At 41.6% G+C, this 134,783-nt stretch overlaps 2 protein-coding genes across 2 annotated transcripts; one reads left to right on the forward strand and one right to left on the reverse strand.

Annotated features, from left to right (window-relative positions):
• Positions 1–47,798: 47,798 nt before the first annotated feature.
• Positions 47,799–103,635, forward strand: epb41a (erythrocyte membrane protein band 4.1a). Its single transcript, XM_070921815.1, has 19 exons — positions 47,799–48,110; positions 50,036–50,308; positions 56,558–56,662; positions 57,826–57,868; positions 57,975–58,050; positions 58,685–58,903; positions 59,677–59,764; positions 61,598–61,750; positions 61,923–62,020; positions 62,174–62,349; positions 68,605–68,852; positions 71,076–71,150; positions 71,564–71,611; positions 74,401–74,463; positions 76,849–77,019; positions 98,009–98,137; positions 99,154–99,255; positions 103,123–103,203; positions 103,537–103,635. The coding sequence occupies exons 1-19, from the start codon at positions 47,799–47,801 to the stop codon at positions 103,633–103,635; spliced, it is 2,559 nt and encodes an 852-aa protein (XP_070777916.1).
• Positions 103,636–116,788: 13,153 nt separating this feature from the next.
• On the reverse strand, positions 116,789–117,568 carry LOC139298514 (uncharacterized). Its single transcript, XM_070921157.1, has one exon. It carries the CDS (start codon positions 117,566–117,568, stop codon positions 116,789–116,791), a length of 780 nt encoding a protein of 259 aa, XP_070777258.1.
• Positions 117,569–134,783: the final 17,215 nt, after the last annotated feature.

Raw genomic sequence — 134,783 nt, forward strand, 5'->3', positions numbered from 1 at the left:
CAACTGACCAATCAAAGTGGAAGAGTACATTTGTTGGGGACTATTTTCAGTGGCGGATTAGTCCACATTTGGTGCTCTAGTGAGTATTTCTGGCAGCAGGACAGTGTATGTGAGTCAAACTACAGTGTTCATGGTAATGAAGGAACATCTCACCAAGTGAATGGTGTCACTCATTCATGTGTTTTTAATATTTTTTGGACAACAATGGAACTCAGAGGAATAAGATATATCATGCAAGTTAAGTTAATTGATGGCTCTAAATTGCCTGTAGGTGTGAGTGTGCACATGAGTGGTTTGTCTGTCTCTATGTGTCAGCAATGCGATAAACTGGCGACCTGTCCAGGGTGTACCCTGCCTCTTGTCCAGTGTCAGCTGAGATTGACTCCAGCCCCCTGCTACTGTGCTAAGGATAAGCGGAAAAAGGATCCAGAAAATGGATGGAATGGATTGATGGATGGAAGGATTTGGGTACATCCATAAAGTAGCTACTTGTAGGATCAATTCATTGTTGGTTTGGCTTTGCACATGGTATTTGATGAAAAATATTGAATATCACCAGACTTTTCCTTCAAATGACAGACAAAGTGTACCAATGGGAAACTGGGGCACTTGCTATGATATTGAGTTTACACTGAAGATGTTCAACATCAGAAATGGAAACAACCTTTACCACCAAAGCCTCAAGCTAAATTTAGTGTATTGAATCGTCAGTGTTACTGATTGAATCAGTAGCTTTTTGCATTGCAGCTCCCTTCGAAAGTAGCGATGTCAGCTCAGCTGCGTTATACAGTATGTTCCCTCCTATGTACATGTAGATGTGGCTCCATCACGGAGCTCTTGACCAGCTTCTTTGTCCTTAGAACAGCTTGTGTTTCTGAAGCCTGGAATTCACAGCAGTGACAGCACACCCACAAAGTAGAGGGACGTGCTCTTCCACCCGCTCAGTCTAAGTTATTCGCTTTTTGAGTATGTCTCGCAGAAAGTGCTTTTTAAGTTCTCAAGTGGACATGCAGGGTTACTTCCAGGTTAAATGCTTACTAATAGACTAGATTCAAATAGTTGGCTTAATTTGAGCTCCCTTAAAGTAGGACTATGAAACTTTTGCTGAGCAGTGGGAACAGTAGCCTCTATTTCAATTGCAATTACAGGAAGCTGATGCACCTGGCACAAAGTCCCCAGATAGCTTGTTTTGTAAAAGCAATCAAACACTAAGTATTTCTCTGTATTTAATAAGGACCATGCACCAGACACAATTTGCAACTGGTGCACACACAAGTTTCAGAATTGACACTTGTGTACAGTGTGTGTATATTTTGACCAACAACACAACGATATCTGGCTCACAGCAACACAGTCTGGAGACAAATCAACTACAGACCCAGACTATTCAATGAGTGAGAGATACTCAGATCATTCTGTCCGGCGTACAGGTTTTCTCGGTCGTAATAATTCAAACAATAAAACACTTTTTCTTCGTAGCTGTAGAGGTCATCAGCCTAAATGAGGTGATGTAAGAACATCAGAGATTCTGTACTGAGTGTTTTGTTAGAGTGATTGATCTCGGGTGGTTCATTTATGCGCTCTCCCTCCCGCCTGCATGGAGAGCTGCCTTTTCCCCCTCCCCTGCTCTTGCTGGACTCTTACAGTGCGTAACCTTCGTCTCCTCTTTCTCACAGCAATAGGCTTTATTTTGTTCCCACACCTCATTTTAAGACCAACATGCCTGTGGGCGCAAGTACATTTACACAACGCTTGCTCTGCGCTGCCTTTCGCCAGGTGTAAGATAGGGCCCCTCATCTGCCGGGCTTCTCTGTGATGCTGATTTCCAGGATCCTTAAACTGTTCACCTGCTCCACCTCAGCTCTAGTGATATAGACAGGAGTGTGTGTCTTCGCCTCCTTTTTCTTAAAATCAATGATCAGCTCCTTGGTTTTGCTGACATTGAGAAGTAGGTTGTTCTCTGTGCACCACTCTGCAGGATTGTTAATTTCCTTGTGATATGAAGTCTCATCATTGTTTGAAATCTGACCGTTGATGATAGTGTCATCCGCAATCTTCACAACAGAGTTCTCTCCATGTCAGGGTTTGCAGTCATGGGTGTACAACATGATTAAGAGTTGGTTGAGCAAACAGCCCTGTGTGGCTCCGTTGTTTAGTACTAGAGTGTAGGAGGTGTGACCATCAATCCGAACTATCTAGGGTCTGTTTGTGATTGTGTTTAAAGCTGAGCTGAAATCAACAAACAGCATTCTGATATACTGTAGGTGTTCAGGGTTTCCCCCAGAAAAGTTGTTTGGCCCGTGGCAAGTATCTTTTGACGGGGGCCTGGTGCAGGAGATTTGAAAATATGACAAAGTAATGTGTTGTTAGAAATAAGTAATTTATTCAACACACATAAAAAAATCAACTATAGCAGGGTTTTACAAAGAATCTGACAATGTCCAGTCTTGAAATGCTGTGTTTTCAACAACAACAAAAGAAATTAAATTAAAATAAATAATATAATAAATAAGTTTTTGCACAAAAAACTTGAAAAAAGTCCTGATTGGCTACTGACTCAGTCGTTGGATGCTTGGTACATTTCAACAACAACAAAATAAATTAAAAATATCAAAGTCTTTGCACTCTACAAAAATTAATGAACGAATGTTAGACAATTTTTTCAGTATAAATACCGGGGGTGAAGGTCATCAGGAAGAGACAAGGATTTTGGCTTTTAGCTTACCTCTTTGACATTATCACTTTACGTACAATGAAGGTAAAGAGCACTGATCTCAGACCTGCTGTTTTCTTATAGTGCATTCACATTTTAACCAACAGACGTCGCTGGTGAGCTTTCCAACCATTACATTTCCTACCGAGCCACCTCACTGTAACTGTAGTTTAAATAGCATTAAAAATACTTTTTCCGATCCTTCGGCCCGGCGAGGGGTCAATTTGGGGCAACACCCTGGCGGAAACCCTGGGTGTTGTTATTTCCAAGGTGTGTGAAGATTGAGTGGAAGGCAGTGGAAATGGCATCATCTGTGGATCTGTTGGCTCTGCAAACTGGTGAGGGTCCAGGCTGGCTGGGATGTTGTCTTTGATGTGCTGGAGAACCAGTATCTCAAAGCACTTCATCAGAAAGGGGGCGAGTGCCACTGGGTGGTAGTCGTTTGGACTAGACACTGCGGAGTTTTTAGGTGGCTGTCTTGAAGCAGGTGGGAACACTCTCCTGTAGCAGTGATATGTTACAGTTTTTCACAATTGCTAAAACACAAAACCCCATTCTCTGAACCACATGCTCAGTGCCCTAAACCCATTTATTGAATCAATCTATCTTTTGGCAAAACTCTAAACACATTCTCACTCACTACAACACATGTTGCACTGTGATGCACTTGTACTGCAAAAAATGGTAAACACAGGCGGCAGAAGTTGAACACAACTACAAGTTGTCATTGTTTACACACAACAAAATTAATGTTAACTGTGAATATAATTTTTGTTGAAAATGCAAAAGCATTCACTATATTACAGTATACAAATAGACATTTTGTTCTGTGGCTACATGTCCTGGACACTGTTTTCTATTTTTTGATGTAGTGTGTCACTGGTGTTTATATACTGACTGGCTGTGTGTATGATTTGAAAGCGTTCCGTTATTTTGTACACAGATAAAATGGTTTAGAGGCGATTGTATAGTTTGAAGATTTGGTTTTGTGTTCACAGATTTGAGAAAGGGATGGAGGTCTCAAGAAATATGTGTTGTCAATTTCTTCTTCATTCCCCAGATGTAGGCGATGATTCGATGATGGAAGGAAACTCCGCTGATACTGACTTTTTACATAATATTCTTTATTTGCATCAAAGATCAGGATCAACAGGCATGCGCATCTAGACCTGTACAGCACCCGTAGCCGAATCAGTACTGCTGCCTCGAACACTGTTCAAGCTCGTCTTTTATAACTTTAGACATACATGGGGTCCTACTATAACACATGAGTCTGTAAACTTCCGTTTCCCATCTAAGGGTCAGGAAAAGAGGCCTCTCAGAATGACCTTTCACATCCCTGACCTTAACCTCTATCTCGTGACTCCCATATTCCAAGGAAGTCCATGTCAAGACTAACTAGACTAACTAGTAATTAATCTTGTTTATATGGGGCCCCAACATCTGCTAGCTGTCTTCCTGGAACACTGCATAGTAGCAACTTTGTGTTGTATACTATTTTATGAAAAGACTACTTTTACAATTAGTATCAAATAATACACATCATGTGTCTTAGTAATTGTGGAAAAACTGTAAAAATGTCAGTAATGACATCGACTAGAGCTGGTTGCAGCATGTTCTTAGTACCTGGCCAGGGATGTCATCAGGCCCAGCAGCTTTACTCACATTCACTCCTCTTCTCACGCTGTGGATACTAACAGTGGCAGGTCTTTTGGAGGTTGAGTAGACTTGGCAGCTGACTTTTTGTTGAGGATTTCAAAGCAAACATACAATGTGTTAAGCTCATCTGGCAACATGGCCTCACACATGATGGGGGCACTCCTGCTTTCATAGCCTGTGGGGGTCTGGATTGCTTGCCACATCTTTGCCGTTGTTGGTGTTGACGTCTCCGTTCAGCAGCTCCTTATGTCTGCAATTTGCCTCCTTGATGCCAGTTTTCAGTCTCCCTCTGGCAGTGCTGTATGCTTCCTGGTCACCTGACTGAAAGGCAGCTTTTTGGCTCTTTATAGGGCAGGGAGAAGCAGGGAAATGGTTTGGGAAGAGGTCTGATTATCCAAAGTGGGGACGGGGGAGGGCTTTGAAGCTGCGAGGAATGTTGGTGTGGTGCTGCTGCTCGGGCACAAGAGACGGGTGTTTGTTGAAAGTTGTTTTAAGTTTGTCAAGTTTGTTGAAGTTTGTTGGAGAGTAAAGTGGTTACCTGGTTATAGGATGTGAATGAGAGAACAAGAATAACACGATGGGGAAGAAGACTGTTGGACTGTTGTTGTTGCTGAATACATAACTAAAACGATGTTGCTTGAGCTCAAGTTGAGGACCAGCCTGAGGGACGGAGGTTGGCCAGGTTATTTTTACCATCTAGCTAAAATGGGTTGAGGAAGGAGTTTTGTGCTGAAAACTCTATTCCTTTGTTTGAACTTTAATATTGCTGTTCATGTTTCGTGACTATAGTGAATGTGGAAGTTCACATAGTCTCAAACATCACTATGGCCATGGAATTGTGATTCATGACAAAAAAGTGGCATATTCTGGGAACACATGGTTTAGTAGCAATCATATTTCAGAACATCATTCAGGCATTCATCTAATATTCCTAACTTAAATTAATTGAATAGAATATAAGCTAGTTCAGAGTGCATGGCAGGCACAGGTGAGTTGAATGTTGATGCAACAAGGGATGGGAATTTGAGAGTATGTGTAAGAGATGGTGGACGAGGGGGAAGAAGAGGAGGATACAAGAATAAGAACAGTAATTTCAGATGAAATTCGAGCAACTGTGGTAGACCATGTTCTTGTTCATGGAATGACAATGAGGGAAGCAGGACAAAGTGTACAACCCAATTTAAGCAGATTCTCGGTGGCCACCATAATCAGGACATTCAGAGGAGAGAACAGGGAATTGTTTTAATTTAATAGTTTTTTTCATCATTGAAAGCTTACTGTATACAGTATCAGTACATCACCTATGGACCGGCTACAGTACTGTATGTATACTTTTGTAACTGTATCTTCCTTTTTTGTAGAATTGCAAGACTGTCACCTGGGGTTGGAAGGACTTTCATGATCTCCCAGCAGCAAGAGGCTCTCATTGTTGATATGGTCCTTCAAAACAATGCCATTCGACTGTGTTAAATGCAGTTGTTGATAATGTAAATTGCGAAGGTATCAACAGTGTCAGCCTTTCTACAATTGACCTTATTCTCTAGTGCAACAGTGTTACAAGTCTACCCTTTCAGCGCAACTCAGAAAGGGTCAAACATCAGTGGTTTCAGTATGTACAAGTGTACACTCAGATAGACACTTTCAGCGCCAAAACTTAAAGTATAATACTATACTACTACTGTCAAACTGCACTATGTTGTACTGTATGTACTGTAAATCAGTCACTTACAAAACTACTTTTTATGCCTCTGTGCATAGCCTCTGTGGATAGCCCAAGTCGGTGTTTTCGGGTGGTCTGTCCGTCCCATTCTCGTGAATGCCTTGAGGGAATGAAAACGTCCACTTGGACACAAGGATGAACTGAACTGAATGAACTTTGAATTGAATGTGGTGGTCAAAGGTCAAGGTCACTGTGACCTCATGTCCATCCGATTCTTGTGAACCCAGTGTCTCATGAACGGCAATTGACATGACCTGTAATGACATTGGTGTGGAGTCTTGTCAAGGCTGGATCTGGCTGTGTTGTGAATATACATTTTTCGATTTTTTGATTTTGAAAATGCTAAATGCGTTTATTATACACAATAAAACGATTTTTCTGTAGCTACATGCCCTGAACAGTGTTTTCCATTTTTTGATGTGGTGTGTAATGACTGCTCAGTAGTGACTGGCTGTGTGTATGATCTGAAAGCATTGTTTGATTTTGAGCACAGATAAGACTTAGACTTTATTTATCCCACAGCAGGGAAATTTACAAGTCACAGCAGCAAACACAGAAAGGTGCAGAAACACACAGCAGACAAGCACTGTGTCAATAAAAACCAGATGTATTTTTTTTTTAAACAATATACATATAATAAATACAGATATAAAAAATATGGGGAACAAAATAAATATATACACGGAAAATATAAATATGTACAGATGTGCAGATTTATGTACAGAATTATATAGTGCTGTTAAACAGTCTTATAGCAGTAGGAATGAATGACCTGCGGTAGCGCTCCTTCTTACACCGTGGGTGTAACAGTCTGCTGCTGAAGGAGCTGCTCAGGGCCTCCACAGTCTCCTGCAGGGGGTGAGAGGTGAATGGAGCCCAGCGGACAGTCCAGAACATAGCCGGCTCGCCTAATCAGTTTGTTGAGCCTCCTCCTATCCCTGTCCGTGCTGCCCCCCAGAATTTTATTGAAGTCACCGGAGGTGAGGAGGAGGGATTGGGGGTGCCGAGTCTGTAGCTGAGAGACGACAGTGTGAATGAGCTCGCAGGCTGCAGCAGCATCGGCCGATGGAGGGATGTACACAGTTACAGCAATAACATGCGAGAACTCCCTCGGGAGGTAGTATGGCCGAATACCAACAGCTAGCAGCTCAATGTCTCTGGTGCAGCGCTGCTCCTTGACGCTGTTTCCCAGGTTGCACCATCTCTCGTTTACAAACATGGCAATACCCCCGCCCTTCTTTTTACTGCCCTCCGCAGCTTTCCTGTCGGCCCGAATAAGATGAAAGCCATCCAGGGTTGCGTTTGAGTCCGGGGAAAGTTCATTCAGCCACGTCTCGGTGTAGCACGTGAGACTACGCTCACGATACTCCCTCTGAAGTCGGGTTAGCGCCGTTAGCTCGTCCATCTTGCTGGGGAGCGATCTTACGTTCCCCATGATGACAGACGGTATACATGGTTTATACCGTCTTTTCCACTCCCGGCGCTTTACTCCAGCTCTGCAGCCTCTCCTTCTCCTTATCTCCGCGGGGATGTCCGGTCTCTCCGCGCTGAGGCGGTGTGCGGCTCAGGGCTAAACAGCTGATCCCGAGTGTAAACAATGGATCCGTGAATGAATGAGTTTACCGAGGCAGAGTCCAAAAGTCCGAAAAACAGCAAGAGGCAAACTACTAATGTCACAAGATGAACATCCATAGTTGTGTACTTGCTGAGGGGTCCGTGTATATAAAAATTATTAAAAAGTACACAAAAAACACACTAAAGAGACTAAAACAGATCGAAAGTTACGGAGCTGCTGTAACAGGCTGCCAACAGCGCTGCGCCATTTTTAGGGATGGTTTTGAGGTGAGTGTTTGCATTTGCCAGACGAGTCAGAGGTTTTGTGAATGTCGTTGGAGATCTGGTTTTGAGAAAAGGGTGGAAGGTTTCAAGAAATGTGTTGCTTGTGAAAAACTGTAATAATTCATTCGTCTTCATCGTACAGAGATCGGAGTTACACTATTTTCCAAGGAAAAGTGCTGAGAAATGTTAGCTGGGTTACTAACTTTAATTTACCTCTTATTTAACTTAATTCAGACTTGGGCTGGAAAGAAGTATAGTTACTTTATCAGGAATGCACTTAAGTTGGAGGTCATCTTATCTCAGACCAGACCAGAGAAGGTGTTGTGTGTGTGTGTGTGTGTGTGTGAGAGAGAGAGAGAGAGAGAGAGAGAGGAAGAGGAAGAGGAAGAGGAAGAGGTGTTTTCAGTTTCTCCTCTTTGACTTAATCTACAGCTAAAATAATCTAATCTAATCTTTATTGTCTTCACATATTGCTGTTACTTTGTTATCTTGACAAGACATGTATTTCTTAGGGGTGGACTGTCCTGGTACTTTGTCCCAATTACATCTTTAGCATGGGAGAAGTCAGTTTGCACATCATGAGAGAGGTGTCAGCAAAAAAGGGCTGTTCAACCACCTATTTGGAATTCCTCAAAGGGAAGAATCAGTTCTGTAGGATGTCTGTGATTGTGACTATTTCCATCTTCCTGTAAATTGTTCTTGGAACTTTGTGTAAGTAGACTGAGAGCAACTTTTTCACAGCTATTCAGCATAAATATGTATCTCTGGTGTGTTTACAGACCCTAAGTGAGAATATGCCATCCTCTCTCTTTTTCTCTTGCTCCATCTATAAGAAAATGTGTGTTCCCAAAAGCCAGTCAGATTTGAAACCCTGTTTGTAACATCTAGTTTTTGCCTGTTATGTTTCCTGTTTTATTTTGGTACTAACCGTTCTTGTCATTTCAGTTCCCGTCCTCGTGTTTCTCTAACCCTGTTTATCCATACTTACATCCACTTACCTGCCCCTGGTCTTACCATCAGCCAACCCCGTTATATGTTCCCTGGTTTTACTGCTCCCTTGCAAGATTGTCTTTTGTTTTTCCTTGTGTGTTCATCGCTTTCCAGAAATTCCTATTGTTGGTCTCTGTGGTTTTTGGGCTTTGCCTTGTTCTTTGGTTTCTGGATTTGGCCTACTCCCTGCCTGGATTTGTTTGCTTGTACTGGACTGATCTCCCATGTATGACTACCTGGCTCTCAAGTAAAGAATTTGCCTTTTTGAATAATCACTCGTGTACTGTGTCTTTCTCTGCCCTCCGAGTCTTTGTTCTGCCTAAAGACGTTACACTATGTGACGTTGCATGGGGCTTTGTTGAACAGAGCATCACCTCCAGCTCAATGACCATCCCTGCCCATGAAATACCTAGTGAATCCGCCTTGTTTTCTGCCAGTGTTATTTGCTCGCCATGGCCGACTCCAGTAACACAACAATGTTGAAGGTACAAGATAAGCACGCAATTTGTTCTGTTGTTGGCTGCAAGAACCATGGATGGATCAACAAAGTTACCAGCTGTACAGGACCCAACTTCAAACTTGGAACCTGTAAGTTTTGCTATGTTTCATGTTGTCTTACTGTTTATTTTTCAAGTTAGCCTGTTGAACTTAGCGTTAGCATGTTGCGCAGCTAATGTGCCTAACTTTGATTGTAGGCCCACACACTGGAGCAATGTTGGAGTATGTAAGTATTGAGGGACAGTCATAAAGAGAAATTGTGTAAACGTTAAGCCTCGTTTGAAGCCAATTAAATGGTGCATGTTGCTTTTTATGAAACTTTATTGTGCAACGTAACCTCAGCAGGCTTCGTTGTTAGCATACCTGAAAGCCCCTTCTGCTCCTTATGTGTGTGCGTTGCTGTTGTATGTGAACATACATGATAGACATGCCCTGAAGCTACACGTGTAAAAAAAGAAATGGTCAAACTGCAAGGAATTTCGGAAACCGTATTTTCTTTGCTTGGCAAGGTTGTGTAACTTTGATTAGCACACACTCGCTAACTTGCTCATTCCTGAAAAGTTCCATTGTAAAATATATAGGAATACTGTCAACAGCCCCAGACCGGGAACCACAGAGACATACCGTTGGCATACAATTGTCTTTGAGGACTTCATCAGAAGGAGAGCAGAGGACTCATCAGAAGTACAGGTTTATAGCCTGATATAAAAAATAACAATAACAATGAGCTGCTGCAGCCTTTAGTAGTTGTACTTAATAATGTAAAATTGCTATGTATTGTTCTTATGTTCATATTGCTTGGGTTTCATATAAAGTTACTGCTGTACAGGCCACCGTGTCCTGCAATGACTTTGGTGTTGGCACAGCCACTGTTCCTATGCAGCTCCTCAGCCCTTTCAGTGATGTGGTGAAGCTGAGCCATCACCACTAAGGCTTGCCACAGTGTTCTACATAGAGAGCATGTGCAGTTACTGAGAATAGTCACAGAAACAGAGAATGTTACAATTATATAAGTCATTTTGGTTTCCTCTTGTCATACTGTAATCACCTTGACATTATCCCTGTGATCACCACACACCCTGTTAAATACATGCTTCTCCTTCATTCAAGACCTGATGACCTGATGAAGCTCTAGTAGCAGATGTTCCTGGACCAACCAGACTCGCTACTCACAGTATAAGAAACCATCAGAGGAGGATGTTATAGCTGGGCAGGTGTCATGCTTCAGTCAAGGCCTGAAGACAACACAGTGGCCAGCAGCATCAGGCAATTCTCTGTATCCACAGGAAGACGCATCAGGATGACCACTATGACCTGAGAGCTCCATTACCAGCTGACACAACTTCAGTATACAAGAAACCCTTTGGGAGGACATTATCTGGACAGTTTATATAAAAATTATGGTTTTGCTACTTTGTGCATTATATATACCAAATGTATATTTCAATTTCATTGGCTATGAATAAAGTGCTTTATTTTTCAGGTGGGTTTTGGTCATTTTTAAGTTTAGTAGTAAGGGTCCTTTGGTAGTATAATATATCATGTTCTTTCACAAAGGTTTTATGTAATTACTCAGGTGATAGGAAAACCTTATTTGATTTTGCACAAAGAAATGTAAAAAACCTAGTTAATTCAATATGCTGATTATGAAAATGTGAGAGTTTTTCTATGAGGTAGTTTCTGAGGCTCCATTGAATGAAAGCGTCCCTTCTGGTCAAACAATTAAAAGGGCTTCCTGATATAGGTCCTACTACTACTAAACTATTGGACATGGCATTTTCCGTGCCTAATTTGCATAATCTCGTCTCTGTAGATGAAGGATGTCGCTCACACTTGCGCTTTAGGTCTCATCTGCGTGATCACTGGAATGGCATAATTTTCTTCTATGATGAGGTGCTGCATTTCTTTAATTTGATCTAGTTCTTTACGGATGCCGCTCCATCCACAGTTTCTCTTCTCGTTTTACAGGTCATCTGCATTGTATGAGACTTACACGATTGCTGAAGCATGCATATCTGAGGTCAGTATGTAAGCGCATGCAAGTGGAATTCCCCCCCAGGGATCAATAAAGTATTTCTGATTCTGATGCAATTCTATGTGACAATCAAGCAGTTGTTGGCATCATTAATAAAGGGTACACCTCATCAAAAGGCATGTCATGAAGCATCACATGGTCACCTGTCACGCACAACTGCAGCCGTCCATAATCCCCAGTGGACGACGCTCACGCTGGGTGTAGCCGAATAACTGCCGTGTGACTATTTTCACCCTTCAAATTAATTTAACCCAGATAGAGAGATTTCATTTTCTGATTCATAGAGTCGGTCTTGACCTGCTCTATTTGTAAAGTGTCATGAGATGACTCTTGTTGTGATTTGGCGCTATATAAATAAAATTGAATTGAATTGAACAACTTCATTATCACGGTCTGTCACATGCTATGCTTGCACCCAGGTGTCAGTAGCCAACAGTGCTATTTGCACCCGGGTGTCCGTAGTTCCAGAGTGGAACCTAACCAAACTGTGACCGTTTCACAACATTAACCACATGTTTCACAACCTAACCAAGGAAAAGATCATGGTTTGGGTTAAATAACTTTAACTTTCAACTTCACAAGGGATTCAAACAGTGGTCTCCTTGGTGAAAGTCCTGTGTTTGATCCATTCACCCATCTATCCCAACATGTTACACCCATGGCTGTTGAGCGCATATCAGATGCGAACGCGGCGGTCAATAACCACCCTGGGCGGATACTCAACACTCTCGTCCTAAACACCTGCAGCCACCCATAATCCCCAGTGGACGTCACTCACGCTGGGTGTAGCCGAATAGCTGCCGTGTGACTATTTTCACCCTTCAAATTAATTTAACCCAGATAGAGAGATTTCATTTTCTGATTTTGCACTTCATCCTAGTCACTGGAGTCTACATTGTAGGCATCCAAATGTGGTGGTGCTGGCCCTGTAATTGTGGCTCACACAGTTTTTACCCCTTCCGATCCATGACAAAATACCTATAATTCAGACCTATTACCTATTCTTTTCTGTTTCGTACCCCAGGAAACATTCCCTTATCAAAATCTTGGTTTAGCTACAATATAGAGCAAGTCCTCATTAAAAGTGACCTAACTTCTCAGCATTATTCAGGGCATTCCTTTAGGTTAGGCACTGCCATTAAAGTTATTTAATCTACCTCCCCTCAACAACTGGGCTGCTGGTCATTCTCTGCCTACACCTCCTATTGGCCCTGAAGTCGACACTGTCCTTGCAAATCAAGATCTCTGAAGCCTGAAATTCCTGCATATAAATGGTGGTGTTTTCGATTTTCACAGTCATCTATTGCTACTTACTGTTCCTTCGATTTTATTTTATCTTCTATTTTGGTCACGCTGACCCTGGCATTAGATTTGCTTTATTCCTGGCCATATTAAATGAATCAATAATCATTGCTAGTCATATCATATCCAATCTGGTCATTGCTGGCCATATTGGTACCGTAATTTATTTTGGACCAAGGCATATCATGTTGCTGGTCATTGCTTACCATATTCATTGCATTCTGGTCATCAGTGACCTTAATTATTTAGTTCATGGTCATGCAGGCCTCATTCATTTGTTTCCTAGGCTCTGTTCGAAATTTCATACAAACATACTATTCATGCTAAGTATGACATAAAATTGAGTATTTAGTGCATTCCAAATGCACAGTAGGTGGATTTTGTGTATGCAAGAAATACCCGGATGTATACTTAATTTGTAAGAAATTAGTGTTCTCTTAGTGTAGGAAAGCTCTACTGGTTAGGAAAATTTGCCAACAATATGGGGTGTCTTGTCAGGACATGGGAGGCAGGGATATGCTTTAAATGCTTTATTTCTGAAGAAGGCACTTTAAAGGCAGTTGCACAGGCACTTAATAGAAATCGCTACAGTAGGTGTGGTTCTAAATAAGGAGAAATAAAAAGGGTATCAACTTCAGGTTACAATGTCTACTGGATAACTAAATTACCCTGTAATGTGCATAAACATGGCAAATAAACTTCAACTGAATAACTACAGGAATAACATGTTACATAGATGCTTACAGCTAACCCGGTCATATCAATAACAGATAGCAGAAATCAAACACCATTGTAAACATAACTATGAGCTCTCACTTGCTGTCATTGACGCACACGAACTGTGTTAACGAGCTCAATCAGCTGCTTTGCCGTCTCTGTGGATGGCGGGTGAGAAGTGGGAAAACGAAACTTAACTCTGCCTGCAGACCGGCGCGAGCCCCTAATTCAAGGTGTGAATTAGCTCCTGGAAATGCTCAACTGTCCGTAGGGGTGGTTGTGGGGGTATCCTCTGGTATGGCAGGCAACTCAATAAGCTTGGCCACTGGCCTGGTGTAGGTCCTCCCGTCCACTTGTACCTCAGCGCACCGCACCTTCGCGTTGGCACTCTCGATGATCTTTGTGACCCGTCCGACTGGCCACAGTGCTCGAGGTAGTCTCTGGTCGATCACCATTACCACGGTACCAACTTTGAGGTTCTCTGTGTCCTTAGCCCATTTCTGCCTTGACTGCAGGCAAGGTAAATAATGCCGCAGGAAATGGGTCCAGAACTTGACGGCTAGCGCCTGGGTGTGCAGCAGTCCGACTGAGGATATCAGATTCAGGGTACACGACTTGGGGAAGCGAAGAGTCGGGCCACCCCGTAAGGTGGTAGTTGGAAGTTACTGGGTCCACATCAGCTACATCAGTGGAAACATAGCCAAGCGGTTTAGAGTTGAGGATTCCCTCCACTTCAGCCAGTACTGTCCACAAGACTTCCTCAGTCACTGTCTGTGCTCCCAGAGTAACATAGAGTGCTGCTTTGATGGACTTGACTTCCCTCTCCCAAGTTCCACCAAAGTGGGGTGCGTTCGGTGGGTTGAACTGGAAGCGGATCTGTTTCTTTGCCAACTGGGTCGTCAGCTCAGTAGCCATGGACTGGAAGCTTGCTTGGAGCTCTGACTCCCCTCCGCGGAAATTAGTACCCCGGTCAGAGAGCAGCTCGAAGGGGGTTCCTCATCGTGCTTTGAACCTTCTCAGTGACATAAGGAATGAGTCAGTATCGATGTTCTGCAGTACATCTAGGTGGACACACCTAGTGGTCATGCACTTGAAAACTATTCCCTATCTCTTCTTGGTAACTCGACCTCTCTTGACCTCTTAAAAAGCAGGCTTCATGATGCGAAGACAACAAGGAGGCAGATCTGCCATCTTGGGGATAGTTGGCTTTGCTCTCCACCCTGGCACTCAACAGCTTCACGGCCTTTGAGAATCCAGAACTTGCGCCTGAGTTCTGCAAAGACTCTCTCGGCTCCAGGATGGAATAATTTGTGGTCATACTGTTGGATGATGAGCTTGGTGACAGGGTGCTTGGGCTCTAGCACAGTTGGGTGCGCAATGTCTTCCTCAAGGTTGGTCGCGCAACCTACCACCTGCACGGATGAGGCCTTTGGAGACATCATACTCTGGAGCAAGTGTCAGAAGCCAACTGGGACTGCTTTCCCGGACCGCAGGCACTTGACTTCTTCCGGAAAACTATTTCCTTGTGCTCTTTGAAGGATTTGAAGCTCTGCTTCAGTGTAGTCGTCTGCAGTGAGGGTGCTAGGTTGAGAGGCCACCCCGTGTAGTGACCTCATTGTCACCTCAAGGAGGTCATCGAAGGTCGAGAAGTCTTCAGAAGCTGGAGTCGCTGGATCAGGGATGGTTGACATGAGGTCACAGAATGAAGACTTCTTCATTTTTGTCTCATTTGGAACTTCTGGGACTGAAGGTGGAGATGGCCAATGGTCACGTGTTTGCTGAAGGAAGATAGGACCTTGACTGAACTGGTTTGGCTTGGCTAGGTCCGACAGCGTCATCCCTCTGATAATGGCATCTGCCAGGTTGTTCTGTGTGTCCACATATCTCCATGACTGATGGTCCGTCAGCTCCTGAATTTCTGCAACACGGGTCCCAACAAACACCTCGTACCTACAGGACTCAGACTGTAACCAGGTAAGAACCGTGGTGGAGTGAGACCACAGTACAGTCTCTCTCAGTGGAAGAGTGAGCTCTTTCTGGATTAGCTGGGCGAGCTGAGCTCCGATCAGTGCAGCACAAAGCTCGAGACGCAGCATCGACTGCGGTTTCTTCGGGGACACTCTAAAGCATCCTTGCACAAAGGCTTCACCACGCAGGTAGGCGACTGATCCATAGGCGGACTCCAAAGCATCACAAAAGACGTGAAGCTCGAGTGTGGTGGTGCTGACATCCAAGTCTGGTGGGAAGTAGTTCCGGGAGAGGCTGACTTTTGGGAGCTGAGGGAGCTCTTCTTCCCATGTGGTCCAAGCTTGCAGGAGATCCACAGGTAGATGTGGATCATCTCAATCACGGTCTTTCGTCCACAGTCTCTGGACCAGAACTTTGGCCCTTGTGGTGTAGGGCAAGATATAAATGGTAAATGATCTCACTTATATAGCGCCTTTCAACCTTCACGGTTCCCAAAGCGCTTTACAGCTAAGTCTCATTCACCCACTCACTCACACATTCACACACCGATGGCGACCGAGCTGCCATGCAAGGTGCTGGTCTCCATCGGGAGCAGCTTAGGGTTCAGTGTTTTGCTCAAGGACACTTCGACATGACGGGGGCAGCCGGTGATCGAACCCCTAACCCGCTCTAACCAGCTTTACCTCCCGTGCGACAGTGCTAACCACTGCGCCACCATGCCGCTCATATAACCTAGAGGGTCATACTGGCTTGCTAATATCTTATAGATATTTCGCATTGTTGTCTGACTTGGGGCAACTGGTCGATGTTGGTAATGGAGAGTATCCTTCATGAAGTGCCAACTGAGGCCTAGCGTCAACTCCTGAGCTTCTCCAGAGGTCTGGGAAAGCCATCTTTCATTGCTGTCAGCCTTGGCCTCTTTAGGCAGGTCGCTGATCACCTCTGGTTGGTTACTGGCCCATTGGCGGATGTCGAAGCCACCTGTGGCTAGGAGGGCTCTCAGCTTGTTCACAAAGTTACGTGTGGCTTCTTCGGTGGGCAGACTCTGCAGACAGTTGTCGACATAGAAACACTGTTCTACGCTGTGGCGGATGTCTTCTCCTGGTTGGCTGGACTCGGTAACGTGTTTCTGGAGAGTGAAGGTTGCACAGCAGGGACTGCACGTAGTCCCGAAGGGCAGGACTTCCCACTGGTATACGGATGGTGGTTCATCGGTTTTCAGGTGTCTCCAAATAAACCTCAGCAAGGGCTTGTCTCTATCCAAGAGGCGAACCTGGTGAAACATCCCTTTTATGTCACGGCTTATCGCAACTCGATGCTCCCGGAAATGGAGGAGGACTCCAAGGAGTGAGGGTCCTAAGGTTGGGCCAGGGAGGAGGCCAGGGAGGTCCAAGGAGTGAGGGTCCTAAGGTTGGGCCAGGGAGGAGGTAGTTGTTCAGACTCTGTCCACTGAACTGGAAGCTGCAATTGAACACAATCCGATCCTTGCTATTGTGTCTGACCATATGGTGAGGCAGGAACCACGACTCTTCAGATGCATCGGCTTTGCAGGAGTCAATCTTGGTGGTGTACCCCGCATCCTCCAGTTTCTTGATCTCCTCCTGGTAGGTAGCTGCATGCTGCAGGTCTCGAGCTAACCTCTTCTCAGTGTTCCGAAGGTTTCTCATGACTACTTCCTTTGGAACTTGCAACTTGGGCATATTTTGGGCTCGCAGGAGGGGGGTTGCATATCGATGCACTCTGTTGACCTCTACACGGGTGGTCTCTGTCTCCAACAGGTCCACTGAGTACTTGTCCAGCCTGGATCTAGTTACTAACTTCTCACTCTTTAAAGGCAGCGTATCCAACTGTCATAGCCGTTCAACTTGACTGAACAGCTCTACGGAAGGAGAGGAAAAGGCAGTGAATAAGCAGTGGGTGGTTAGAAGCTGTTGTTGCAGGTATTTTGCCGGACCTTGGAGTGTCCAGCCAAGGTTAGTCTTGACGGCTGCGGACCCACCAGGAGGACCCAGGTGCACCGGCTCAATCGGCATGATCAGTCTCCATGATCAGATCCGATCAGGAGGGTTGGAGGGTGACAGTGTCTTGAGGTCCTGGCGGATAGTACAGAGAGTTAGGTCTTCTGCTTGACCCTGTAGTCCCAGGTGGTGTGCTGCAGATGAGAGCAGGATGGTTATCTCCCAACCATCATCTAGCACGGCATATGTGTCAGACACTGTTACAACCGCTAGGCTGATCTAGGTGTGAGTCTCTGCTGTAGACGTGATGTTGGGTTCGTTCTCACTCCTTTGATTGACCTCACTCAGGATGGCGAGGTGTTTGGACTTACAAAGTCGACACGGCTTCCTCAGGTCACAGGCGGAGGCTAGGTGAGACCGACCGCATCTCCAGCACCTTCTCTTGGCTTTGATCAAATCCACTATCTCGCCTTTGGTCAACTTTCCAAAGCTCTCACATTGACTGAGATATTATTCTGACTCACAGTAAGGGCAGAATATTTTACCTCTACCTGGGGTCTGGACAGGAGAGGCTGGTTTGTAGGGTCTGTCCGATGGAAGGTCTTTGGAGCTGTTTGTCCCATGCATCACTGTAGTGACTTTCACCTTGGGTTTGTGCTGCTTGAGATCTCTCTTATCCCTTCCACTGGGAGCTGGAAGGGAGGGCTCTATATCCAGGCATCTGACTTCTGCCTTCAACCACTCCGAGAGGTCAGTGAGCGTCAGCTTGGTCCTGTCTGGGTTCTTCCTGTACTGTTGACGATGAAATCTCTCCTGTTGGTGTGTAGGGAGCCTACTAAGGAGACGTTTCACATTCGAGCCACAGTGGAGCTCCTTGTGACCTTCTTCTAAAGTCCGGAAATGTTGGGCCTTCTACATTGGGGGGTGCAAACTGATATGCCATGGGGGGACAAGGTGTCGGCATGACTGAGTTCCTTTGGTAGAAGGTAGAGGGTGCATGAGGAGGTTGCTGTAATGATGGATGCACTGGTTGGAGCGTGGGCTGAGGCACAAACTGTGGTGCCGGCTGAGGCATCGCCCAAGCTGAGGAGGGATATCCAGGCTGTGGTATGGACTGATCAACAGGTGGGAGAACTGGCTTAAGTGAATGTTGAGCCTGAAATGGTTTCTTTACTTGAGGCTCCGTGCCATGCTGACTTATGGGTGGGGCAGGTTCGGACGGAGTCTGATGGATGGGATACGATGATTCAGACCTTGGGGAGTCCGACAGCTGCTGTAGGCCCTGAGGTGGCCCTTTTGGATGGCTGGGCTGAGGATGAGCAGAGCGGATGATACGCTGCAGTCTGTGTCTGTCCTTGGTGGAGGCAGCAGCGTACCAGACAGTGATGGAGGAGGTGAGGATGGACTGTATGATGGCAGTGAAGAAGTGAACCAGCATTGTTTGTGGCAGGTTAAACTTCCTCAGCTGCCTCAGGAAGTACATCCTCTGTTGGGCTTTCTTGATGAGGGAGCTGATGTTCCACAGTGTCCACTGGAGAGTCACACAGGGTGATGGGGGCGGGTGGGGCTGCGCTCTTCCTGAAGTCTACAACCATCTCCACTGTCTTTGAAGCGTTAAGCTCCAGGTTGTTGCTGTTGCACCAGGTCTCCAGATGGTCAATCTCCCACCTGTAGGCAGACTCATCCTGTCCAGAGATGAGGCCGATGAGGGTGGTGTCGTCCGCGAACTTCAGGAGCTTGACGGACTGGTGACTGGAGGTGCAGCTGTTGGTGTACAGGGAGAAGAGTAGAGGAGAAAGAACACAGCCTTGAGGGGAGCCGGTGCTGATTGTCCGCGAGTCTGAGACGTGTTTCCCCAGCTTCACGTGCTGCTTCCTGTCAGACAGGAAATCTGTGATCCACCTGCAGGTGGGGTCAGGCACGTTCAGCTGGGAGAGCTTGTCCTGAAGAAGAGCCGGGACGATCGTGTTGAAGGCAGAGCTGAAGTCCACAAACAGGATCCTGGCATAGGATCCTGCGGAGTCCGGGTGCTGGAGGATGAAGTGTAGGGCCAAGTTGACGGCGTCATCTACAGACCTGTTGGCTCTGTAGGCGAACTGCAGGGGGTCAAGCAGAGGGTCGGTGATGGATTTGAGGTGGGACAAGACCAGGCGTTCAAATGATTTCATAACCACAGAGGTCAGGGCGATGGGTCTGTAGTCATTTAACCCTGTGGGCCTTGGTTTTTTGGGGACGGGGATGATGGTGGAGGCCTTGAAGCAGGCTGGCACATGGCATGTCTCCAGTGAGGTGTTGAAGATGTCCGTGAACACCCCGGAGACAGCTGATCGGCGCAGTGCTTCAGGCAGGATGGGGAGATGGAGTCTGGTCCAGCAGCTTTCCGGGGGTTTTGTCTCTTGAAGAGCCTGTTCACATCTCTTTCAAGGACAGACAGAGGTGCCGATGCTGGAGGAGGAGGGGGCACTGTGGGGGGCAGCTGTGGTGGTAAGAGGTGTGAGAGTTCAGCCCCAGGTGTGATGAGGGGGTTGGGGCTGTTGGGCTGGAGCTGGTGGGTGATGGTGTCAGGACTGTCCCATTGTCTTTCAAAGCGACAGTAGAAGTTGTTGAGGCTGTTGGCGAGGCGTCGGTCATTAGCAGAGTTGGGGGCTCTTGGCTTATAGTTGGTGATCTGCCTGAGCCCCCTCCACACAGAAGCAGAGTCGTTGGAGGAGAACTGGTCTTGTAGTCTTGAGTACCGTCGTTTAGCTTCCCTCACAGCCTTGCTAAACTTGTACTTGGCTTCCTTAAACTCTGCTCTGTTGCCACTCTTAAACGCCTCTTCCTTTTCCAACCTCAGCTGTCGCAGTCTTGCTGTGAACCAGGGTTTGTCATTGTTATAACTCACCCTGGTCCGAGTTGGTACGCAGCAGTCCTCACAGAAGCTGATATATGAAGTCACAGCCTCTGTGTACTCATCCAGACTGTTGGTAGCAGTCCTGAAAACATCCCAGTCAGTACAGTCCAAACACGCCTTCAGGTCCTCTGCAGCTTCACTGGTCCACTTCTTCGAAGTTCTCGCAACAGGCTTAGAAAGTTTTAATTTCTGCCTGTATGCAGGAATCAGGTGGACTATGTCATGGTCAGAGTGTCCCAGTGCAGCGCGGGTGACGGCGTGAAAAGCGTTGCTGACTGTGGTGTAACAGTGATCCAGAGTGTTCCCCTCCCTGGTGGGGCATTTAATAAACTGTTTTTTATTTGGGGAGTTCATGTCTGAGGTTACCTTTGTTAAAGTCACCGAGGACAATAACTAAGGAGTCCGGGTTGGTCTGCTCCGTTTCCAGTCAGCGAGTGCGCGCTGTGCGTCCTGCACGTTGGCCTCTGGTGGAATGTAAACACCAACCAGAATGAATGAAGAGAACTCACGGGGGGAGTAGTATGGTTTACAGTTTATGAAAAAAGTTTCCAGGGAAGGAGAGCAATGCCATCGGACCAGTGTCTGAAGCCATGATGACCTCCTTGATGACTGAGCTGAGGACCGAGAGGAATGGTGCTGCAGGACGTACTCCAAAAGCTCGTTTCTTGTTTTTTAGCTGTCTCACTCTGTTGCCTTGCAGTCTCCAAAGCCTGATGAATGATGGTTCATCCTCACCTCCTCCATCACTGTCTGGTACGCTGCTGCCTCCACCAAGGACAGGAGCAGACTGCAGCGTATCATCCGCTCTGCAGAGAGGGTGATTGGCTGCAACCTCCCATCCCTTCAGGACCTGTACCCCTCCAGGACCCTGAGAAGAGCAGGGAAGATCGCTGCCGACCCCTCCCACCCCGGTCACAATTTGTTTGACCCCCTCCCCTGCGGTCCATCAGGACCAAAACCTCCTGCCACAAAAACAGTTTCTTCCCCTCTGCAGTCAACCTGACTAACACGGCCAAAGTCTTGCACTGATCCGCACGCACCCCCTACTGGACACTTTATTTTGGTCATTTTGGTTTGTTATTAATCTTATCTTATTCTTTTCCCTTTATATTTTTACATGTTTGTTGTCAGCACCATCAGACCACGGAAAATTCCTTGTAATGTATGTTACTTGGCAATAAACAGTTTCTGATTCTGATTCTAATTTTGATATCAAGGCCCTCCTGAATGGAAAAAAGAGAGCCTTCAAGGCAGGGTACAGGGAGGAACTCATACAGAGACAGCTTAGGAGCAAGATCAAGGAGGGCAAGGACATCTAGAGAGCTGGAGGCCAAATTGCAGCCGAATAACACCAGGGAAGTGTGGAGAGGCATGAAGAGCATCACTGGCTATAATCTGCCGGGGGGATAGGTAGCACAAGTCATTCATAACAGCTTACAATGTATAAGAGACAGAGATTCATGGGTGACAAAGTGGGTGAGAATTCTGACCACTCACCACTTGTCCCTTCTGGGTTAGTCTTACACATTACATTATCATTTTCTACATGTGTTGATTTTGCTATAATTTACCATTGCTTCTGTAACATTGCATCACTTACTATCCCGGGTTTGTTTGAGTTAGCATTAGGTTACAGGTCACATCAAAGCATATGTAGGTTAAAGCAAACACACAGTCATAAGTTTCAGTTACCTTTATTTGAGTTGCAAAGTTTGAACGTGGTTTAATTGTTTGTTTCTTTGTTCATACTTACCATTGATTGTTCCTTTGTTTGGGCCCAGCATGCAGGACTAGTGTTTGGGAGGGGGCCGCCCAGCATTTCCTGATTTTTATAGTCTTGGTGATGTCATGGCTGACACCATTGGGTCAAACCAAATGGAGGGGTTTTCTTTTTTGTAGAAAGGTTTTTTTTGTTTCTCTTACACAGTCCAAGTAATGTTTTAGGAATTATTTACTATTAAAGAGCCATTCAGTAGGGTTAATGAGCTGAGGTGTAAGCTCGTGAATGGTGTTTGATTTTCTGATTATAAGTTTATGGTGTAGTTCACCCACTTTTGGTTTAGTACTGGCTGAAGCAGGCTTTGTGTTAATGGAACACCCTATAAATAGTCAGTTGTTGTTTTTTTTTTTTGCTGGGGAGAGAGAGGGGAGGCTGTGCTGCCATTCAGACAGACGTGCTGTTAGTTTATATATTTTTTTCTATTTTTTTGAGTTGCATGTAAATGGAAAACACTGTAAATAAAAAACATCACCTCTGGGAAATCCTCATGACTGCTGAGTCTGTCTACCTACCACCTTCTTAGACGCTCAAGCTAAACTATCTCACAATGCCAAACAAGCAGTAGAGTTACTAACTGAAATGAGCGGGGAGATATCAGGACCGAGCAATGTGTTCTGGGTTGGCTCTTCATCTGATGGTGATCCAGAGCCTCAGAGCAAAGTGAGGATCCCTTGGAGAGAATGTGGTGCTGCTTGGTGGAGCCCTCTGTTGGTAAGGGGAGGAATCTCACCACCGATAATTTCTTCACTTCTCTCCCACTTGCCAACGCTTTTGTCCAAAAACACCAGCCTGGTCGGCACTATCAAGCGGAAAAAGCCCTCGGTGCAGGGGAGAGTGGAGCTGTTCAGTGCTATGGTGCTGAAACATGGAAAAATCACGCTGACTGTGTACCAGTGCATAAACAACAGGCAGTTACTCTCTATAGATTTGTGCAAAAGTAAGGTCTATCATTTAGTAGCCAATTTACATCTCACAATCTCAAATCACAAATATGGGCTTTACTATGTGTACAACATATGATACCACTATACAGAAAACAAAGGAGGAATGCTTCTTCCTGGACAGACATAATAGATGTCATGTGTACAGAATTGATTGAAATAACAATAATACAATTACAATGAATGACAATATTGTGGGGTTACATAATATGGAGTCACATTGCCTTGAGGTTTGGAAAAATAATAATGATCTACTGCAGGACAGAAAAAAAGTGTTCTGCCCTGGGGAGGTGAACAAAGATTGTTAGAAATTCAACCATGAAGATGGAAAATACAATGTACAATGTGTAATTGCTCATATTGTGCTAACCTTTTGTTTTTTCTGTTCCTGGTCTAATGTTTTATACTCGTGGACCCATGACTGCTGATGTCTTCTGAACTTCTGCCTCTGATATAATGGTGAGTAACATCATTAGTTACAGTAACAGCATTAATGCGTGTTCTAATGTTTTTTTTTTTTGTCAGAATTCTGACTTTTTCTTAAGTGTTGACACTTAAGAAAAAGTGACAATGTTAAATATGTCATTTTCATGTGGTACTATTCAAAGAAAAGAAATGTGAAGCCTATACTGTAAAAGGCTTGCAAAACACTCTGAATGTATCTCTAAACATCTCACTTGAATTGCACACAAACATTTTGTTGTAAGACCATATCACTATATACACAGTGTATATCACATGTAATGACTGAGATTATTAGGTTACAGTCTGTGCATGTGTCTGTCTCCACTTTAATTCAGTCAAAGCGTAGAACAAGCACAGCAACAGTAGAGAGGAGGTGACCACACCTGACTACTTCTCTGTAGTTACTGCTGAGGTGTAAATTGCGAAGCTGGTATGATGATGATGATGATGGTGATGGTGTTTTTGAAGAGCACACGGTGACATGGTGTTGGTTTTGTTGTGTTTAGCACTCAGAAAGGAGCAGTAACCACCAGAGCTGAGTGTTGAAGCCATTGCATAAAGAGTAGTTTAACAAGCTGAACAGCACTGTCGCACTGATCTCTTCTGGTTGAAGGTTTGAAGTCTCTGCTCAAAAGTTTGCACTGTTGCACCATAACCGCATTATCAACGATGCCATGTTGTACTGGACACATTCTGAGAACACTTCTACATCACTGCAGTAGATAACACTAGATTTGCAGCTGCTGTTAAGGTTTAGTGACTTGCAAGCCCATGGCAAACCAAGGGCATGGGGCCGACCTCGTGCATTTCTCACCCAATGTTATTTGTATTAAGGAGGTTATGGTTTGGAATGGATGCAACTGCTCACTAGACCAGCCAGTGAAGGGAAATAACTAAACAAATTTGCTTAAGCTCTGTACCTTTACGATGCAATTTTGAGGTAATTGTACATATTACATATTTTTCATTATATGACACTTTTTTTCTTTTTCTCCATTACATTTCGGAGGGTAATATTGTACGTTTTACTTCACTACATGATTTGACAGCTGTAGTTAATTTACAGATTAAGATTTTATGTGCAACATACATGCAATCAATCAATAAAATATGATGCAATGTTCTTGAATAAGCAACCCAGCTGTATCTAAAGTAGTTCAAACTGGTTCCATCTCGACCAGCTACAACATAATTGTTAATTTGTTATTTACAATCTCTCTTCATCCACACTGTCTCGATGTAGTGTTGTGTCTTCTTTTAATAGTGCTCCTCCTCCACAGAGCACAGCCTCTCTCAGTGTGTCCAGCAGAGTGCAGCAGAGAGCAAAGCAGCAGAAATGGATGAACAGGTGGTGTCTGACTCAGGATGGATTATCATAATCAAATGTCTGCATGCTGATCCAGTACTGGCATGGAGAGGGGAGAGCGGAGTATTTACTCACATCCAGCATTCAGGCAGATGTAGAATCAAAGACAGTCATGACGGAGATTACACATAGCACACATTAGGCCACTAAGGAGAGGATGATGTCTTCATCAGCTCACCGTGTTGTAGTCTTTATGATAGACATCTAAAACATTTTCTTTGTTTTCAAATGCAACATGCAATATAGCATTGCATTTAGTGTTTCGGTTGCACTATTGTAAATGTACTATTTGAGCACACATCTCTTCAGATGATGTAAAAAGTTATTTGTGCAGTGATACATCCAGATGCACAGCCTCCTTGAAAATATATACTTCTATTAACTATAAAGTAAATATTGTACACTACGTATAGAGCTCAAACTATGCTGGACTTTAGGCTGATGCCAATATTGATATATGGGTGTTTAAAAAATAATTTGTTAACATAAAGAAACATTTTTGATAAATGACCCTTCAGTAAACTTGTTTGTGCTCTCTGATGTTTCTAAATGAACTCAAACATACCTTTTGATGTTTCTCTACTTCAACGTCAACTTTATCACACAGGAAATTTGGTTTGCAGACAGGCATTCAACACATAAATCACAGGGAGCACACTGATGGCAAACAATCTATAGTCAAATATATACATCTTAAAGATATAAAATATAAAAGATATACTATAATAAATCAAACCTTAAATATTTAGAAATGAAGAATATAAAAATGTAATTTTTTTTTTAAATATATACATATACAACGACAGCAGATCAAGTCAAAACACTTCTACCTTCTGGATAAAAGTGTAAGATTAAGCCTGACTCCAAATAGAACGCAGTTGTAGGTAAGATAACTACTGGTGTGTGTAGGGAAATTATTAAGGACACCAAAATATGTAACGATAATAAGCTTCAAGGAGGCACCAAAAGTGTATAGTGTTAACACATTGATCAGTACCAAAAGATTGCACTCAGTTCAGACTATCAGAAATAAGGAATATTTGTATTAAATAATAGAATTTAACTTGCATTAAATTCACTCTCGGGGCACTATTATGTGTGAATGCTGGCTGTTGAAAAGCTGACGCTGGACTGGATTGCTGGCTTTAAAAGTTGAATAATATAATGTATGAAAGTTGTTGAATATTTTAAGGATTGTTGAAAAGCTGATGCTAAACTGGATTTCTGGATTTCTGAAGGAGTAGCTGAATGAGTATGAAAAGTTGGAAAAGTGGAGTTTCTAGCTGAAAGTATGAATAAAGAGCTAAGACTTGAAAAATGCCTGAAAAAGTGAGATGTCTTAGTACCTGTATGTTTGTGTGTCAAACTCCAAACTCAATCTCAATCAGCTGTGTGTCCCCAGATGCAGTCAAAGGTGGCCAGACAGTTAATTTCATAGAGATTTAAGCTGAGGCGCACCACTCAAAGTCCTGCTTACCACGAAAAAGACCATAACTCTTATCCTCTAAATAAGGAGCCATCAGAAAACGAAATACTTCTCTGGCATGGTAGCATCTCAGTCATGCGCAACAGAGATCCAATCTCAATGAGGTTAACGAGAATGCATTAAAATACCAGGTGGAAATGTAAAGGCAAGACTGGATTGTTTATTATTCGGATAACGTGTCCAGATACAGATCGCATTTTAATACCAGGTGTAAATGGGGTGCCAGTCAATGTGAATGCAGAGCACCATCCACAGGATAAACTGTGTATAGAGCAAGTCAGTTATGAGATGGGATAATTCAGTGGCTTTATTTAACTAAGGTTAACATGGAATTGTCAAATAACTGATGGTTATGTTTTTTAAAATATGTTTTACCTAATTTATGGATTTTAAATCCAATTTCTAGTCCTGTACACTAACAAAACAATTTAACAGTCAATCACCACTGAAGAAATCATGACTGTGATAGAATATTGCTAATACTTACATTAACTGTGATTTTGTTTTTTTAGATGTCTGGTTTTCCCATAAATTTGCCTGACATATTTGGTAACTCTGGTAACTTTAGGATCTGCACCAGAATGTATTTTTAACTGTATACAGCACACAATGAGTTATGGTGTTGAAAAGGTTAACTAAGGTCGTTGCTTCAGTACAATTGCTGTAATCTTTGCCTTGCTCCCCTTTATACCAGACATAATTTTTACTTGAAATGGGGGGTGTTGGTCTTGGATTGTGGTGTTCTCTCTGCTCCTCTCTGGGGAGCCACTGTGCTCCGTGCTGTCATTTCACCTCAGCAGACGGTCTGGCTCAGCACCTGCTCCTCACAATGGGGGGAGGGAGAGGCTGCTCGTGATGGTGAAGGGGGAGGGGCTGCGAGGGCAAAGGCTGGCCTTTTGTGTAGTGATGGGGGAAGGAGTGTCTGTATGAATGTGTGAGGAGATCTGACTGTACAGACTGCTGCTGTAGGGAGCGTTGCACTAAACAGACTGCTCCCCAAACAAAAGCACTCAAAGTGGCTTAGATATGCCAATTATAACCATGATGCTGTATCCGTGGAGACCCACTTCATATCTCTGTGTACTCTGCTGCTTGGCTGTTAGTTTCTTTTGTGCTGACTGAGTGTGCATGTTGCTGCTGATTTGAATATCGTTTTTCATTTTTTGTCTTTTAGTATTATTAGAATGATTCTGCTTATACTATTGCCATGTGCAAAAACTGCCATCAATTGTCTTGTGTATTTACTTACATAACAATTTCTTTTTTCACTTTTCTTTCTTAAACACACATTCTTCATATTGGAAAATAAACCTTCATTTTGTAAGGAATGAAACACAATCTTGCACAATTCAATACACTCAGGAGTTTTGCTGCTGCAGCCTTACTTTGTCTGGGATGACCAATAGCTGATGGTGGCTAATGTTAGCAATCTTTAAATTGCACAGTGGCCATGTTTCGGCAAACTTTACATAGGCCTCAGATATAGTAGGCTATCAGTTTCAACAGAGAAGTTATTTCAAAAGTCCTCTCTTTCCTCCTTGTACTGTGATTTGGACATCAAACTTCACGTGGATATCAAACACATTTTATAATTGCATTTGGTTCACACTGTGCAGCTAATTATCTATTGTATTTTATTGGTTACACAAATATCAAATGTTCTAAGATAAGCCTCATTGTCATTTTCTTTACCTAAGATTTAATACTGATGAATTGATTGAGAAGGTGTCTGATTGAACTGTCTGGATATTAACAACTTTCAGCCGATCAGAATTGTTTTTTAGGGGGAGTTATATGAGCTGAAACTATTTCTTACATACAGGCAGTGTCAAACCTAAGAAACTCACTATGACGGCAAGACTTCAGGAAGCTGTGCACAATCTCTGCACCCGACTGTTGTAATCCAAAAAATAGTTCCAGCATGTAACTGCTCCTAAAGACACAAGCTGTTTCTTTTGTTTGTGTACAGATTAAACAAAAGGAGATACAACGGAGATTTAGAGGTGCTGGAAGGTGTATTTTTAACGTTGGACAGAGCCAGGCTAGCTATTCCCCCTTGCTTTCAGTTATTGTACTAAGCTAGGCTAAAAGCATCCTGACTTCAGCTCTCTACTAATCAACCAGACATGAGACTGATACCCATCCTCTCATCCCACTCTCAGAAAGAAAGTGATTAAGCGATTAAGTGATTTTTTTTTCACAAAATGTTTTAGTATTCCTTTAAGGATTTGAGTTCTTTCCTCTCCAGTAAGTTGTATATTGTGTTGTAACTGTAAGCAATAATGTCTCTTCCTTAAAGATTGCTTTATTGTTATTCATTTATAGAGGTTCTTAGTGATGCCAGATCTAATCACAGAACCTTGTGTCGCATGCACTCAGAATGTAGGCCTACTACAGTCTATTATGTAACAAATACTGTCCAAACACGTGTGGGATTTTATCTACAACCTCTCAGCGCTCTACAACGGCTCTCATAAAATAAAACGTTGCCTGAATTCACATCCCTATGAATAAATTCAAATGACTACAGCCTACACTTTGCCTCTTTCACTGAAACACTGTTTACAATTGCTGAGTGAAAATGGATGCATTGATTTTATGGCACAGGGATCCTTGGTTACTGGTGGTGGAGCTCTGCCGTGAACAGCAGCTCTGAGAGCTGTGATTGGAGCAGGGTGCTCCCTGCACTGCTCCAGTTGGCTGCTTTCACAAACACACTTGCCTCATTACATACAAAGCTCCACCCTCCTGTACAAAGGAGGGGGAGCCAAAGCTTGTGAGCAGAGGTTGTGTAAGCCCTATGTGCTGTCTCACAGGCTGGATGTTTCAACGTATCTGTTCGACCTGGCTATTTTGTTCCCTTTAGAGCTGTTGTACTTTTTCATAGCTACCCCACAAAATATATAACTGCACATATTAGATTGAAGGCATTATGACTTTGGTATTGAAAATATGCATGCAGGCAGTCAGTCAGGTGGAGTCAAAGACTTAGGTGGACCTTTTCAGAGTATACATACTAGTGGATTAGCTTTTTTAAATGATGAATGGTTTTGATGTATCATCCATTGTTTAATATATCCATGCAAAAATTACAGTTGATATTACTAGTACACTAGTACAACTGGCACAACAAATAAAACTCTAAATTAAGAATCTTTACATAATATACAGTATATCACTGTAACATTAGCCAGTAAGGGGACATTTGAAGGTTCAGTACAAAGAATTTGGGTGTACTGAGTTTTGTTGACCCAGGACGTCCTGCTGTGGCTTTAGTAGCTCATTCTTGGAAACAGTAGTTTGACAAAAACTAAATAATAATTTTAAACAGACTGTGCGGCTTCAGCAGCTGAGTACATCATGCACATTGCGCATCTTCTGGTTGTCTATCAGACAACGCTGAGGGCACAGACGCACAACTCACCGTTTGCTCCTGGTACCTAAACACATTGTTAAAAGCCGCTAACGCTCATGAATTACCACTTTGTTTATCCGATGCTTGTAAGGAAGAGTGACTGGTGAGCATCTGCTTTCACACAGGATAATTTCTGCTGTTGGATGATCTGAACAGAGCGGGGTGAGTGATTTTGTACATCACACTGTGGGCTGATGAGAGACATGTTGACATTTTTTTTCACATTCAGCGCCATTTGCAGACAGGTACACCTACCGCCCCTTTTATTGTTCCCACTGTCTAACGCGCTGGCTTTATTATGACAAACGGCACAGGAAAACCAGGAATTGTTTAAATTAAGTGTTAAAATTAATCTTATACAGTATGTTAGAAAGTAATGCCAGATAATGAAGCGATGCTGTAATGATATGGACGAGAACAGAGGGGATGCTTAGTTCTTTGTAGGCTAGACATCAATACTTTTAATATTTTTGTTAAATAGTAACTATTTTTGTAAATGATTTGATGTATTAGTCATCATAATCACCAGCGCGATTTCATAATGCCTATAGCGGCTGAAATCAGTCTTCATGTTATCTAACACTGATACAGTGGGAGCAGTCGTTAGTTGGTGTCATTTGACTATAAAATCATCATGAACACTGTTGACTGTAATGAGCAGGGGTGTTTATAGAGTCAGTGGAGATTGAAATCTTTGAATAAGTCTGGGGTTATGCTTTGATTGATAAACATTGCAATAAGTGATATATAAATAAACGATTATTATTATTATTCCTTCAAGCATTCCGTTAACTGTCAAAAAACATCTCTTGCCTCCTTCAACATATAATAAACTAAGTAAAACAAAGTTATACTTTAAACAATGTAAAATGCGTGTGTTTGATGTGCCTCATGGAACAATAAATTCAATATGAAAAATCTAAATAATTTAAAAAGCCACCTATAGGCCACATTAGAATAAGCAAAATTAGTATCTGTAGTACTCCTCTAAGTTGTACTGTTGTGTGGTGATATAGTACATGCAGGTGGCCCCTGAGGGACAGAAGAGTAGCCGCCCCATCTTCAGTCCTAATTCTTTCAAGCCTGCTTTTAGGGTTCCACGGGACATTTTTTACTGTAAAAGACAGTCGGTTATTTGACTGATAGTAGCTTCCAGTTGTATCAATGTGTTGTTTGATACTACCTCTTAGGGCTGCACAATTATGGCCAAAATGATTTGAAATGAAATTTGATCAACATTGAGATCACAATTATTTATCATGGTTATTCATTGATTTTAGGGACAAAATATTTTTATTGCACTTTCTCACACACACACACACACACACACACACACGCACACATAAACAGAGCACTGCTTTCACTGTCATGTTGTGCTACAAGCCTCATTCACAATCCACTGGAAGCAAATTCTGAATAAAATTATACCAAACCTTTTTACTTCTTTTTGGACGTCTGAGTTGATGCTGGACAAGGACGGGGATTCACTGAGGTTACGTTAGCGACGTCCTCTTGGCCTTTATGCATTCATCGTACTGTAGTTTGTGGTGTTATGCACTCCTTGCATATGATTTGTTCTTGCTTAACATCACTTCCCCTAAATCTGAAATACAGTGGATGATGATCTGTTTCGAGGGACAAGCTCTTCTCCTTCTGCTCCAGACTTTCATTTTGCCTGTCTGCTCTCTGTTGTATTTTACTGGACTGCAGCCTCAACCTCCAGGAAATGTTTGCACAGGCTGCCGCTGCAGGGTGCACGCACAGCAGCACGACAGCTCCTCAAAGGCAAAGTCTATACTTTTGTACAGCACTAAAACAAAGTGTGGAGATGGGTCTGGCTATGTGAGACTACCTCAAAAGTGAAGCCAAAACATCTTGATCGCCCCTGGTGTCTGGCTGTTCTTTTAGGAAGCGCTTGATTTGCTATGCAGCAGAGTTTCTATGTGCAGAGCATGCATTTTAAACATCAACATTGCAGTCGATCATGTTCATTTAATTGTGGGAAGCCAAAATCGTGATGGAGATTAATATTCGATTAATTGTTCTGCCCTATTACCTCTAGAACTCAGCATGGTCTCAAATGTTCAAATCTTAAACCCTTATCTTTAGTGCTTTAAGCCAATGAAACACTGTTCATGTACAATATTACATTTTTTAGCAATTGCTAATAAGCATCAGTCAATACTGATGCCACTTTTTCAAAACTCTTTATACAGTCTGCATTATTAACATGGATCTTGGCCAAACAGTTAATCTCACCTTCAAATTTCACTCAAACCACTTATACATATCTCAAAATAAGCTTGTTGGACTGAAACGCTGGGGCAGCTCTCTCTCAGAAAGCATCCATTGTCACTCACAACACACTACATCGATGACAAACTTTTATCTTTAAAGTTTTCACATTTTCACATAAATCAGTATTTCATTATATAGTTTTCACTTTATTGACTGTATAATAGTACACATAACTAGAATGAATTAGAAATGCAGCAATTTGATTCCATATTGTATTTTTTATTGGGGGGTTTTTCTATATCTTTTCATCTGTGAATTTACTAACCAAAAAACGAATTTGTACTATTGATGCAATTGTTGAATGCTGCAGATTAGGCTGCACCATGCACTCTCAAAGAGAGACCATGGTTTACAACATCGTCAGTAAGTGTGGCCCTTATTTTGTCAGAGACAAACGCTCTTGGTCTTCCTCTCCTTGGTCCTCCATGCATTCTCTCTCTCTCTCTCTCTGCCACTCTTCTTTCCCCCACCAACTAGCCTTCCTTGATCCATGTTTCCCAACAAAATCATTCCGAAGCCGTCCGTTTTTGTCTGTTTGGTAACAAGACTACAGTAAAAGCAGGACACCTGGGTAGGCTTTCAGCTGAAATTGCAATCAGTTGTATTTGGAATGATTATTATTTCATTTTATTGTAAATATTCTGCTGAGATTTTCTATATATTTCAATATGGTTACTGCAGAAATGCCATCATTGTGTTTTTAACAGTTTTGGAAAACAATGTGTTAGCATTTGCCATGTGGCTTTTCAATCTGTATGTAAATTAGGAGGCGTGGCCCAAAGGCTGTAGGAACACCTTAAGGGGGTGACAGCAGAAGCAGCTGTGTATCTAACATCCAGCTTGTGTTGTGACCCAGTGAGCACATCTGGAAACACTGTGGCAGACCGCTGACCCAAAGCTGTGGTCCTTCACTGTGATTTTCAGGTGAAACATCTGCAGGGAGGAGGACAAGTCAGTGCAACAGAAAAACAGTGGAGCTTGTGTTAACTTCGTACACTGTGTAGCCAGTCTGCCCCGACACTCCATTTTGCTACAAACTCTGCGATGTGTTTGTGGATGATTAGGAATGAGACGAGGACAACTGCTGCCTTGCCAGGTGGCGGGATTTATTCTCTCGAAGGCGTGTGAAACACCATAATATCAGTACAGCAACTTCACTTGACCAGGTTTCTACATGCACACCCCTCATCAGCGGGGCCTGCAGCCGACTGAACTTATGACTTGTGTGCCACAGTTACCACATTTAACCTTCCATTAAATCAATAAAACACAATACATCTCATTCTGATTGTATAGTTACAATTACAATGGCCCTTTGAAAGCTATTTTCCCACCCACCAGGGGCTATTTTTGTATTTTATTAATTCATATTTAATGTGAACACGAACATATAATATACACATGAATGGATTATTGGTGAGATATAAGCTTATAATATGAATACATCGGTTACATCTGCACTGCTACAACAGTCTAACTCTGTATTAATCAGCATCAGAATCAGAATCAGAAATACTTTATTGATCCCCAGGGGGAAATTGTACAGTACTGGTGCTCTCATTCAAGAGTAGAAAGTAGCATCAATTTAGAGCTAAAAGTATGTACAAAATATAAAAATAAGATATAGAAAATAAAAATATACACATTTACAGTATTTAAGTGAAAAATAAAAGTAAAAAAATGATATACAATAACAATGTATGTGTATGTGTTGCACTGTTGTGTATGACACTATATATATATATATATATATATATATATAACGTTAGTTACCTGTATATCACTGAACTAGCCAAGACATTTAAGTATGTGCTGTAACATTATCCATGGGTAACATTAAATTGATGTCTGTGTGCTTAAGCTGGTTAAATTAGCTGGTCTTCACTGTTAGCAAGCATCTTCTGGCAGACCCATATGACAACAGTGCTGGAAGACGATTTTCTCAGAGCATATTGCTTGCATACTCCCTAAGTGACTTGACACTGCTTGTTTATTGTTTGCAAGTGGCTGTGGTATCATCGTAACTTTAGTCATGCATGCCAGCAAATAATACCTAATATAGCTAGTCGCTGATGGTAACTTCTTACCTGCTGCACTGTCCGCTGCTATCTCACCGATAGAGAATTGTGGCGGAGTTGTTAAGGCTCCTTTCACAGGTGACTTTGTGTGAGAGGCCACATGGACAGAAATGTTAGTACACTTTCATCAAGTTGAAGCCATTGCCTGTGGGCCTTTCTCAAACCACCCCAACAAAATCTCCCTCCCCACTTCCACTCCGTTTGCACGTCCACGTGGAGGGTCCGTCACATTTAGTGCCATCCCAAGCCAATTACCGGGGAGTGGAAGTGGGTCTTACACCGATGCTGACTTTCTGACCACAAGCAACGCTGCGTTGTGTTCGTCGTGGAAGACGCTCCATACAAATGAAGTTCTGTGCAATGTAAACTGCCCAAACTAAGATAGACATTTAATATTATATACAGACGTTAACAACTTGGTTAACATTGTATTTAGGATCAAATATACCCCTCTCTAGTCCAGAAAATTGTAGAGGTGTTCATTTTATTGTAAAGTGTTGTACATTTACAGGGAGTGTTGCAGAAACCAAACAGCTAATCATCATCATCATAGTGAAAAACAAGAAGATGTTTACCAAAAAAACAAATGCCACCAGACAAACTTGGAAATAAGTTTTATTTTTCCATACAACAGCATCATAGAGGTGGCTGCATTTAACTGCATGTACAGTCCTCTGCCCTCCTGGGGAAGAATAACAGACAAAGTGTTATTTTAATACCTTAAAAACATTAATTGTCCTTGGGACATTTCATCCATTTAGGTGACATGTAGGCCTATAGAAATCACGTATCTGCTGTGACATTCTTCAACAATATTGTTCTTGTCTTTACATTAAGGACAAACTGTTTATCACATTACAGTCAATTACAATAAAGAATGTAGGCTACATCTACACAATTTTATTATTAGTATACACTACACTAAACATTAAGAACTTACTAAAGAAAAATAAGAATCTTGTCAAAGATTAGATACGAATATACAACTGTTACAAAATGTCACAGTTGCCACTTCCAAAAGATGCTGATAAGAAACCATGGTTACAAAAAAAAGAATGACTTCGCCTTTTCCATTTAAGCTTTCAATTTAAGCAGCTCCCCCTGCTGTCCATAAGGTGTCTCTGCGCCCCAGCCATTTCAAACCCTCCCTCCGGCCTTTGTGCCACGTCTCCTTATTCACATACAGCTTAAAAAGCCAAATGGCAAATGGAAAAGATGAAATTTAAAATGTCTAATGGCAAAGGCCAAATTGATAATGGAAAATACAATTATAACTATTACATATAATTATTTTAGTATTTTTTGTATTTACCACCATTTCGGAATGTACACCTTTCCCTTAAACTGCCTACCTACCCTAACCTTTCAGTGTATCTTTTCTTTAATTAGATACTTCTTAACTGCACACTGTCTCGCTTCCATCACTGTCACTGCCTCCTGTCTCCAACATCTTTATCCCTCAGGCCTTGTTAGTGATACTGTACTGCCCTCTCCACACACAGATGTTCTGTTAGGACTCAGCTGTTTGAATGTTTTCTTCATTTGTGTCTTTCATCAAATATTCCCTGCCTCTGATTTCATCTGGGTCAGGCTGACTCCCAGTTTCTGGGTTGTTTTACAGAGCTTGTGCCACCAGAGCGGCCCTGTTGTGGACCGAGGGTGGGGGTGGGGTGGGGAGGAGTACTGCAGCAGCTTTTAATCCTACACAGGGCCCGATTAATTTTAAAGCCGCTTTCAGTCCTTAAGCTCACTTTCAGTACTCTGACACAGGCTACCATGCAGTCAGAAATACAGATATGCTTAAGTATGTTTTTACTTTTCTCAAATGCATTTCAGTTTTAATCTTTGAACCAAACCTCACTCTTAGTCCAAATTTAAGAATCTATTTGAAATCTTACTGTAAGGGCCTTGTAGGTGAGGAGAAGGATTTAAAATTTTACAGGGAGCCAGAACATAGAAGCTAATATGTGAGAAATATGATCTCTTTTCCTAGTTCTTCTCAGTACACATGCTGTAGCATTCTGGATCATTTGGAGAGTTTTAAGGGGCTTATTGGGGCAGCCTGATAATAAGGAATTGCAATAATCCATCCTAGAAGTAACAAATGCATGGACAAATTTTTCTCCATCTTTTTGAGACAGGATGTGCCTGATTTTTCCAATGTTAAGTAGGTGAAAAAAGGCAGTCTTTGAAGTTTGTTTTATGTGAGAGTTCTAGGACATATCCTGACCAAAGATAACTCTGACATTCCTTACGGTGGTGCTGGAGGCAAGAGCAATGCCATCTTTCCTAATAATATTGTCTAAAGGAAGCATATATAAGCATACACTACCGCTCAAAACTTAAAACTCAATTAAGATAACATTAAATTGATAAGAAATACAGTCTAGACATTGTTAATGTGGTAAATTACTATTATAGCTGGAAACCACTGATTTTTAATGGAATATCTACCTACCTACTCCTGTGTTCCAGTGGCACATTGTGTTAGCTAATCCAAGTTTATTGTGTTAAAAGGCTAATTGACCATTAGAACACCCTTTTGCAATTATGTAAGCTCAGCTGAGAACTGTTATGCTGATTACAGAAGTAATAAAATTTACTTCTTTAGGCTAGTTGAGTAATTGGAACATCAGCATTTGTGGGTTTGGTTATAGAAAGGATGCTGGTGGAGTGCTTGACACTATCTGTCAAGCATGGTGGAGGAGAAGTCAGAATCAGAATCAGAATCAGAAACTGTTTATTGCCAAGTAACATACATTACAAGGAATTTGCTGTGGTCTGAAGGTGCTATTGTTTTGATAACAAATAAGTAGAATATAAAAGCTAAAATAAGAATAAGAATAAAAATAAAAATAAGATAAGATAAATAACAACAGTGCAGTGACCAGAATAAAGTAAAGTGTCCAGATAAAGTGTCCAGTAGGGGGTGGGTGCGTTAATGTAACGCAGTGGGGACAGGGGTGATGTACGTTAATATAACGTATAGCTTGTGTTTGTGTTCTGGGGGGGGGGGGGTCAGTGAGAGTTTGTCAGGTTGACTGCAGAGGGGAAGAAACTGTTTTTGTGGTGGGAGGTTTTGGTCCTGATGGACCGCAGCCTCCTGCCAGAGGGGAGGGGGTCGAACAGATGGTGTCCGGGGTGGGAGGGGGTCTAGAGTTGCTTTGGTGCTGGTAAAGTGGGAGATTTGCACAGGGTAATGGGGATCTTGAAAAAGGAATTTTATCAGTCCATTTTGCAACACCATGCCATACCCTGCTTGATTGGAGCCAATTTACTCCTACAACAGGACAATGACCCAAAGCACAGCTCCAAACTATGCAAGAACTATTTAGGGAAGAAGTAGTCAGCTGGTATTCTGTTTATAATGGAGTGGCCAACACAGTCACCAGATCTCAACTCTATTGAGCTGTTGTGGGAGCAGTATGACCATATGGTATGTAAGAAGTGCCCATCAAGCCAATCTAATTTGTGGGAGGTGCTTCAGGAAGCATGTGAAATGTCTTCAGATTATCTCAGCAAATTGACAGCTAGAATGCCAAAGGTCTGCAAGGCTGTAATTGCTGCAAACGGAGGTTTGGAGGACCAAATTATTATTTCAAGTTCAAATATTCTACTCATTTTGAAATTAATTTGAGGAATGAAAGTGTGAGTTTTCATGGAAAACAGGACAATTTTCTGGGTTACCCCAAACTTTTGTCTGGTAGTGTATATGTGAATAGAATTGGTCTAAGCAGAGAACCTTGTGGAACTCCATGACTAACTTTGGCGTGCATGAAGGATTCAATGTTATGTACAAACTGAGATTGATCTAATAAAAAGACTAATACCAACTTAGTGCGGTTCCTTTAATGCCAATTAACTGTTCCAGTGTTTCTGGGGGATATTTTGGTCCCCAGAAGTAGCTGCAGAATGAGCTCTCATCTCGTTCACGCTGCTCTCGAGGGTAAAATCATTCCACAACGTTAAGTCATCCTGTCCGTTCGGTGAAGATGTCTGTGACGGGTTCAGGCAGCTGTGGACCTGGACCCAGGGTGAGTCCGAGTGAGATGGAGGTAGCTGCCCAATTCTGTTTAGAAGTGGTGAATTTACTGGTCACAGCATCTTCATACGATATAGTCACTCGCTTTTGTATTTAGTGTCGGCAAAAGTTGTTGCACATTTCTGATCTGTTGTTAGTGAAGTTGGCACGCAACTTGGCTCTATATGACTGAACTCTATGAAAGAACTAACTAGGTTACTGCTAAAGTATAATAAGGTTGTCTGAAGCAGACTGCTGTTAATTATTGGTTTGGTTAATGGTTTAATAATGTGTTTATCAGCTAATTGTTCTCAGTTTCAAACGGCTGTATGAAGTACAGTAAATAGTTGCCCTTTATGTTAACTACTTTCCTAATTAAACTTAATGTGCTTGATGGTGGCTTGGAAAGTGAAATGTATGTGGAATCAGGTCATAAACACAACAATTTTGATTTTGAATATTCCCAGATGATAGCTTTGCAGCACAGTTTGGAATAATACCTGCACCACTGTGGCAAGGACCCTTGGCGCCCAGGTGAGCTACCAGGGCGCCCTAGTTTTGCAATTTGTCTTGACAAACTATGAAATATATGCATTATGTAGACTCTGAGACAATATGTCACTCACTGCTGAAAGTGCATAACATATATAATAATATTTTGATATATAGTGCCATATATACTGAGCTTTACAGTGAAAGAGCAGCTTTATTGGTCATGATTGAAGGCTCTATATTGCAGGAAATGGCACTTTCAGGTGTTTTCCTGCCATATTTCCCCTTGCCTGTCACTAATCTTGCACCCCCACTTTTAACTATAAGTAGGCGTCTATAACAACAGCATAATATAATTCCTGAAATCCAGTTATGGTTTTTGGTTTTGGTGTGCCACCCCAAGATTTTCATTGGCCCCATCTGGCCACCCCTATGAAAAAACATTCTGGAGGCGCTGCTGCACAGGAGGCATTTCAGTTAGTACCGTTTTTCAGTTACATGCATAACTACAGTGATTTCATGTTGGGCTCTGAGCGCTGCCAAAATACAGGTGACCTACACTTAATACTGTGCCTGAACACATCCTGTGTAGACATACATGGGGGGTGGGGGGTGGCTGCTGCTGCTCTGCTAACATGTTGCTCTCTCTATGCAGCCTGTATTGACATGGAGGTTAGTGTGAGACAGCTGCTCTGCAGGTGTTATGAACTGTAATATAATTGGGCAGAGTATATGGATAATAGTGTTTCTCCTAATTCACACTAACAATAACTGGGTTATATATTATATATTGTTGCACATGACAATTTAATTGATAAACACACATTTCCTTATCATATTCCTTAGTAACAACCCACACAGCTCATGAATTTTAATTAGCTCCACCTCTTCAGTCTGATTACCATTGTCTTTGCACATGCCTCCACTGCTCTGTATGCCAGCATGGTGGTATGCACTATAACACATCACACAGGAACTAGAGGCCTTGTCTTGTTACAAATAGGAAGATAGAGCTAACCAAAATAGCATGACAACATTTAAACTGAGACAGTCTTTGCTCTTGTTGTCTGGAGTTATAATGATATAAGAGTAAGGATGAAAGGGTAGACATGCTTTTATTCCAGCAAACAGCTGATTTCACTGATGAACACACTTTCAGCTAAAAAGGAGGAGGAGCAGTGCTTATTTGCACTTAAAAGCTGCAGACTCTCGTGTTCTCCCGACACCTGCTACAAACTGCTAGACCATATGCTGACTGAACAATCAACAGTGAGAATGTGTACCATTTGTTTTGTGTGTAGTTCATGTTACATACTCTTCAGTGCACCTGGAGCTGCAGAGCCCACACTCACTTTTCTCTGCCCTGTCAGCATTTGTGCGGCTGTGCCAGCATCCACTCAGCGGTGGCAAGCTCTGTCCACCCTCAGTCTGCCAACAGATGGTTAAAATGTTGTATCAGGAGCCATAAGCATATTAAAAATTTCAGGCTACACAGTAGTGGCTTGTCTCCCTGGAACAAGGAACTTATTGTAAAATCTGTTAAAGGATCTGAACCAAGACCCTAATGTAAATCAATCGAACATGTATAACAATGTTTATTGTAGATCTATAGGTATAAGTAGATCGAAGCGGAAAAAATAGCAAGAATTCCCCATAATGAAAAAGTTCAAAACGTTCATATTGACACATCAATTATTGAAGCTTATTATTGTAACTGTAATTATAATGAATCGGCTTTATTGTTAAGAGTTACATATCACACATTATCACTTTTTTTGGGGGTGGGGGGGTCCCTTGTATGTTGCCTATGTGTCTGTATGTAAAGTACTCTACTAATTAACTACTTAACTTCGCTTATTGTGGCTCTGTATGTGATCATAATGCTGCCTGTTTGACCCCCCTCACCCTCTGAGGAGGGTGAACAGTAGGCTACTTTGCTTTTTGGTGATGAACGACAAGGCCACAAATAGTGCTGATTTACCAAAAGATGCTAGGTGCTTGAGCTTGAGCACTGTAAATCAAGGACAATATTGGACAGATTTGGAGAGATTTAGCCATTTTTTTCTGTCCTTTTTTTCTAAAACAAAATGTTTTTGTTTTCTTCTACTGTGCTTTTATTGTTTGAGGAGTGTTAGAGCAATTTGAGAAAAAATACCCCAAAACGTATTATTATTATTGATAGTGTGTTATGTTTGGAATACACAGCCATACTTGTGTGTATACTACATGTATGACAAAACTTAATTGCAAACTGCGATGCCCTGCACAACAAAAAAGCAAAAGCCACAAGTGTTTTTCATTTAGTTGGTGCTTTGTGTTCTAATTCAAATTATGGTTTGTGTGTACTGTTTTGATGCCAAAACACAATTTTGAGTTGAGTTTTGAGAAGAGTTTGAACAGTTGTGCAGGAATTGCTTGCTTTTGCAAGTGGTTAGTGTGTAGAGCTAAATAGCCTATAGTTTCAAAGATAGTGCCTAGGCAATCAGAAAAAACTGTCAACTATTCATAAAACAAAAAAAATCTGCATTGTAGTACATCACAGGATATCTGTCTGAATTCCAAAATTCATAAAACTGTTGGTGTCACGTTAACCTCCTGAAAACATTTGACACTGAATTCCTGTTTGGAAATGTAAACTCTAGGCTTTATGTAGAATCTGACATTTACAATAGATGGCAAGTGGTACATTGTTATCAGGCAAAGATGCATTACAGCTTTTTGTGATTGCTTACTTGGCTCATTGTGTCAAAACTCTACACGCAAGTCAAATAAGACACAACACTTGTACATGTCACATGTCACTCCTATGTCAAAATGAAACTCACACACATGCACAATTTGAGTTACTCTTTCAAAGCAGCAAAAACACACTGATGTACTTTATAGAAAACACTGCTGTCTTGCTTTGTATACCTTTGTAATTTTCACATACAGGCTTCTGTGAGAGAGTGGTCCAGTATAGTACATCTACTCACACTTTCAACACAAAATAGGAAGCCTTAAGAAAAATATATATACAGCTTATTCTTTTTCCATTGAGGGTTTTTACAACAACAATAAAATAGAGTAGTAGTAGTAGTAGAATTACAGTACAGTAATCAATACAATATGTTACTGTAAACTCACAGAAACAAAAATATTTACAGTAAAATTGCAGTGCAATGGTAAACAAAAAATATAGTATTGGGATTGTCAGGGATGGGGTGGATGGTTTATGGATCCTGCCTTCTGTTCGTACCACATCACAAGCAATGTCATCACTGGCCAGGCAAAGGGGAAAATATTGCCTTGCGTGCCATATCCAACCTTGGACTGACAGTGTCTCTGCATGCCTCTTCCATTGCTTGCAGAAGAGGCAGGCGGGCATGTGGTTGGTGGTCATACACTTTCCAACGCCAAGCCGAAAATGATTCCTCAATCAGATTGAGACATTGGGAGTAAGGGGTCAACTATTCAACTGTGTTTAAAAGTTTAAAAGTTATTGTGGTTGGGGAACCAGTCCTGGACAAGAGGAGCCCAGTGGAAAGTAACATTATCCCAGGTGATAACAAACCTGGGCTGCTCTGGTCTGTCTTGTACAACTGCATTATGTAGCTTCTTCCTCTTTCTCTCGCTCTCATGACCTCCATGTTTGCTCACAAAAGAGATGAGCTTATCTGAGGTCTATTTGTAGTGCTAGGGATCTGACTGATTGGTGTTCAATTGATGTATAAGTGCAACACAGTGTGTGCAAGGATAGTCTATTAGACCAGAGTGATCTTAGGTTAGACACCATCAGAAGATGACAAAAGCTTCAGAAGATGGCTAATGTTACGTAAGCGGAATATGAAGGCACAACAGTCACTTCAATCTCCATGAAATGTGCTTTTTCATTGATTGAATGAAGTGTCTCCTTTGCCTCTCCTGATATTATGAAATTTCGGCTTTCGGCAAATCTAACTTGAAACTAAGAAAAAAGTTGACCTTAATACTTTTTTTAAATTTTATTTTACTTTTAAAAATTGTATGACTTTTACTCAATTGCACCCCCAATCCAATCATGAATTTTGTAGTTTTAAAAAGGGGGACATGACCAAAAAAGTTTGAGAACCACTACTTTGACTAAAAAAGTATAATTTCTGGGTACTTTTTACACCCCTGGTGATTTATTTCCTGAGAAGGGTAGCATCACTTGAATGAATGCATTGTCAAATTTCAGTGAGTGCTCAGCCTAATTGATTTGACAGGCGCAGGAAAATAACACAGCTGCGGAGCACCTTTCAAGAGAATAAGGCTTATTTAAAAAATAACAATTGTCGAATAGGCTATTATAATTCGTTCAATAATAGTCATACACAAACACGTGATCAGGTTGTTTATAAATGAAAGATTTATTAAACTACTAACTACGCACACAACTAACAACTACGAGGCATACAGATTAATGAATAAATGCAACCATGATTTAATGTAGCGAATACCAAAATGAACATATAATAAATGCATGAATGAATCCAGGAATACAACGACAGATAATTAATGCTTGAAATGAGGACCATTTTATGCCAGATGATCCATATTATGATTTTATTGAAGAGAGATCCTCGTCCTGACCTAATGCTAAATTAGGCCATTTTTAGTGATTAGTTATAGCATCAATCCCACTATCATGGAAAAGTAAAAGTTTCACCTAGTGGTTCAGATGGGGAAGTAGTTGCTGTGGAAGGGAAGAGGGAGACACATGTCGTTTCTCTGTGGGTCAGCTTTCTGGAGCTTGATCGGGCATCCTCAGGTACACTCGCCCCTACATGGCGACTCTGCCTGAATTGTTGTCCCTCTCTCTTTCTCTTTCTCAGCAGGATGATAACATCAGTTCTAACTGTTGTTGTGTTAGAACCCAGGAGTTGAACAGGCTTCTTTCAGAAAGATGAACAGGCTTCTTTCAGAAAGTTGTTACTTTCAAAGTTGGCTGGACACCGGCTGTTTCTACATATATGTACATGTCTATCCACATATGGGTGTAGCAAATGAAGTAGTAAACAAAAAACAACACATTTGTTTTGTATTCTTTGTGATTGCCAAAGGAATGCTTTATCTCTGAAAAGAGGAGGGGTCATGCGGGCCCACATGCACTCTGTTATTGTCTGCTATTGACATATTGCCTTATTACAAGCTATGATCACTTCATTTGTTATGTAAATGAATATTCACGTTTCTTGTTTTATTAGTTAAATAAAAGGATCACACATCCTATCTTTATCTTATGTGGATTAGTGGATATCACTAGTTCTCGTTAGTTCAGGGTTTTATTGTCCCTGTATTAAGACATCAGCATGTTACAACAAAACTTCACTACTTTTCAGATGGTTAGTTACACATAGCATATAAACTGATATACATTTAATTCTACACGGCAAAGTCAGTTCCTTTGTTTTGTATGAGCTCAGAGTGCTAAATCTGAGTCTGCCCAAGTTTTTTGGGGGAAAAACTAACTAAATAAATAAACAGCACAACCATAAACATCTACAGCAGTACAATGCACCATACACATTAATGCAGCAGTAATAGTAATCAAAAAACACTATATATATATAATAGTAAATAACTGTTACTGCAGAATGAATACTTTTGATACTTTAAGTACATTTTACTGACAATACTTACATACTTTTTACTTAAGTAAGGTTTTGAATGCAGGACTTTTACTTGTAATGGAGTATGTGATACTACTGTACTGTACTCTTACTTAAGTAGAGGATCTGAATACTTCTTCCACTACTGAAAGTAAGTAAAAGTATTGTTTTGGTATCAGTACCGCGACTCAGGTATTGTATTACTTACCAGCCCACCAACAGCTACATGAAAAAGGATTAGGGTTAGCTAAAACCTTCTAGCTGTTTTCTACAGGGTTTTATCTTAAAGCAGCTTGTTGCCCAGATTTTCATAAGTCGATGTCCCTCTTTTCTTTAATTTTCTTCTCTGACATGGTTGTTGTTGCTACAGCAACAACATTTCTGACTGTTGCGGTGTTTGAGTTGCCAGTTGATGCAGCTTGTGCTGCCACCCACCTTCACTGCTGTAATGAAGTGGCTGTGTGCAGGCGAGCAGACAGCTCTCATATGGCCACATTAACCACAAGCCAAGTGCTGTTTCTGGTGGAAGGGGTGATGGAAAATAGAGCATGATCATGACAGGTGTATTTTATCAGACGGATGAGAATCCCAGTGGTCCCTGGAGTTTAGTGAAAGGTGAGACTGTAGTTTGTAACCCTTTTGCAACAGAGACTAGTGAGTGTAGCGAGGATAACTACTTTTAATTAAATATTTGCCCTCCTTCAAGTTTGGGGCACCACCTTCAATTGAAGGAAGATTAATAAACCAAATGAATCATTACATTGATCAGTCTCATCAGAAGGAATTGGAATTCTTTGATACATTGACCTCTGTCTTCTGCTTCAAAGAAAAACACACAGGCTACTTCTTGCTGCTAAATGAGGACATTTATTTACAGCTAAATGTCTGATGTAAATGTAAGTAACTGAGTAAACAAATGATTAGTAAAGAGTACATGATGAAGAAAAGGGTGAGATAAACCCTAGTTTCTCAGTATGTGATTTAGTTATCAAAACAAAAATGGCGACGCTAACGTAACGCTAAGGCAGTCAACTTCTCTGAGGGAATTATGTCATTTGACATCAATCATCTTTTATCACAGTGCCACTTGGAGTTTTGCCTACTTGCCCCAGACGCTACGCTCCCAGGTGACTCCATGAAAGCAGTGGGTCACCGAGCAGATGAGGTCTCCTAGCCGGTCTGGCAGTCTACTTTCAGGACCTACAGCAAAGGTCCTGGCACAGTTCTCAGAGGCAGTCAGAGTTGGGCCTGCAATACGGCTCCTGTTGAGTCCTTGTTGTGGTTGAATGTCAAATAAAGAATATCTGGCTACACTAACTTCTTCAGCTAGGCTCAAGCAGTTGGCTGGATGACAATTTTCAAAAAGGAAAATACTATAAACCTTCGTGGTACAAAAGTCAAAAAGAAATACTTCTTCAGTTTAACACTGAGGCACTCAGAGGCTTGGTTAGAAAAGGTTAAATTGTACACAGAGGAACAAATAAACTTAAAGAAAGACGTCTAGAGATACTAAGATAAACAATGTTACTTGAGCTCAAGTTGAGGACTGGCCTGAGGGATGGAGGTCAGTCAGGCTCTTTTTACCAACTAGCCAAAACAGGCTTGGGGAGTTTGGGGTGGAGGAAGGCGTTTTCTAGTGTTTTCTAATGAATTCAATTTAAGTTGTATGCACAAAATTCACATACTCTCAAATATCACTATGGCCATGCAATAATGATTCAAGACATAGAATGGCATAGTGGCTAAATAGATATTCAGAAAACACATAGTTTAAACAGCAGTTCTTAAAAGAATTTATTCATCTTACAAGGAGAAAGAGAGGCGGGATGTGCATGGTATGTGTGTGTGTGTGTGTGTGCGCGTGTGTGAGTGTCTGTCTGGCAATTGCACCAATGAAAACTTTACTATTGGAGGAGTGAGAGTAAGAAGAGAGAGTCAGTTTGCAGATCCAGGGGAATCTCAAGGTTCTTCCATTTTTTTCCCTGTTAAAGCGGGGGGAGTTTTTCCTCATCCAAATCAAGGGCCACACATACCCTACCTCTACCAGTATGTGACGGCTACCTCGCTGGACTGCTGGACATTGCAGCTGCGGCTCTGCTACTGCCAGCCCAATCTTTCTACATTGGCTTTGCCTTTGATAATGGCCATCAATAATAGAATGCTTCATTTCATTATAAATTTTATTTTTATTTTGTTTAGACTCAATTGCTGCTCAATTGTAAGTGTTGAGTTAAAAAACATTTTCAAAAACTAGGCAAGACTCTCTAGACGACACGCGCTGCAGCCGTTCCTGCACAGGGTGTGTGGCCCGTCCATTACGGTTGTGGAGGGTGTCATACGCTGTATCGATTGTAAAGCCCCAAATTTTTGAAATTGGGCTATATAAATAAAATTAGCTTGATCTGACAAGGTGAAATAACGGACCCTACAGCTTAGAATGGCATTGAATTGTGGACATCTTTTAACGGTCATAGTGTTATATGACGGAGGTGATTGTAGAAATTCCATTCCAAGTCTATTTTAATGTGCTTTTTTTTTCAATGATGCAAGTTATTTTTAAATGCTTTTACAAGAAAAGACGGTCTGTCACACAAGATCTGTGCTGTGATCCTGATCATCGCTTTTAAAAAACGCTTTCTTCATGAAAAATCTGTGAAGGATAAAGTTGAACTCAAGACATTACAGTACAGGAGAGACAGGCTGCTGATATGGTTGTGCACTTGCTATACAGAAGGATTTGGCTACTTTTGAAATACGGTCAGCACAGTGCTCACTGCCTGCAGGGTTGCTCCAGCTGATTGGTTCAGCATCAAGCAGGTCTCTCTCTCACTCCAAAAATGTGTTTTGCTTATTGTTCCTTGACTTCACAGCTTAACTGTGCAGGATGATGTATGTGCAGAGTTTGACACCAGAAGGCTGTTTTCACGTGCATCTGATGGATGTGGAAAGTTTCTCTGTGCTCACCTTAAATCTCAATGTGTGTGTGTGTGTGTGTGGGGGTGTACGAGCAGGACTTGATGACATCACAAATAGTTCAGAAGCCGATCGTGGTCCTGTGTTCACCTACACAAGAGTGATGTGGAAATTTGAAGCCTAAGACGCTTTTAAGTTGTATCATGGGAAATGTTTTTAGAGCTTGACCCACACTAGAGACATAAGTTAGAATATGTCATACTATGTAGCTTCGATTTTGACAATTCTCTTTTTAATCTGTTTTGTGTGAATCCTCCAACTTTATGAAAGTGTAATACTAAATCAGTGGATTACCCCATTAAAGCAAAAGTTAAAAATTGAAAGCATACAATTAAAATATTACACCTTGCTCGCTCGTTCACATGTTCCAGACTGTGTTTTGTTTCTTCAACTCTTCCCAGCCCCTAAGTTGGATGGATACACCAATTTAGTAAATTAAATAATATAAACAGTCAAAGACCTCATTTCCACCTGGTATTAACATGTGATCTGTTTCTTTATCTGATCTTGATTAGCATAAAAACAGGGATGGTTCTGCTCTTTAACTTGATCTTGTCTTCTACCTCCAAAGCTGTTGCCATGACAACAGACGAGGCAGAGAGTCACCAGAAGAAGCCGAGGGAGCAGGAGGAAGCCGGCCAGGACGCCAGGCCATCCTCACCAGAGGAGGAGCAGCTCCGGCCACGCAACCGCAACTCTGCCGGTCGTGGCCTCTCCCGCCTCTTCTCCTCCTTCCTGAAGAGGCGCTCGCAGTGTGAGAGCGAGGCGGGAGAGAAGGAGGACAAGGAAGAAGAGGAAGCTAAAGCCCCCATTGCTGACCCTGAACCTGAACTGAGGACAGAGGGAGAGGTTGCCCTGGACCAACACTCAGTGAGCAGTGCTGAGGTTCAGGTCAGCCTGCATGTTACGTATCTGTGTCTTCATCTAGACCTTTTCAGACATGGAATATATTACATTGCTGAACTTGTTGAAGTAATGACTAACTTTCAGGCATAGGTGACATATGGTTCAGACAAGAGAGAGAGAAAGAGAGTCCAGTGGTGAGTTAAAAAGGTTCTGTTCTCACAGGCTGTATCACTGAACATATTTTTCTGTTGAAGCCTTAATGACTGTCATCAGCACGAGGGAGGCTTGCTCTGTCATAAGGGTGCGGGATTGTGGCAACAGGGGACGGACCCAAATGGCAGGATGATATCAGTGGTTTAATGACCAAAAATAGCTTGTAGGCAGACAGGCAAACAGGTAGACGGGTAATAGGCAGGTAGGTTCAGGTCCAAGTTTGGGTGACAGAATGACATAAGCAAAAACACAAGGCAAGACAGCAAAGGAGCAAAGGATCTGGGGCAGTATATGTAGAGAGTGGCTGTTTAGGGAATGAGATGCAGGTGAGGAGGTAGGAGTGGAAGGCCAGGTAATTGCAGAGTAGATGAGGGAAGCAGAAACAGGTGCGAAGAGAGGCGGGTCAGTCAGGTGAGTGAAAGTCCGGGGGCACCTGCTGAATGGAAGGAAAACGGCAACGAAGGGGCCTGGGGAAATAGAAATGTAGCTGGAGAAGAGGGACAGGGAGACAGACTGTGGCATGCCCCCGCTTCTCACCGTGAATCCACTAATATATTTTGGCATCATTTGGCGTTGTTAGAGCACAAACATTGAATAACAGTTGGGACTCTCATTTAATTTCTAAATTAAAAATAGAAGGAGAGAATATTACAAAACTCAGCTGCTAGGCTTTTTACAGATCCAAGAGGTATGATCACACTGCATCTGTTTAACCCTTTTTACATTGGCTTCCTGTTTGTTTTAGGATTGATTTTGATCTTATTGATTACCTTTAGGGCACCTACTGACCTGGCTCCAGATTATGTAGACGTTTTAATCCCTTATGAACCTTTGTGTGGTCCAGGCTGAAAACTAAAGGGGACAGAGTTTTTGCCCCCAGGGCCCAGAGGCTCTGGACCGACTGTTTGTTTTATTGGTTTTTAATTTCTTGTTTATCATTTTTAATTTTGCCCTGCATGTATTTTATCATTCGCTTTAGTATTTTATTAAATCTTTCTCTCTATGAAGCACTTTGTACTTTGTTTTGATTAGTACTCTATAAATAAAGTTTATTATTATTATATTAAAGTTTTTTTAACCTCTTCTTCCCCGGTTGCAGGGTTAAAAGACTTATCTGAGAAAAATATCCTCAGCAACTTGAAATTGGCTCTTTTACTGTGTTTCATCGGTTTTATTTTCTTCGCGCATAAGAGATGAAGATTGAGATAATTAATATATAACAATAATTGTAGAAGGCAGTAACATAGGACACAAGTTTAAAGTGATATGGGCATGTTACAGGTCCAACCGAGTAACATCCAATCTATTTAGACATGGGACCGACATGATAAATTGCCATCGGATTAACGTAACAGGTTGTACGTCTGAAAGGGGCTGTACTGTATCTGCTAAAGGTGTATATCTTCCTGTCAACCAGAAGTAACCACATGAAGATGAATGTGGCCCAAAATAAAAACTTGGGCAAAATAAGTCAAGTTGGTCCAGTCATCATAAGCACAACATGATGTTAATAGTTTACTTTCCACTTTCATGTGTGTGTTTCAAGTGTAACTCTACAGTGGTTAGGGGTTGTGTAACTCTGTGCTTGCACCTCTGTTGCTTAAATTAAAAAATTGCTAAAACGACCGTTAAGGCACACATATATGTAAACAGATTGATGTCTTTGGTGGTAAAACTGCCTATAGTCAAGACTAAATCTGTCACAAGGACAGATTAAGAGAGTGTTGACTGCAGTGTAATCAAAGTGTTTGTTTCAGGCTGTCCAGGTAGAGAAGAAAGAAGCTGAGGAGGGTGGAAAGGACAAAGAGAACAACAAGGAGAAAGAAGAGGAAGCTGCCCTGGAGAAGGAGGACAAGGAGAAGGAAAAAGAGGAGGAGAAGGAGTCCAGTCCTGAAGAAGGCAGTCAGGGAGAGAAGGAGGAGAAGTCGACTGAGGAGGAAGCCAAAGCTCCCAGAGCTCCACGTCGGCCCAAGACCATGCAGATCAAAGTCACCCTGCTGGACGACACTCTGTATGAGTGTGAGCTGGATGTAAGAGCATTTGTAATTTATCATGCACACACAAAAGGAAAATTCAATTTCAACTGGTTAAATTATTTCATTTTAATACATGCAGCCACAGGCTTCCATTGAAAGTATCAGAGCATATCAATTTAAAAGTATTAACATGTCATGAATACTGTCACATACAGGTGATAAAGCAATTAGTGTTACACCAGATTTATGCAGGTTTATTTTCAAGCTTGTGTAATTGTTAGAATCAGAATTACTTGATTGATCCCCGGGGGGAACTTATTTGAACCAAAACTGTGACATTGTTTTTTTGGTTTGTGGATTATTTGTTTAGTCTATGAAATGTCAGAGAATAAGAACAAATGGCCATGGCATTGCAATTCCCAGAGCCCTCCACATGTCTTTGAGTTGCTTATATTGTCTGATATAAAGTTAAAAACAGTTCGTGATTGATCTTCCAGCTGGTCATAGTATGTCTAATCTTGTTGGATTATTACAGAACAGGTTTAATACAGTATAACAGACATGTTGATAATCTGTTGGAAAGTGTGTCCATAAAGGTGTCCAATCAGTATGACACTTGGTGAATGGTGAAATTCTGTTCACTGGCTTTACCAAGGTACACGTTTTTGGCATTTGTGACAACCCCTGTGGGTTGGGCTCAAATGCTTTGGCAGGCCTATTTCAAACCAAAGACTGAAGACATCTACCAGTATTTATGATGATTGGACAAATGGTCAATGAGTTATGGCCAATTTCCTGCTAAGCCCCACCCTTTACCAATTTTGGTCTTGATACAGTCAAAATGAAAAAAGATTTTTTCAGATGGCAATTATCAAAAAATCCTTCATGGCTGGCTTTTATGGTCCCCGAGACTTTTTTGGCGAGCAAATTAATTGTTAATTATAGCATCACCATCAGGCTGTTTGGGGTTATATTTCTTGTGAAGTATTTGTACGTCATTTCGAGTTATGGGGCAAAGTTTCATGTCTCTAGCTCCTTCTAGCTTATGGCAACTTGAACGACGGCATAACACGACAAATAATAACTAGGAAATGCATTTCCTGCAGAAAATGTGTGTGAATGCTGGCAGCTGAAACAATTTAGAATGCATTATTGGAAAAGCAGAAATGAATAGTTTGAAAAGTCTTGAAGCACAAATGCACTGAACTGCAGTACTGTTGGGAGTTGAACTACTGACCATACAGTACCCACAAAGTTTTTTGCCACACATGATATTACCTATCCCCTGTGTTACCGAGCACATTGCCAATTTTAAAAAGAGGAGAGGTTATGCATTTTCTTGAAGCACTGCAAAACAATTTGAAGTCAAACCGCTGACCCTGTGGTTTCCACAACGGGTGATGACTTACTCTGACCACTTTGTTATCAAGCAGCCTACCAAAAACTGTTAAAAAGGAGACAGGTCCTAAACACTATCACTAGTGCTCACTTTAGTGGATCCCTCTTTTGGTCTAACTGCACTCTCAGAAATACGGCTTAATCATTGTAAAATACATTTAAATCTGGCCTTTTTTACAAGAGAATTCAGCCTGTAAGGACTGAAAACACTCGAAGTAGCAGTAGTAGTAGTAATAGTAGCAATAGTAGAAGTAGAAGTAGCAGTAGCAGCAGCAGCAGTAGTAGTAGCAGTACACGTAGTAGTAGCAGTACACGTAGTAGTAATAATACCAGTAGTTCAAAGAAATTGATTGAGTAATTAAGTCCCCTTAATGGAGTTGAGGTATCATCTGTGTAAGAAATTAAAGTGCTTGAACAGCGACACCTGCTGGCAAAAAGGGAAAGAGCAGACTGTGTGAAGTGGTGGTGGGGGGCAGAGGAGGACAGGTTCTGTGTTATGCTAAACTGTTGCCAACGTGCCAAAACATGTAAAATGATGCTCCAACAGAGGATGTCCTCCCTAACCAATCAACAACCAGGATACAATATTGACATTGCGTTGTTCCAATGATGATTTACAAATTTCATCAGTTTCCTTAGTTCTTTAACACTGTATTGCACATGAGTGAGTGTGACAAACTGGCAATCAAGCGATATATTCATAATTCCATACAGTAGTATATTAGAAAAAAAATTACAACATGCAAATTGAGAACTACTTTTGAACAAGGTAACTGGAGGACTGAAGCTAACACTGAGAATGGATTTGGACTGGGGGGCATGGCAGCGGCGATTAGCAGATAATGTTAATCTATATGAGCCATGATCACATAACTGTTTATGCTCGGTTGTTACAGTGTGGTTGAAGATCTTTACCAAGATGGCCTGAAAACACAGTGTTGAACAGCATCACCAGATTTACCTGGCTTAGTGTGGCTGTAGCTGGCAAGATAACAAGCTTGCTAGTGTCCACTAACAATAAATGACAGTAACTGACAGTGATTGTTTAAGCACAATTTTGAAAATTGTCAACACACAACACACAACTACACACACAAGTAGCAGAATACCCCAGACCTTTAGCAAAATGAAACACTTCATTCACAACACAATAATTTATAAAAAGCCAATTTTGTCACTGTATGGAACACACATGGCTCCTATGATCTGATTCTGTTTGAACTGCTGTGCTCAATCTGCTTTTCTACTACTTTTCTAAAAAGTATTGACCAAACACAAGAAAATATTTATTTCTCTCCACATTGTAAAATTAGTCAATACATCCATGCATTTCCAGGTTGCATTTTACACTTAACATTAGAACAGAACATATTCTCAATAGAATATAGTAAAGTACACACAACAAAAACATTTTGTGGAGCATCATCTCTTCACCATCTGTCTCAGATGACAATGTATCTCATCTTCTCTGCATCCGTTTGGTCTTCTGCTGTGACAATGATCTGTGGTCTGTCTATCTAATCGTCTAAATGTGGGCTGTGTTGTAAGGACCTAAGTTTGCATGGTGGTGGAGAACCCCATTCTGCATGATTGCAGTGTGCATTGTGATGTTGACATCTGACAGCTGCTCTTTGGCCAATGATGTTTCTCCCTCTTCTTACTTTTGTCAGGTTAAACCCAGCCTCATGTATGAAGATAAATTCATGCAGGTTTAAATTCAATTTACACGTAAAAAGGTTTTGTGTGCAGTGCACAATACTAAACATTACAAAACCTCCACATATTCATCTGCAGATCTTTTACTCACTCAGAATGTCTTTCAAATGGCACTCTGTTGTTGTTTCATCTGTATGGGACGTATTTTAAGGATTTGCAGCAGTGTTGATAGAGAGACCTGATGGACTTCATTGAAAACTAAGTGGTCACTGAGGATGTTTGTTGGAATTTCTCTGAGGCATATCGCACTATAGGCCAAAATCATATTTATGATAGTTCTCTCATGTTGCTCTGAGAATATGTGGGGGCTTTCCCCCTTGATGTTCTCAGCCCTTAATCATATGTAAACCATTCAAAATACATATAAAATGCAATAGGACTACTCCTACTGATCTAGTGCATATAGTAGGCTACACTGTTCTGATTTAACTGTAGACAGTAGAGAAAGCTTGTTTTTCACCTGTGCTCTTGTCTGCTGACGTTGGGCTGAACTCTTTGTCCAGCCTCTCTCAAAGTCAACCCATGGTGTGCAACATGGTCAGCCAATGTTGCTCGATTCTCTTCTGATAAATTTGGTTCTCGTCTTCTTTGTCCATGTCCTCCTTTAGGTCTACCTCTTTCTCTTCCTCTCCCTACCCCTCTTCCTCTGCGGGCTCCCCCTCTCATCCTCACTGTCTCTCTTCCTCTTAATGCAACATTGCCCTCCATTTTTGTTGAATACAGGTACACTCACCTGTTTCCTTTTTATACTCACCAATCAGACATAAGCAATGTCTGATTGGTGAGTTTACAATTAAGCACTAAGGTATCTGTATACCTGACGGTTGCGTTTGATCAATTCGTTCGGTAAAAATAAGATAAATAACAGACAATGCAGTTACCAAATAAAGTGTCCAGTAGGGGGTGGGTGCGTTAATGTAGCGCAGGGGGGACAGGGCGGTGTACGTTAATATAACGTATAACTTTAGTTTGTGTTGGGGGGGGGCACGTTCGTCCCCTGCAGAGGGGAAGAAACTGTTTTTGTGTCGGGAGGTTTTGGTCCTGATGAACCGCAGCCTCCTACCAGAGGGGAGGGGGTCAGACAGATTGTGTCCGGGGTGGGAGGGGTCGGCAGCGATCTTCCCTGCTCTCCTCAGGGTCCTGGAGGAGTACAGGTCCTGAAGAGATTGGAGGTTGCAGTCAATCACCCTTTCTGCAGAGCGGATGATGGTGGAGCGTACCAGACAGTGATGGAGGAGGTGAGGATGGACTCTATGATGGCAGTGTAGAAGTGAACCGGCATTGTTTGTGGCAGGTTAAACTTCTTCAGCTGCCTCAGGAAGTACATCCTCTGTTGGGCTTTCTTGATGAGGGAGCTGATATTCAGCTCCCACCGGAGGTCCTGGCTGATGATGGAGCCGGGACGATCGTGTTGAAGGCAGAGCTGAAGTCCACGAATAGGATCCTGGCATAGGATCCTGCGGAGTCCAGGTGCTGGAGGATGAAGTGTAGGGCCAAGTTGACAGCGTCGTCTACAGACCTGCTGGCTCTGTAGGCGAACTGCAGGGGGTCCAGCAGAGGGTCAGTGATGGATTTGACAAAACCAGGCATTCAAATGAGTCAGGGCGATGGGTCTGTAGTCATTTAATCCTGTGGGCCCTGGTTTTTTGGGGACGGGGATGATGGTGGAGGCCTTGAAGCAGGCTGGCACATGGCATGTCTCCAGTGAGGTGTTGAAGATGTCTGTGAACACCAGAGACAGCTGATCGGCGCAGCGCTTCAGGCAGAATGGAGAGATGGAGTCTGGTCCAGCAGCTTTCTGGGGGTTTTGTCTCTTGAAGAGCCTGTTCACATCTCTTTCAAGGACAGACAGAGGTGTCGATGTTGGGGGGGGGGGCACTGTGGGGGGCAGCTGTGGTGGTAAGAGGTGTAAGAGTTCAGCCCCAGGTGTGATGAGGGGGTTGGGGCTGTTGGTCTGGAGCTGGTGGGTGATGGTGTGGGTGATGGTGTCAGGACTGTCCCATTGTCTTTCAAAGCGACAGTAGAAGTTGTTGAGGTAGTTGGTGAGGAGACGGCCGTTAGCAGAGTTGGGGGCTCTTTGCTTGTAGTTGGTGATCTGCCTGAGCCCACTCCACACAGAAGCAGAGTCACTGGAGGAGAACTGATTTTGTAGTCTCTCTGAGTACAGTCGTTTAGCTTCCCTCACCGCCTTGCTAAACCTGTACTGTTGCCACTCTTAAACGCCTCTTCCTTTTCCAACTTCAACTGTCGCAGTCTTGCTGTGAACCAGGGTTTGTCGTTGTTATAACTCACCCTGGTGCGAGATGGTACACAGTAGTCCTCACAGAAGCTGATATATGACGTCGCAGCCTCTGTGTACTCATCCAGACTGTTGGTAGCAGTCCTGAAAACATCCCAGTCAGTACAGTCCAAACACGCCTTCAGGTCCTCTGCAGTTTCACTGGTCCACTTCTTCAATGTTCTCCCAACAGGCTTAGAAAGTTTTAATTTCTGCCTGTATGCAGGAATCAGGTGGACCATGTCGTGGTCAGAGTGTCCCAGTGCAGCGCGGGTGACGGCGTGAAAAGCATTACTGACTGTGGTGTAACAGTAATCCAGAGTGTTCCCCTCCCTGGTGGGGCATTTAATAAACTGTTAATAAACTCCCACTTCTTTTAATAATAAAAGACAACCATTCTTCTCTTTCTTCCTTCCTTCCTTCTCTTTCTGGTGTCACTGACGCCCAAAGCTCTGCGCCTTTTTGAACACCATTCTGGTACCCCTCGCTCTTGCAGATCTCCTCAAGTAACTTCTTATATTGTTCCAAATGGACCACCACATGATTTGAAACAGGCGAGTAGTATTCCATTAGAGCTCAAACAACAAGCCTACAATATTCAACAGAATACCTCAATTGTCATAAAGCCAGCAGACAAGGGTGGTTTAGCTGTAATGTTTAGTCGAGGTCATTGTGGCTCCAATATCATCTCAGACCTGTCCTCTCCTCTGCTGAGTCTCTGCTTCAGTTTGAACCTTACTGTTAAACTGCCCTGTGGGAGAAGCGACCGCTCTCTCTCTGCGCCTCTGCGCTGTACTCACCTACATCTGCACAGTTCAGCACTCACTGAATACATTGTATGTGATGTCAGGTCTGTTACATCAGTTACATTTTTTACGTTTCTCGTTCCCTGTTATGTATGTGTGTGTCAGAAACATGCCAAAGGCCAGGAGCTGTTTATGAAGGTGTGTGACCACCTCAACCTGCTGGAGAAAGACTACTATGGCCTGGCTATCTGGGAGACGCCCACCATGAAGGTGAGCTGGATTTAACTAGTTAGTATCAGTCATCTGGGAGACGCCCACCATGAAGGTGAGCTTGATTCTATCTAGTTAGTATCAGTCCAAGAATCCCAATCTCAGTGTTCCATTATTAGGACTGTTGTAGAAGGATGCTTGATTTTGTTTTCAAAAGTCAATATGCAATGGGGAAACACAAATCCATGTTTTCATCCAAGCAATTTTATGCAAATTATTTAAGTAGAAATGGATGGAAGCAACTAAATTCAACAAAACTTCTAAAAAGTTTACGTTCGCTTGAGGTGTTGTTTTCCTTCTGTCCATGGAGAGTTTATGCCACAAATCAACAATGAAACATTCTTGTTGAATGAATAATGTTGTAGCGATAGATCAGCTGTTTGTTATTACATTGCACAACAATACTAAACACACTGAAATTAAGCAAAGACTGTCTGTAAATGATGTCCAACATAATCAATACCCAGAGCTGTCAAACGCACTGCTGCACCCGTAGGGGAGACTCTCTTCTGTACATCAAGAGACCGGTTATTGGCACCTCTCTCATCATCTTGCTTTGGAAAGCAAGACATATGGTCTCATGTGCTGAATCAAAAGAACCAAATAGCTGTAAGGTCTAGACTTATTTTAACCATGTTTTCTTCCTGACATTGGAACCTTGTGCTGACAGTTTATTTACCCAACTGATAAAAACACACAATTTGCATACCATTTGTTGCGAGATTTGTAACTTATCCAGGTTTCCATCCGCATGTAGTGCAAATTTTAGTTTCGTTTCTTTAAGTTGAGCGCATCAAGATAAACAATTGGGGGCGCTAATTCTCCAATAAGGTGCCATTAAACCATTGCAGGAGAAGAGGGCACAACGAGATGATGTAATTAAAAGAGCGCCAGTCAAACCTCAAACGTTGTGGAAAACATGATGGAAATATGGTATTTATGTTTGTTTCATGCACTTGGCTTAAAATTCCCTTGTGCTAAATGATTGCAGTCAGCTGAAATAATTGTGATTAGGCAATCATGTAATAATTGCAACAGGCCTACTGAATGTCATAGACAGTTAGATTATTCTGTGGCCCTTAGAGCTTAAGGACTTCTGACACTGAGCGGTGTTTGATGATATCAAACCTTATGTTACATCCCTCATATTTTTTTTAAATCAGATTTGGATGGACCTTACAAAGGAGATCCGCAGGCAAGTACAAGGTGAGCAAAACTTTAACCGCAAATACACCATCTGTTCTCATTTTCTTTTGTAACATGTTTCTAATGTTTACAGATATTGCATTACACTCTCATTTTCTTTCTCAAGGTGCCAACTATAATTTCACCTTCAATGTGAAATTCTATCCACCGGACCCAGCCCAGCTGTCTGAGGACATAACAAGGTACTGCATGGGTTCCAGTGATTTTGTCAACTGCTCCCTACAATCCTAATTTTATTGTATCAAAAGGTCAATATGGGCAGGACTTATTTCTCCAGAGGAGGTGGAATCATTTTAATATTGTATTCAGCGATTTTAGAAGTGCGTGTGTTTTTTTCCGTCTCAGTCAAACATTAAAACAATAAATGTGGGCGATTTATACGACTTATAATATTTGATGGTAAGGTCTATTTCCATGTTTCCTTTTTGTCATAATTTGACCCTATTTTTAAAATCATGGCGGTTACATATTATTTTAATATGTAAAGGTAACTTATTCCAATTCCTGGCACCACAGAACCTAAAGGAACAAGTTCCCCTGTTAGTGTTAAACCTCTACAAGTCACCAACACTGGCTCTAGTCTGGTGGACAGACACCCTTATGAATCAAACATTACAGGGCCATGCAGATGAGCAATTTATTGAGCATGAAAGTTGACAAAAATCTTACTTACTTACTAGCCTTTTATGGAGCTTTTAACCACATCTCACAGTCATCCTCGGCGGATGCAGTACAGACCCCCTATATACGATAATCTGTTATCAAGAAACCAGAGTTCCATATTCAGTACATGTGATCCCTGCTTGTGCACTGCAGGTACTACCTGTGTCTCCAGCTGCGGAAGGACATCCTGCAGGGCCGCCTTCCTTGTTCCTTCGTCACCCTGGCGCTGCTTGGCTCCTACGCCCTGCAGTCGGAGCTGGGCGAGTACGACCCTGAGGTGCACGGCAATGAATACGCTAAGGACATGAAAATGGCCCAGGGTCAGACCAAGGAGCTGGAGCACAAAATGATGGAGCTGCACCATACATACAGGTCAGAACACTGCCTCATTCAACCAGTGGTGGAAGTGTTCAGATTCTTTACCTAAGTAAAAGTATCAATACCACAATTGAGTGGATTTGTAAAACAATTTTGTCAAAGTCAAATCCTGTATTCAAAATTTTACATAAGTAAAAGTACATAAATATTATAGCATTATTATACTAATGATGGTAATATTTAAGCAACATATTAACTACTTTATTTTAATCTTTAACAGTACTAATTCATAAAAGGATCACATGTTTTGTACATAAGGAAAAGCATAAATTCTAGAGTAACTAATGTTATACCTGCTGCTCTTTATTGTTAAATGTTGAAAATGGGCTCAGTAAGTAGTAAGTCATCCTTGTTTTCCATCGTGACTTCAGATCCAAGTATCCTTCATAGATAATAAAAAACCACAATGTGTGTGCAACTTTGTCTGTAGCATTTTTAATGCCATGTGTATTAAATTGTCTACTAAATTAATTAATCTACTTAAGTAAATGCACTTCACCTTTACTTCCTACCACTCCCCTCAATAGAACTAATCCCACCTAATTATTGATGTAACTATGCATAAACAACATTACAAGAGAAGGCCTACATAAAAGATAAATCAAGGGTGAGGGGAAAAGACACCTTCTTCCACTCTCCAAAGCCCAGTTTTGTGCTGTAATAACCTTGGTTTGAATTGAGATGCAGTATCTGCATTTATATCACAGCTTCTCCACAGTCACAGTAACTAAAGATTTTGTTGGATTTCTGCTGTTGTGTTGTGGCAGGTCAATGAGTCCGGCCCAGGCAGACCTGATGTTCCTGGAGAATGCCAAGAAACTCTCCATGTACGGAGTGGACCTCCACCAGGCCAAGGTGAGCACAGGAGACAGGAGATTTTTCAGCTGCTCTGCTAGTCATCTTCCCTACATTGTTAAATGTTTGAAAAAGGGCTTAGTAGGAAGTAAGTCATCCTTGTTTTCCATGGTGTCTTTAGATCCTTCATAGATCAAATAAAACCTCCAACACACTTAATCTGGGTGTGAATGTGATATAGCCTTACAGTGCTCCATGAAAACAACGCATTGATGTAAAAAGAAAAAGACACACAGTGTGTTTGCAGCTTTATCTGTTAGTATTTTTAATGTCATGCATCACAGAAGTGTGCATGCCTGGCCTGAACAGGAGGAAGACATGTGACTTGTCAGGTTTTACAGCAGAAATCAGGTCAATCTGTTTGCATCAGAGCAGGGATTTAAACTAATATGGAGGGAGGAACTATTAAAGAACTATATTGCCCCCCTGTGGATATATAAGGATTGCAACTTGTCTACTTATATGGATAATCATACATACTGTAGTAAACATTTCAAACACATGGTGTGTGCTTATTGCAATTATTAGTTGGCAAACAGAAAGTCATAGAATAAACTGTTAAAATGTAAAATTTGTGTAAATGAAAAATATTAAAATGTCATCATTCCTCAAGATAGTCTCTTGTAAAAGGTTTTACATCTGCTTGAGGTGTTTTTTTTTCTTTTTGTCCATAAAGAGTTTATGTAACAATGATTTTAGTATTTATAATTATCACTAATTATCATTTTAGTATTCATAATTATCACAACTGGAAAACCAATGAAATGAATATGTTAAAAGTACATTTGCAGCCCAATGAATCTGCACAACACTGACTTCTTACAAACAAACCTGGAGGAATATGCATGAAGTCATATGGACTGACAGGTAACTCATTCATTGGGCATCAGCCTAGGATGACCTAGGAGGTAAATTAAATTCCAACTCACAGCAGGTCATGCTGCATCTTACTCAACCCAATGTGTTAATTTATCTTCTCTGGTGTCACAAAGAGCTTTCCAAGAAATAATTGATTATGAGGATTATTAGTCCAGACTGAAACTGGAGAACAAGATGCAATCCTTTTTAGGTGGTCTTGGTCCAATTCTTGGGTCCAGAGTTTGACTGACAGCTTCAACATCAGCCCAAATAAATAGAACCAAAGAGGCAAACACACCACAATTTCTTTGAACCGAACCAAGTTAAGTGTGAAAGTACCCCAAAATCACATAATTACTATCACAAAATCATGTGGTTTGTCTGCTTTGCTTTCACATGACAAATGTATTGCAGCAGAGTATTCTTGGAAATGGGAGTCCCTCAGTTTTAAGCAGTTTTGCAGTGGTTGTTTAGTCGATTTGAGTGGCAGCTTTTGCACCAGGCTAGAGGAGCCAAACAAAGCAGTTTAGGTGTGAAACATTGCAAATGCAACGCACACAGTGCTGCTTCATTTGATGCTTGTCAATTCACGCCCATAGCACACACCAAATGCATCTGACAGAAGAAGTTAGCCAAGTACCCCAGTAGCCAGGATGTGCCAATTGAGGGAGGAAATGTGATAAAACTTTTGCTTTTCTGACATCAACCTGTGGTGACATGGTTTTGATCATGTTGGTGGAGAGGAATGGTGGTTATCCCTCCAACAGTCTTCCAGAGGCTGGAGCCTGACTGAAGCTATTTTAGGTAGCGGTGGAACACATCTTAATACACTTCCTTTCATTTGTCACCCATTTAAGATCTTTCTTTGTTGTTCATTCCATGTTCCATCAAAAGGTCTTAGCTGTCTTAAATCTGCATATCCTGTTGACAGTTAATGAAAATCTTTCTTTCTGTCTCTTTGGGTGTCTCTGTCAGGATCTGGATGGTGTTGACATCATGCTGGGGGTTTGCTCCAGTGGTCTGATGGTTTACAAAGACAAACTGAGGATCAACCGTTTCCCCTGGCCCAAAGTCCTAAAGGTCTCATACAAACGCAGCAGCTTCTTCATCAAAATAAGACCATCTGAGGTATGGTGTTCATCATTTCATATATATACTGTATATATGAAATAATAATATAATATTCATCCGCCTGTATTCATCTGTCGTTCATCATTAATGCTGAACTTACCCAAACTGTGAATGAAACCATGAATCTAATTTCATTTTCAAGTCTTGTTTGTGTTTCTTGTTTCAACAGGTGGAACAGTACGAGAGTGCAATTGGCTTCAAACTACCCAATTACAAGGCAGCCAAGAAGCTGTGGAAAGTGTGTGTTGAACATCACACCTTCTTCAGGTAGGATATTGTATTCTTTAAGTCACTTTGTTCACATGGCAGTGCTGTGCAGTGTTTTACTTGAAGGAACTATGGACATTTTGCTAAATATGCTTGCTTGTTGCAGCTCAGAAGATCAAGCTCAGTGTTTTGTGTGTTTTTCTTTGTGTGCAGGCTGACCTCCACTGAGATGGCCACCACTCCGAGGAAGTTCTTGGCGTTGGGCTCTAAGTTTCGCTACAGTGGTCGGACTCAGGCTCAGACCAGACAGGCAAGCTCTTTAATCGACAGACCAGCTCCTCTGTTCCAGCGCTCATCCAGCAAGAGGAACTCACGCAGCCTGGATGGAGGTACACTGTTCCACCTGCTGTTTGTGCTGTAGGAGTGTGTGTGTGTGTATTTGTCGCACCAGAGCTTGTCAAAGTGTTACACAGTTGCTTACTGAGGTCATGACTACACTGTGTATCTTGTATTCCATTAGTGTTGGTCACACGTGTCCTCAGAAATAGATGCTTAGCACCAACAGCAGACAGACATAGTGGAGAACATAGCGGAGCAATTAGCAGTTAAAGAGCTATTTCCCGATGTTGTGTTCACAACTTGTTTCTGCTGCCCACAAGTGGCCAAAGAAAAATCAGTTATTGCAGGTTTAAATTCTCCAGGTACTCACAACATACACAGGCAATGGCACATGGCAAAGGCTCATGTCATAGCGGCTTGTCTACATATAGCTGCTTGTCTACGTTTACGCATTGTTAAAATCAAGTATGTTTCAACATTTAGTTCTTGTTTTGTTTCCCGCAGTTTTCATAGTTTTCTTTCCGTTCTCATTTAGTTCTCAGTTTTTCTGCCTCTCCTCTCTCTTTACTTTTTGATCACACATTACTATCTACCCCACAGCTCTGTCATCGAGAACAGAGCGTTACATATGTTTTGTACTTACTGTATAACATGTTTTTTAAAGTTGTGCTGACAAACAGACCAAACAGGCCAGCCATGGTCAATTAAGGTAAACCACACGTTCTGCATGAAGCTTCTTTTGCTGTTATTATCTGCCTTTTCTTGCTTTTGCCATTCTTGCTCTTTTCATATACTCAACTCTAACTCCAAGGAGTCATTCCCACAGTTTAAAGTTGGGCACAGTTGCTGTTCTGCATCTTATAGAGGTGTTCAGGATTCAGGTTCAGGAGTCTCCAGCCATACTTGTTCTGTAAGGCTGTACTTAAGCGCAGTGGTGCTTTGACCTCAATACTAACAACAGCATGCTAACATGCTCACAATGACAGTTCGAGAATTTACTCGGACCAAAGGTCAAATACAGGCTTACAGCTCGGCAACTAGAATCAGGCAATCAAGTCCATTGGGGCAACATTAACATTTTGGCAGAGGACAAGTGTTTGTTGTACGATAAACGTTATCGTTTGGTGGCCTCAGCAGTGGTGTCGCAAACAAAAGAAAGTGTGGCAACATGTTGATGTTGAGGTAAATGCAGTGGGTTCCACAAAAGGGAACCATGTTGCATCCCACCATCGGAGCATGTCTGCCACTGGTACAGGCACTGGTACACCCAAGCTTTCACCGCTGGAAACCCAAATTTCTGAGAAAGAGGGAGAGACTACAACCACTCAACCACTACAGGCCTGTCGCCCTGACCTCTCACCTTATGAAGACCATGGAGAGGATCATCCTCAAACACCTGCGACCCCTGGTGAGCACAACGCTGGACCCCCTCCAGTTTGCTTACCGTCCTGGAATCGGGGTAGATGACGCTGTCATCTATGTACTACACAGATCCCTTTCTCACCTGGAAAACTCTGGAAGCACTGTGAGGATCATGTTCTTTGACTTCTCCAGTGCCTTCAACACCATCCAGCCAGCACTGCTGAGAGTGAAGTTTGAGGGAGAGTGAGTGGACCGTCACCTGGCTTCATGGACAATTGACTACCTCACCAACAGACCACAGTATGTGAGGCTCTGGGACTGTGTGTCTGATGTGGTTGTCTGCAGCACGGGGGCCCCCCAGGGTACGGTTCTCTTTCCATTCCTTTTCACCCTCTACACCTCCAACTTCAGACACAACACTGTCAGTTGCCACATCCAGAAGTTCTCTGATGACACTGCCATCGTTGGATGTGTGCCTGAGGGGAATGACCTGGAATACAGGGAGGTCATCAGCAACTTTGTCAGCTGGTGCGAGCTCAACCAGCTTCACATCAACGCCAGCAAGACGAAGGAGATGATGATCGATTTCAGGAGGAAGTCATCCAGCATCACACCGTTGAACATCCAGGGTTTGGACATTGAGGTGGTGGAGAACTACAAATTCCTGGGTGTTCTCCTGAACAATAAACTGGACTGGTCTGACCACACTCAGGCCCTGTACAAGAAGGGTCAAAGCCGCCTCCACCTGCTGAGGAGGCTGAGGTGTGTGCAGGAAACTGCTCCGGACTTTTTATGACACTGTGGTAGCTTCGGCTATCTTCTATGCTGTGGTCTGCTGGGGGGGGGGGGGGGGGGGGCAGCACGGACAGGGACAGGAGGAGGCTCAATAGACTGATTAGGCGAGCTGGCTCTGTTCTGGACTGCCCGCTGGACTCCATTGAGGAGGTGGGGGAGAGGAGGATGTTAGCCAAGCTGACATCCATCATGGACAACACCTCTCACCCCCTGCACAAGACTGTGGGGGCCCTGAGCAGCTCCTTTAGCAGCAGACTGTTACATCCACGGTGTAAGAAGGAGCGCTACCGCAGGTCGTTCATTCCGACTGCTATAAGACTGTTTAACTGCACATAAATCTGCAAAATTTGTACATACTTTATATCTTCCGTGTATATATTTATTTTTGTCCCCCATATTTTTGATATCTGTATTTATTATTTGTATATTGTTTTTCTTTTTTAAAAAAAATACTTCTAATTCTTATCGACACAGTGCTTGTCTGCTGTGTGTTTCTGCACCTTTCTGTCTTTGCTGCTGTGACTTGTAAATTTCCCCGCTGTGGGATTAATAAAGTCTAAGTCTAAGTCTAAGACCAACAGCTGATACCACAGATGAACCTGGTAAAGCACTGTTTTATTTTTCATTGTTAGAAAGTCTCAATGGAGGGGGAACATTTGATTGAAAGTGGAAGCCTATTCCAAAGTTTTGGAATGGTTGTTGGAGCTGCCACTGCAAAGGGACCCACTAGCCTCAATTGTGGAAAAGTCAAAAACAATTGTTCAGAGGATCTGAGAGGCCCAGAGTTGGAGTAGGGGCAGAGAAGTTCTGAAATGTACAGAGGTGCCAGTCAATGTATGGCTTTAAAAACAAGTAAAAGAACCTTGAAATCAATCCTGTGTTTGACAGGTAGCCAGTGCAGAGATGCTAGTACTGGTGTAATGCTGTCTCTCTCTCTGGTACCAGTTAGAAGTCTAGCTGCAGCATTCTGTACCAGCTGCAGACGAGACAAAGAGGACTGGCCAATACCCATGTACAGTGAGTTGCTGTAATCTAGCCTTGAAGAGATTAAGGCGGTGGTAACATTCTTCAAGTTGTTGCAAGAGAGGATGGATTTAAGTTTAGCTATGTTCCTTAGCTGAAAAAAGTAGCCTTCACCACAGAGTTGATCTGTTTGTTAAATTTAAATGCTGAGTCAAAGATGACACCAAGATTACTGGCATGGGCATGAAGGTTTGATGTCATTGGCCCTAAGTGGCTATCTATACTCCCTGAGGTGTTGGGAGGACCAAAAACATCATCATCATTTCTGTCTTGTTGTCGTTCAACTGAAGACAGCTTTTTGCCACTTAGCATTTCACATCCTGGAGGCAATTAAGGATCGATGTGATGGAGTTTGAATCCCCCGGATTCAATGGAAGGTATATTTGCGTGTCATCAGCGTAGCAATGAAAGGAAACATTGTGCTTGTGGAAGATACAGCCTAAAAGAGTAAATATAATGGGCCCTAAAATTAAACCTTGAGGTACTCCACAAGTCATAGGGGCAGTAGAGGGGAGAGGCTGCCAATCTTAAGAGAAAAAGTCCTGTCGGTTAATCAGAATCAGAATCAGAAATACTTTATTGATCCCAGGGGGGAAATTGTACAAAACAGGAGTGACTGTAACAGGCTGCATGCACGGTCGGCGCATGCGCACTAAGTAGGAGGCAAACCAACTGAGGGCAGTGCCCTGGATGCCAACCTGGTCTTTAAGGCAGTTTAATAAAATACAACGATCAACCGTATCAAAAGCCGCGCTGAAGTCTAAAATAATTAAAATGGCAGATTGGAATTTCTCCATGATGTTATGTTGAAGACTATTTTACAGGAATGTGAGCTTGGAGATGGGACGGAAATTGTTTAAATATTAGGTTGGACTACTGCATGTTTAAAACAGGATGGGAAGGTTCCATTTGCTACGGTATTTACGATAAGGAAAATTGTGGACTAAAGTATCCAATACTTCCTTTAAAAAGAAAGTTGGAACAATGTCCAGGGGGCAGGTGGTGGACTTTGTGTGAGATATGGTATCAGAAATGTGGGACAGAGATACAGGCTGAAAGTCATTAAGGATGGCAGAGCAGACAGACATCAGAGAGGGATCGTAGGTGGGCAGTAAAACATAAGCTTGTATGCGATCAGTTTTCATAGATAAAAAGTTCTCACAAAAAATCCTCACAAATGCCTGTGGTCATTTGTGGACAGGTAGCAGCAACAGGGTTGAGAACAGAATGTATTGTATGGAACAATGCTTTGGGACTGTGGGAATTTCTGCAGATGGTGTCAAAATATTTCGCTCTTGCAGCTTTGACAAATTTCTGATAATTTGCCAGATAGCCTTTCAGATTCTTAAATCCTGAGTCCTGTCTTTTTTTCATTTACTTTCTGCCTTTCGACATAATTGCCTAAGAGCACAGGTGTCACTATTCAGCCATGGCTGAGTTATGGCTCTTGGTTTTCTGACTGTCAAACGGGCAACAGAGTCCAAGATGTCTCCACAGAGTGAATTAAACTTGTAATTAATTGTGTTTAGCTGAATGCTGCTGAATAGAGAGGAGGCTCTGTAGGCATCTGAGAAATTACAAGCAGCATGTATTTGTAGAGCGGAAGTAACAAACTTATTTGGCATTTGATGATTGGGGAAGGTGTGAAACAAGATGGAGAATCTGACAGTGCTAACCACAACACCACCATGCTGCCTATGTGTGTGTGGTGCATGTGTGGAGTGTAATCAGTCAGTCACATGGAGAGGACTGCACTGCGTGTTGTATGTTAACGGCTAGCATTCATGAGCCTAGATTGTTTGGATGAATTCTATCTCTCTTAAAGAGAGAAAATCTACCCCAAAACAGATTAAAATTGAAATGACCAGCACCGTGGTCCGCCATGGCAATGGGACCTGAGATAAAAAAAGATTTGCCACATTGTTTTAAAGGGTTAAAAAGGTGGTTAAAATCGAAACATTTTGGTCAGCTCTGACTGTGTAATTTAATTGTGAACATGGACAATAATCATTTTAATGGAAAGGCATCTAAACAGTGCCATCTGGATTTTAGTAGCCCGATGTACGCTCTGCAACTGAACGTGCATGAGCATCATTATAGTGCCTTTCGTCTTCGCTCTGTGGGTTTGCAAGAAGGGTGAGGAGCCAGGGCCTGAGGGGGTAGCTGCTATCTCCTGCAAGTTATAAAAAAATATATATATACACATCAGGCTTGAAATGTAAGAATTTTTACAATAAGTTAACTAATAACATTCCAAGAAGCTACCCATCATGCACAGCAACTGTCTATAGTCTGTTCCCTACACTGCTATATGTATGAATGAAACAGTCATGTGTTGAGCCAGACCATAGGGCAAGTACATTTGTTAGGATCATATTAGCATCACGTACAAGTTGGACTGCGCCAATTCAATTTAGGAAACCGGACACTGCTGCAAATTGCATTTTGATGTTGGCCTGTTCTCCCACAATGCAAAGGAACTTTGATGTATTGACTTATCATTTTAATAATGCCATCGATAAATTAACAGGTACTTAAAATCACTTCTGCCCTACCTCAACACTTGTCTACAGGAGAGAAGTAAATAAAACTCAGGTATTTTGTTAACAGATTGACAGCATTGTTTTGTCTTGAAAGATCAATGAAACAGGATGGAGTAAGGCTTTTTATATACACTTAAATCATTCAAGCTTGTCATAAAGTGATAAATCCTTCACACCACTGTCAACGCTCTTGAGACTCCATCTTCCTGCCAGCTGGGCTGCTGAGTCGAGCTGCTGTCTCTCTGATAAGTGGCAAAAAATTAATGGATGGACATTATTACAATATCAATATCAGTTTGTCAGAATTGTCTTTATTGTTTGGAAGTGATTGAAGCTGAATGACATCTCAATGCAGCTTCAGACAATAGTGTGCAAAAATCTATAGGAAAAATCATAGAGAGGACATGCGGGGAAATGCTCCAAATGGTTAACTTTTAGATTTTAACCTTCAGAAAACATAAAAGTTGTTTTGAAAAAGTCTATAAGTCTAAAAGCTACAGATACCATTAATACATACATTTTATTTTGTTTTGTTTTGTTGTTTAAAGTGAGGCCATTGTCTCTCCACTTTGTCCACTACAGCCATGGCGTCCACTCCTGACAATAAATCAACTCGTCCGGTCAGCGCCCCCGTCATGTCACCGGTGTCTCCTGGGGAGGCTACCCCGTCACCGTTGCTACACACCCTGCCTCGCTCTGACCAGCATGACGGCTCCACGCCCAAAGGCAACCGCTCTGGAGGCAGGAAGGCAGAGGTAAAGGTGGAGAGTCAGCCAGCTGAGTACACCAAGAGCCACAGCCCCCGACCAGAGTCCACTCCAGAAATCAAGGTAGTGGACACTGACCTTTACGTCACCACATGTTACTATTCAGTTCTCACTCTGTTTATTACTGAACAAAAAAGGGAAGGTTACAGGGCACCTATAATCAGAGATCAGGGAAGAGGCCAGAGAGAAGAGGTTATTAATAAAGAAATACAGTGAGTTTTTGGTAGACAGTCCCACTGGTCAAATTCACAATTAAATTATGAAAGTATACAATTATCCTATGGATGCACATTGAATGAGTGCTATACGTTTCCAGTAAAATTGAAGGAGGAGTACCTGGCCCCATTTGAGTGACTGAGTTAATAAGACCTTGAATTCAATCAATGTCAAGGTATTAATAGATCAATACTCGGAGCTACTGACTCAGAGGTATGAATATAAATAGTGAGATGAAATGTACTATATGCAGTAAGTTATGGAGTAATATGATAATAAGTGAGCAAAGAAGTCAATTAACATGTGACAGAAAGTAATGTGGCTTTGCCTATGTAAAGTAAGGCTACTTGACTTATGAGTCAGGTCTACAGAATTGTAATTTGCCTACCAACAGTAGGAAAGTTTACATTTTTGAAAACATCTGTTTCATAGCTACAGGTTTTGAAAATGTTTCAACCTTCCAAACTGTGCATAGGCTTATCCTCTCTTTTTAGAAAGTAAAAGCAAATACCCAATCTTAAAGGAATACTTCAACATTTTGCTTATTTGCTTTCTTTGCAAACACTGAACCATTGTTCACCAACGTTCACATGGAGTCTATTATACCTCACTGTAGTGCATGATGTGTGTTGGTATGGAGCAGTGGGGCAAAGAGTGTAGGCTACATATATAACATATATAATTTTGTTGTAAGTGTGGCCAGTACTGACAAAAAGGACAGTCTACCAAATGAAAACAAACATATGAAACAAAGTTTTGTGGAAGGTTTTAGCCCAGAGGCCTGTACTACGAAGCAAGTTCATTTCGGTTGCACAATGGTGGCTATCAACTCTGTAAGTCAGGTTTTCCCAATCTAGCCTTGAGCGCGTTCACATAAAAGGGGTAGTGTTTGCTCCATATGACCAATCACAAAGCATGGACAAGTCTACTGGCAGCAGAGCGTCATATCTTACAAACAAAGAGCAAACTATAATATTAGACAAATACGAAGAAGTTAAACACATCATCCAGGCTAAAAGCAACACAGTTGCAGCTGCCAAATGCAGGAAGGACAGCTGGCAAAAAATTGCAGACTGTATGTTAATAGGCTTGTAAGTAGTAAATGATAATGAGTAACTGACTATAATTACTGTGGGAGTTGAAGCTCAACAAACGCCTTGGCCTAACTTGTGTACTCTAACTTGAGAAGGAAAAACTTCCACAGGACGCCAATGTAAAAAATAATAAAACTAAGTATTTTCACTACACAATTTTGTTGTAACTTCTTACAGGATTATTCAAAGTTAAGCTCTCCCAATCAGCAAACTGTAATATGGGAAGAAAACCATGTGGCTCGGTCCTTGCTTGAGCCTCAACTGAACACAAGAGCCCTGTTTCTCTTAAAGTGACAGTAACCTACATCACCATCCACAGAAAGCTTAACAAAGGCTTACTTAGTGTTGCCTTTTACAAAACATAATGCTTACATCAACATAAATTAAATCAAAAAGACTATTAGCTGACACAAATTACTATTTATTAACTTATTCAATGAAATCACATTATTAACACATTGACTATTAAACAAAATACAGACTGCACTTATTTATCTAACTAAAACATATATAAACATAACATGGCTCCCACAATTACATTGGTGTTCTATTAAATGAATGTGTTGCTCAGATGTATTCTTTTGGCGTATATTACAATTTTTGCCTTATTCTTTCAGCAGCAACCTCGGTGGAAAAACAAATCGGACTTGGGAGCAAATGAAAAAATGATTATAAAAATGTAATTCAAAGCAGTAGTTAGGCTTACTTTCATATCTTGTAAATACAACACGTACAAGGCTTTAGTGCTTTAACCAGTCACTGTTGTAGGATGACATCGGTATAGAAAAGCGCAATGAAGTGGTTTCGACATACGGCTCAAGAAGCTTACAAAGATAAGTCATTCCCCCCGACGAGAATCTATAAATCTCATATAAAACCTGAAGTTACCTTGCAAACTCTAAATCCTGCTTCGTAGTACAGACCTCTGGTTGTGCTGGAATTTATCCTGATGTACGAGCTTTGTCTGTGCTACCAGACAGTGGCCAGGAGAGAGCGGAGGCACTCCCCCTCTGTGACCACTGCCAATGGGGAAAGAGAGCAAAAGAGCCAGGTTTGTTTGTTTGATGCATGATCAGACTAAACTGTTGGAACCAGTTGAATCAGTTGAAACTAGACATGGAGGTTTAAAAGTCATGATAAATGTAATTGATATAATACCTTTTGCTGGAATATCAGTAATTGTTGACAAGACAAAAAAATGTCAACAATCAAAGTGCTAAATTGCACTGATGTAAAACAATATAAAAGTCTAATATTGAAAAATCAGTCCTAATCATTGATTAGCAATATTGACAATGGCCTAATACAGATATTAAAGGGATGGCTACCATTGTCAGAGGAAGAGTTACATCACTTGAAAGTCCCTTACGCTTGTGTTTTTGACTGTATTACAAATGGTTTGTTGTTGAGTTGAAACAGGACCTTAACATACAATAACTATGTATTTCCTCTGATGGGGAGCAGCATTCTCCTCAGGATAAAACAAAGACGGAGATGATGCGAGTGAGGAAGGTTAGCATGCTGTGCCAGTGTTCCTGCAGACTCACCATCCTCATCCCTGCATCCGTTACAATTAAAGAGACTTTTAATTTGCTTTTCTGTTGTCTAACAGTGCTGTTTTCCATTGCAGAGACACTGAGTGCTTTGATCTCTTGATTGTTTTATGATTTGTGGCTGTTTGTCGTTCTGTGAAGGCTTGTAAATGTCCTATCAGCTGTACAAGAACTTGCTTTTGGATCAGGTAGAAATCAATCCAACTTATTATGTCATTCCCTGCAGCTGTTTGACAAACACATTATAAAACTTGGTTTCTCCTTCTCCAGAAGCAAACATGCGGGCTTACACTATAACGTTTGTAAGGGGAGGACACATACTCACACATACTCACGTGTTCATTTCTGTTTAGGAAAAGCCCCAATTGATTGATTGAATCACACCTTCCAGGAATTTGCAGATGTTGATGTAATTATTGTGCGAAGCAGTTTGTAGCTTTGTAGAAACAATCAGAATTGGAAAAAATAAATAAATAAGTAAACAATAATAATACAAATCTGCAGGAAGGAACTACAGAAGACAAGCCAACAACTATATTGCATATAGATGAGTTTATTTATTTGCATCCAAGCCAAATGAAGGAGCTTGTAAATCATGGCATGACACAAAGTAAACTTTTTTTTTAACATAAACCCATGACATAAATAAATATATTTGATAAGGAACCCCTAAATTTGGTTATTTAGCGTTATTTTCACCAAAATATGTTGGTGGGACATTTTATAGTTAAACTTGTCAGTGCTCTCTGGGAGAGTATTGGGGCCACTGTGATCAAAATATTTTGATAAAAATTCAAAATATTAGGTTTTCCTTGTACTTAAATCTCAAAATATTATAAGATAAAAGTAATAATTTTAAGCAAAAATAAAACCCAAATATTACTGTTTATTTTATATTTTCATAAAATATTTAATATTTTTATTCACTTGGTGTTTAATATTTTTATTCACTTGATGTTATAGATTTCACCAATAAGCATTTTATTACCATAGATTTTAGGATATTGAAATGAAATAAAACCATTGGCTTCACGTATAAGTCCATAACCAGATGTGTTTGTTGACTAGAAGGTGATGGTTTATTTGAGGACAGTGAATGAAGGGTTATATGCTAAAGTTCAGTCGGCAATCCAGGCCAAACGGTTTTGTGTCATTTTTAGGTTGCAGTCTTACCTTTTTCCTGTCTACACACCTAATTTGAATTTATTTGCTGCCAGCCATAGAGTCAGGGATGCATTTAAGTTGTACACTGGAATACATGAGCGGTTTCAACAAAAAATGTGTAGATCATTACATTTATTTAGCTGATGCTTTTATCCAAAGCGACTTACAATAAGTGCATTTAACCATGTGGATACAACCCAAAAATTGCAGGAATCATGCAAGTCAATTTATAGTCAACTATCAACTTAATTAAATTTGCTGACCTGCCTCAAGTGCTACATTAGATAACGATAAGAGATAGAGAAAGAACAGAAGTCTGCAGCAGTTTGTTTGCAGGATGTTTAGCGTTTCTGCTGTCCTGACATCAATGCAAAGGTCATTCTACCATTGTGGAGCCAGGACAGCAAACAGTGGTGAAGAGGTAGCAAGCCGGTTGGCAGTAGCAGAGTGTAGTGAACGGGCTGGGGTGTATGGTTTGACCATGTCCTGGATGTAGGATGGGCCTGAGCCATTGCAGCATGGTAGGCAAGTACCAGTGTCTTGAATTGGATTCGAGCAGCCATTGATAGCCAGTGCAGGGTGCAGAGGAGCGGTGTAGTTTACGGTTCTACAGAGTTCTTAATGGTAATGGCTGTGGTAATGGTAATGTTAATTAGCAATACAGTTACCCTAATGGTGATGGCCAGGCAATAGAAAGTTGTTGCCACTGACAGCTCAACAAAAAAACAGCTGTTATACAGATCAGTGTTATTTCTAAAAATCTAAAATGAAAAACAGTTTTAAGAATAAGGTTTCCTACACTGGTTTCAGATTTGTTCACCACAACCCTTTGGTGATTAAACTAGATTATAGTCAACTGATGCCACAAGAAGAGCCTGCAATCAGATTAAAATATACTAACACCACAAGAACAGCACACAATTAGACTAAATGATTTGTTACCCAATACAGCAGACAGAGCACAGTCAAGCAGAAGAATGCCTGTATGAAAAATAAAAAAAATACTCATCTTAATTAAAGCAGACTTGAGATAAATTATAATTAAGTCAGAATGCACACTATATGCACACAAATAAGCTCATTTGTATCAATCAGCTAGTCAATCAGTTTTAAAATTTTAATATTTTTCATCAATCCATCAAGACAGTTGAAACATGAAAATGGTGAATGTGATTTAATTTTTTTTTGGGACAAGCAGACCCATATTGGTGCTTCTCCTCATGTACACTGCACTGTACACACAGTACAGCTTTTGCACAGTATGTGACTTCTACTCACAGTGAGTGAGTGTGTATCTGCTTGGCTTCTAATACACACAACTTGTGTGTGTGTGTGTGTGTGTGTGTGTGTGTGTGTGTGTGTGTAGGTGTAGTTGAATTCTTCACCTGTCCCTTACTGAGCTGGGCATACTAGGAACTGCAAACCACGCTCTGTGTTCAGTCCCATTGCTCTTTTATTTTTTGTGATTCATGTCATTGCCATGATCAGCACTGCTCATTGGATTCCATTGCAAATTAAATATTAAAATGTTTGAATGAATTCTGCATTCCAACCAGCTCTTCCCCTTTTCCTCATTTTCCACAGAAAAGAGCTAAGAAACTTAAGGGTGAAACTATTTATATCAGACATAGCAATTTAATGTTGGAGGTTTGTATTTTCAGTCTTCAGATATCTGTTCTGCCTGCTTGCCATCACATTTTTCTTCCTGCATGGATGCTGTGTTGTTTTCTTTTTGCTTTGACGCCTGTGTTTCTCTTAATTTCTTGCCTTGTTTTCAGCTTAACCCTAAAGGCTTGGCATGCACTATTTTCCTCTCTGATTCTCATGCAAGTAGCTTCAATTCACTTTGGCATTGTCTTTGACATTTCATATTTTCATTTTATGAAATATATGATTGGGAAAGGTCTCTTTTTTAACATAGGTTAAAGTTTAAACTGGTACTGCAGCTTGGCCTTTGGTGCTGAAACAAAGTAAAATTGTCTGAGATATATATATATGTCTGGCCTGCTGTTCTGCCATGATGTCTATAGGCATTTTTCATGGCAGACATTTTGACTTTTGCTGAGCAAGAAAAGCATAGGCGTAAATAACATTAACAATGGCTCCATTCCATTAAGAGTCCCAGTAAGCCTGTCAGTGAGTGAGCATGCACAGTATCAGAGCCCAGGAACTGGCTCATCGAAGTGGAATGCAACCATCATTAATGTTCCACATGTGCCTTTCCTGCTTTGAAAAGCCAAAATGTCTGCCCTGAAAGGGGTCTATTTCCAGAGAAGATTAAAAAAATATATTTTGTTGTTCTTTCTCATTCATGTATGTCTCAGTGATGTCACTAACAGATTCTGGACACTGCTGTTGTTTCTCATGGGTCTTTATGGTTACTGAGGACCTCCAGTCTCTTTTTTTGATGAATTTGCTACGTATTTACTGTCTGTCTGTGACTCTGAACTTTTGTTGCCTGTGATCATTGTGCTGTGTGACATTCTCTTCTGAGTTTATATCATTTCAGAAGAGAGGGATGACATGTTACATTACTACAGCTTGGAAACGCTGATATTGGTTAATTTCCCTTTGAGAGCTGCATTAATTAATGTATTTTATATTGCCATTGACTCAAAAGACTACATGTAGTGTAAAAGGGATCACTCATACTGACACACCCTCAGAGAATTATTGTTGACCTCTTCAAGTTCATAGTTTAGTTTTTTACAACCACACCTGGGTTCTAGGTACAAATCTCATCCTGCTACTTGTGTGATATGTCACCCCCCTCTTCATGTGTCTGTACTGTATGCATTTGCCTCTCCGAATCAGCCTGCCTACCACCTATAAAATAGTCATTTGAATATGCAGTTATTCCATTACTTGGTGGCAACTATCACACTGCTATTTTAGATGGCATAAATAAACAAACAATAGGCTGACATTTTGGGAAATTAATCATTGGTTTATCACAAAGAAAAGCATGAGAATACTTTACGGTGATGGTTCCACAAGGCAAAAAGAGGAAGTCTGCTCACTGAATAAAGTGTCCTAAAAGCTAATGATGCAACAATTCACCTTCAAGGTCTTTGTCAGGTCAACATCCATGGGAATAAGCAGGCTGTATATATAGACACAAATGACAACTCTGCCTACAATAAGGACTTCATATGATACAAAATAACACCCATCATCCAAAAACGATTACTTTGTACATAAAGCATAATTGTCCTCAAACAGGCTAAACAGTATACATGTAGATACTGAAGTTCATTCTTGATCCTGGAAATAGCAGAAGAAAATGTGTACAATGTTGTGATTATACACAACTTAATTTCTTTCAATCCCTTTCTTAATTTACTGAAATTTTTGGAGCTTGCAATATTCAGTGTGCGAACTACCTCTCATTTTCCTTTGTATGCTTTCTCTGTCCATGTGCACACCATTCACCTTCCTTGCTTTGGTTCTGTCAGACCTGCTCACCATATGCAGGTTTTTCAGAGAAACACGACACCTCCTGTGTTTGTTGATGTTAAACATGTCCCCTTGCTTGCATTGATGAAAGCCAATCTGTGAGCCAGTGAACCAGTGCCTTATTAGCAACCACTAGTCGGGAGTCATCCTCTGCGCTTCAGCTGCTTTATTTCTGTTATCATGACCCACATGAGGGAGATTTAGAAATGTAAAAGCTGTAAACTCCAAATCTCAGTGATTGCTGCTGGGCTGAAATTTGGATCACGGATCACAGGAGACAGATTCCTCCCAATGCAGTCTGGTGTCTGGTTTGTCTGAAAAACATCTTCTTCCATGACCTCAGCATGCCATTGGAAATAGACAGGCTTTATCCAAGAACATGCTTTTGATCTAACACAAAACCATACTGCATTAAAGAATTTGTCAACATATTGACAACTGACATATAACAATGAAAAATGTATTTTTACAATCTGGGTGATTCATTATTTTTGGCTATTTGGCTATCCTTTCTTTACTTAAAAAAATGTATTTCCCTTCCCTCTACCTATTCTGACTTTTACGTTCTTGTTGAAGGACCTGGATAAGACCCAGACTGAGATCATGCGTCACCACACTAGCATCAGTGAGCTGAAGAGGAGTTTCATGGAGTCGGTACCGGAGCCTCGGCCCAGTGAGTGGGACAAGCGTCTTTCCACCAACTCGCCTTTCCGCACAGCGAGCATCAATGGCCAGCTGCTACCAGCGGTGAGTCCAGCAACTTGGGGAGGAAATACACTGCAGCAGTACTGTTATTTATTCTTGAGTAGATATAATTTCATCCAGTGTCAGATCATCCATATAGACTCTGTCAGCATAAAGCTTCCAAGTTGTTGAATGATGTGTTTTGTCATAACATGTAGCCATGCTAGCAGCTTCCCCTGCTTCCAGTCTTGTGCTAAGCTAGGCTAAACACATCCATGTCCTATCTCTGTTCTGGACATACAGAGATGAAACAGATTTTCTCATCTGATTGAAAATGTCAAACAAGATTATTTTTCTAAAATGTGAAGTCTTTACTGCAACCCTCTGAGTTGTTGCTTGAGTTAAACAAGCTTCTGTGTTTTTTATACTTTGTCAGTGATTATCTTAAAGAGAAAATGGATGCTCTTGCTTTTTGCTTTTGCCCAAAGCGACCTACAATGAGTGTATCCAAACTCAAGAGCTAGAACAAGAGCTAGATGTCATCAGAAATTGGAAGTGCAAAACTTAATATAACATAATGTAGGAGAAGCAGGCAAAAACTAAGATGGATCTGAATAATGTCAGGGGGGAATATGAAGTGGAAATATACAGTATGAATTTTGCCCAGAGCCCCAGAAACCAACCAGTATTTCTGAACTGGAACTGCTCGGCCCCACGTTAACTTAAAGTCAGTAAGTAGTGTGTGATAATTTGATCAAAGTCCCTGAACAAGTCAAGTCAATTTTATTTGTGCGGTCCATCACATCACAATTTACAATAGGCCTTTTTCATGGAGGACATTTTGACACAGGAAAAGCACAGGTGTAAATAATCAAATGAATGATGGCTGAATTACATTTAGCTGCTTTAGTTTCAGGGTCCTGGTATTGTTTATGCAGGCTCACTGTCACACTGCCATGGCTTATTGGGACACTTGAATACAGTCATCATTAATGTTATTAGTAACACCTGTGATTTTCCTACCATAACAAGTCAAAATGTCTGCTCTGAAAAAGGCCTATCTGCACACCTATGCACCATCCACACAGGTGTTGACATCTGACTACAGGTCTAATCAGCCAGGGTAATAAAAAAAAAAAAAAAAGAACTGTGTGCGTGTGTTTATGCAGGGCCTAAACTAGGAGCTGAACACTGATCCACTTGGTGGTGCTGTTGGTTTTCTCCATATCATTCCACTGCTTTGGCATGACTGTAACTGATCACAGAAAGACCAGACACTAGGTTTTTTTTTATATTTGAAGATGGCATGTGTGTACGCGTGTGCAGGGGAGGATGTCTGCAGTTGTACCTGCATACAGAGTAGTTGGTGGTGTGTCTTAGGTAATGGTACTCAGATCTGGTGCTTTCTGGCACAGGCTGCAATAGGTCAACTCTGTCCAGCATTTTCTTTGTGAGCGACATAAAGAATGGCACCTGGAAGCTATGGCCATGGCCAGCTGTTAGCAGCTCTCCTACTTCACCAGATTGTGCTCGGCTGCAACCTAAAGGGTTCAGTATGCTTCAAACCAACTAGCTTATATAAAGTGTCCGAACACGTCTAAAGGCAAACATGTTTGTACTTGTTCTGAATGGCAGCACTTGCACACTAGAAGGTGTAAAGCTTGCTGCAATAGCTTTGGGACAAGACTTGATAAATGTACAAATGGGGACAAGGGCGCGCACTTTGGGACAGTCTCCTCTCAAAAGCATTCATGGTGTTGAAAAGTGACGGAGTAGTTGTGTGAAAAATGAAAAAAGACAGCTTGTGAGAGATTTAAATCCTGTATACTTTCTCACCTCCACACACCTGTCCAATCGTTTTGTGAAGTGGGCGTGAATATCGGTTTTGGAAAAGTTACAAAAATTGTTGGACCACATTGGAAATGTGTAGGGGGAGAGGGTTTCAGTACTGTTCAATGATCTGATAACCACTTCATTTGAAGCATACTGGCACCTTTGTAGGTGCCCCGTCCTGAATCCCATCCCCTTAAACCATAACCTGTCCCCCTTATGCCTTATGCTCTATGAATGGCTGCTGCAAAGCTTTGTCATCCTGCTTGATCTGCCAATCAATCGCATGGCTGGGTTAATTCTGATAATGTATTTGCATGACTCGTGTCTGATATGATCAGTGAAAGGCTGAAGAGCAAAAGAACACAGGAAAAGATTCAGAAAATGATTAGTAACCAAAGGACTGACCCCCCCCCTCTTCATCTGTCTCACCCTCCGATCCTCCTCCCTGTATCTATCCCTCCCTGGATGTCTTTATGTGTTTTCCTCTGTCTTGTATCTCTGCCACTTCAGTCCTCATCTTCTTTCCATTCCCCTTTGAAGTCTGCGCTTGTTTCCCCAGTCAAATTCCCACCAAGTCCATCCTCTTCCCCACAACCTCCACCATCCTTTCGTTCGCATTCAGACAATGACACTGAAGGTCAGAGAGGATCTCAGTCCTCCAACCTGCAGGTGTTTACCTCTGGCTCTCGGCTCTCCTGTACTCACAATTTGAAGACACAGTTTCTATCCCAGACATGAGGTTCTGCACTATAATCAAATCTTCCTTTTTTGATACTCAAGAATGCAGCCATAACAGCACTTTTTTGCTGAAAGCCTAAGGCACACTTTTGGTAATTTCATATTATTGCTGAATGCTAGGAATTATGATGACACATAAGATTAAAAAATAGAAATAGTCTCCATTGCATCACCATCAGCCAATTAAATTTTCCAGATTCTCCCTGAGCTGATTTTTTCAGGCTAAACACATATCTTGCTTTGTGTGCAATACTACATCCCCATCACCTCCATTGTGTGCAGTGCAGGATTACCTTAAAATGTGTTTCATGGGAATCTCTTCCAGAGTTCCTGTCATCTTTGATGCCAAGATAATTGCCAGACTGTTTGGTACAAAATAAAGAAGTGCAGATGACATATTATGGCTTTGCCAGCCCATACCAGGCAGTTTTTCTTGTGTTTCTTCCTTCCTGTTGGCATTTAGAAGACTTTGCACTGCCAAAATAGTTCCCTCAAGCTAGCATTTTGGCTGCCAAAATGCCTTTCCTATTCCCAACATGGAATTTGTTGATCCTCAGTACATTCCACTTCCTTCCTATCCCTTCTGCCACTGCTGCTCTGTCAAAGGTGCAGCCTTATGAGACCACCTCATTCCCTACCTGCCGTGTTTTTACAAACTGCAGATCACAAATTAGATCCTTGATGACCAAAGTAGGCTTCTCATTTTTTGTCCGTGACTATAGGTTTTGCCAACTGAAAAGACAACTATGGCTACCAGATTTGATCACCAGAAGAGTCTTAAATATGCATTTGATGGCTACATACACAATGTCATGCTAACTCAGTGCCATGTGATTGAGGCTAAAGCTACATTTCCCAGGCAAAGAGTCAGTATCCTCACCAACTGATAATCCACGTAGAAGTCATGGAAATAAAGGAGCAACATTGCAGGGTAGAGCTAGTTATTATAGTATTATAGCACAGAAACGAAAAAAATGCTTAATCAAACTGTTCTTGTCTTTGTAACACATCGAGAAATGCTTAATAAGATAGTCTCCCATGCAGTGGGTGTGTCAGTGCTGTACGGGGGCTTTTTCTAACATCATTTGTAACCCCAGATAACAATGTAGTTTGGTAAAGTAATGATATTCTAACTCATGGCTTTGGAAGTAATACCACATTACTGATATAGGTAGTATGCTTGTAATCCAAGCATGCTAATGTTAGCAGCTTGTCTAAGAGCAGTTAAGCCCGCTGATCTTTTATTTTAGGTTTTGGAGTCAATGATAGACACCCTTCAAACTCTTTAGATACTGAGTATTGCTCTTACCACTGTCACCACCTCTCATGGGCAAATCCAATCCAGAGCTGCCGTGTCTAGTTACAGTTGCTTATCTATGATTTGACAATCGCTCTTTGGGGGAGGGGTTTAGCAAATGGTCAGTTGCTTCAGTGCATGAAACAGTGATGTTTTGTATCACCCAGTGGGGCTGTGATCACACACAAGTAACTTTCTCCACACAACATTTTGTTGGTTTCAAATGGAACCACCTGTAGCTACTGCAGCTTTGCTTTAATTGGCATTGCCTGTACATTGCAGTGGCTTGCAGCTTTGCATGTATTCAAATTTTCCAACTTGTTTGTAGAAAATGCATCCTTCTGGAAAACTGGATGTTGTCATTATATTAATAACCCAGCTAACTATCTTACCTGTCATACTAAACCACAATTCATATATAGCAACCAGCTATAACTAAGAGCTGGCTACCTAACTGGCTTGTGCATTAACAGAATATTTCTCCAGCTAACCTCTGTGAAATGTCTGTTGCAGGATTATTTCTCCAGGCAGCATTTCTTGCACGTATATGTCATGGTAATCAATGTACCAAAGAGTCAAGGAAAGATTATTTTCTTCTTTGGTGATACCATCCAACAGGGGCAGAGATCGTGTAAAAATACAATGCAAAGAAAATGCATGACAGATGAGGTTTGATCACAGGTTTGAAAACAAATGTGAAAAATGATGGAATTGTAACGAGGCTATCTGGAGCTGAAATCCTGTGTGCAGCTGCATGAAGCAGATTAAAGTCTAGCCCTTGCAAGTTCTGTCAGTCTCTGTAGATATATAGCAGTTAAGGGGCAATTACTTTAGAAACCTAAAGGATAATTCAAGTGCACTCTTTATATTTGCACTCTCTCTTACTCTGTAATGCTTGTACTGCTGCACAACATTTTACCACAGGATAAATAAAGATCTTATTTTAACATATCTTATCTTATTTTATTATAACTTGGATCTTATCATTATTACCAGTAATAATAATTTTGTATTTAACAAGTTAATTGGTGATACCTAGGAAAAAGGCAACATCACTAAAAATAAGTCAAACAAGTCAAGCCTAATCCTTTCCGTTTCACCCACAAAGATAATCGGGCTTGTTAACAGTTGTCTGATCATCTGACTGTGCAAGTTTCTTTCCCCGTCAGGCTTTGTTATTGCTGTCAGACCCAATTACTTTGGGGAGTACAATTATGATTAAAAAATGGGGTTAGGGTTAAAGCTACAAAATAAGACCCAAGTTGATTTAAACCAGAATTTTCCTTTAAGTCATGTCCTTCTGAACAGTCTTCTAGCAATAAGTAATTCCTGAAAATCAATTTTCGTGTAACTACAAAATAAAAGAAACACTTGAAGTACAGTCAACACTGACATCTGCTGTCACAGTTGTAACTACACAGAACTAAGAACCAGATTTATCCTGTTTCATATAACAGTAAGCCACCCAGATTTATCCTGTTTCATATAACAGTAAGCCATCCAGCATTTTAACCTTGTCATAATTGGAGTATGAGCTTACTTGTTGTTGATGTTTGCATGAGTCTCCCCAAAGTTAACAGACCTCTGTGTGTTAAGAAGTGAAGTGTCTGTACATGTTAACTTGTTCTGTCAGACAACACCACAAACACCTTAAATTAAAAGCTGCAGAGGACTTCTTGCAAACCCATGTCCCCTCCATGCTAAATACCCTCCAGAGCCTCCTTTTCTTGTACCTTCCCTCCAACATCCCCTTCCTCCATATCCTCATCCCTCAATCCCCCTTCCTCTTTCTCCTGTCAGTTGACCATATCCCACTTGTCTGTTCATTGTTATCTGTCTCTCTTGGTCTGCCGCTGCTGAGCACAGCGAGGGAGGCAGTCTCTGTTTGGACACAAGGTAAGAGCACATAGTTTGTCCCCAGCACCAGAGCGACCACCGCTGTACAGACATGACTGCCTGCTAGAAGAAGATGAGGAGGACAGTGAGGTTGATTGGGTTGATGAGGAGGAGGAGGAAGAGGAGGAAGAACAAGCTCATGGTCACACTCTAAAAGTTGCAATCAATGTGCCAGATGAGGGGAGGAGCTTGGTTAACCCATGTGAGCTAAACCCAGCCAGGCTCAAGCACTCCCGGATGTCTTTCTTTCTGTCAGGTCTGCTTGTGATGGCCCTGACCATGCTGTGGCTGGCCTTCATTTAAAAGACTAAGAAATGACTGAACATTTAATCCTGCAAGGTGCCGTCAGCCATCTAGAGACTGCTTCAATCAAGTGCTATTTTGTCCCTCTACCTTGAAGACATTATTTCTGTTCTATACTCGCAATTATTTCCTCTCTTACCTTCCATGCACCTCAGTTGTAGGTAGTTGTACAGTAGATGAAAGCATTACCGTTCAAAGGTACTTTAGTAATGTACAACAGTGAGTGAATGCATCACTATTCAAAGGCACTTGAGTGCGTACAACAGTGGGTGAACGAATCATCATTCATACCACTGTTACGTTCAGTTCAGTACAAAACTAGCTAATACAAGCACTGCACATAAGGTTAATAGCTTAGCAGCCTGTTATTTTGGACAGAGTTACAGTATCAGATTATGATTGTTTTTGTGGCTTTCACAGTCTTTCAATATAATGTACTGTCATCAGTCACCAGTGAGGGGAGCTCCACAGCTAAATGTTACTGATTCAGTCTTAACAATGCTGATTCAGTAAAGTTAGTTCACTTTGAAAATTCTTTTATACTTCATACATGTACTGAACACCTCTTAAGACCTTGGGGATGAGGACTTACCACTTAGTTTGGCAAACGTAGTAATATCTCAAAGCTTTGGTGGAATTACTGGAGTGTAAACTTCTTAAATCCAATAAACAGCACGACAGAGACAGACAGAGATATTGTTGCATCTAGGACCAGCTCTCACACAGTGGATGTTCTAGATGTTTTCATGTAAGCTATAACCCCACAAAATAGTTAATGCAGTTAATGATATGTTACTCGCTGCAAAATAATAATCATCAAGTATGGTCTAGGGCCTTGTATAATCTGCTTCATCACATGGAGAAATCCAGAGGTTGACAGACCTGCCATGCCTAGCTGTGGTTGCAAAACTATCATTGGACAATTGCCATACACTACATGTCATGTCAGTGTCATGAAGTCAGTAACATCATAATTACTAACGTTAGCCACCATAATCTACTGGTCATAACAGATCAAGTCAGAATGAATCCCTGAGTGAAGTGAATTAAGCAAGGGTGGTTTTATTTCTTAGGAATTCAATTATTTATTTGTAAGAGAATTAAGTTATATAGTTATATTTCCTATTACAAAAGTTACATTGTATGGCTTATAGAAATCAGCAAAACAGGCATTTTCTTTTTTAATTATATAAAGTGTAGTTTACCAAGATCTCACTTAGGACATTTCTGTTATACAGCCCCTGGACAGCATTCAGTTATGCGGCAAAGGTTAACAAACATCTATAGTCAGACAGTTGACCAAAACTCTCAGACAGTGTTAAGAATCTGTGTGCAGCTTAGCATCTGTTGTGACTGACATGCGTTAGCTCTGTGTTAATGTTGGACCAAGTATCAGCAGACAATCATGCCAAGTGTAAGTTAAGAATCCTATCAGTGGAGAAAAGGAATTACTCAGGAATGCATCAACAATTTTATACTCCATTAACATGTAATGGAACAAATATTGATTCTGACTTCATTAACGGTTGAAGCCCTAATGCATGCTTGGGCCAACCATGTAGACCTAACCCTTGTGTGATGTTGGATGAGAATACAACAATGTCAGAAGGGGATAAAGCTATAGATCAAAGTAGTCATGATTTTTGTAGTCTTCCAGAAGATAAGAACAATGGACGTGAGCAATATTTGGTTTGCTGACTGTCTCTGACTCTGACTCTGACAGCTTAGGCAATTGCTGAGCTATCTCAATCTGTGAAGGTTACAGCACAACAGAAACAAAACAATTGCAATTTTGACATCATTAAGTGAGTTTTGAAAGGAGTTGAGGAGACATGAGAATTCCCTAAACCTCAAAAGAAACGATCAACTCAAAATATAACAATCATCACAAGTGGAGATAGCCTATTTGGTTTTCATTTAACAACAAGCAAGTAAAATGATAGCAAGTAAAACCATAACATTTAATACTTGTAAATATGTTGGGCAGCCCAGTACTGTCCTGATGTGCTCATGTACCTTCAACTGTTGCACTTCTAATGGCATGGTGTACTTGTTTACATGACATCATCACTGGTTATCAAAAAAGCTGTTGATTGCATGACTGTTGAGGGTATTCTTTGTTTGACTAGCTGCAATATGCAACTTTTCTTTTTGGCACAGGCTTAGCTTGTTAAAATCCTGCCCAAAAAGTGTTGTGTCATCTTGGAGTCACAGCAGCATTTATATGAGAAAAAAATTTGGATTGTTCAGTTCATTTTAATGCAGTTACCGCTATCAGCAGATCACATTGCAGAAGCAACGTAAATTCGCATAGATCTCAACTTGGTGATCTTTGGCATGCAAATTTGTGCTGTTGAGCATACAGTCTTGGCAGCGCTGACCTTCAAGGGAACAGAGACACACAGAGTCGATAAAGGAAGAACCCATTATATTAGCTGTCTCACCCCATCCATTTTTGATTACCCCTGGTCAGAGTATTAACTTGTCCACAACAGAGATGTTCGGACCAAACATAACATTTGTTGCCACTGTGGGTTCACCCAGCTTGAACACAGACACGTCAGACCACTTAAGCAATATTCTCTTTTATTCAACTAACTGCTCACACACATGTTCAACATAGATATATAGCTAAGTTACTTCACCATGTGCCTTGCCTGTCTTCCCTGGCCCACGTAGTCAAACTGCTCCAACAACAAACAGTAAATAAGATCCAACAGCCAGCGTGGCTGTGTGCACCTGCTGGGACAGAACAGAACAGCCCCCCATTCAAAGCATTAGTCTCCCCACAGAGGGCTCATATCACCATCTCAAGCGCCAGCTAGCACTGCTCCATCTACTGGACCGGATCTGAGGCACCTTTTCAGTTGAGGTCGGTGAGGGGGCTGGTCAGGTCTGCAAAGTTGGGAATGAACCGCCGGTAGTAGCCTGCCAGCCCCAAAGAGCTGCATCACCTCCTTTTTGGTCTTGGGCCTCGCTGCAGTCTGATCTACCTGAGGACGCACCTGCCTGCTGCCCAAGTGGTATCCCAGATACTGTACCTCCGTTTGTCCAACTGCACCCTTCTCCAGGTTGGTGGTAAGCCTGGCCTGCCTCAGTGACTCGCGCACCACGGCCACCCACTGCACATGCTCCATCCAGCCGTTACTGTGGATGCTAACATCATCCAAGTAGGCAGCAGCATATGCATTGTGGAGGACGCAACACATTTTCCATGAGGCACTGGAAGACAGTGACAGGGACACTGAACAACCTGAGTGGAAGTGTAACACATTGGTAAAACCTGTACGGAGTGGAGAAGGCCGTTTGGAGACAAGGGAACCTGCCAATAGCCCTTGGTGAAATCCAACATCATGAAATCCAACATCGTGAAACAACGAGCAATGCCTAACCGATCCAGGAGCTTGTCAACCCAGGGCATCAGGTAGGCATCAAACCATGAAATGTCATTCACCTTGCAACAGTCCACACAGAATTGAATAGACCCATCATTTTTTACCACAAGAAGGATGGGGCTACACAAGACACTGTTGGACTATCTATTACCAGCTCCATCTCCAGTAAGGCTTCCAGTGTCACTTTTATTCTGTGTTTAGGTAACTGAAGATGGCACCGTGGATGGCTGCCTCGATCTGTTGGAGCACATTGTTTTGCCTTGTTTTGTTTGTAAATAGCGTTTCTTGTTTTGGTTCACAGAGCTCTTTCACCAGAGAAGAGCCTTCCCCAAATTTTTTGCACCTTTAACTGTTTTATGGGACATTCTGGTCAAAGGTGCTCTCACCTTTGCAGCTCTACGTCGACGTAGAGGGAAACGTGCCGGTGCACTCGTGCGTCTTCGCCATCGAGGACAACGCACACCGCTACCCGGAATATTTCTCTCTAACGTGCGCTCACTGGGGAATAAGATGGACGAACTCCAGCTGCTGATGAGGAGAAACAAGGACTTTTATTCATCTGCTGTTTTGTGCTTCACGGAGACATCGCTGGGGGAAAGAACTCCCGACGTGACGCTGCAGCTGGACGGATTCCAGCTACTCCGAGCGGACCGCAACGCACACCTCTCCGGCAAAACAAAGGGTGGAGGTATCTGTTTCTACATCAACAGCAGCTGGTGTAACGACGTGACAGTGATCCGACGGCATTGCTCTCCTTCCCTGGAAACCTTTTTCATAAACTGTAAACCATACTACTCCCCCAGAGAGTTCGCTTCATTCGTTCTGGTCGGTGTTTACATTCCACCGGAGGCCAACGTGCAGGACGCACAGTGCGCACTCGCCAACCAGATACTGGAAACGGAGCGGACCAACCCAGACTCCTTAGTTGTTGTCCTCGGTGACTTTAACAAAGGTAACCTCAGACATGAACTCCCCAAATACAAACAGTTTATTAAATGCCCCACCAGGGAGGGGAACACTCTGGATCACTGTTACACCACAGTCAGTAACGCTTTTCACGGCAGTGAAGTTATGACAAACCCTGGTTCACAGCAAGACTGCGACAGCTGAGGTTGGAAAAGGAAGAGGCGTTTAAGAGTGGCAACAGAGCGGAGTTTAAGGAAGCCAAGTACAAGTTTGGCAAGGCTGTGAGGGAAGCTAAACGACAGTACTCAGAGAGACTACAAAACCAACAACTCTGCTTCTGTGTGGAGGGGGCTCAGGCAGATCACCAACTACAAGCCAAGAGCCCCCAACTCTGCTAACGACCGATGCCTCACCAACAGCCTCAACAACTTCTACTGTCGCTTTGAAAGACAATGGGACAGTCCTGACACCACCCCCCACACCATCACCCACCAGCTCCAGCCTAACAGCCCCAACCCCCTCATCACACCTGGGGCTGAACTCTCACACCTTTTACCACCACAGCTGCCCCCCACAGTGCAGGAAGAGCGCAGCCCCACCCGCCCCCATCACCCTGTGTGACTCTCCAGTGGACACTGTGGAACATCAGCTCCCTCATCAAGAAAGCCCAACAGAGGATGTACTTCCTGAGGCAGCTGAGGAAGTTTAACCTGCCACAAACAATGCTGGTTCACTTCTACACTGCCATCATACAGTCCATCCTCACCTCCTCCATCACTGTCTGGTACGCTGCTGCCTCCACCAAGGACAGACGCAGACTGCAGCGTATCATCCGCTCTGCAGAGAGGGTGATTGGCTGCAACCTCCCATCTCTTCAGGACCTGTACTCCTCCAGGACCCTGAGGAGAGCAGGGAAGATCGCTGCCGACCCCTCCCACCCCAGACACCATCTGTTCGACCCCCTCCCCTACGGCAGGAGGCTGCGGTCCATCAGGACCAAAACCTCCCGCCACAAAAACAGTTTCTTCCCCTCTGCAGTCAACCTGACGAACTTACATTGACCCCCCCCCCCCCCCCCCCCCCCCCCAACACAAACACAAGTTATACGTTATATTAACGTACATCACCCCTTTCCCCCCTGCATTACATTAACGCACGCACCACCTACCGGACACTTTATCTGGACACTTCACTTTATTTTGGTCGCTGCACTGTTTGTTATTTATCTTATCTTATCTTATTTTTATTTTTATTCTTATTTTACCTTTTATATTCTACCTATTTGTTGTCAAAACAATAGCACCTTCAGACCACGGCAAATTCCCTGTAATGTATGTTACTTGGCAATAAACAGTTTCTGATTCTGATTCTGATTCTGATAGGGCTGTGAGGGAGTAATACACACACTTCTCCTGGTACAAATTGTCTCAACCTAGTTCCTCTGTTGTACAGGCGCTGTTGACGCTGCTGGACCCTGAGCAAATTCTTCCTTGATAATTGCCCCAGTGTGTGGAGTTTTCCTCTCAGGTCCATGATGTACTGAACTTTGTTTTTACTCGACAAGGCCGTCGGTCTGAGGGCGGTGTACACTAGTCCGAATTGACTTGATGCCCAATAATCAGTACAGTTGCCGCAGTGTGCGTGACATAAATGAGGTGCCCTGGTCAGTTAGGATCTCTTTCGGGATCCCCACTCTGGAGATGACCTTAGATAGTGCCTGCGCAACCCTCTTTGCAGAGATGGTGCACAGAGGCACTGCCTCGGATATCACGTTGCGTAATCCATCATCAGCATGTGTCCATACACTCAAATGGAACCTCAATGAGTGCAATGGGAGCAAAGGTGCTCTCGGGATGGCTGGTTGGTTAATCAACTAGTATTCAAGGCAAGACGCACACCAGTGGAGTACATCTTCCCGAATGCCAGGCCAATAGAATCTGCCATTATTCGGTCTATATCATACCCAGTGTACCCTGCAATTGGGTTATAATGAGCCGCCTGGAAAACCATTTTTAGCGGCTTTTCGGGTAATTTCTTCCTCCTGTTTGAGTGTCACAACTCACTCTGTACAACCTGTGTGGATACGTCTGCACTGCGTCAGCGCGTACCAAATTACCATCAATTTTTATCACTTGGTCAAAGGCAAAGCGTACAGTATCATCACGAGACTGCTCGAGTGGAAATCTTTCATGGAGTGCACCACGGGAACCTATGGAGCAGCGAGTTCCTTCACCGTGTGCCTCGCCCAGCTTCCCTGGCACACATAGTCCAGCTCTTCCAACAACAAACAGTAAATGAAATCCAACAGCTGGCGTGGCAGTCAACCCAAGATCCAGCATGCTACTGCATTAAAAGGGAGAGTGTGATTAGTCACCGAGCACCAGCTGTGTCACCTTCCCTGCAGCTGAATGCCAACCATGCCCACCTCCACAGGCCGCTGGACTGTTTGTGCAGTCTGTGTTTATTCATCCCAAACAGCCAATGTACAGGTATACAGGTCTAACACCTGTGGCTAGTGCCTCCTCAGAAGGCTAATAAGGCTTGTATAATTTCCCCCCGGGGATCAATAAAGTATTTCTGATTCTGATTCTGATAATAGCAGAACTCTCCAGGAACTCCAGTGCTCTGTTTCCAGTCTCTCTTCTTTTCCCTTTTGTCTCTGTATGTTTATGAAGTATATTCTTAAAGACCCAGGATAAGTGAATTGTGTCCACTTAGCTCTTTCAATTTACTTTGAATGCAGTCTCACTGTATTAAAAAAATTCACTTCATGTTCTGTCTGAACACACCTTACATATTTACATACAGTCCCTTAGTGACCAGTGCAAACAGTGTAACTGTAGAAATCTCCCAAAATGCTAATTACCTATGTTGACCGAAAAGACTTACTCTTGGAGTTGGATCTTCGTCTAAAAAGCCCGAACCATAGAAGATGCTCCAGGCCACACAGCGTGACAGGAGTGGCCCTTTGCTTTTGGCTTTGATGCTAGTGCTAGGAAAAAATGAACAATTATTTTCAGCCAATTCTTTTGCTAGTTTGATTCTTACTGGGTTTACACTAGTACATACTACCTTCAGGAAATAGCCATATGCTCGTACTCTAAACTCTGACGCTGACAAAGGCTGTTGCCTTTTCCCGTCCACTTGGATTTTATGTTACCAAACTAACTGCCAGTCATCAGAATTTAAGCATTACCGCCTTAGACAGTGTTACAAACTCAATCGAGTACTGTTTGACAGTGAAGTGGTAACTAACTGGTACATGTTTTCCCCTTACCATAGCTAAGGGGAAGTATACATGTTGAAGTATGCTGATACCGATCAGTACTACAAACCTGTACATTTGACTCAGCTGGACCTGTCTCAACTCTACTGCTGGCGATACAGCTCTGATAGCACACTTGCTGCCCTTGACCCGCTACCTTTATGCGGAGGAATACTGAAGACACCGCTTCGGAGCGTATTCATTCATGTACCTGAGTGAGACAGTAGATTCAGCTTGTCAGCCTGTGTATACTATTCCTGCTTCCTGTGTACTTTGGTGGGATTTGCTGCTGTAGTTTGGTTGATAGACTACTTTTAGTGCTTGTTAATACTGATAATTGTTAAGCATAGTGATTGAAGTACATGCCTCCAAAGTAATTTCTTATTTCTGCTACTGTCTTGATTCAACATACATAGTCTGTAGATGTTAATTTATTTACTGTAAAAAATGATATATTTTATTATATATATTATACACATAGCACACAATTATCAGTAATACTTCTTGATTTTGTGTGTTATCATCTTTAGCCTGCAGCTTACTATTTTTGGATGATAATGAAGCATAAATTGCTTTACTTCCACTTCATACATCCTGTTAGTGTACACTCTTGTGGCCTGACAACTCTAAAAGCTATGTTTAACTAACTTCAGGTATACTGAGGCAACACAACTCTTCCTGGCACTATTTAATGCATGAAAATATGAATATGATGTGAAACTCTACTCTACCAATGTGTTGGTTCTGTTTTGAACAGGTTTTTTTCTTTACAGTCGTCAGAAAGGGCAGGTGTGGCATACTAGTCTACATTACTAAAGGTTTTTTGTTGTTGTATGATAGTCCACCATAGAGATGGATAAATACTGTACATTTCAGATATTAGCTGAGAAAGGAACTATTTTAAAACTTGACAGCACTAGAGTGATTGGTTAACAGCACCCATAAGATCTGATTGGTTAAAAGTGAATTTGCGATACATAAAAGACACAGCTGACAGAGTTGCCAGTTTTTGCCAGGTGGTTCTCTTTTCTTACATCTTCCTTTATTGTTGTTGTTCCTGTAGCTGCCCAGCTCATGGCCAGGTCCATATGGTACACCAGCAGTGACTGAAAATGTATGGTCTGTTCTATTTACAGATATACCGAACCAAGCACACATGGAGTTCTATTATCTGCAATTAAATTTTACTATATGAAACTATAATGTGACATTTTTTAGTATTCAGTGCCAATGTTTTTAAAATTATTTCTTTCAACAGTATGGGCATGTGGCAACCAAGGTATGGTTAAGGTTAGGGAACTAAAATGCCTGGTAAAGATTAGGGAAAGGCCATGGTTATTTAAAAAAAAAAAAAAAAAGCTAATTTTAACTAATGGATCACAACAGGACACAAACTCCAGCCTCTAGCAAGAAAGTTGGATGCGCTACATACACACGCGAGCTCTACTTTCACCCTTATGATTACAACATAAAAGGGCACACTACTTCCTGCATTGGTTCTTAAGGCTGGCACTAGACATACATTGTGGGCTGCTGATTTATCCAATGTGATCGCAATTTTTTTTCACAATCCAGCATCAAGCAGGAGTTTGTACAGTGCAGTGAATCAAGCTACAGTGTGATTCACTCTACAACTGCCTGTAATCTAAAGTAGCCATTGACATAAGTTCATCCCTATTTTTCTTCATGATTAGCATTAAAATGCTCAAATGTCAGATATATTCTGAGTCTACAGTCAATATAGTCCATGTAACATCCAACTACATTTTTTTGTACCTCTTTTTGGGCCAGTAAGTCTTTCAACTAGGGTTGGATATGAAACCTCAATTTGATACAGACCTAAATGTGTCTGTAGCAACCAAGTAGCAAAAATTGTCAAATACTGAAAGTTAGCAACAGATGGTCAAATTCGTAATGTTGTTGATTATTCTCTGATCAGATATTTCTTGATTTAAATCACAATTTTTCCAGTCGCTTGCGTTTAACATTTAACATTTGAGAACTTTGTCGGTTAAAAAAAAAAATTGTAGAAAAACATGTTCATATTTCATATAAGTATCAAAAAAAAGTATTGTTTTGGTATCTGTACCAAAACTCAATTATTGTACCGGCACTGGTCATGAATTACGATACCCAGTCCTGCTTACAATAAAGGCTTTCTTGGCTATGTCTTCACAGACTCCCCTTAACTGTTGATTCAGGCATTTACTAGTTTGGCTAACAGCAATTCTGGTGTCTCATGACAGATGCTGCAGGGTACTGCAGTTCTCTTTCTGCTGATAGTCGCTATAATTCGATTGTTATTCAGTGTGAAAAGTTGCATATTTATCTTTAAATATGGTCTATGTATGTGTCCATACACCAGCCCCTAAAGAGTGCAGGTAGAAAGATTGAAATCTTCAGTCAATCTGATTAAGTACAGGGTACATTTTCTGTAGTTTTGTGGTCCATTTGACAATGCTGGAAGTACAGTATGTTGATGCACTCAGTATGGTACACTAAGATGCGCAGTGTCATCTTAATGGGCCATGTCATATTTAATACTATCTCCCCTTTACACCTGATCATTTTACTGCTGTGTGACTTCCACAATTTCAAGGCTCAGAATCATACATTTCTTTTGTTTCCTGAGAATGTTTAGAGGTTTTGTTTTGAAATATATATTATTGTACGTTAAGTAAGTTTGAATTCACTGACATTACACATTGTTTGAATTAGTTGGCTTTACTTTATTCATCACTAAACCATCTTCAAAGAAATCATTACCATATATCATGGATTCTTCAGCATAATTCCAAACCTTTATGAATGTTGTTTCCACATTGTAGATGATACTACAGAGCCTTTACAATGATGACAGGAAATGTTGACCATTTGCTCATGTTAACTAGTTACCAAATATGATTGGGTGTACATGAATTCTGTGAAAGTATAATGTTAACCTTTTGAAATGTTGCTGGGACTGACATAATACAAGCTGTAATGTGTCTTTACTACTTTTACAACACTGCTATTTAACTAAATCTATCCATAAAAGTCTGTGCATGCTCAGTAAATGTACTCAGCCTATTGGTGGGTGTGTGCAGATCTGTATGACCTTCTGATGATTCAGTATCATTGCATTTCTGGATAATTCTGAATCTGTAAGCTTGTGATTTTCACTGTGATACTATAGGAACATTTAAGTTATTCTCCATTGTCTACTGATGGACTTCCTCTTATTCAGCCAATGTATTTCTCCTCTTCTCCTCTTTCTTGGTAAATTGTGACTTTTCCGGTATTCATTTAAAGCCACAGTAAGGTGTGTTAAAGGTTCTATAAAAATAATCAATGCATCAAATCTGACATGTATACGTTTGAATATGTATAATACAATTATACAAAGAATGGCAATTGATTCATAAGTTCTTTCTTGCCTTGCATGTCTTCGATGATGGTTCTTTAAGAGTCTGCAGGGTATGCACATTACATCACGCTGTGTGGAAGTCACCAATGTCACTCCCCATGTGGCGTACATCTGATCCAACCTCTACCATAGGAATTTCACCTATTGCTGTAAATTGTATCCATGTTGTTTCTTTACCTACATTTTATTATCTTTATTTCCTGGTTCAGATGTGTGTGTGTTGTAAGTCCCTTTGGGTTATTGATAATCCATCAGTGTTCAGCCCAAACAGACTTTTCATTAAGTTTCTTGTTGGGTTGAATTTGGTGAAGCTGCTCTATAGTGTTGTCAGTTGTGGTTGCTGGGGGCTCATCCTGGTCTTATATACAGTCTATGGCTACAAGATTTCTCTGTTACCTTTATACTGTGTGCCATGTTTCTATATCGCCATAGGAAAACACACGAGGCTTTGCTCTTTCCACAGCCATCATTGATTTTATTTGCTAATCTACTTAAAAAGCCATCTGTGAGAAAAATCAATAATTTTGTCATAATTTGATTATTTCTGTAACTTTAAAATCTTTGCACAGTTCATCGCATGTATTCCTACATGTAGACATGAAGCCTAAGAAGGAAGGAAAGAAATGGTTAGAAACATGACTAATGTTTAATAGAGTAAGTTTAGGTAACTAATATTGTAGACATTGTTGGCCAGTAAAATTAGCTTCTGCATTGTTTTCCTCTGTGTAGTTTGTGGAATTAGGAGTTCAAATATCCAGGGGTCTTGTTCCGAAATGAGGTAATAGAGTAAGTTTAGCTAACTAATATTGTAGACATTGTTGGCCAGTAAAATTAGCTTCTGCATTGTTTTAACCTCTGTGTGGTTTGTGGAATTAGGAGTTCAAATATCCAGGGGTCTTGTTCCAAAGTGAGGTAAGATGGAGCGTGAGATTGACAGGCACATTGGGGCAGCAGTAATGCAGACGGCTGTGGTGAAAAGAGGGAGCTGTGCCTGAAGGTGCAGCTCTCAGTTTACTGGTCCACCCCTCACCTGTGGTCATTAGCCTTGTGTAAAGAACGAAAGAATGAGATCATTAATATAAGCGGCCAAAATACGTTTCCTTTGCAGCGCGGTGGGGTTCACCCTAGAGACAGGATGAGGAGCTCAGACATCTAGAAGTACTTAGAATGCCTGCTTCTTCATGTTGAAAGGAGCTAGTAGACGTGGTTCGGGCATATCATCCAGATGCCTCCTTGACAACTCTTTAGATCTTTTCTGGGTACGTCCAACTGGGAGGAGACCCTGCGGCAGACCCAGAACACACCAGGAGAATTGCATATCTCAATTGGCCTGGGATTGCCTCATGATCCTCCATGAAGAGCTGCAGAACGTGACATGGTGACAAAGCAAGCCACAGTGGCAAGTTAAAAAAAAAATTCAGCCATCATTTCCACTGTCGTGAAAATGTTTTTATTGACTGCCATTGTGCTTACATTGGAAACATTAGTCGAAAAAGTAGAAAATACGGTTCAGTCCCCCTACCAATCCCAACAATTTTCCCACAGTCCCTCTTGAAATGGTATTGATTGGTTCCTTATGGAGAGTAAGGAACCAACTAAAGAGAGATGGGTAGCAGAAATGCACAATTGTTTCAGTAAGGAAGTGGTGAAAGGCAGAAATGCATTTGTATATTGATATGTGATACATATCATTTCCAAAAGCACCAATTGTTTGTAACTGCTAGTCCCAAACTAGCAATATTTTGTAGTGCATTAAACTACCTGTCCACTCTGTTTATAGATTTGCCTTTCAGTAATGTTCAGTATGTTGGACAGGGTATTTGCAAGCATGGTGCTCAAGGAACTGTATTTACCATGTTGAAAGCCAATTTATGTGCAATAGGACCATTAATCCATATTTAAAAATGAAAGGTAGCTGGTGTAACTTAATTTCCATTTCAGGTTATTTCTGTTTATTTTCTGCATTTTCTCCCTACATCCCAATTCTTTCATTCTGCTGGCTGCCACCTCCCTGAATGCTGGTGCCATTGAGCATACTCACACTGAGCTGATTGGTTGTGGCTTGTTATTCAATGTCTGTTAATAGCTTCTGCAAATATGTTTGTTGCTCCAACTTGCTTCTATGGTTTTGCAGCTCACTTGTGTGCTGATGTTTTTTAGGGTTTTGCTACTGAGTTTCAGTGGTCAACTTGCTGTACAGTTGCTCAGGCTGAATATTTACTTTACATGGCTGTCAGTCATGTTCATTGCATTAGTTCTATTCAACTATAGATGGCTGGTCAAACTACACTTTGTTCACCACAAACGTACAAGTGCAATTTCCTTGTTGATTAACGTCAGCACCCTGCATGCTTATTGAAGGCAGCACTCTTATGACACTCAAACAAAGTAGGCATAGACAAATGAAACATGCTTGTTCTGTCCTGTTAGTAAGGCATATTTAGCAGTGTTTAAGATTTACCTTGTCTTTTTTAATTTAAGAACACAGCACACTGGCAGACTCAAATGAGAATGGCTTAAGAATGCTTCACACAAGTTTGTTATGTTAGATTTGTGTCTCGATTCACAAGCTGCATGTTTTGAAGATGTATCCTTCGGAGGACTGAAGGCTAGATGGCTGAAGCTGCTTTCCCACCCCCCCAAAAGACAATAAATAGGATTCCAGTTTCCACTCCTAGCCTCCCAGAGACTAAAACTAATGACTTCAGGCAATGTAAGATTGACAATGTTAAATAGCGAGTTAAAGCACAATTATTTTTTTAATACCAGGCATGGACCCATGCCATAGTTTTATGTGGCACAGCTTTGTTGATAAATCAGGATGTATTAATTCTTGACATGCAGTTTTAGAGTAGAATATTTGCCATGCATGAAGGTGCTGTCAGTATCTTTCACATTTCACACATCTAAGCACCCTCATACCCTCTCATCCTCATCTTGAATAAAAAGGCTTAACTGGCATTCAAGTGATCCCCTCCAGACATGTTTTAAGTCACAAAAATAGTGTCCAATATGTTTTTTCCACAAAAACGAATCTAATTAAAAGTTATATTTAAAAATAAATAAATAAATAACTACTCCGTCTCCATCCTTGAAAAATCCAGAATCTATGAACATGCAAATACTGTTCATTTCAAAAAAGTTTAACTGCTGGACACAAGATATCTCTTTCACTAAAAAGTCTATTCTCATTGTTAGCACACTGGAGGCTTCAAGTCTCTATATCACACTTGTGTAAGTTGCTATTAAACTAGTTATGTCACAAAACCATCTCATATGTACATGCCTTGAATTCAGATTTAAGGTGAGCACAGAAACTCTTTCATCAGCAGATAAATGTGAAAACAGCCTTCTAGTGTCAAACTCTGCACATACTGTACATCATTCTACACAGTGAAGCTCAATATCCAAATAAAGTAACAAGAACACATTTTTACAGGGAGAGGAATTGAAATGATAGTTGCATAGTTTAGGGACACATCCGGCAAGATAACTTGGCTGGGTCTGCCATTTTGGGAAACTATAAAAAAAAACTGATTTCTTCCTCTTGAGGGCTTTCTGTGCTCACCTTAAATCTGAGTTGCTATCTAGTGCCAAGCTCCATATTGAAGGACAAGTACTGCACCATAAGCAATGGCTAATTTATTGTTTTTTGTGAATGACTTCTCAAATTAAACTTCACAGGTAATGAAAAAAAAGGAAGTAAAATTGCATCCTTGACTTGCGCTTACATTACGGATCACAGAACAAATGCAAAACTACAGTAGTTACCTCAGCAGTCAGTATTAATGCATTTGCATTCAGTGTTTTCTGTCCACCAGCATGGTGGCAATTAGAGGCTGTGACGTCAACTGCTGGACCTCAATCCAGCCTTAAACGTTAAAGGCTGCAATGTGCCAATGTGTTTCAATTTCTTGCTGCTGAGTGGTATGATAATGATATGTGACAGTTGTTTTGTCTCGATAGAGCCCTCAAAGAGTTTGTTGCTGACTGTTGCTATCTGATTCCTCCAGTCTCCTGTGCTAAAGACCCAGACAATCACCATCTCAGACATCACCAACTCCCTGAGAGGAAGTGTGACCTACAAGGACATCCCCTTAGTTCACACTGAGACCAAGACCATCACATACGAGTCCGCACAGGTGAGGGGAATTCTGGCAATTGCACACAAAAAAATAACATTTCACAAAGGCCTTGTCTGCAGGCCTTGATTAAATACCATTATAAGTCTAAATTGTCTCACATTGTATGCAATGCAGAGTAACTTTAAAGCTGTGTTAGTACAGATGTTAACATATTTTCACTGTCCTAGCCTGAAATTTTGGCCCTCGTCTGATCTCTGCTAATTTGTTGAAGTAAGTCTAAGCTTTGGCCATTCACTAGGCGAGGACATTACCCACTTTTTCCCCATCCATGGCCCCTTTCAGTCAATATAAATTGTCATATATTATGTCCAAAGATTAACCCACGAGAGGCCCTGAGGCCCTAGTTGCCACATATTGAGCGGCCGTGGCACAGGAGGTAGAGCAGGTTGTTAGCTAATCACACATCAATTTGGCGGGTTCGATCCCCAGCTCCTCCTGTCCACATGTCAAAAGGTGCTTTCGGACTGGAGGAACTTTTTCGTAGTTGCAGGACCACCCCCCTTTTTATTGTGTTTGCACTGCAAGAAGTCGGAAGGATCGTTGTTTTTAGAACACCGTTTTGAGGGACTTTCTTAGCTCCTACTTCAGAGTATGTACTCTCCCAGCACAAGAGGAACCTTGAGTGATGTAAATGTATGTTGATTGGTCGAACACAAGCCAATGCAGCACCACCAACCACCTTCTTTAAAAACCTGTGAAACAGCTCATAACGGTAGCCTTAAAAAATGTATCAAAACATGGACAAAAGGACAGACAGTGCCATACCAACCGCCGACTGGCTTACGCCCGCCGACCAATTTGACTGGACACAATGTTTAAGGCACATTCTGGTTGGCAACTAAAAAGGTCTGAGGCTCAATACCCAGTTCTAGTTCCAAGTAGGATTAAGATGTCTTTAAAATGACACAAATTACAAATCACACATACAAATAATCGATTAGAGATAATTATGTGTGTTTAAATGGATTAATTTGAACTTCTTGTGTAACACTTAAAAGGTGTCTCTCCCACAGCCGGCGGACAGCCTGGCAGAGAGGGACTCAGGAGTGCTGCTGAGTGCCCAGACCATCACCTCAGAGACTATCAGCACCACCACCACCACCCAGATCACCAAGGTCTGCTCACTTCAACTAACAACCCCTGAGTCAGTCAACACAGATCAATACAGTAATTTACCACCATGCTGTGATGGATCCCTACTTTCAATCACTTGGGCCAGTGCAATTGACCCTTCATGACACACTAGTTAAGTAACTGCTTGAGAGTGACTGAGGAGACTATAAATGGCCTGCAACTACTTTTTATCAAAATTGGGAACACTGATTTTGTTTTGGTTATTATATTGGGTTTTTAACGTGGTTGTAGCCTCACAAGCCTGATGTGAATTGCTTATATTGCATGAAACATCTTTTTGTTTCTAGCACCAATAGAATGCCAAAGCCGTGCCCTATTTACCTGGCTTGCCACTGTTCCACTAGCCTCCATTACACAATGTGTTTTTCCTGTGGTTTTCTTTCATTGCTCTTTGAGAAAATTTGAACCATAATTCTGTGTATTTGTCCATATTTGCGAAATGGGTATCTGAAATTACAGGTAAAAAATAAACTCCAACCAACTCAGATCTTTTATTGTACACAATAATATACTTGAGATGTTTTTGTTTTTCCTTGATGTTTTTCTTGTTTTGTCTGATGCTTTTGTTGGTTTTCATACCTGAGAGAAACTACTTTTCATTCAGCTGTATTTATTTTTTTGTTGGAAAGATAAATACATTTGAACTTGAACCTGCAATTGGAGTACCTCATCAATTTAGCAAAGATTTAGGAACTATTATTTTGTAGGTAAGAGCAACAACTGCCAGGAGGAGACAACCATACTATTAAAACATTGTACATTGTGTAGTTGTTGGATAATAACAAATGTCTTTGTTAAAATTGCATGGTGCTGAAATGTAGCGTAGTAGATACACATTTGGTTTTCAATATGTACAGAAAAACCACAGGAACATGTTTCAGCTTTTCAGAAACATCAATGAAAGACACTCTGCGTAAAAAAGTTGGTCTGCAAATGTAGGGTTACGTAAACACAATACACTGTTGATAGATTAGAGGGCAATATGTACCATTTGCGATGTAAATGTTATCCATCATTCTCATTTTATTTATAATGTCACAGCACAGGTAGTACTGGTAAAATGGTGTGCCTCACCAGGGGGGAGCGGGAGAGTTGAAGGGGGATGTTGAGGGATAGATGTGAGGCAAAGATATTGTATGAGGTCAAAGGAACAGGTGCAAGTTGGTGTTCTGAAAGTTAGTAATTGTAGTTTGGCTTATTTGGTCTGGTTATCAACAGCAATTGCAGCAGTAGCACTGACACACTGCTCATGGAGGCAATTAAGGTACTTTAAAATCCCATTGGTGCAATTTGCATAAAAACATCTCTCATTCTTTTGACATCATTATCTTTGATGTAGCATTCAGCATGAATAAACTTCCATAAATCAGCTTAGAAACCATAATAAAAGCCGCTCCTTATAACCAGGGGTTGATTTGAGATTTGTGCCTGTAGGGGGGTCCAAACATTTGTACATTTTAAAATGACACACTTTGAGAGCAAAATTAAGAGGCTAGGTCTATGGAGAACATTGTGCTCTTGTAACCAATTATGTGCTCTAGTAAACAATTTAATCATAAACACATTGGTTTTATAGCACTGAAAAAACTTTAGTACACGCCCATCTGTTGTGTGGGCCTCACCTTGGTCTCACATGAGACTGAGACCAGACAATTGCTGCAAAGCTTTTCCTTCAGCTGTTTGAGGAAGCAGTGAAGCCCAGAGCTCAGAGGGCTGCGCCTATACTCATAGAATCTGGAGTTACAGTTCATAACTAACATTCTATATGGTATAGGATTCGCTCTCTAAGGCTATCACTAATGGGATAAAGACAAAGCAGGATATAGTCTATGCCTCTACTGGGTCCATCCGGTACCACAAACTCAAACACACACCCTCTTCACGAGATGGAACAATAAGGGTTCCATGCCCAGCCACTGTGCTATGCGTAATACTGCATTGAACCCCACATGCACCCCAGTGGGGATAAAGGCAAAATAAAGCCTGCTGCCGTGAGAAAGTGGAGCCGAAGATTACACACTGTCCAGCTAGGAGCAGTAGCATGTAGGGGAAAAAAGGCAGCTCTCCATGCGCCGACAAGCAGGAGGGAGATATTCGCAAGTTCTTACAGCATCTCATTTAGGTTGTTGTTCTCTACAGCTACAAAGAAAATGTGTTTTAGTAGTTAGAAGATGCAAAGTTAAGCTTCCCCTTATGACATAGAAGAGCGTAAGCTAATGTGCTGGGGCTCAGCCCCATACAGCCCTGGCCCAATTGAACCACTGCTTATAACTCCAGAATTTGCCTGAGAATCATCACATTTTGAAGTTATGGTTTACTATAGCATACCTTTAATGGTGCAAATTTGCCAAAATGTAAAGAAATATAGACTAAAAAAAGTGGGGCTCAAGTTGTAGCCCAGATATATACAAATAACTGATATCTGGGTCAAGACATTGGCCACTGTTTAGTAATCTTGGAACCCATTGCCTACTGTCTGACAGCGATTTGAATGCAGATCAATTTTTAAAAAGCTAATAAAGCTAATCTCTAGGGTTCCTATTGATTAAAAGTTAAATCGTATTCAGGCGATAGGTTCAGAGGTTGCATTTTGGCCAATACGTTCCTCCTCTTTTGCTCTCCACACGGACTGTTTACCTGCATGCAACCAAAGCCCGCTCAAACGTGATCAATATTACTTCTACTACAAATGGAAACTAGAACTCTTCCAATACCAAAATCTTGTCCCTTGCCTACAGATTCTGCAGTCATATGCAGATATCTCTTTAAAGAGATTACCCATAGCGTATCTCGATGAATCCATAGCAACATTATACTACCTGTTTACATCTCAAAAAGCATTACGGGGACTAACTTAGAGCATCTTTATCCATGCCCACAGTGTCAGACTTTGAGAACACCTGGTGTAGGAGATTTACCACTAAGCCTTACAGCTGTACCAGCTACTAAAAGGCCACAATATACACTGAATGCCTTGATTGCCATCAACAAGAAAGGGTGCAGGCCCTACCTGAACCCTGATGAGCATATTTGCGCTCCGCTGTGGCTCTACTTGTCCCCCATAGCATTGACTCACTTGAGTGGGTGGTTTCTTCTCGTGTTAAAAGCTGTGCACAGAGCTCGTGTTGGTTTCAGTTAATTTAGATTAACAGACGTAGACAGAAGTTTAACCAGAATGCTTAAGGGATAAAAGTTGTCATTCATTGTTCATTATGGTCTCAAGAAAAACGTTCCTCGCTGTCAGCAGATCATCACTCTTAGTCCCTTGTTGTTTGGATATGTGCACATTCTTCACCTTTACCAACCCTTCAACCTTTACACTGTTACCATTCAGCAGTTGTGATTTTGGTACTGACAATATTGATAAATATCCCAAAACATTACAAAGTTGGAGGATATCTGAGGCATAATTAACACCAGCCTGCTGATTTTGCCAGTGGAATCTGGTACAACCAGCAGAAACACACTGTGTATCTCAGCAATGAGTATGACATGCTGCAAGTCATTAGTAGTTATTTATTTTTTCATTTAAATGCATGTAAACGCTCAAATGCTTAAATAAGACATTGCTTTTCCAATACAGTTTTTGCATGTCTTGCATACATCCATGTTGCCTTGCATCATCTTCCAAACCTTTGCCTGGATCCACTGTATTTCTAACCCTCTATCAGGGAGGGACACCACACTCGTCTTACAGGGTGATCAGTGCACAAGTCTTCTGTGGCTTCCCTGTTAATGTGGATTCTGTTCTCATTAGAAATGCTCTCACGGGGATAATAAAGATGGGTTTTGGTTATGCATGTTTTTCGTAGCTTTGTATTTTAGCTTGTGTCATGTCTCTGTTGTAGACGGTGAAAGGAGGAATCTCTGAGACTCGCATTGAGAAGAGAATTGTCATCACCGGAGACACTGAAATTGATCATGACAAGGTGAGGAATGTAAATGATGGAAGATGAGAAGTATTTTTTTCATGCTTCACTGTTCACGTTAAATTATGTTATAATAATGTTGTTTCCTCAAAGCTCTGGAGTACGCAGGTGGTTTAATTGTGTGTTGGCTCATGTATTGCCACAGATTTCTGTTTGAAATGCATATGTACCTAATAGGTGAAGCTGGAATGATTTGTATGCTTAATTTGCCTCATAGAATAATTGTGTTCATATATCAAGTAAATCTCTTCCGCATGCAAGTCATTTTAATTAAAATCATTAATCGTGTTCTATTTAACAAGCCTGGATTGTTGTTCTTCCTTCACTCCTCAGGCTTTGGCTCAGGCCATTAAAGAGGCAAAAGAGCAGCACCCAGATATGTCTGTTACCAAAGTTGTTGTGCACCAGGAAACAGAGATCACCCCAGAGTAAGACAGACTGGTCCTTTGGAAGGTTAGTGTCCACCTACCTTCAACCACCCCTGACCATCCATTCTCTGGTCTGACTGAAACCATTGACACAACAACAAATCACTTGGTGTTCATGCAGAAGATCCTATTGCCTTACTATAAAAGGATAATGTGACAAGGCCGAAATTCCAGAATGAGGAGGAAAATAGCATTATTCAGAAAACTGGAAGTACAAAAAGCAATACAAAAAAAGTGAAATTCTAATTATGAATAATTTCATTAATCCTGGACAGGACTCCCTTGAAAAATATTTTTTATCTCAAAAAACACATTACTCTTTAACAAGAGTAATGAGTCAATTACTGAACTGAGTGGTATTGATGTTGTGTCTAATTTAAAGGAAATGAAAAAGTGCAACTTTTAACAGAAGATTAAATTGTTTCAAAAGACCAGGATAATCCAAAAGATCCTATTATTATATTATTACTATTAAAAAAAAAAATCTTAATAATTGTAATATCCTGGTTATACCATGTCCAAAAGGTTGGATCTGGTAAAAAGGGCACAAATAAATGGTTTCTTAAACACCAGTGCTAAAATAGTAAAGGTAATGGAGTCATGATTAATGAGTGGTGGAGACCTGTGAAAAGAAGCTCCAATTGGGCCCATAATGGAAATTCTTTCACTTTGACTTTAGTCCACAAACAAATTTGATTAGCGTTGTGTTAATGTCCAATAATGTTGAATATAACTGGTTAGTCTTAGGGAAGTTGAAGAATTGGTTTTCTAATATGTGGGAGATTTACCAAGGCTTTTGCGCCAAATTTGACGCCATCTGCCCCAAACACATGCTGCATTTATCAAGCAGACACACTAGGCTGGAGTCACAGTTTTTGTGTCATTATAGTGAGTATTTGCACTCATAGTGAGAAGGTTGATTATGCATTCAAATGGATTCACTAAGGTCATGTCATTTACAACCGTTATTTTTGCTGGGAAGGTTTCCCGTCTCTGAAGACCAGGCATAAACATAGTGCAAATGAGATTTAGCCCACACCAGCCATAAGGTTTTAAAGATATTTAAATGTGCGTTTGGCTGCTTCGTAATTAATAATAACACTGAAACTTATTGTGGAATGAAGACATTATCATTAATTTTCTGAGTGATCTCATAGAAATCCCACTGCTGAACGGTGCATGCGAGCTGTGTCGTGGAGATCAGTACCAGGCACAGTTCAGGAACTGAGCGTTATGAGCTGCTGTCAAAAAAAAAAAAGAAGAAAATCAGTTGACTCAGTGGCTACACACATTACATTGTTCTAAATTAACCCATAATGTGCCCCTGAAGTAATGATAGAAGTCACCACTGTAATTACACCAGCAAAACAATTACTGGCTACAAAGACACTAAATAGAATGATGTAAACATGATGATAGTCATGACAAAATAACATTACATAGGTCTGTATTGTGACTTAATTGAGACTTAGTCACTGCTTAATATTCAGCTATATTATACAAGCACCATGCAAATTAAAATGTGTATGCACTGTGAAAGTGTATGGATGTGGGGTGTATGGCTATGTATTGCTCAAGTATGTTTCAACATGAAACAAGGTGCCTCAGCTGCATGAGGTATGTTAAATACTAGCGCAATGTGGCTTTAATTGTGGCCTTGTTTATGTGATGTTAAAGGGTCCAGGCTGGGAATCTGGGGCTGTTTCGCCAACTGACAGGCTGGTATGTAAACACAGCAGACCCACCTCCCAGACTCAAGGCTTTTGAAACCCTCAGTGCTGTCTGTCAGTGCAGGAAGGCAAAGAGATGAGCATAGCCAACACAAAGCTGCCAAAGTAAAAGTAATAGTAATAGTAGTCTGTCATTCCGGGGCGCATACATGACAAAACAAGGCCTGGACTGGCCATTGGGAAACTGGTTAAATCAAGGCGGAAACGACACAGTGCAGCTGCAGTCGCTCAGAACTGTAGAAACATCAGCACCCCTGCCTGCTGTCATCACATGTGATTGGTTGCACGTATGTACACAATCAGTGCCAGACACCTACAAGAGAAAAAGAAAAACGGTGGATCTGACAGGGAATGCATTAATGGGATAAAAGCTCTGAGGGAAGTGCAGAGAAATACTGCAAAATTACAGACATGGTTAGAATAAATACATAAAAAACAACAACAACCCTAACACCCTCAGTAAGTCATAATATCGCAACTACCCTTCCTGAGTTTATTTTTTGTGTTTTTACGTTTTAAAACACTAATAAATGGCATCAACCCTTCATCATGCTATGTAGGAAAGCAGGACATGGCCTGTATACTCTTTTCTGTCAGGTGGAAGTACCTTCAGTCACCAGTGGTGGAAAAAGTATTAGGATCCTTTACTTAAGTATAATAAACAATGCAACAATGTAAAAATATTCCATTACAAGTAAAAGTATTATCAGGAAAAATGTATTTAAAGCATCAAAAGTAATAGTGGTTGTGCAGTAAAATATCTCTATCTCTATTATGTATGACATTATTAGATTGTTACTACTGATGCATCAATGTGTAAATAGCATTTTACTGTTGTAGCTGCTGGAAGTCGAGCTAGGTTTAGCTACTTTATAGAGACATAGCTAGTGTAGTCCAGTGGTTCCCAACCTAGGGTTAGGGCACCTCAGGTCATAAGATAAATCTGAGGGGTTGTGAGATCATTAATGGGAGAGAAAAGAAGTAAAAACTGATACTCAAATCTGTTTCAGTTTTTGGACTTTTCTTTAGTCTTCGATTTTTTTATTTTGAAAAATGGATGCTTTGGGAGCTGACTTGTGTGTATCCCAGCATGCATTTTGCATTAACCAGCAATGATGGCAGATGAACATGAGCCAAACCCACAACCATTATAATTTTTCTACAAGTGTTATTGTGTCAACAAATTTAGTTTTAATATAATTTAGGCAATAAATTACCCATTTAGATTTCAAATATGTGGGTTCAACTCAAGTTCAACTTGCCAATTTCAAAGTTCGAGAAACAAGAGTTCAAACTTTACAGAATGTGCAGTTTTCTCTCAATAGAGAAAGGCCTTTCGTTAGCTTGTTAGCAAACTCAGTAGTGTTACTTGTTAGCAGTTAAGGTCAGTGAGCCAGAGCTACTGTAAAGTGGTGAAGTTATTAGAACTGCATTGTTCCAGAATTTAATTTGCACACATAGTGTGTAATTAGCTACCTACGGCTAGAGCATAACTCTCAACTGCCATTTCATTATCTAGGAAACTGACTTTTGTGTGTCTGTGTTGAGAAACTTTTAGGTTATAATTAAAGTGCAAATTTACAATTGAAAAAATTATTTTGAACCAGCTGTCCTGCCAACTTTGTTACTTACTTCTTTGGAGAGGAACTTTGCAAATGCATTGTGTTACCAAATCCTGTATGGGAGGAGTAGGGATCTGTGAGACAGCTCTCAGGGCTTGAACGCTCCCACGTACCTCTCTGTTTAACTGGCATATTCAATCAACTTCAATGTGTTTACATCAGAGTGAAGCCTGAGAACAGCCTCATTCCCAACCCTAACCACTACATCTTTTATCTGAGCTAAAGTCCTCTATATTCCACAGCTCCAGCACAGACACATTCATTATACTGTTCTAAATGCAGAAAAAAATCCTCTTAACCTGGTAACCTTAGGCTTAAAATAAACTAAAATGTAAATCTCCTGGATTTGAACAACTCAGTAGGCCCATGCTCTAATTAAAATGTCCAATTTACTTCAGTAGAAACTGTGGCGTTAAAATGTTTTACGGCTTTCCCTCCTGGTTTTCATAAACTTTTCATTAAACTCATATAGCTTGATGGAGAGGCTTTTGCTATTGCCTTGATGTATCTATTTTTACCATTGCTATTATAATTCTAATGTCTTTGGCCTGTATTTGCATTTGTACATGCGTTTTGTATCATGTCTTTTATTTTGATTATTATTATTTTTATTTTATTATTTTTATTTCATTCTGTTAGGACCTCACAACATCTGAACTGTTGAGTGAGCCCAAACAACAACACATTTGTAAGATTTTGGTATAATCTCACTTTGAATTATTCTATTATTTTTTGTCTATACAAATTGTAAAGCGCTTCGGATCTATAATATGCTATAAATGCAGCCATTCAACACTTCCTCACTTCCTCCAGAAATGGTTTGAAGTCCTTCTAGCACCTCCTGGTAGGCCTTTAATGTGAAACATCTTTCAGTGTTGCGTGTTGAGTGGTGATAATGACATCAAATTTACTGAATTTACCATGTGAACCCTTATAGCACAGGTTATTCTGCCACAGCCTTTATTTGTTTGTGCTGCCAACATCGCTGGCAACTATTTGAGAATAAATACTGGATTTTATTTTAGAATTTACTGCAACCATAGTTATTATCATTTGTATTATTATTTCAATATCAAATTTCCTTGATCAACTTCCTATTTATATGTAACATTTAATTATGGCCTGATTAGCCCAACTAGGCATTTCTATTCTGGGTGTTACTGTCCTTTTTCCTTCTGTGCTCACATATCTGATTTTGCTGGTCTTTTCATGTGTTGAGATCTAAAATACCAAGATTTGGCTGTTAAAATCTACTAAAGATATATTTCTTTTTTTTCTCTGTCCATCTGTCCATCTCTCTTTCTTTCAATCTACCAATCCTTCAATCACACCTTAGACCTCTCAGCTGCCCCCACTCTCCCTCCTTATTTGTGTCTCCATCGCACTATTTTACCGCAGCACCCCCAGACATCACACCCAACTGCACTGCCTTTGACATGACCCACCAGACCACATCAGAGGGAACAAGCTTCAACGTTGAACTATGAACTTTAAACTCCATGACTGTGGAGTTTACTCTGAAGGAGACGGAGTCGCCTGGAAATTCCCAAGAACCCTCCCAGTATTCCCCACAATCCCGTCTTGTTCCACTTGCTGCCAAAAGATCAAAGGCTGGACTGATAAAAAAAAAACAACATTTTTTAAAGAGGAAAAAACTAAATAAAGTACAGCATTTGTGGATTTATTCCTCTCCAATTTGTCTGGAGATTTTAAGAAATTTTTCAAGGGCATTTGGTCTTTTAATCTTGAGATTACTGGTACTTTATTTTTCTACAGCTTTTCCATCACAATTGGTTATCAATAACTTAGTGTTTTTTAAAAGTGTGTTCCAAACAGCATTAACAAAGGGATTGTGGGTGATTTTTTTGTGGGATTGTACGCATCAGGACTCGAGGATCCCTCTCAAATTTTAGCGCGAGTTTGGTGTCATTTCTTGTACAGTAAATATTTTATTTTCCCTCTCAATATGAAAAAAAATATTTTTTCAATTTATTATAAAAAAAAGATTGATTTTATCAAACCATGGGGGAGTTACTCCTTTCACCTTATTTAAGTTCTGACTTAACCATTTTTTGAGTGATCTTTACATCTTTTGAATGTTTTAGTTGTTAGGGTTTTTGTAGTGCTTGTGTCAGGGCTTTATCAGGACCAAGGAGACAACAGTGTACTGAAATGGCCTTTTCTTTATTTATTCCCACCTCTGTCTTATTTTTCTGTGTTTTGCGTTTTAGTTCTACTCAGCGCAATTGTATGTAACTTCATGATTTTGTATTGAGAGCATTCCAGTCACTGGATACAGTTTTAGTCATTTTTACTGAGCATGACATCAGCACCTACAGTATTTCTGCATATGTTTCACATGTCTGTTTTTCTGCCAAGTGGGCAGTGTGTACTCATCCCGAAACAGGGAATGCAAATGACAATGAACTCAAACATGACAGAGGTTAATTAAAGTGAAAGTTTATCATCTTCATTGGTATTGAAGCAGTTGATAAGAGATGAGCACAGGATGATAGTTGCCTCATTAAAACTGCAAAAGGTTTGATTTGCATCCTCTTGCTCTATCAGAGCCTTTACAGTCATGCTTGTAATTTGATTATAACCTGATTAAGGCAATACTCCAATTATTGCAACTATCACGTCAACACATTAACAAGGTTATCTGGTTAATGTAGTTAATTACACTCATTAATTACACCTGTTCCTAACATACAGCACATGAGTGAACTTGAGGTGTCTGCACAAGGCTTACAGGATAATTCCAGTTTAACTTGAGTCGTATTGTCAGTATTTTGTACATCATTTCTATCAGTTATGATAATATTTTACTCACCAAGTAATTGATGAGAGCTGGAAACATGACAACATCACTATAACGAAGCCTGGTGGGTCGAGAAAAAGAGTCAGACAGTTTGTAAAGAAGCCAACTGTTTATCCAGATTATCTAAACCAGGGATTCCCAACCTAGGGGTCAGAACCACCATATGTTTAGAAAGAGTAACAAGAATATGAGGTAGTATGGAATATGGTAGACATATCTTCTTTGACAATTTTATATTACATTTCACAACAATACAATTTAACAAAAGGATCAAATAACATGGGTCAGGTGGTACAATCAGATCCGCTCACCCTAAACTACTCCATCACTACTTTACTTTGCGTGCTGAAGTTGACGTTGTAATAAACTGAATTATTCTTCAACAATCTGTCCTGATATACGCCATCCATTTTGGTCTAAGAAGGGTTTTTTGCACCTTTGGCTCTGAAAATGAGTGATGGTCAGTTTTGATCAAATAGTCCCAGGAACTAAACTCAGGAGTTTTCACTCATGGACACCTGTCAGTGTGGATGTCCATAGTTGAAACTGCTGGCTGCTGCTCAATTGTTCACTCACTTACTGAGCTGTATGATAGGAATGAGTGTGACCCTAAGTCAGTGTAACTCAGGAATGCACTACAAAGGTCATACAGTCATCATAATGTCTGCACAAACAGCAGCATAGCTAGTGATGATGGAAAAAATATTTTGGGTGAAAGGGAAGATATTTTCAAGGTTACAACTACTAGACAAAATATAAGTAAAAACAGAAACACCCTCCATTTTGCTTTTCTTATTTTGTGGCGCCAGAAAGATTTTTCCTAAAGCTACCACATGTCCATTGGAAATTAGCTCCATTGTATCATTTATATCATATATATCATTTTTTTTGGAATTGATACAAGAATCTGCATATCTGCAGCATTGATACAATTCAAACACAACCTTGGCCTACAAAATCGACAAACTGATGATAGTTTAACTTCAGCATAGTGTTTGAAACCAGTCAAGAGATAAGTGAGTGACATATATATCATTTGCATAAAAATGTACTTTACAATGTGGAGTGGCAGAGATAATATTATTTTTTAAAAATTGTGAATAGAAGAAAACCCAGAAGAGACCCTTGTGGGTTATCTATACTAACTTTAAGAACACTTGATTTGCTTGAGTTCTTCTGAAACCTTTAAATGGACCATTCATCTTGACTTAAAAAATATAGTTTTTGCAGTAAAACATAATTAGTTAGCAGTGTCCCATGTTTTCAATACCATGACTGTATAATGTATTACAAAAATGTAATTGGCATACCCTGATAATTGTCAAACTAACCTGGTTAGTTTCTAAAATTGCCATATTGCGTGCATGTAAATGCACTGTAACATTACATTGTTAATAATATATCAATATATAAGTCTATGAGGCCATAGTTAACCTCCTCCTTAGTACACACTGCCCATTTAAATCAGACATGTTAAGTATGGCACATGTAGTTTATATTTTGTCGATTTTCAAACATGATGCTTTTTTAGAACACAATATTCTGTACAATCCTCCCAACATGTTGTAGTTCTTTCACTGTGGTGTTGTCTTCATTGTGGCACCCCCCTTTTCTTGTTGGAAACAAGCAAGCCAACATTTCTAAGTTCTTTCTTGATTGTGAACCCTCACTTTACCGTCAGAGGGAGACATGTAATAAAAGAGCACCATGCACATAATAAACACAAATGTAGACATTGTATTTTATCTTGTTCTGTGTTAAGCTATTGTTTTCAGTCCTGATGATTTCACTGTTTGTCTTATGCAGGACAAAATGGTTGACCATGAAGATAATACACTGGGCACCAAAAGAACCAGCCCTTTTAAGCCACCAGAGTCAGCAGCACCTAATGTTTATCAAATTATTTCAACTCTCGACATTAGTTAATGTAGAGGAAGATGAAAACGCCACAAATTCCATAATCACATTTAAAAATATATATCAGTCAATAGAGTAAGCACACTAGCATATAACCCCGCCTCTCAACCACTCTGTCTCAGGCTCGCTCACATGAACAACAGTGAAAGTCTACACCAGATATCTATCTGATAGTGCTGTAGCTAAATTTAAGGAAGTGATTCCATCGGCATTAAATTCAATGCCATGTCTCAATACAACTGAGGACTCCTATGCTAACCTTCGTCCCTCTCAAATAGACAATGTTGTTGACAGTGCTGCAGGCTCAATGCGATTGACACTTGACTCTATTGCCCCTCTTAAAAAGAAGATAATAAAACAAAGAAAGTCAGCTCCATGGTATAACACCCAAACCCGCAAATTAAAGCAAACAGTGCAGAAACTTGAAAGGAAATGGCGCTCCACCAAACTAGAGGAATCACGTTTAATTTGGCAAGATAGTCTATTAGAGACAGAATTGATCACCTCCTGTCTTCAGGTGGTACCTTACCTTCAAACACAGGAATCTCAGAAATAGCTGTAAAACCTGATGTATATTTAGATTGCTTTTCTCCCATTGACCTTCACCAAATTACTAAAACTATCTCTTCATCTAAGCCATCAACTTGTCTCTTAGACCCCATCCCAACCTGGCTGCTCAAAGAGGTTTTACCTTTAGTCAGCACTTCTTTACTAGACATGATCAATCTGTCTTTATTAACAGGCTACGTACCACAGTCCTTTAAAGTTGCTGTAATTAAACCTCTTCTTAAAAAGACCACACTTGATCCAGAGGTTTTAGCCAACTATAGACCTATATCTAACCTCCCCTTTCTCTCCAAGATCCTTGAGAAAGCAGTCGCCAACCAGCTGTGTGACTTTCTACATGACAATAGGTTGCTTGAGGACTTTCAGTCAGGTTTCAGAGCTCATCATAGCACAGAGACGGCACTGGTGAAAGTTACAAATGACCTTCTCACTGCATCAGACAAAGGACTTGTCTCTATACTTGTTTTGTTAGATCTTAGTGCTGCATTCGACACCATTGACCATCATATCCTATTACAGAGACTGGAACATTTAATTGGCATCAAAGGAACCGCACTAAGCTGGTTTAAGTCGTATTTATCAGATCGATCTCAGTTTGTACATGTTAACGATGAATCCTCCATGTACGCCAAAGTCAGTCATGGAGTTCCACAAGGTTCTGTGCTTGGACCAATACTATTCACCTTATATATGCTTCCTTTAGGGGATATTATTAGAAAACACTCCATACATTTTCATTGCTATGCAGATGATACCCAGCTATATTTATCGATCAAGCCAGAAGAACCTCATCAGTTAGCCAACCTCCAAGCATGCCTTAAGGACATAAAGACCTGGATGACCTGTAATTATCTGATGTTGAACTCAGACAAGACAGAAGTTATTGTTCTTGGCCCTGAACACCTCAGAAATACAGTATCTAAGGATATTGTTACCCTAGATGGCATTGCCCTGGCCTCCAGCGCCACCGTGAGGAATCTCGGAGTTGTCTTTGATCAGGACATGTCCTTTAACTCCCACGTAAAACAAACTTCACGGACTGCCTTTTTTCACCTCCATAATATTGCAAAAATCAGGAAGATCCTGTCTCAAACAGATGCAGAAAAATTTGTCCATGCATTTGTCACGTCTAGGCTGGATTATTGCAATTCCTTATTATCAGGCTGTCCCAATAAGTCCCTGAGGACTCTCCAGCTGATCCAGAATGCTGCAGCACGTGTACTGACAGGAACCAGGAAAAGAGATCATATTTCTCCTGTATTAGCTTCTCTGCACTGGCTCCCTGTAAAATCTAGAATAGAGTTTAAAATCCTTCTCCTCACCTACAAAGCTCTTACTCTGACACTTTAGAAATAGAGCAGGTCTAGACCGACTCTTTATAATGTTATTACAGAGACGCAACAGCTCCCACCATGAGCAAGCACTTTGGCGACAGTGGCAAGGAAAAACTTCCTTTTAAGAGGCAGAAACCTCGAGCAGAACCAGACTCTAGGTGGGCAGTCATCTGCTTTGACCGGTTGGGTTGGAGAGAGAGAGAGACATAGAGAGGGAGGGGGAAAGAGAGAGTGGGAGAGACAGATACACAAACAGAAAGAGACAGAGAGAGAGATAGACGTAGAGACACAGACAGACAGACAGGCAGACAGGCAGAGATGTAAGGCAGCACTAGCAGTAGAAATAGCAGCTATAATTATAATAATAATGGAAATATGACTAGGAGTTACATCTGTAATAATAGCTGAGATTAATAATAGCAATAACAGCTTTAATGGTAACAGAACTACGACTAAACATAATAACTATAGTTATTGTTGACGACAAAGCATAAAGAAGCTTCGGGGAAGATATAAAGTTAGTAACATGCATTGGAGGGAGATGAATGTGTAAAGATGGAGAGGGAGAGGAGGAAAGCTCAGTGCATCAGGGGAAGTCCCCCAGCAGTCTAGGCCTATAGCAGCATAACAAGGGGGCTGGTCCAGGCAGGCCTGAGCCAGCCCTAACTATAAGCATTATCAAAAAGCAAAGTTTTAAGCCTACTCTTAAAAGTAGAGAGTGTGTCTGCCTCCCAGACCCAAACTGGGAGCCGATTCCACAGGAGAGGAGCTTGATAGCTGAAGGCTCTGGCTCCTGTTCTGCTTTTGGAGACTCTAGGAACCACAAGCAACCCTGCATTCTGGGAGCGCAGTTCTCCAGTGGGGTAATAGGGTACTATGAGCTCTTTAAGATATGATGGTGCCTGACCAGTAAGAGCTTTGTAGGTCAGGAGAAGGATTTTAAACTCTATTCTAGATTTTACAGGGAGCCAGAGCAGCGAAGTTAATACAGGAGAAATATGATCTCTTTTCCTGGTTCCTGTTGAAGAGGTTCTTAGATGTTACAACCGATACCCCCACCCAACGCGGATATTACATTGAGTGATGGCGTTTAGGTTTTCGAACGGACCCCCAAAATCTACACGCAAGACCGCTTTAGCCTGCTTAGTGAGCCTAGTTATGTTCCCAGAATATCATAACACTAGGGCCTATATAGTTGACTATGTGCCAACGACCGGATATTAGCAGGAACATCTGTGTGTGGTAGGTGTTTGAAGATTGGTGGTACCCCAATAAGACCCTGAAGAAAAAGGTCAATACTGGGGGAGGTCCACGGACACTCGCCTGGTTTCACACTGGGCCGCCTCAAATCCCCAAATCCCTAATTTACAATTTAGAGATAAATTGGAATGTACAAAGTACAACCCAGTTTTATTGGAGTTTTATCAAAAAGAGTAAAAGGATACAAAATGTTCAAAAAGAAGAAAATATAACAATCAAGTGACAAAGTCTCACAAACAACCAAGGCAAGAGCCCAAGCAGTCAGTCAGTCAGAGGTGCAGGTCTGCAGAAGTCCTGAGCCTTTGTTCTGCTCTTCCTTTTATAACCTTTACCCCCTGTTCTTGGGGGTCGGGGGACTTTTTCTAAGAAAAACATCTTTGCTCTTGATTGACAACACAATGAGAACATAAACCACATTTTCCATGAGTTTCAACTTCCTTGCTTAGCGAGGGGCGCCTATAGGCCCAAACGTTTGTTGTTTCTCACTTCATAGGGTGTCAGGCAGGTGCAAAAAACAAAGCTTGTAGCTGTACCTACATATTCGGAGAACAGGTTGTCTAAAGTACATCATGACCTTAACTGCTGAACTTAGTTTGAACGTGTTAAACTGAATTTGAACTGTTGAAAGAAGGGGGGGGGGGGGGCTGGAGGCCAGGGCAATGCCATCTAGGGTAACAATATCCTTAGATACTGTGTTTCTGAGGTGTTCAGGGCCAAGAACAATAACTTCTGTCTTGTCCGAGTTCACCATCAGATGATTTCAGGTCATCCAGGTCTTTATGTCCTTAAGGCATGCTTGGAGCTTGGCTAACTGATGAGGTTCTTCTGGCTTGATCGATAAATAGCTGGGTATCATCCGCATAGCAATGAAAATGTATAGAGTGTTTTCTAATGATATCTCCTAAAGGAAGCATATATAAGGTGAATAGTATTGGTCCAAGCACAGAACCTTGTGGAACTCTATGACTGACTTTGGCGTACATGGATGATTCATCGTTAACATGTACAAACTGAGATCGATCTGATAAATACGACTTAAACCAGCTTATTGCGGTTCCTTTGATGCCAATTAAATGTTCCAGTCTCTGTAATAGGATATGATGGTCAATGGTGTGGAATGCAGCACTAAGGTCTAACAAAACAAGTATAGAGACAAGTCCTATGTCTGATGCAGTTAGAAGGTCGTTTGTAACTTTCACCAGTGCTGTCTCTGTGCTATGATGAGCTCTGAAACCTGACTGAAAGTCCTCAAGCAACTTATTGTCATGTAGAAAATCACACAGCTGGTTGGAGACTGCTTTCTCAAGAATCTTGGAGAGAAAGGGAAGGTTAGATATAGGTCTATAGTTGGCTAAAACCTCTGGATCAAAAGTGGGCTTTTTAAGAAGAGGTTTAATTACAGCTACTTTAAAGGACTGTGGTACGTAGCCTGTTAATAAAGACAGATTGATCATGTCTAGTAAAGAAGTGCTGACTAAAGGTAAAACCTCTTTAAGCAGCCAGGTTGGGATGGGGTCTAAGAGACAAGTTGATGGCTTAGATGAAGAGATAGTTTTAGTAATTTGGTGAAGGTCAATGGGAGAAAAGCAATCTAAATATATATCAGGTTTTACAGCTGTTTCTGAAATTCCTGTTTGAAGGTAAGGTACCACCTGAAGACAGGTGATCAATTCTGTCTCTAATAGTTAGAGATGACTTTTTATTGACTCCTCTCCTGTTTATTTTTGATTGAATTAATTTAAGTGGTCAGGGGGCAGACACAGTCATTATAGGGTTTTGGGTGGGTAACTGCTCTAATGGAAGCGCAGATGAGCGCAGAGAAGCGTGTAAGACTGCGACTCTGCCTCCTGGTCTGGACTCTGGGTTGTCACGGTTTTGGTTCACTAATAAAGTCGGTCAGATTTCTCTATATGAGAGCCGCTCCATCCAAAGTGGGATGAATGCCGTCTCTCCTCATCAGACCAGGTCTCCAGAAAGTCCGCCAATTATCTACGAAGCCCACATCGTTTGCTGGACACCACCTCAACAGCCAGCGGTTGAATGATGACATGCGGCTAAACATATCATCACTGGTCAGATTGAGTAGGGGCCCAGAGAAAACTACAGAGTCCAACATAGTTTTTGCAAACGTACACACTGACTCCATGTTAATTTTTGTGACCGATTGCCGTAATCGGAAGTCATTACTGCCGACGTGAATAACAATCTTACTGTATTTACGCTTATCCTTAGCCAGCAGTTTTAAATTTGATTCAATTTCGCCCGCTCTGGCCCCAGGAATACATTTCACTATGGTCGCTGGTGTCGCTAACTTCGCGTTTCTGACTATGGAGCTGCCAATTACCAGAATCTGCTTCTCAGCAGGTGTGTCGCTGAGCGGGGAGAACCTGTTAGAAACATGAAGTGGTTGGTGGTGAACCGTGGGCTTCTGCTTAGGGCTATGCTTCCTTTGGACAGTCACCCAGCCTCCCTGGCTTCCCGGCTGTTCGGGAACTGCAGGGGGACGGCTAGCAGGAGCTACACTGGGTCGGTCCGCACCGGCTGCTGGGGGCTGGCTGACTACAGCCGTCTCCATGGTGTGGAACCGCGCCTCCAACTCACTGAGCCTCGCCTCCAGCACGCTAAATAAGCTACATTTATTACATTTACCATTATCGCTAAAGGAGGTGGGGGAATAACTAAACATCTGACACACCGAGCAGGACAGAGCAGAAGAGTGAGAGGGAGAGAGAGAAGCCATCGCTAGCTGCTAAGCTAATGTAACAGACAGAGTAGTGTGTAAACAACTGTGAGATTAGCAAAGACGTCGCTAACAGAAGGAGAGAACTATCAGTGTTAAGCAGAATTAGTGTACGTTTAAGTGGTTAGCGGCTGATTAGTCGCTGTAATGAAATATATAACAATCAAATATAACTTGTTTGAGCTTAGAGCAGCCAAACACAAATGGTACCAGTGACACAGAAACCGGAAGTGAAGCAATACGCTTACCTTAGTACGTCAGTATGTCAGTATGTCTGAAGAGTGGGAGGAGAATATCCACAGTAAATTTACCATGTCGTGGTCCAAAATGCTGTTTTGCAAATTTTGACTTGGTGGTGGCTCTAGAAGAAAGGAGTGTGACATTGTTGCACCACAAAACCTCTTAGGGAGGAGGTTGGGCAGGTCAACAAAGTGTTTGTCTTTGTCGCGCTAGGCCACTATTTGCTTCCTGTTTCTTACCAACAGTCAGCGTTGGTTTCTTTAAATCCTGACTGCCATCTTGCCCTAACCTAAACCAAGTATTTCTTCTTTTAACAATGACCATTATTGTTTCCCAACCTTAATCAAGTACTTCTTTTAACAATGACTGTGATTGTTTTTTAACTCAAATCCAGTAGCTTTGGAAGTCACTGACAAACATATTTTGTCGTTCATTTTAGAGGAGTATCCTCTTCTGGACCAAGCACTGGGCGGACTGCCTGACTAACACCAACACCAACTTAACTGGATGGCTAAGGCATAGAAATCTCCTGCACTTATTGAACAATAGCCTTATTCGAGCACATTCCTTTCACATTCAGTGTTGTAGCTTTACTTTATTTGTGGTACAATTGCTGTTAACTAAGAGGGACACTGGTTGCTTGGGAAACCCAAAAAAGATCCTCGTTCATATCTGAATGTCATGAGATTGTCATACTACATATAACGTTGGGGCGTAAGGGTTTGCATTAATGTGGTTATTTGTCAGTTTACATGATTATAGCTGTATTTGTTTTAACCACAGGTATTTTGAGTGATTTTAAAATTCAAGATGGTTGCTGTTTTGGCTGCTCCTTATTACAGTCTTATATGAATTGGGTCCTTTTTAAATTAATAAAACAGTTCTTGTCTTTTCTGATCAAACATGCAGTTGATGCTACATGCACATACAGTTGGAGCTAAGCACGTTTTCCCAAGAAACAGTCATTGAAAGGGGCATAGAGAGAGGAGGAAACACTGTTATATCCTACAGTACTACTGTCTCTGAATGTTTAAAATAAAGCCCTGGATGGGTTTAAGTATGCATGACTGCTTGTGGAGAGCATCGAGGGGATTCATTTAAGTCCAATTACATGCTTGTCAGAAGATAGTGGAGGGAGCAACAATGAGCGTCCCTCCTCATTCACCTATATGTACAGTATGTCCTTACATAATTACTGTGAACCCTATCTGAATGTCACAGCACAGATATGTCTTTTCATCATTATAAATTATTCTTTGGCTTGTTTCAGCATAAAAGAAGGTAACAGCAAAAAACAAAAAGTATTTGTCATAACATAAAATGATGGGTAAGCACCGCATTTAATTGTAAAGCTGGAATCTATGTTATGTTATATATTAACATGAAGGTAAATAGCTGTAAATAATTATATTTGAAGTAATAGTTTAATAGTTTAGATTTTGGGAAATGCACTAGGTGCGAAGGCTAGCTGTTTCCCCTTGCTTCCAGTCTTTATGCTAAGCTAGGCTAACCCAATCCTGACTCCGGTTCTGTACTTAACACACAGATTTGAGATTGATATCCATCTGAACATCTCACTCTTAGAAAGAAAGTTAATTTAATTTAAGTATATTTCCCAAAATATTAAACTATTCTGTCAAAAGTAAGACTTTAATTTAAATACAATAACTTCAGAAACAAAGAAGAAAGGTAAAGATGGACAGTAGAAAGAAGAGATAATGTTACTAAATATTGCAGCTACTTATCATGGCAGGTTGGGGTGGGAAAGTACGCAAAATGCACAGTTCGGTATTTACCTTGGTTTTGGGGTCACGCTTTGGCACATTTTTGGTTTCATTTCATTAAACATTCAACAGTGGCTCATTGGTCATAATCCTTATTGTAACAGTTGATGCACTCCAATACTGAGAGAAAAACAAATCACAAACATAAATATCAGAAATGCTCCCTCGGAAGACTAACCTGTTGATGATAATTCCTCAACAACTGCAGCTTGCAATGATTAATACAGGGCAGGCATAATGGACTGACTGAAGATGCACACATGAAGGCACATTGTTGCAGGGCTCAAGCACTTTGACCACATGCTTAAATTCTGTATTCTCTATATGGTCTCTATATGGTTGCATATCCACATCAATAAACACTCCTATGTTATTAGTTAGTGCTTTGGCACTGTCCGAATCTGTAGTGAGAGACTGCCTGAACATTGTGGGGAGAGGTACTTGCCCTCCAGTCTGTTTTTGTCTTGTTCCAGTAATCAACACATGTGGGTGATGCCGTCGTAAATTACACGTTTGAAGTGTATCCACAGACATGCCCGACAACACCATTACACGTAATGGCAGATATCCTGTAATATTCTGAAGCAGCCAGACAATTAGAAGAAAAAATCACCCATAGGGACCTGAAGTCAAACTTCTGTTGTTAAAACGCCAAAGAATAACACTGCAATGTACATGATCTGGGGTTGGGCAATTAATGCCCTAAAACCGACGTTCTGAATCTCTCACTGACCTAATTGTAGCAGCCCTTGGTATGGTCAAAACGGCAGAAAGTCTCGACAGGTGCAATCATTTATTCGTCTGGACGAACAGTATGAAAAGCATTTCTTTGACACCGTGAAAACTAAAAAGCAAACACAAAAAATCGCTGCTCACTATTCCTTTCGACAACACAAGGCTGCAAACGAGTCATTTACATACATACAAACATACATATTTTAACAGTGTGACAGTTGCCTATGAAAATGTTATAGCCCCCGACTTTCTTAACAATTTAAACAAAGAAAAATACGACATACTTTGCTCCGCTTACCAAGGGTGCAAAAAACCTGGGGAAACCCAACAGACCCGGCTCACATGAAGTGCTGCTAGCTTGGATGCGAATGTGTTGTTATGAATCTTAATCACACAGGTTCCCGGGCTTACTGAACTTTAAACATACAGATTACCGGACTTCAGGAATCAAAACACACACCTAGTGGTCATTTACACTCCCACCAAATCTTGTTATGATGAATAAACTCAGTGAGGTAAACAAACTGAGTAAATCATACATGATTTCTAGACTATGATAAACAAACACACTTAAAAAGGTATAGGTGGGTTCAGTGGCGAGCCGTGCATTTCACACCTAGGCCTTCAGTGATGTCCTACACTGAATGAATCCACCTCTTAATACCATCATTATGACGCCATGGCTCTCGAAACCATACATTTATATAGAAACAAACATAGTCAAGTACAACTACTTTATTTCCAGAGCATTTAAAATCAATACACCCGTATTAACAATTAAGTGTAGTAAAATAAAAGTTATATGTTCGCTTGGATACTGTCACAACTTAAAAATAAAAGGCAATCAGTCTACAAAGTTTTAAGTCCACTAAACAGCACATTGTCGCACCCGCAAAGCAGTTTTCTTCTCCTCCTTCAGCCATTGTGGGTTGAAAAAAAACAGCGAAATTAATGGGACACCAGCTTCCATTTGGTTAACTGCACTCTAATAGCGCTGCCTCTCACTAGTGCGTATCCAATCAGAGAACGTGAACGTGTCACGTTCAACGTGATACCTGCTAGCTGGCCCTGATGTCGCCAACTCGAAATCTGATTGGTTATCACAATCTGTCTGTTTCAGTTCATTTAAGTGTACGGGCGCCCCCACTGTTAATTCTGAAGGCCTTGGGAAGATTTCTTGGAGCCTGGCAACACATGACAGCTGAAATATGATTGGATGAAAGCTCTAACATAAATATACAATGCTGGAAGCAGCGCAACCAAGAGGAAAGCTATGAAATGAAGAGAAAAGACTATGAGGAATAATTTAATACATATTTATGAAAAAAAAATATTAAAAATGAAATTTATGTTCTGATGATGTTTAGGCCAGCAGAGAAGGCCTTGCTGGCCCTGACGGCTCACCACTGGGTGGGTTACATGTACAGCTAGACTCTAGATCACGTTAACAAATAGGTAGACTAACATGTCTGATGTAAGTGTACGTTGAATGATGGACTGATAGTTAATTATTCACTTTCAAGGAGGAGCACCAGCTTCTGGATTGGCCGTGCAATGATTGAGGGTTTGGAGGGATGGTCCTGTTTCCTCGTTAATTTTCGCTCCCCTGCTTGTACCTTGACTCGACGACTATCAGTCCCTTGTGTAGTTTCAACCACTCGTCCAAGCTGCCACTGGTTCCTCGGAAGTGGGTCTTCTTTGATGATGACGATGTCATTCACTTTCAGGTTGCGCCAGGGTACATGCCACTTTTGCCTTAAGGCACGTTCAGGAGGTATCCTTTTCTCCAGAACTGTTCAATCAAATATTGTACTCGTAGCCATCTTTTTGCAGCATACATGTCTTCTTTCACAAAGTTTCCCGGAGGTGGTAGAGCAACCTTAGATTTCATCAAGATGAGGTGGTTTGGGGTCAAGGGTTCCAGTGACTTGGGATCGTTGATTCCATCAATGTTTAATGGGCAGCCATTGACAATGGCCATGGCTTCATAGAACAGTATTCTAAGGGAAGCATCATCAAGTCTGCCTGGACACTGAGCTATTGTAACGCTCAACACGTTGCAGATGGTCCGAATCTGCCGCTCCCAGATGCCACCTGCATGACTCGCTGAAGGAGCATTAAAAATTAACTCACACTGCTTATCTGCCAAGAAGGCTTCCAGTGCCTGGGTATCACATTGCTTAAGGGTTTCTTTGAGCTCATTTTTGGCTCCCACAAAGTTTGTGCCCTGATCACAGCGGAGTTGGCAAACAGCTCCTCTAAGGCTGATAAAGCACCTTAAGACGATGATGAAAGAGTCCGTGGACATATCTTCAAGCATTTCGATATGAACTGCTCGAGAAGACAAACATGTGAAGATGAGACCATACCTCTTGTACTCTTTACGACCCCGCTTGATGACAAATGGGCCAAAGCAGTCCATTCCACAACATGAAAGGAGCTGAGACTTCAACACGTTCTCTGGGGAGTTCAGACATTTGTTCTTCCTCAGCTGGGCGTCTACGTTTCCGGCATTGCACACACCTGTGTATCAACTTGGCAACTGATTTGCTCCTACCATTGTCCCAAAATCCGTTGGCTCTGAGTTCCATTAGGGTTTGGCTTCGGCCCTGATGGCAGATCTGGACATGGTAGTGAATCAGAATCAGCTTGGTGATGTGGCTGTCTTTCGGGAGAATAATAGGGTGCTTTAATTCTTGACTGAGGGTCAACATTTTCAGTCTTCCACCAACCCGAAGAAGTCCCCCATCCAGAATAGGGTTGAGACACAGAAGAGGACTTGAACTTGGAAGACTGTCTCCTTGAAAACCCCTTTGAAGTACCTTTAAGTCTTGGGGAAAGGCTTGATCCTGTACGAGCTTAATCACTACCTGAGCAGCCCTCCTACGTTCTTCAACAGTCACAAGATCGTCGTCCGGTAACGTAGCTCAACAGTACGCTCCCCCTGCTGGAGTCCTCTGGTAACTACTACTACTGGTGTTAGAATGACATTTTGAGTATACAACATAATAAAACACAAAAATACTGTACTCTTTAACTGCTGCAACTGACAGTAAACATTATAACCATAAACTATGATATATCATGAAAGTGCTCATATGTCAGAACGTAAACAATACTCAATATGAGGCCATAAAATGTTACTTTGCTGCCTAATCTGACCTGCTGGCAATGCACATTATTCCATCCATCACACATGAAACCTTCGTGCCTCATTGTTGATGTATGCCAACACTACCTGAGAGTCAGTCCAGAAGGTCTTCATCAATTTCCATCTCCAGTTAAGTTTTCAGCAGAACACTCATCCTGGCTGAAGTGACCGCAGCTGAGAGTTCCAACCTCGGGATGCTTGTGATCTTAGTAGGTGCGACCCTTGCTTTGGCCATTACAAGACTGCAATGTATTTTGTTTTTGTCATTCTTGTACCTGAGGTAGGAACATGCACCATATCCCACATTAATGGCATCTGAGAAGTGATGCAGTTCCACCCTAGTCTTGAGGATGGTAACATACCCAGGTGTTACCATCCTCAAGACTACGACTTCCTTTAACCTTTGAAGACCATTCTTCAACTCCTCCCACCGTGAATGCAAGTTCTCAGGAAGTAGATCATCCCATCCAATGCCTCTATGACACAGCTCCTGCAGGATGCACTTTCCACTGAGGGTGAAGGGAGCCACAAAACCTAGTGGATCATACAACGAGGCAACAGACAGAAGACCACGGCAAGTTGGTGGCTGGTCCTTTGCGTCAATGTTGAAGGTGTCGTTTTCGACCACTGAATGCCAAGTTTTTGTCCTTCTGGTGTTGCATCTGGGTGAAGGTTGAGAGGATCAGTGGTTACTGCTCTTTCTGAAGGGGCTACACAGGAGAGGGCCTCCCTTTGGTTTGAGTTGAACTTGTGCAGACGTAGGCCTGCGATTTTGCACAGCTCCTGTGCTTGGGCGATCAGTTCCTTAGCCTCTTCGACCAATAGAACGCTGGTCAACCCATTGTTTACATAGAAGTTCTTCTCAATGAAGGCTGATGCTAAAGAGTAGTCGTCTTTGTGTTGCCGTGCCAGATACTTCAGCCCGAAGTTGGCGCATCCAGGTGAGGAGGCAGCACCAAAGAGGTGGACTGTCATTCTATACTCCTGTGGTTCTGCTTCCAACTGTCCACCCTCCCACCAGAGGAACCTCAGGTAGTTGCGAACTTCAAGTGAGACATAGAATTGGTGGAACATCCTTTCAATGTCGCAGATCACAGCCACTATTTCTCTTGTTAAGCGACAAAGAACTCCAACCAGAGAGTTGATTAGGTCAGGACCTGTCAGTAGTGTGTCGTTCAGAGAGATGCTGCGGAACCTTGCTGAGCAATCAAAGACAAGTCTTAGTCTGCCAGGCTTCTTGGGGTGGTACACCCCGTGATGAGGAATGTACCACACGTTCTCACCTTCAGAAGCCGAAGGGGCTGGCTCTGCATCGCCTTTGCTGATGGTTTCTTCCATGAAGGCTGTGTAATGGTCGAAATACTGTTTGTTGGCCTTTAACTTCATTTTTAAGTGTTGCAGCCGAATAGTAGCCAGCTTCTTATTGTTTGGTAGTGACGGTGGGCCACTGCCCTTGAAGGGGAGGGGCATCTGGTAGTGTCCATCTTCCTTCTGCTTAATATTGTCACTAAGGAGCTGTACGAAGCGAACATCATCTTGAGATACATACTTATCCTCATAGCTCCTTTCGTTGAAGTCTGATTCCACGACTTTCAGCACATCAGTAGCTGGTGGCATTGGTATCTCCTTCACTGCAACTCGATGTGCAAAGCTCTGTTTTCCCTGACTATCCAAGTGGGGATTGGCTGACCCTATAAGTCTCCATCCGAGCACCGTCCTTTGTGCGCAAGGTTCATTTTCCCCACCTGTGATGACCTCCAAGGGAGCCAAAGCTGATGGGCAGTCATAACCAATTAGCAATCCCACCTCGCAGTCTTGGAGTGGTGGCAACTTGTTCATTAAGGGTTTGAGGCCACTGGAGCACTGTCCTTTTAGTAGGGATGTGAGACTTATCCACTGGAATGAAGTCTCGCATGTAGGCCTGTTGTAGTTGGACGTAGGTTTCAGAGTGGAGTCCTCGAGCTTGTAGACCACGAGCGGTCTTACTTGCTATGACCATGTTGACTGCAGTCATTGTACTGAGTTTCAGCTGCACGGATCGAGTGTCCACATTTACTTCAGCAACCAAATCTTCCAAATGAGGTTGTGTGTCGAGTAGGGCATAGGTGAGAATTTCTCTCTGGGGCTCCGTTACTGATGACAAAAGAACTGGTACAATGCTGGAGGTGGCAGACACATGCTGTGTCAATGCGTGGGTCATAACCTTGTGGATTTCTTTGCTGGCATGGTCTCCTGTGGCTACGCAATCTTTGCTTGATGTTTCCACAGGTCTTTTGTTTGTCTCTATGCGCAAGCAGGTTGGATGACGTCATCCAACCTGCTTGCGAAGGTGTGTCGTCTTTTGTGAAAGATTTGCGGGCGGCATGATGGCGCAGTGGTTAGCACTGTCGCACGGGAGGTGAAGCTGGCTAGAGCGGGTTGGGGGTTCGATCCCCGGCTGCCCCCGTCATGTCGAAGTGTCCTTGAGCAAGACACTGAACCCTAAGTTGCTCCCGATGGAGACCAGCACCTTGCATGGCAGCTCGGTCGACATTGGTGTGTGAATGTGTGAGTGAATGGGTGAATGAGACTTAGCTGTAAAGCGCTTTGGGAACCGTGAAGGTTGAAAAGCGCTATATAAGTGAGATCATTTACCATTTACCATTTATTTCTTTCCTGCAAAGGTTTGAGGTTTCCAGTGTCCCAGAGGTGGGGTTCTTCATTTAAGCACTTGTGTTGAGTGCCTTGCCTCTCTTGGGAAGCCTTTCGTCTGTGGTTTTGGTGTTCATCAGAAGGGGGGAGGCAATGGGATTACCTTGAAGGAAATCTGCAAACTCTCTGAGTGCTATAGAGTCATTCACAGCTATCTTGGGCCACTTCATGAGCTTGTCTCTAAAGGCTCTTTGGACAATAAAGGGACTTCCATACCTATCTTGTAGGACTGCCCAGGCACCCTGATATGCATCTTCTGAGTTTCAGTAGAAAAATCCTTCCACAGCTTTGCGCACCTCCCCTGCAAGGTAGCTCTTTAGATAGAGCAATTTTTCTCCAGCTGGGAGGGGCTTCTGGCCGATAAGGGCCATGAAGGATATCTTCCAGTCTATGAACTTTCAGAATCAGAATCAGAAATACTTTATTGATCCCCGGGGGAAAATTGTACAGTACCGGTGCTCCCATTCAAGATTAGAACGTAGCATAAATTTTGAGCTAAAGTATGCGCAAAATATAAAAATAAGAAATAGAAAATAAAAAATAAAGATAAAAATATACACAGGGTCACCAATAAACATTATTGGTTCTGGGACAGGTAGACGGTTTGGGGTAAGTGAACTTGCAATTGCTTGGGTGAGGCTGACCTCTTCCTGAGTTGTTGGCCCTACGGGAAATACAGGATAAGGCTGGAATGGTGCAGCTTGTGGATTTAGTGGAGTTCTAAATTCTGTATTCTGGCAGCCATATTGAATTTTGTGTTCAGTCTCTTCCTCACAACTTTCAAGACCGTCAAAATTGTTGTACGCTCTCACTCGAGCTGCTGCTACCTTTATTTCATTGTCTGCTTGGAGCTGTTGTAACCTTGTTTTTTCCTCCTCTAGCTTTAATTTCATTTCAGCCTCCCTCTGCTTGATTTCTGCAAGCATTTATGTTTCTTTGAGTTTCCATTCACTCTCCAGTTTATCGAGTCTTGCTTGTTGGGCGTGTATTCTTCGCATAGCTTTTGCCTGTTCTACTTTGGCTGCAAGGTCTGCTTCTGCATCTGCACGTTTGCTAGAGGACCTGGAGGTGGTGCTTGAGTGGTTACCTGATTCTTGTGATGACTCTGATTAGTGTGTCCGTTTCCAAAGACAGGCCCATACTCATCCTTATTTAGCACCATCCTCACCCTCTCCTTCTCAAATTGGTCATTGAAAGCCTCATCTATATTTTCTAGTCGTTTGCTGATGAGGTCACAAATCTCAGCTGTCAGAGTGACACATGCATCCATTCTCTTGACAACATCTGGAGTGGTAGTATGGTTGCAACAAATGGGCTCATAATGTTGGTGTACTATGTCGTGTTTACATTTAATGTCCTTTTGGTTTCTATCAAGGTCTTCAGATGAGCACAGAGCCTTTAGATCCACTCTAATCTCCTTTGCTGTTTGCTTCCAAGTGTCACAGGCTTTATTGAAAGCCTTTTCATTTTTCTTTGCTTCCTGTTTATGTAACTCTTGGCCCTTTTTTGTTAAACTTCACTCACAAGAGCTGGACCTGGCCTGTTGTGTCTCGGGAGGGTTGTCTGTTTCATTGGCAGGTGATGACATCTTGTCTGTCTTGTGCATCTGTTTGTACTGTAACTATAGCCTTAGAGTGTATTATGTCTGGACTCAAATGTAGATGAGTAGTTGCCTGATTCTTATCTTTAGGATTATGACACTACTCACATCAGACATTTACACTTTGCGGACACACTAAGGTTAGCAAACAGGGACAATGCAAAACATCATGAACAGGAATACTGCTAGTACTTTACAGTCAGACAATTTTCCCTTCAAATATTGTTACAGGTTCAGGAATTTAGATGAGATGATGTTGACCTTAGCTGCACTCTTAGACCTTGTAACTCTCAACCTTAAGATTCTAGCCTTAACACTATTAAGAGTACATTCAATACAATCACACATTCACTCTGTATTTGTACAACGTCTCATGTGGTGAATTAGCTGAACAGGGAGCTGTAAGTCCTTTACTACATCAACTTTAATCCTGCATGTGTGTCTGTGGTTAATATTACCAGCCAAAGTCTATCACAGCAGCTGTGGCATCTGTACATTGGTGTGCAGGACGTTGATGATTTTGGCACATGCGTGGAGATGGCTCGGACGTAGCGTAGAGTTTTCACTGTAGCAGCCCTCGGTATGGTAAAAACAGCAGAGAGTCTCGACAGGTGCAATCATTTATTCGGCTGGACGAACAGCATCTCTTTGACACCATGAAAACTAAAAAGCAAATACAAAAAATCGCTGCTCACTATTCCTTTCGACAACACAAGGCTGCAAACGAGTCATTTACATACATACAAACATACATATTTTAACAGTGTGACAGTTGCCTATGAAAATGTTATAGCCTCCGACCTTCTTAACAATTTAAACAAAGAAAAATACAACATACCTCGCTCCGCTTACCAAGGGTGCAAAAAACCTGGGGAAACCCCACAGACCCGGCTCACATGAAGTGCTGCTAGCTTGGATGCGAATGTGTTGTTGTGAATCTTAACCACACAGGTTCCCGGGCTTACCGAATTTTAAATATACAGATTACCGGGCTTCAGGAATCAAAACACACACCTAGTGGTCATTTACACTAATTGTCTTGTAACGGCCCCTCTGCTTGGTTTGCCCTGCTGTTGTGGTGTTTTCTGTCTACAGGGCTGTATGCTTGCCGCACTGTAATCAGTGGCAGGGGATGCACCTGGGCACGGTGCCCCATGCATGAAGGCAGGAGCAGCAGCCAGTTTAGAGAGATCTCCTCTCCCCACACAAGTCTGTGTTGTGACTTTTGTTCTATTTTCTTTGTTTTTTTACAACAGAACACCCATGCTACACACTTTCACTCATCCACTTCCAACACGTTCCTTCCAACAAGTTATCCTTTTATTGATCTCTCTTAGGGAAATATCTGCATTTAACCCATCCTAAGTGTTAGGAGCAGTGGGCGGTCACTGTGCTGCGCCAGGGGACCAACTCCAGTTCTAAGCGAGTGCCTTGGTCAAGGGCACTGACAAGAGAATTAACCCAACATGTTTTTGATGGCAGGGGAAACCGGAGGAAACCCACGTAAACACGGGGAGATCATGCAAACTCCACACAGAAAGGCCCTGCCTCCCTTTATAGATTTGTCCTGCCTATTTGTTTGTATTTCTTTTCAATAAATTTGTTGTAAATTAAGTACTTCATTATTAAGCATTCCTGTGTGTCTCCTGTTCTTTCAGTCTTAGAGAAGGCGGCGCACTGGTGGCAGCCTGTTACAGCAGCTCCATAACTTTCGATCTGTTCTTAGTCTCTTAAGTGTGTTTTTTTGTGTACTTTACACGGACCCCTGAGCAAGTACGCAACTATGGATGGTCATCTGGTGACATTAGTAGTTTGCCTCTTGCTGTTTTTCTGACTTTTGGACTCGGCCTCGGGAAACTCATTAATTCACGGATCCATTGTTTACACTCGGGATCAGCTGTTAGCCCTGAGCCGCACACCGCTTCTCAGCGCGGAGAGACCGGACATCCCCGTAGAGATAAGGAGAAGGAGGAGAGGCTGCAGAGCTGGAGTAAAGAGCCGGGAGCGGAAAAGACGGTAAAAACCATGTATACTGTCTGTCATCATGGGGAACGTAAGATCACTCCCCAACAAGATGGACGAGCTAACGGTGCTAACCCGGCTTCAGAGGGAGTATCGTGAGTGCAGTCTCATTTGCTTCACCGAGACGTGGCTGAATGAACTTTCCCCGGACTCAAACGCAACCCTGGATGGCTTTCATCTTATTCGGGCCGACAGGAAAGCTGCGGAGAGCGGTAAGAAGAAGGGCGGGGGTATTGCTATGTTTGTGAACGAGAGAGGACTTAAGAAGATCTCTGAACATGGAAAAGGTGAGGGGAGACACCAGGACAGTGGAGACAGGGACTGGGCTAACAAACTAAACCTGTTTTTCAACAGATTCAGGAGTTCACCGTCACCTGGCTTCATGGACAATCGACTACCTCACCAACAGACCACAGTTTGTGAGGCTCTGACGTGGTTGTCTGCAGCACTGGGGCCTCTTCACCCTCTACACCTCGGACTTCAGACACAACACTGTAAATTGTCACATCCAGAAGTTCTCTGATGACACTGCCATCGTTGGATGTGTGTCTGAGGGGAACGGCCTCCCCCCCCCCCAAGACAGTCACTCCTCAAAGGAACGGGACAGGAAGTCAGCCACAACATTCTTGTGTCCTGGTCTGTACTGGATCCTGAAACGATATGGCTGTAGCTTTGTCCATCTCTGCAGCTTGCTTTGATGTGGTCGGGTTGCGCTCTTTTATCCAGGTCCAAAGGTCGGGGTTAAGGCCTCTCAGGAACTGCTCCATCACAATAGCATCTCCTATTTGTTCCTTTGTTTTTTCCCTAGGGACCATCCATTTGTCATACAAGTCTTTCAGGTGTGTCTGCAACTCCTTGGGGGTCTCATCGTCCTTCACTGTAGTGGAGCAGAACCTCATTCGGTAAGTCTCTGCGCTTATTTCATATTTTTCAAGAACAGCACTCTTTACCTTTACATAGTTCATAGTCTCCTCCATGTCCATAGCTACATATGCAGCTTGTGCCTTTCCATTGAACAGTGGAGCAAGATGTAGTGCCCACTCCTCCTGTGGCCACTGGCATGCACTGGCAATTCTCTCAAAAGTTGTTAGGTAGTGTTCAATGTCTTCATCGTCATGATATGGCTGCATTTTCGGGCCTTTCCAGCTGGGGAACGTTGCCCGACCTGAAGACTGTGCTGCATCTTCAGGCCTCCAGGAGGTCTACTACTGGCAGAACGGGTTGAAGTGCCGGCTGCTCCGAAGTAGGCCTCAGGCGTGTTCCAGGGTCAGCTGCTGCACCTTCCATCAGCTGCTGGTGCTCCCGGTGTTCTGACTGCACTTCCTGCTGGAGCTGCGTGAATTGGTGCTGGATTCTTTTCCTGCTCCCATTTTGCCTCCCGGTCCCTTTGCTGCTGCATCAAGCCCCGCAACAGGACGGAAAGTTCATCAAAGTTGTGTGGGTCCTTAAGTTGCTCACCGACTGCCCCCTGCTGGTTAACATCATCAGGAGCCTCCTCCCTTTGACAGTCCATCGATCCTTGTTGCCTCTTTTGTTTCATTGACTTCTGCATCACTGCCTCTTACTGGCCTGGCGCCACCGCTGCCACCATTTGTGAGATAGTTTAGCTCGAGCTTCTAGGAAGGTGGTAGGTAGACAGACTCAGCAGTCATGAGGATTTCCCAGAGGTGATGTTTTTTTATTTACAGTGTTTTCCATTTACATGCAACTCAAAAAAATAGGAAAACAATACAAAGAAAACTAAGAAAATGAGCTCATTGAAACTCAAACTAACAGCACATCCGCATGGCAGCACGGCCTCCCCTCTCTCTCTCCCGAGTAAAAACCAACTGACTATTTATAGGGTGTTCCATTAACACCAAGCCTGTTTCAGCCAGTACTAAACCAAAAGTGGGTGAACTACACTGTAAATTTATAATCAGAAAATCAAACACCATCCACGAGCTTACACCCCAGCTCATTAATCCTACTGAATGGCTCAGTAAATAATTCCTAAAATATTACTTGGACTGTGTAAGAGAAACAGAAAAAACCTTTCTACAAAAAAGAAAACCCCTCCATTTGGTTTGACCCAATGATGTCAGCCATGACATCACCAACACTATAAAAATCAGGAAATGCTAGGTGGCCCCCTCCCAAACACTAGTCCTGCATGCTGGGTCCAAACAAAGGAACAAACAATGGTAAGTATGAACAAAGAAACAAACAATTAAACACTCATCACTCATGTCACATCTTCATGAAGCAGCCAGAGTCGCTCAAACACGTGCTATCAAGGAACAGGACAAACAAGCAAAAGGCTACAACAGAAAGGTAAAAGGTCAAGTCAGGGTGCTCCAGGGATGGACTATGAGGAGCAGTCTGAAGATGGTCAAATCCAGTGCTCTCCAAGTGACCAGAGCCACTCAAACAGAGACAGTGACTTGGACAGTTTAGTTGCAGAACCTGACTCAGACTCACCACACGTCATGTGTTTTCAGGGTGCCCAAACACCCAGTCACATCCAGCCGACACAATTGGTGACACAGAGGTACAGTCACAATTAGCTGACCCAGTTATTGAGACCGAAACCCAGGTGCATCTAAGGGACGTTGGTCATGACACAGGTACATTACACACATTGCATTCAGAAACAGCAGACACAGAGCATGTAGTTAGGACACGAGTAGACAGGGTCAGTAAAAGGATCAATCGACTGAATCCATGGTCCAAAAGCCTTTTGATTTCAGGGATTTGGCAAGTTCAGTTAGCAGGAGGTCTTAGTCACTCATTTCATTGTTTTAAGGGGACAAACACGTCTTTGGTTTCTCTTGTTCATGTAATTTTGTGAATATGCATCTAAGGTTTTGGTGAAATCTAGGAGGGGTGGATGTAACCAATGTATTCATTTAACGCTGATTCACCAATAATCCTTTTTTTTTCAAATGTTGTTTTCCTTGTATATGTTTCTGTGGATGTTTCTGTTGTGGAGCTTTTATTTAGTTAATTGTATTGTTCTTGTGTGACCTTTGACATTCTCACTTCCTGGAGATTGGCGCTGTTCTCCTCAGTCGGCTGCAGGCCCTGCTGAGGAGAGGTAAGACTACACGAGTGCTCTCGACTACAGTGTGTTAAAATGCGGTAGAAACGCTAAGTGTGTATATGTATTTTTTATCGTGTACAGCATTTTTGTGTAGCTTGCTAGTTTAGTGATCTCGATCTAGGCTAACAGCACGGAGATGGTTTCTTATGCGGTCAACTGTTCTCTCACTTTCTCCTTTAAAGGTGTACATGTAGAAATCTGGTCAAGAGAAGTCGCTGTACTGATGTTATTGTTTTACACAGGTATGTGAGCTCCATCTTTGTTATTTTGTTATGTGATGTTTTTTGGAGTTAATAATTTCATTTTGTTTCAAACACATTTCTATGTCCATGTTTTTATATCACAAAAATAGCTGCTGGCCGGTGGGAAAATAGCTTTCCAAAGATAATCATAATTGTAACTGTGTAATAAGAATGAGATGTATAAAAAATTTTATTGGCTTAACTAAGGTTAAAAGTAACTGTGTTTACACTCAGTCGGCTGCAGGCTTGTGTGTGCTTCACACAACTTCGGAGAGAATAAATCCGCCGTCCAGCAAGGCAGCAGTTGTCCTCGTGTCATTCTTAAATATCCACAAACACAAAGCACAACGAGTTCATAGCAAAATGGAGTGCCGGAGCAGCCTGGCTACACTGATGGCAACCAAACTGCCATGCAAGGCGCTGACCTCCATCAGGAGCAACTTAGGGTTCAGTATCTTGCTCAAGGACACTTTGGCATGACAGGGGTAGCCGGGGAACAAACCCCCCAACCCGCTCTAGCCTGCTTTACCTCCCGTGCGACAGTGCCAACCCCTGCACCGCCCAAGCACTATGGAGCAATGTTTTTGTCGATGTATCAGCTCTGAGTCGTCTCTGAAAAGCATGATTCAGGGACAGCCACAATCTGTGCATGCATGCTGTTGTGGACGTGCATAAATGCCCTGCAGCACCCATTATTGGGAATATATTCCTGCATACATGCTGTACTTCAATGCATATTTAACCAGCTATCTGCAGCAGGAATGCAACAGTTCAGGTTATCCTTGGCATTTGCTTCTCATTTTTTATTGTGACTCTTAACTCTTTATCCCCTTTCCAAACACAGGCTCAACCATTTCTCTCCTCCTTTCATCCCTCTCTTGTTCTCTGGCTCTCTTTCCCTCTGGCTGCTGCTGTCCCGTGCTGCGATTAGGATTGACATATTCCCTGGAGCTGTGCTGTATGTCTCTGTGATTGACCATGTTGGCTGCTCTGTCCTGCAGTCACCCCAACTGTCCCCACCTCGCAACTTACACCAGTCAGTACAAAGCTTACTGATCACTGCCATGAGGAAATTCTTCCCTTTTCACCACGATGAAGCTGCTTTCATATTTTTGATCAGAGTGGACTTTACAGGGCGAGCATTGGCCTTTTTGAGGCACCACCCATCTCTTGCCTAGGGTAAGGTAAGGTAACTAGAATCACAAGTCACAAAATGTCACATTAATTTATTTAACTGTTGTGTTACATTTTCTGCCTTCATTATGGTCTGAATGTTGTTTATCTCCACTGCCAGGCACGTAATTCTCATTTATACTAAATTAATTATATTTTAATTTATTGAGGTTTTTTAAAATCTAAAAACACATTTTAAGGTTTTTAGACAAAAAAATCTGAATTGTCCTAAAAACAAAATTCTCAGTTGTTGGTTACTGATAGCATGGATGAATTACTGAACTACTGGCCTACTCGACACAGGCCCAGCGTTTAGGCTGACCATAAGCAAGAGCACTATGAGAAGTTACTGTTGGAAAGTTGGAAAGTCACAGTCATAAGAAGAAATCTGCCCATCGTGTTTTTTGTTTTTTTTTATCACAATATAGCATTGAGTGCTGC

This window comes from Enoplosus armatus, chromosome 16 (genome assembly GCF_043641665.1).
Source record: "Enoplosus armatus isolate fEnoArm2 chromosome 16, fEnoArm2.hap1, whole genome shotgun sequence".
NCBI classification, from domain to species: Eukaryota; Metazoa; Chordata; class Actinopteri; order Centrarchiformes; family Enoplosidae; genus Enoplosus; species Enoplosus armatus.

What these genes read in the sequence shown, in the direction of transcription:
- LOC139298514 (XM_070921157.1), bottom strand. Translation starts at nt 117,568, where the DNA reads ATGTTTAGTTATTCCCCCACCTCCTTTAGCGATAATGGTAAATGTAAT.
- epb41a (XM_070921815.1), top strand. Translation starts at nt 47,799, where the DNA reads ATGACAACAGACGAGGCAGAGAGTCACCAGAAGAAGCCGAGGGAGCAG. An exon ending in GATCCGCAGGCAAGTACAAG is followed by an intron (nt 57,869 to 57,974) that starts GTGAGCAAAACT and finishes TTCTTTCTCAAG; the next exon opens with GTGCCAACTATAATTTCACC. An exon ending in CTGAAATTGATCATGACAAG is followed by an intron (nt 103,204 to 103,536) that starts GTGAGGAATGTA and finishes TTCACTCCTCAG; the next exon opens with GCTTTGGCTCAGGCCATTAA.